This window comes from Pongo pygmaeus, chromosome 20 (assembly GCF_028885625.2).
Source record: "Pongo pygmaeus isolate AG05252 chromosome 20, NHGRI_mPonPyg2-v2.0_pri, whole genome shotgun sequence".
In the NCBI taxonomy this organism is placed as follows: Eukaryota; Metazoa; Chordata; class Mammalia; order Primates; family Hominidae; genus Pongo; species Pongo pygmaeus.
The window spans coordinates 18,474,147-18,586,221 of record NC_072393.2 but is presented as its reverse complement, the minus strand read 5'-3'; the positions used below and the strand labels follow the sequence as shown (position 1 = coordinate 18,586,221).

Here is a 112,075-nt window from a genome sequence, read left to right as displayed (position 1 = left end):
GGCCTTGGGAGTTTAGACCCAGAGGCGACCGCCAGCTTATGGAAATTGCTGAAGCATAGATGGTTCCAGGGGGACAAATGAGGCGTTCTCAAGCTCAGCAAACAGGGGGCAGTAGAGCGGGGAAAGGGCCTGCCGCAAAAAGCAGAGGTCGGAGAAAGCTAGGGTTGAAGGAGTTACCATGGCAACCCAGAGCGTCCGGAAACAGCCAACGATCTCGACCCCTTCGGGCACTACAACTTAGCGGACTGGAGCCGGGATGCCGACTGTTTCCGGAAATAGCCGAACGCACTCGGAGATAGGGCTGTAGCCGAGAGTGTTTGCAAGCCGGCTGAGCGCCCCGGAAGTAACGGATTGCTCTAGGGCTGGGCTGGGTTCGGCTAGAGGGAGTTTTATGGCAGAGCGCAAGCTAACACCAGGATAGAAAGGACGCGACGATTGCTTATTTTATTATTATTATTTTTTGAGACGGAGTTTCGTTCTTGTTGCCCAGGCTGGGAGTGCAATGGTGCTATCTCGGCTCGCCACAACCTCCACCTCCCGAGTTCAAGCGATTCTCCTGCCTCAGCCTCCTGAGTAGCTGGGATTACAGGCATGCGCCACCACACCCGGCTAATTTTGTATTTTTAGTAGAGACGGGTTTCTCCATGTTGGTCAGGCTGGTTTGGAACTCCCGACCTCAGGAGATCCGCCCGCCTTGGCCTCCCAAAGTGCTGGGATTACAGGCGTGAGCCACCGCGCCCCGCCGCTTATTTATTTTATTAACATAGCTCAGGGCGCCCAGGAGTTCGAGGCTGCAGTGTGCCGTGATTGCGCCACTGTACTCCAACCTGGGTTACAGAGCGAGACCTTGTCTCAAAAACATAAAAATAAAAAACATAGCTCAGGGCCCAGATGTCTGGAGGAAGGTTTTAAGGGCAGAGCTATGATGGAGTACTCACAGGGAGAGGGTAGCCGGAGGCTGGTACCAGCAATGGCATCAGGAGGAATCTCAACAGCGAACTGCTGTGCAGCCCTCAAAACCCACTTGCAATGACTTTGAGCCATGGGTCTATTTCACTCCGCTCCCCTCCCCACTCTTCCCTTCCTCCTTTCTCAGCCCCTCACAGATCCAGACGTTTGGAGCTCATCTTTGTAAATACGGGCTTTTATTCACTGCCAGCTCCAGGATGGAAGGAGGGGGTGAATCATGCAGAGCCTTGGTCTACCCTCCAACACTAGGCAGTGCTGGACAGGGGACTCAGAAAGGGAAGCAGAGTGGGCCGTTGATGTCTGGAAAGCTCCCTCACCAGAGTGCCCAGTGGATCACACAGCATCATGGGGGATGAGCTGGGGCTGGAGTCGGCTGTATCTGACACCAGACCCTCCATTCAAGCTCCCTTGATGACAACGCCCACAACAGGGTCTGGCTGATGCTCCGTTCTGCCACGACTCCTGCTGGGTGATGGTGGGACAGGTCTCCGCCCCTCGCTGGGGTCTCAGCTGCTCTGTCTGTAAAACGGAGGTGATGACACCACCTCCAGCCTTCTCAAGGCTGGCTGAGGGAGAAGCCACGTAAAAGCGCTTGGCACACAGTAGGTGCTTAATAAACAGTCAATGGGATTAGTCTTGTAAACACAAGGAAACTGAGGCACAGAGTGGGAAAGCCATTTTCCCAGAGCCACACAGTGAAGCTGAAATTCAAACTCAAGCCTCGACTGGGTTTTCTGGCTTGAACATCCCAGAGAGGCTCTGACATATGGAGGGAACCTCTAACAGGTGTTTCAGACACATCACGGCCAAGGGCTTACTCTGCTGGGCCTCAAACACATGGCATCTTGTCCAAGGTAGACTGGACAAGGCGAGGCCGAGGTGGAGCCTGAGGGGAGGGGACACTGAGTGTTTCTGGAAGTAGCTGAACGTAATCCCGCAGGACTGGCATACTGGAGTGTGCCCCGAGATAGCCGAGCATTTCCGGAGGGGCTGCCTTGGCAGTGCCAGGTGAGGCCTGGACCTTCCTTTATCAGTGCTCACCTGGGGAGCGGATGACCCCTCTGCCCAGATCTGGTGAACACCTATTCATCCATCAAAGCTCCAGCTCCCACATCCCTTCTCCAGGCTGAAGCCAGCAGGATTGGAGGCAGACTCTATATATAGAGCAGGCACTGCCTGGGGATGGCAGCTATGATGGTGGGAAGTGGCCTTCAGAATCCAGTCCATCGCTGGGATTACGTTGTTTTGTGGGTGAGAGGAATTATTTACGGACACTCCAGGTTGTATCCGAACTGGGCCGGTACAGGTGACCAGGTGACTTCAACTCCATCCCCTCAAATGGGTGGGTGTGGGGAGGGGAACGAGACCAGGTAACACAAAACACTTAAAAAGTACAGAAAAACTAGAAAACACAAACACAGATGACTTGTCCAAAGTGCTTCCTTCTCAGCCCAGAGGGGCAGGGCCTGCAAACAGAGTCCCAGGTGCCTGGGGCAAGACCTGGCAGCCGCCTTCAGGGGGCGGCTCAGTACGGCTATCGCTTATAAAAAGTAATAAATTAGGCTGGGCCCAGTGGCTCATGCCTGTAATCCCAGCACTTTGGGCGGCCAAGGCAGGCGAATCATGAGGTCAGGAGTTCGAGCCCAGCCTGACCAACATGGTGAAACCCCGTCTGTACTAAAAATACAAAAAATTAGCTGGGCATAGTGGCGGGTGCCTGTAATCCCAGCTACTTGGGAAGCTGAGGCAGGACAATCACTTGAACTTGGGAGGCGGAGGTTGCAGTGAGCCGAGATCACGCCACTGCACTCCAGCCTGGGCAACAGAGTAAGACTCTGTCTCAAAAGAAAAAAAAGAAAAAAAAAGTAATAAATTAGTTGCAGGGATTTGCTGCTATTTACAAAGCCACCCTTGTCCCCCATTCTTGCCCCATCCAGCCCCCTGATTGACACCAGAACACAAGCGATGTCTCCACCTTCCAGCAGGGACCAAGATGGCTTCTCGCCTTCTGGGTGTCAGGCTGGTGGCTCAGTCCCCATCCAGGCGTGACGTTACGGAAAAAACATTGCACAAGAAAACGCGTAACTTTGAGGCCAGGGAGAGACCTGGCCAGGGATCAGTCTCTCCCGGTGGGCCCGAGAGCTACTGGCACGGCTTCCTCGCCCTCCACGGCGATCTGTGGCACTGAGGCAGGCAGCCCAGTGGCCTCCTCCTGCGGCTCATCGAAGCTAACCTCCTGCACGGCCTCCTGCTTCTTGAAGGAGTCTCGGCGCTCGGACAGGTGCAGCCGCCGCATGACCACGAGCTCGGCCTCTGGCCCACGACTGCGCCGCCCCGCCTCCCCATCCAGCCGCTCCCCTGTGCCCAGCTTGTCAGCCGACTGGCCCCGGCGCAGCCGCGGGGATCGGGCAGGTGGGGGTGGGTGCCCGGGCAGGGGCGAGGGCGAGCGGGGTGGGGGCGCAGAGATGGGCGGGCAGGCCAGTGGGGAGGGCGGGATGCTGCTGGTGGACTTGCGGCGGCCAGTCTTGGGGCGGGGTGGCCCAAGCTTGGCAGCCAGGCCGTGCAGGGAGCTGGGGCGGGTGTGGCCAGCAGCAGCTGGGGAGGCGGGGCTGCTGGAGCTCGGGGATGCGCTGGGTGGGGATGCAGTGGTATCTGTGGGTGATAAGCGTAGGTCAGGGCTGCTGGCCTCAATGTCCCCAGCCTGGAAGTGGAGCTGTGGGACTGACAAAAACTGCTAAAGCCCACATCCTCCCATGTGGCCACCCATCATGCCTGGTTGTTTTTGTTTTTGAGACAGGGTCTTGCTCTGTTGCCCAGGCTGCAGTGCACTGGCTCAATCATAGCCTCAACATCCTGGGCTGAAACGATCCTCACAACTCAGCCTCCCGAGTAGCTGGGACAATAGGTGCACGCCACCATGGCTGGCTAATTTTTTTTTTTTTTAATAGAGTCTCGCTCTGTGACCCAGCCTGGAGTGCAGTGGCGTGATCTTGGCTCACTGCAACCTTCACCTCCCAGGTTCAAGTGATTCTCGTGCCTTGGCCCTCTAAGTAACTGGGACTACAGGCATGTGCCACCACACCTGGCTAATTTTTGTATTTTCAGTAGAGTTGGGGTTTCACCATGTTGGCCAGGCTGGTCTCAAACTCCTGACCTCAAGTGATCCGCCTGCTTTGGCCTCCCAAAGTGCTGGGATTACAGGCATGAGCCATCATGCCTGGTTCATGCCAGACTTTTCTGCCTCCTGCTCAGGGTTGTTACCTTGGCCTAGCTCTGGTGAACTCCTACTCACCCATCAAAGCCCCACCTCCTACTACTCCCCCTCCTCCAGAAAGCCTTCTCTGTATCACTTGTGTTTTTTGTTTGTTTGTTTTTCCCTTTTGTTTTTTGAGACGGGGTCTCACTCTGTTGCCCAGGCTGGAGTACAGTGGTGCAATCATGGCTCACTGCAGCCTTGACCTCCTGGGCTCAAGTGATCCTCCCATCTCAGCCTCCAGAGTAGCTGGGACCACAGGTGTGCACCACCACACCCACCTAATTTTTTTTTTTTGAGATGGAGTTTTGCTGTTGTTGCCCAGGCTGGAGTGCAATGGCACAATCTCGGCTCACCGCAACCTCCGCCTCCCGGGTTCAAGCGATTCTCCTGCCTCAGCCTCCCTAGTAGCTGGGATTACAGGCACGTGCCACCACGCCTGGCTGATTTTGTATTTTTAGTAGAGACGGGGTTTCTCCATGTTGGTCAGGCTGGTCTTGAACTCCTGACCTCAGGTGATCCACCTGCCTCGGCCTCCCAAAGTGCTGGGATTACAGGTGTGAGCCTCCATGCCCGGCCTCACACCCACCTAATTTTTTTGTTTTGTACAGATGGGGTCTCCCTGTGTTGCCCAGGCTGGTCTCAAACTCCTGGGCTCAGTGATCCTCCTGCCTCGGGCTCCCAAAGTGTTGGGATTACAGGTATGAGCCTCCGTGCCTGGCCTCTTCTCAGTTTTCCCACCCTCCTGTCTAGCCCCATTTGTCCATGATGTTTCCTCTGCTGGGTACATCCTTCCCTGGCATCTGCACTCGTCTCTAAGTACTCCCAGGTTCCCTGCTAGACACCAGGATCCTGGTCATCTTTTTCCCTACATTGCGTCATTCCATCCCCCAAACTCCTTCCTCCCTCCTGCGGCCCACCAGCCCTTGCTCCCAGGGTAGCCGGGGCGGCGGGGGGTCAGGGTGCACCCACCTGCTGGGACATCAGGGGCTGGGCTTCGGCAGGGAGTGGTGGGGCTGGGGGAGAGGCTGTGGGTGGGCGAGCCAGGGAGGCTCTCACTGGATGACAGTGAGTGGTGGAGTCCGGAGGAGAAGCTGCGGCTGGTGTGCAGCACGGAGGTCTGCTTGGAGATCTTCTTGAAGAGTGACTTTCGCCTGGGGTAAGAAAACCGGAGGCTTCAGAACCCCTGCTCCTGGCCAGGCATGGTGGCTCACACCTGTAATCCCAGCACTTTCAGAGGCTGAGGAAGACGGATCATTTAAGGTCAGGAGTTCGAGACCAGCCTGGCCAACATGGTGAAACCCTGTCTCTACTGAAAATATAAGAATTAGCTGGGCATGATGGTGCACTCCCGTAATCCCAGCTACTTAGGGGGCTGAGGCAGGACAGTTGCTTGAACCCGGGAGGTGGAGGTTGCAGTGAGCCAAGATTGAGCCACTGCACTCCAGCCTGGGCAACAGAGCAAGACTCTGTCTCAAAAAAAAAAAAAAGAAAAGGAAAAAGAAAAGAAAAAAAGAACCCCAGTCCCCATGGCCCGCCCCCTGTGTACCGCTCCCTGGTGGTCACTGCCGCGCACCGATCCTGGGTCTCCCGCCGACGGCTCCGCTTACTCCTGCGTGCCATGCGGCCCTTGGCCACATTCTTCCGGGCGGGGCCCACCTTGATGGAGGTGTTCTCCAGGGCCGTGGTCCGCAGGGATATCTTGTTGCCGCTCTGTGGGAGGGATGGTGAGGGGTTGCCTCTGTGCTTCTCACAGGGCCCAGCACTTGCCAGGCAGCTGTTATGTCCCGTTCACTCCCGGCACCAGCTGGGACCCACCACCCCAACATCCATTCATCCACACAACCAGTGACCTACCCAATATATCCGGTCAAACAATAGCCCAGGGAGCACCACCCCTCCTGCTAAAGATCCTTCCCTCTGCGGTCAACGCCCATCGAGGCCTGCCCTCTTCACTCTCCACCCTCCCAGGGTCTGTCACCCACGTATCTGGTATCCACCCATTAATCACCCCAACATCTCCCCATCCCCCAATCATTCACCTAATGGCCCATGAGTCATTAGGCCAAAGACACCTGTCCAGTGTCCAGCTATCCAATGAACCACCCACGCAGCTGCCCACATGAGAGCCCTCTATTTTTTTAGAACCAGGGTCTCACTCCGTCTCCCAGGCTGGAGTGCAGTATGGCACGATCATGGCTCACTATGGCCTCAACCTCCTGGGCCCAAGCGATCCTCTCACCTCAGACTCCCAAGTACCTAGGACTATAGGCGCATGCCACCACGCCTAGCTAATTTTATTTTTTAATTTTTTGCAGAGATGGAGTCTCGCTCTGTTGCCCAGGCTGGTCTCAAAGTCCTGAGCTCAGGTGATCCTCCCGCCTCGGCCTCCCAAAGTGCTGGGATTACAGGTGTGTGCCACTGCGCCCGGCCCTTCCTCCTGTCTTGAGCCCATCTCCTACCTCCAGGCCTCAGGCCAGAGGGAATAACAGATGTGAGGGTGCCCAGGGAGAAGGGAGGGCTTCCTGGAGGAGCAGCTCTAAGGGGTGATGCTGGGGGCTGAAGAAAGACATGTATTCTGGGCAGAAGGAAGTAGATGTGCCAGGCCTGTAGTTGACATTGAATGTGGGGTTGTGTGTCTGGACGCGGAGAACCACAGGGAACCGGGAGCTGCGGCCAAGGGGTGCCGGGGAGCCCTGAGGGTGGGCAGTGGGGGTGCCGCACCTTCAGCAGCAGCTCCACGACGTCCATGTGCACCAGCCCCAGCACCGACTCCCCGTTGATGTGGGTGATGAGGTCCCCGGCCCGCAGGCCCGCCTCCTGGGCGGGGCTTCCGTCCTCCACACTCTGGGGGCAGACAAGAACGGTGGGGTCAATGGCCTGGGCCCCATATCTGGAGACCCCAGCCCACGCTGGGTCTGCTGTGGGACCCCAGCAAGCTGCTGCCTCTTGTGCTGCCTCAGTTTCCCTGATCCTGGGGAACTCCTACTCACCCATCAAAGCCCCAGCTCCTACGCCCCCTCCTCCAGAAAGCCTTCTATGTCTGTTCAGGGAGCAACCAATAGGGAGGGCATGCCCCGACGCCCTTGGGCTGGGAGAGGGAGGGTAACATGCCCAGTTCGTCCCCATATGGAGCTGGGAGGTTAATGCCACTTGGGATCTGTGAGCCTCCATCCATCCATCCTTGTCTCTCTCATCTGACCTCCTCCCTGCCAAATGACAGGGACCAAGATGAACTCGGTGGCACCAGCTCTGTCTACCTAACCCTGCCAGGCTCCAAAATGCAGCTCTGAGAAGGGACGTGACTGGGCAGAGTCAGACTAGAACCCGGGTCCCTGCCATTCCCACTTGGCACTCACCCAGACGACGTGGTGCACAGTGTAGACGTCGCTATCACCCATGTAGACGCGGATCGCCCGTAGGCTGAAGCCGTACTTCTTGCCGGAGCTGTGGATGACGATGGGGGGCCGCAGGCTGCCACACACCGGGGACGGGTCTCGGCTCGGCGAAGAGTCACGGGACGACGGGTTCGAGGACAGAGAGCGTGGGGAAAGGGGGCTCATGAGGGGGCCGCCGCTGCCATCATCTGCAGGGGGTTAGGGAGGGGGTCACTCACTCCCTCGCAGGTCTTCCCTGGGGCCCCCTCTTTCCCACCACAACGACCACCCTGGCCACTTTGCTGTTGCTTCAATGTCCCAAGCATGGTCACCCCACCAGGCCTTTGCACGTGCAGTGGCCTCTACTGGGAACACCATCTCCCCAGCTCTCCATGTGTCCTGCTCCTCCTCCCCTGTTCTGGGGCTCATCCCCAGCCTCCCCAACTCAGGAAGGGCCCCCATCCTGTTGGTTAAAATGGGTGCAGACAAAGGTGAGAGGAGGCCTTGGGCATTACCTGCCGTGATGATGAGGGACAGGGCAGAGACAGAGGCCGACTTGGGCACACGGCCCCCACCGCCGCCACCACTGCCACTGCTGGAGGACGCTCTGGACTTCTCAGGGGCTGGGTCTCTTGGGCCCCCAAGGCGGCGGCCCCGGCCGGCATCCAGAGGCCTTGGTGTGGAGTGTCGGGCGCCAATGCTGTTGCTTCGTAGGCGGGCATGGCTGAGAGCAGCTGTGTCGGCTAGAGGGTCAGAAGGGTCAGCCGGGTGCCCCTCAAACTCACCATGTGGTCCTAAAGGGACCTTAAGGCCCTTCCTCCCTGGTCGCTATTTACACAGTCCAGCCTCCTGGCCTTTGCTCATGCAGTTCCCTCTTCTTGCACTCCCTTCCCAAATTATACTCTATGCAAAAGTCTTCAAGTCCCCTCCTCCAGGAAGCCTTCCTCCACACCCATTTAGACCCTTAGTTCCCCCATCTTGGGAGCTAGGTGTCCCATCCTGACTCTGAAGCTGGGGGCATTTACCCTAGACTGGGGTTCCTTGGGGGCTGGAGGTCTCTCTGGGACCCTAGCTTCTCCTCTCTTAAAGCCTTTGTTGGCTGTGGAGAACTCCTACTCATCCTTGAAAACCCATCTCAAATAGCCCCTCCTCTGGGAAACTTCCATGACATCATCCCTCTTACTCAGGGCCCAACTTACCAGAAAGGCTCGAGGGCTTGGGCATCACTGGGGTGGCCGCTGGTGGGGGGTCAGGCTCCCCTAGAATGAAGACGGGCCTCTTGGGGCCTGCAGGGGCTGGGGCTGCCCCCTCATCCTCTGATGAGAAGGCAAACTTGGGCATTGTGTCCAGGCTGATGGTATTCAGGAGAGATGGGCTGGGACCCCGCTCGGGCTGGGACGAAGATGACTGACAGGAGGATCCAGAGGATGTCCAGGACCTCAGCCTGCAGGGAGGAAGAGCCTGCATCACCCCTGCCAGGCACCTGCACCCCAGGATACTCAGCCACCTTTCATGGTCACATCTTAACTCTCGGTCTGCAGTCAGGGGCAATTTGCATAGACAGGACGAGTTCCTTCTGTCTGCACTGTCCTCTCTGTCCACCTGGAGACCGCTTATTCACCTTTTTTTTTAAAGACAGGGTCTCACTCTGTCACCCAGGCTGAAGTGCAGTGGTGCAATCTCAGCTCACTACAACCACTGCCCCCAGGGCTCAAGTGATTCTCCTGCCTCAGCCTCCCACGTAGCTGGGATTACGGGTGCCTGCCACCACACTGGGCTAATTTTTGTATTTTTAGTAGAGATGGGGTTACACCATGTTGGCCAGACTGATCCTGAATTCCTGAGCTCAAGTGACCCGCCTGCCTTGGGGTCCCAAAGTGCTGGGATTACAGGTGTGAGCCACTGCACCCGGCTTCCTATTCAACTTTTAAAACCCAGCTTCCAGGCTGAGTGCAGTGGCTGACACCTATAATTCCAGCATTTTGGGAGGCTGAGACAGGAGGATTGTTTGAGGCCAGGAGTTCGAGACCAGGCTGGGCAACATAAGGAGACCCCATCTCTACAATTTTTTGTTTTTTGTCTTTTTTTTTTTTTTTTGAGACAAGAGTCTCGCTCTGTCACCCTGGCCAGAGTGCAGTGGCACGATCTTGGCTGACTGTAACCTCCGCCTCCCAGGTTCAAACAATTCTCGTACCTAAGCCTCCCAAGTAGCTGGGATTACAGGCGTGCACCACTATGCCTGGCTAATTTTTTTGTATTTTTAGTAGAGACGGGGTTTCGCCATGTTGACCAGACTGGTCTTGAACTCCTGACCTCAGGTAATCCACCTGCCTCGGCTTCCCAAAGTGATGGGATTACAGGTGTAAGCCCTGCACCTGGCCTACAAAAAATTGTTTAAAAAATTAGCCGGGTGCCGTGGTGCACGCCTGTAGTCCCAGCTACTTGAGAGGATCTCTTGAGCCCAGGAGTCTGAAGCTGCAGTGAGCTATGATCGTGCCACTGCACTCTAGTCTGGGAGACAGAGTGAGAACCAGTCTCTTAAAAAAAGAAAAAAAAAAAGACCAGGCACATTGGCTCACCCCTGTAATCCTAGCACTTTGGGAGGCTGAGGAGGGCGGATCACGAGGTCAGGAGATCAAGACCATCCTGGCTAACACGGCAAAACCCCGTCTCTACTAAAAATATAAAAAAATTAGCCAGGTGTGGTGGCAGGCGTCTGTAGTCCCACCTACTCAGGAGGCTGAGGCAGGAGAATGGCGTGAAACCGGGAGGCGGAGCTTGCAGTGAGGCGAGACTGCACCACTGCACTCCAGCCTGTGTGACACAGCGAGACTCCGTCTCAAAAAAAAAAGACCAGCTTCCAACACCCAACCTCTAGTAGACATTGACTGTTTCTGTTGAGTTTGAGCTTTGAAGGATGAACAGGAGTTAGTAAGCAAAGGGCATTCTGGACAGAAGGAAAAGTGTGCCTAGCAGCATGATGGTACAAAGCTGTTTTATGTTTGCATGGGGAGAAACACAGAGCCAAAGGGAGCAAGGTTGTCAGGGACCTGACAGGCTGGTCAATATGTTTGACCCTTTTCTACTTGGCCACTAGGAAACTCCCTTTGCATCACATTTTGTGTCTCTACCTCCCAGCAGGCTTGGAAGCTGGATCTGCCTACACTTCCCCAGGCCACCTACCGGATGTCAGCACTCAGCCGGCGGCCATAGTCCACTTCGCTGCGCTCCCACCCCTCCTCCCGGTCTTCACTGAAGCTCCTTTCAGCAAAGGTAGGAGTGGGCTGGACGGCCAGGAACTCAGAGCTGCTGTAGACCTGGGAGGCAAGATAAAAGAATGGTAAGCCGGGTGCAGTGGCTCATGCCTGTAATCCCAGCACTTTCGGAGGCCCAGCTGGGAGGATTGCTTAAGCCCAGGAGTTTGAGACTAGCCTGGGCAACATAGCAAAACCCTGTCTCAAAAAAAGAAAAAAAAAGAAACCCAAACAAAAAAACCAGTAACAACAAAGGTGGCAAGAAAGCTGGATTAGACCGGGCCTGGTGACTTACGCCTGTAATCCCAGCACTTTGGGAGGCTGAGGTGGGCGGATCACTTGAGGCCAGGCGTTCAAGACCAGCCTGGCCAACATGGTGAAAACCTGTCTCTACTAAAAATACAAAAATTAGCTGGGTGTGGTGGCACATGCCTGTAGTCCCAGCTACTTGGGAGGCTGAGGCAGGAGAATGGCTTGAACCCGGAAAGCGGAGGTTGCAGTGAGCCAAGATCGTGCCACTGCACTCCAGCCTAGGAGACAGAGCGAGACTCTGTTTCAAAAAAAAAAAAAAAAAAGAAAGCGGGCTTAGTCCGGTGATTCCTATGTACCAGGTGCTTCGGTATGAGTCACTTCTCTAAATTCTCACTCCCCACATCCCTAAAAGAGCATAGACTTTAGCCCATTGTACAGATGGAAAAACTGAGGCTCAGGGGTCAGGCTACCAAGCTGCGTTTTTGCTGCTGACTAGAAAGTCCTGCCTGGGGCACAGGCCTAAAGCAGAGTGGAGCATTTTTTGATCAGATCATAAACAAAGTAGGGAATGTAAGTTAAGCTCGTGAGGTTATAAAATAACATCCAGGGCCAGGCGCGGTGGTTCATGCCTTTAATCCCAGGACTTTGGGAGGCTGAGGCGGGTAGATCGCTTGAGGACAGGAGTTTGAGACCAGCCTGGGCAACATGGTGAAACCCCGTTGCTACTAAAAATACAAAAATTAACTGGGTGTGGTGGCGCGCACCTGTAATCCCAGCTACTCGGGAGGCTGAGGCAGGAGAATCGCTTGAACCCAGAAGGTGGAGGTTGCAGTGAGCTGAGATTGCACCATTGCACTCCAGCCTGGGCAACAGAGCAAGACTCCATCTCGATAAATAAATAAATAAGTAAATAAACTAAAATAACACCCAGCATGGTACCTGTATTCACAAGGTGGAATAGACCCAAATGTGCATCAAAGATGGGTGGATAAACAATGTGTTCCATCCATATGATGGAATATTATGCAGCCATAAAAAGGAAGCAAGCACTGGTCCACACTGCAGTAGGGATGAGCTTTGAGTACATGATGCTGAGTAAGAGAAGCCAGACCCAAAAGGCCACATAGTGTGAGATTGCATTGATATGAAATGCCCAGAACAGGCAAATCCATAAAGATGGAAGCTGAAGGAGGACAAATGGGGAGTGGTTGCTAATGGGTACAAATTTTTGGGGGAATCAAACATTTGAGAGCTAGATAGAGGTGATGGTTGCACAACATTGTGAATGTAATGAATGCCACGAAATTGTACACTTTATTTTATTATTATCATTATTTTTTGAGACAGAGTCTCGCTCTGTCGCCCAGGCTGGAGTGCAGCGGTGTGATCTCAGCTTACTGCAGCTTCCACCTCTGGGATTCAGGCAATACTCTTGCCTCAGCCTCCCGAGTAGCTGGGGTTACAGGCACCTGCCACCACGCCTGGCTAATTTTTGTATTTTTAGTAGAGACAGGGCTTCACCATGTTAGTCAGGCTGGTCTTGAACTCCTGACCTCAAGTGATCCGCCCGCCTTGGAAATTGCCTTAAAATGGCTAAAACAAAAGCAAATCAAAAAAACAAAACAAAACAAAACAAAAAACAAGGCCGGGTGCGATGGCTCATGCCTGTAATCCCAGCGCTTTAGGAGGCCGAGGCGGGCAGATCACGAGGTCAAGAGTTTGAGACCAGCCTGGCCAACATGGTGAAACACCATCTCTACTAAAAATACAAAAAAATTTGACCAGGTGCGGTGGCTCATGCCTGTAATCCCAGTACTTTGGGAGGCTGAGGCAGGAGGATAGCCTGAGGTCAGGAGTTTGAGACCAGCCTGGCCAACATGGTGAAACCCCATCTCTACTAAAAATACAAAAAAATTAGCTGGGTGTGGTGGCAGACGTCTGTAATCCCAGATACTCGGAAGGCTGAGGCAGGAGAATCGCTTGAACCCGGAAGGCAGAGGTTGCAGTGAGCCGAGACTGCGCCATTGCACTCCAGCCTGGGCAACAGAGCGAGACTCCGTCTCAAACAAAACAAAACAAAAAAACAATACAATTCCTAGCACTTTGGGAGGCCGAGGTGGGAGGATCACTTGAGTTCAGGAGTTGGAGACCAGCCTGGGCAGCATAGCAAGACCTCATCTCTACAGAAGAAAACAAAGCAAAATCAAAAAACAGATACGAAAGCAAACAGACATCATGCAATGTTTTCTGAGCAGTGGCTCCCCTCAGGACCCGGACCCACCTTGCTGAACCGGTGGGAGCAGGAGGAGAACTGGGGGATCTCTGTGGACGATTCTTCATCATTGGTCTCATCGTCCTCGGAGCCCAGATGGCGGTAACGTTCTGAACGTGCTGTGGGAGGGAGAGGCACATGCAGCACGCCTGATGCCCAGAGATGATCTCGAGGGCAGTGTGGCGATGCGGGGAGGGCATTTCAGGATAGGGTCACTGCCAGGGCAAAGGCTCTGAGGTGGGACAGTGCCTGGTGTGTTTAAGGACCACAGGAGGCTTGGGTGGCAGAGCAGATATCTGGGGATCAACACCAGCTGTGTCCCTAAAAAGTTGTGGGGCCGGGCGCAGTGGCTCACGCCTGTAATCCCAGCGCTTTGAGAGGCCGAGGCGGGTGGATCACTAGAGGTCAGGAGTTTGAGACCAGCCTGGCCAACATGGTGAAACCCCGTCTCTACTACAAATACAAATATTAGCTGGGCAGTAGTGGTACGCGCCTGTAATCCCAGCTACTTGGGAGGCTGAGGCAGGAGAATCGCTTGAGCCTGGGAGGCAGAGGTTGTGGTGAGTCGAAATCGCACCACTGCACTCCAGCCTGGGTGACAGAGCGAGACTCCATCTCAAAAAATAAATAATTAAAAAGTTGTGGGAGCAATTAGCCAAGCATGGTGGCAGGCACCTGTAATCCCAACTACTCAGGAGGCTGAGGCAGATAATTGCTTGAAACCGGGAGGCAGAGGTTCCAGTGAAACGAGATCGCGCCACTGCACTCCAGCCTGGGCGACAGAGCGAGACTCTGTCTCAAAAAAAACAACCAAAAAACAAAAAAACAGGTTGTGGGACCAGGGGTGGAAATTCCTATTTCTGAGCTTCAGTGATTCCTTGAAATGGGTCACACAGAATTAGGTAAAATTGTGCATCTTTTTTTTTTTTTTTGAGGCAGTTTTGCTCTTGTTGCCCAGGCTGGAGTGCAATGGTGCCATCTCAGCTCACTGCAACCTCCACCTCCCGGGATCAAGCAATTCTCGTGCCTTAGCCTCCCGAATAGCTGGGATTACAGGCATGTACCACCATGCCTGCCTAATTTTTTGTATTTTTGGTAGAGATGGGGTTTCTCCATGTTGGTCAGGCAGGCTGGTCTCAAACTCCTGACCTCAGGTGATCTACCCACCTCGGCCTCCCAAAGTTCTGGGATTAAAGGCTTGAGCCACTGCGCCTGGCCAAAATTGTGCATCTCAAACATAAAGGATGTTCCTCATTTTACAGAAGAGGAAACAGAAGCTCAGAGAAGACCTCTGACATGAAGCAAGTTCTGAAGGAGGTGCTGGACACTGAAGGGCAGGACCCCCAAGTAGGGAGAGAGTCATCCCTGAGAGCTCACCTACAGTGCCCCTGCAGGGACCCCTCCACTAAAGCTGCAAGAGGCGCCCTACCCTCCTGGATAACAGATGGGGCCCCATGCCTGGTCAGGGATGGACACCCAGGAGGCCCAACTTGCTGGGGAACCCCAGACAAGGGTCTGCCACACTTGGTGCCTTGGTTTCTCCTTCTGAAGCCTGAGGGATGCTGTGGCCTCCTGAGCCCAGACGCACAGGAAATCCAGCCAGGGGGTGGCCGACACACACCCTAGATTCTTGGAAGGCTCAGGAAGTCGGAAGCTCCAGGCCTAGGGTGAGGTGCCAAGCTCGGGTGGAATGCCTGGCACACAGCCCTCTGCCCCCAGGGATTGAGGGATGGCAGAGCCTCCCCTGCCAGGGGGACCCCTCCTTACTGTCAAAGTAGCTGGTATCATCCTCGGCTTCGAGCTGGGGCACGAACTCAGCTTTGTGTCGGAGAAGCCCTGCCCAGTCCAGGGCCAGGAAAAAGGGGTGCTGCTTCACTTCGTGGGTGCCACCTGCAGATATGCCCAGCTGAGCCCTGCGGGTCCTCACCTCACCCGCCACAGGATGCCCCCCACCCCCACGGCCCATGCTGGACACAGGGTGGGGACAACACAGAACCAGAAAAATGGGCTGGGCGCAGTGGCTCACACCTGTAATCCCAGCACTTTGGGAGGCCAAGAAGGGAGGATCACCTGAGGTCAGGAGTTCAAGACCAGCCTGGCCAGCATGGCAAAACCCCATCTCTTCTAAAAACACAAAAATTAGCAGGGTGTGGTGGCTGATGCCTGTATTCCCAGCTACTCGGGAGGCTGAGGCAAGAGAATCGCTTGAACCTGGGAGGTGGAGATTGCAGCAGTGAGCTGAGATAGCACCACTGCACTCCAACCTGGGCAACAAAGTGAGACTCTGTCTCAAACAACAACAACAACAACAACAACAAAAAAAAAGAACCAGAAAAATGGGAACAAAAATCTGCTGTCATTTAGGAGCTTGGAGAGGGACCAAGCCAGGATTCAAACCCAGGCCAGCAGCCAGGCATGGTGGCTCATGCCTGTAATGCCAGCACTTTGGGAGGCTGAGGCGGGCAGATCACTTGAGGTCAGGAGTTTGAGACCAGCCTGGGCAACATGGTGAAATCTCGTCTCTACCAAAAGTATAAAAATTAGCCGGGCATGATGGCACATGCCTGTGGTTCCAGCTACTCGGGAGGCTGAGGTGGGAGGATCGCTTGAGCCTGGGAGGCGGAGGTTGCAGTGAGCCAAGATTGTGCAACTCCACTCCAGCCTGAGTGACAGAGTGAGATCTAATCTCAGAAAAATAAAAAAGCACCCAGGCTGCCCAGGTTCCAAAGATTCTGCCCTTCTCTCTGTTGCCATCTGGGACCACACCGCCTAGAGAAAGCCCAGAGCCTTACAAGGGCCTCCTTCCCGGGCTCCTCCCACTTGTTTCTGCTCCACAGAGCAGGTGATCATCCCCGACCTTGGACCCAACCGTCTCCCATAGCGAAGCCTCAGTCATGTACAGGAGCCATAGTGGCCATGTGATGGGTGGCTGCATGAGTCTCAAACGGTCCCTTAATGATTAACCAGGTGACTAGGAAAACTGGGACAGCAGGATCTTCTGGGCCTTTGACACAGGTCCTGGTGATTTCACAGCCTCACATACTTATTCAGGCTCAGTGCTCCATATAGGCACCAGACCCAGCTACTTTCTATTCTTTCCAAGGTCTTGTGATAGTTCCTGGAGAACTCCTGTGCATCCTTCAAAACCCTAGCTGCAAACTCCCTCCTCCATGCAGCTTCCCAAGTAGAACTCTTGTCTACCCCGGGCGCTATGCCTCCGTTTCCTGGGTCCCAGGGCCTGAAGGAGCCACCCACCTGGGTTCTCCCCCACACTACATACCAGTGCCCAGACGGTCCAGCGGGCTCTGCCGGAGCAACCTGGTGATGAGGTCCTGGGCGTCCGCTGGAAGGGCCTCGTCTCCCTCTGGCCACATGATCTCATCTAAAATAAGGGAGGGAGGGAGAAGGCAGGGTACCCCTTTCTAGTACCATCCACCATTTCCCCTCACTTCACTGTACTCCAAACCACTGGCCTCCTCTGCCCCTTCAACGTGGCAGGCTCGGTACCCACTGACAGGCTTTGCCACAGCTGTGCCCTATGTTCAGAGCCACCTTTCCCTTTTCTGTCTCTATGCCTTCTTGTCATTCTCAGGTTCTTGCAGGTCTCTGCTCACATGTCACTTCTGTTTTTTATTTTTTGAGATGGAGTCTTGCTCTGTCGCCCAGGCTGGAGTGCAGTGGCACAATCTCAGCTCACTGCAACCTCTGCCTCCTGGGTTCAAGTGATTCTCTTGCCTCAGCCTCCCAAGTAGCTGGGATTACAGGTGCCCGCCACCATGCGCGGCTAATTTTTGTATTTTTAGTAGAGATGGGGTTTCACCATGTTGTCCAGGCTGGTGTTAAACTCCCGGCCTTATATGATCCTCCTGCCTTAGCCTCCCAAAGTGCTGGAATTACAGGTGTGAGCCACCATGCCCAGCCTCACATGTCACTTCAGTGAAGCCTCCGTGACCCTATAATTAATCCAGCCACCCGCCTCACTCAGCACCCCGCCGCCTCCCCACCTGGCATCCAACTCCCTCCCCTCTTCCTGCTTCTCTCCCTGACATGCGGGTGGAGGACCGCTGCCCAGAGCTCTGGTGGGGCTGCAGCTCAAACCCGGGCCCATGGAGGAAACGCACCGCTGACCACCTGACCGAAGAGTTCCTCGGGGGTGTCTCCAAAGAAAGGCACGCAGCCCACCAGAAACTCATAGAGGACGACGCCCATGGCCCACCAGTCCACTGGCTTCCCATAGCCCTGGCGGAAGATCACCTCGGGGGCTATGTACTCCGGCGTCCCACACACCTGGGCCAGGCAGAACGGGGAAACTGAGGCCAGCCCCCAGCCCAAGAGAGGCCCCAGGAGAGAGGAGGAGGCATCCCAGGGCTGCCCACCCACCTGCCTGCCCACCTGCTTGTCAATGAACTCTCGGGCGTCCTTCTCGATGTGGCCCTCATAGAGGTTGGTGGCCATGCTCATGAGGCCGATCTTGGACAGGCCGAAGTCCGTGAGCTTGATGTGGCCAAGCGAGGTGATGAGCAGACTGTGGGCAGGTTAGGGGTGTGCTCAGAGCTGGGGGGCTGGGGTGCCTGGCCTCTCCTTCTGCCCCAGACCTTGGCTCCACCTGAGATGGGCGGAGCTCTGCCTCCAACTCCTGGGCCCTAGCGATCCTCCTGCTCAGCCTCCCAAGTAGCTGGAACTACAGGTGCACACCACCATACCCGGCTAAGGTTTTTTTTTGTAGACATGAGGTCTTGCTATGTTGCCCAGGCTGGTCTTGAATTGCTGGCCTCAAGCAATCCTCCCACCTTTGAAAGTGCTGGCATGACAGGTGTGAGCCAGCATGCCTCGTCTCTACTGTGTGTATGTATATGTGTGTGTGTATATATATATATTTTTTAGTGTATTTTTAGTAAAGACGGGGTTTTGCCATGTTGGTCAGGCTGGTCTCGAACTCCTGATCTCAGGTAATTCACCCGCCTTGGCCTCCCAAAGTGCCGGCCCAGAATTGTTTCTTTACAGAGCTGGAGCAAACAGGAGGTACTGACTACATAGTTCATTAAATGATGGTTATACACAGTGAATTCTCTGGAATGTATTTTTAAGTGGCAGATGCACCCAGAAGGTGCACGGAAATGCGACTTCATACAGCTGGTGCATAAGACACTATGATGTAGCAAAACATTTATATATTTAGGTCCATAGGAAAACCTAAACAGCAGTGTATACTGTACCTGCGCGAGAGTTTTAAAAATGAGTTCATTTGCCGGGCACGGTGGCTCACAACTGTAATCCCAGCACTTTGGAAGGCTGAGGCCGGCGGATCACCTGAGGTTGGGAGTTCAAAACCAGCCTGACCAACATGGTGAAACCCCGTCTCTACTAAAAATACAAAAATTATCTGGGCGTGGTGGCGCATGCCTGTAATCCCAGCTACTTGGAAGGCTGAGGCAAGAGAATCGCTTGAACCAGGGAGTCTGAGGTTGCAGTGAGCTGAGATCGCACCATTGCACTCCAGCCTGGCGACAGAGCAAGACTCCGTCTCAAAAAAAAAATTAGCTGGGCGTAGTGGCACATGCCTGTAATTCCAGCTACTCGGGAAGCTGAGGCAGGAATATTGCTTGAACCCGGTAGGCGGAGGTTGCAGTGAGCCAAGACTGCGCCACTGTACTCCAACCTGGGCAACAGAGACTGTCCCTGTCTCAAAAAATAAATAAATAAATAAAGATAAAGTGTTCTGGGCCAGGTACACAGTCATTGCCTAATAACTGTTCTTCTGCCTATTTTGTACACACCTGGTGCCTAACAAGTACATGCCAACCAAGAAAATGTGATATAGAAACCCAACGTTAGTGTGTAAGGAGTTATTCATACTTCTGAGTTCCTTAGAGCATCGAGCACAGGCCCAGGTATACAGCAGGTGCCAAATACATGTCTGTTTTCTAAGCCACTTGCCAACTGCAAAATGCCCTGAAAACATGCAAGGCGCTTTTTTTTTTTTTAGATGGAGTCTCGCTCTGTCGCCCAGGCTTGGGTGCAGTGGCACGATCTTGGCTCATTGCAACCTCTGCCTTCCGGGTTCAAGTGATTCTCCTGCCTCAGCCTCCTGAGTAGCTGGGACTACAGGTGCGCACTACCACTCCCAGCTGATTTTTGTATTTTTAGTAGAGACAAGGTTTAACTATGTTGGCCAGGCTGGGCTTGAACTCCTGACCTCAGGTGATCCACCTGCCTTGGCCTCCCAAAGTGCTGGGATTATAGGTGTGAGCCACCGAGCCTGGCCTACATGCAAGGCTCTTAACACTTATGTTCACATCTCCATACATGTATGTGAGGAATGTCAGTTCTTGCGTCATATCTTGAGGACACTTGATAAACGGACATTCCTTTTTCCCTGTACACAGCAGGCACTCAATAAATGCAGAGGAGAAAATAATACAGGGGTTTCAAAGCAGGTGGCCCTGTGTCTCCCAATTGCCCATAGAAGGTCTGGCATGCAGTAGGTGCTTACTACATACTAGAATAAAATAAACATCCTAAGGCTCTCAGTAAACACGTTCTCTTCCTTGCTTTCCTGCACTAATATACAGCAGGTGCTCAAGACATGCACGGTCACTGTCTTTACATGTAAGGTCTCGCAAATTGCATAATCCTGTTCTGTGGATGTAGCTGGTATCTTATAAGTGCATGTTCTCTCCCCTTGTGCAGCAGCAGCTCTGGGTGCGCAGCCCCATCTCCTGTATACAGTGTGTGCATCCTAAGTGCACATCCTCACCCCTTGATTGGCAGCACCTCCATAAGTGCACTGGCCTTCCCCTGCATACAGCAGACGCCTATTAAGTGTCTGCTCTCCTCTCCTCTGTACACACAAGATGTTCACCATGTGCTCATTCCCTGCCTTCCTGTCAGGAGGTACCAACAGAGCTCAGACAGATGGGGCTCCTGAAGGGTCCCGGGATGCACCTCAGAGGCTCTGCCCCTGATCCTCTTTGGCCCCGCCCTGACCCTCTCTGGCCCCGCCCCCAATCCTCTCTGGCCCCGCCCTCCCCGAGGCCCCGCGCATGCTAGCTCAGCTCACTTGTCTGGTTTGAGGTCACGGTGCACGATGCCATAGTTATGCAGGTACTCCAGCGCCAACACCGTCTCGGCGAAGTACAGGCGGGCCATGTCCACGGGCAGCGGGCCCATGTTCTTCAAGAGCGTGGCGCAGTCGCCGCCTGGAAGAGGGGCGGATGTAGTCATGAGGCCCGGCCCCCGCCCACCCCTTACATTATACCCAATGCCTACGCATCCTCCTCGCTTTACCTCCTGCAAAGGGTCCCCGGTTTGTTCTGTCTCAGCGGGGAGGGTCGGGGGAGAGGGAAGGGGCGGACCCTATCTTCATTTATTTTTAATTTTTTAATTTTTTTTTTTCTTTTTGAGAGTCTTGCTGTCACCAGGCTGGAGTGCAGTGGCGCGATCTCGGCTCACTGCAACCTCCGCCTCCCGGGTTCAAGCGAGTCTCCTGCCCCAGCCTCCAGAGTAGCTGGGATTACAGGCTGCACACCACCACACCCAGCTAATTTTTGTACTCTTAGTAGAGATGGGGCTTCACTATGTTGGCCAGGATGGTCTCAATCTCTTGACCTCGTGATCCACCAGCCTTGGCCTCCCAAAGTGCTGAGATTACAGGCGATGGCCACCGTGCCCGGCCTATTTTTTAAATTTTTATTTATTTTTTTGAGACAGAGTCTCACTCTGTTGCCCAGGCTAGAGTGCAGTGGCGCAGTCTCGGCTCACTGCAAGCTGCGCCTCCAGAGTTCAAGCAAATCTCCTGCTTCAGCCTCCCGAGTAGCTGGGACCATAGGTGTGAATGGGGGTTTCGCCATGTTGCTTAGGCTGGTCTCGAAGTCCTGACCTCAAGCGATCAGCCCACTTCGGCCTCCCAAAGTGTTGGGACTACAGGCGTGAGCCAGCGCGCCAAGCTGAGACCCTGCCTTCTGATTCTCCCCAACAGGGCAGCAATTAGTGCTGTATACAGCTGGTGTCTCCTAAGTGCATGTTCACTGTCTCGCCTGGGAGTACTTTGGTAATAGTGCTTTACCTGCCTGAACCATACATCTCCCTGCCTTCACTTCTGGCCTCCAGGCCTCTGCCCATCAGTTCCCCTCACCTAGGATGGCCACCCTCCTCTTGCCTCCAGGGTCCTATCCTCACACACTCCTGTCTGGGCTCCTCCAGCCCTAAACCCCCATGGCTGGGCTCCCTACCCCAGACTGGGGTTCCTGAGGGTCCCCCAAAGCAGGGTGAGAGACCTCATGGAGGACAGAACAGACCTCAACTTGGTCTAAAAATTTTCTCCCAGGCGTGGAGGGGAGGGGTGAGTTCCCCATCGCTGGAGGCATGCAAGCCCCAGTGAGCATACCTTCCACGTATTCCATGACCATACACAGGTGGCGCCGGGTCTCAAAGGAGCAGAACATGCTGACCACAAAGGGGTTCTCAGCAAAGGTGAGAATGTCACGCTCCACAAAGACCTGCTGGATCTGGTTACGCAGGATCAAGTTCTGTTTGTTGATCTTCTTGATGGCAAAGCGCTGCCGCGTGTCACGGTGCCGCACCAGGTAGACGGCCCTGCAGACAGAGGGCCAGGCTTGCTGGGACTGGAGATCGAGGCCCCGGCAGGCACTACAGCTCAACTTGAGCCCAGATCCCAACCTGCCTGGCCTTTGCCTGTGCTGTGCCCTCCATCTGGGCCACCCTTTCTCCTTACCTGGTCCCCCTCCCAGAGCAGCCACCTTTGGGTTTAAGCCACCATGGCTGGGGGTCATATAAATGGGCTGCACATGGCCCTTGTATATTGGCCTCTAGGTTGTATGTTTCTTTTATTTTTATTTTATCTTATTTTATGTTTTTTGAGATGGCACGTCACTCTGTTGCCCAGGCTGGAGCACAGTCATGAGATCATGGCTCACTATAGTTTTGACCACCCCCCGGGCTCAAATGATCCTCCCACACCAGAGCCTGGCTAATGTTTAAATTTTTTGTAGAGATGAGGTCTCGCTATGTTGCAGAGGCTAGTCTCAAACTCCTGGCCTCAAGTGATCCTCCCACCTCGGGCTCCCAAAGTGCTGGGATTATAGGCGAGAGCCACTGCACCTGGTTGCTTGTGTATTTCTTTCTTTTTTTTTTTTTTTGAGATGGTCTCACTGTGTCACCCAGGCTGGAGTGCAGTGGGGCGATCTCGGCTCACTGCAACCTCTGCCTCCTGGGTTCAGGTGATCCTCCAACTTCAGCCTACCAAGTAGCTGGAATTACAGGCATGTGCCATTATGCCCAGCTAATTATTCTATTTTTAGTATTGATGGGGTTTTGCCATGTTGCCCAGGCTGGTCTCGAACTCCTGGCCTCAAGCGATCCTCCTACCTTGGCCTCCCAAAGTGCCTCCACACCTGGTCTAGCTCTTTTAAAAGCCTGCTAGCACGAAGCTCAAAGTTTTACACATCCATTTGTTTTACACACAGCCCAAATAAGCAAAATTTTAGCCACTGAGAGCCTGTTTGCTTTGCAGACTCGTGAAACTGCACCATCTCTGAGCCATGGATAAGATGAACTTTGTGGATTTCAAGACCCTAAGCTGCTACCGCCCTGCAGGGAGTCTCTGACCCAGAGATTGAGTGCCCATGCTGTTGAACAACATCACCTAGACACGTAAGCCCCTTCTCTGATCCCCCTCTCCCCGGGGAGTTCCCTTGCCGGCCTCTCCCTCTTGATGGTGACTCTGGGAACCTCAGCCTCCAAAGGGCTTATGCTATGAGGGACTTCCCTTGTATGCAAGCCTGCCATTCGAAGCAGCACCTAAATAAAGTTCACTGTGTGCTACTCCCACTGGGTGGGCATCTATTTCCTTGATCAGCCCCCAAGCCCCTAGAACGCCCTACACTTGGGGCAGGTAAAGGCCTGGCTCGTGGACAGAGCACACATGAGGCCACAACCTCGATATGGCGTGTCTCCACTTCCCCCTCCAGGCCTCAGGTGCCCTCTCTGCCCATTCAAGGGTGAATGTGTGAGCCCTGCTGGGGTGGGAGGGGGATGCAGGGGCTGTCTGGGCCTCAACCATCCCCTCAGGCATCTGTGAAATGGGACTATGCAGGACTCAGGGACTCACCCATAGGCTCCGTTGCTAATGAGTTTGATGGTCTCAAAGTCGCTTTCGCATGGCTTCCTCCGTGACTGGCCGACCAGGGCGCGGCTCTAGGGGATGGGAAGGGCTTAGGGTCCTGCCCCGCTGTAGAGCTGGCCAGGCTTCTCCTGCCCCCAAGCCCAAACCACTGGTCCTGGTGCCCGATGCTACCTCCTCCCCTGTCCAAACTTCTCCAACTCAGCTTCTGACTTTCTGTACTTTTTTGCGCACAGCTGTGCCCTCCTCCTGGGAAACTCTTACACGTCCTGCAAAACTCACCTTTCCGGTGCCCCTCCAGCACCGCCCCCACCTGACTTCCGAGGCAGGGCAGTCCCACGTGCCGTCACCTTGCCTCCAAAGTCAACCGATGCTAATTAAGCTACATGCAAGACCTCAGCCCTTTCTGTGGGTGCCTGGTCCACTCTGGAAAGAACAAGATGAGCGGGGGCCCCCAGCCTCTGCTACTCACCTCCGGGGACTCAGGTGCTGGGGGCTGTTCTTCTTCGAGGTGACTCAGTGGCACCATCTCTGCAAGATGAGGGAGGAGGCTCAGCTGGGGCCTCCCTGCCTCACCATGCATCACCCAGCAATTCCCTGAGGCCTCTAGAGTTCTCACCCCAGGCTGGGGATGCGGTGCCTCCCCTGACCAGCTCCCATGACACTGTCATGAAGCCACAACCGGGAGGCTGGATGAAGCAATGACTTAGGAACCTTCTAGAAGGGCCAGTGGGCTGCCCTGGCTCTGAAGTGCTCAGTCATGATCAAACTCAGGCTCTGAGCCTTGAGCCTGTGAACACGGGATGTGACACAGGCCCCCTGGGCGTCAGCTCCTAACATCTTCCTCAGCTCAGGGGGCAGCCCAGGTGGAGGGTCCAATATGTTCTTGCCCCAGGCCTCGGCAGAGGGGCAGCCCCTAGCGAATGCCTGGCAAACATGGTCGAGCCACAGACCACATGTGATCTGGCCTTAGGTACACCTGGGTTTGATTCCCTGCTCAGCCTTATCTGCCTGGAGCCTCAGTTTCCCCAGCTTTATTTTTTATTAGTATGATTATTTAATTAATTTATTTATTTGAGATGGAGTCTCGCTCTGTCACCCAGGCTGGAGTGCAGTGGTGTGATCTCAGCTCACTGCAACCTCTGCCTCTTGGGTTCAAGTGAGTCTCCTGTCTCAGCCTCCCAAGTAGCTGGGATTACAGGCGTGTGCCACCATGCCCAGCTAATTTTTGTATTTTTATTTTTATTTTTTGAGACGCAGTCTCACTGTGTCGCCCAGGCTGGAGTGCAGTGGCACGATCTCGGCTCACTGCAACCTCCACCACCTGAGTTGAAGAGATTCTCCTGCCTCAGCCTCCCGAGTGGCTGGGATTACAGGCGCCTGCCACCACACCCGGCTAATTTTTGTATTTTTAGTAGAGATGGGGTTTCACCATGTTGGCCAGGCTGGTCTTGAACTCCTGACCTCAGGTGATCTGCCTGCCTCGGCCTCCCAAAGTGCTGGGATTACAGGTATGAGCCACTAGGCCCAGCCTAATTTTTGTATTTTTAGTAGAGACAGGGTTTCACCACCTTGGCCAGGCTCATCTCTAACTACTGACCTCAGGTGATCTGCCCGCCTTGGCCTCCCAAAGTGCTGGGATTACAGGCGTGAGCCACCGCACCTGGCCAAGTATGATTATTTCAGAGACAGGCTCTTGCTGTGTCACCCAGGCTGGAGTGCAGTGGTGCCATCATGGCTCACTGCAGCTTCAGTCTCCTAAACTGAAGCGATCCTCCCACCTCAGCCTCTCGAGTAGGTGGGACTACAGCCACACCTGGCTAATTTTTAAAAATACTTTTTGTAAAGATGGGGTCTTGCTATATCGCCCAGGCTGGAGTGCAGTGGTGCGATCATAGCTCACTGCAGCCTCAAACCCCTGGGCTCAAGCAATCTTCCCACTTCAGCCCCCCAAGTAGCTAGGACTACAGGCATGTGCCATCATGCCTGGCTAATTGTTTTTTTAATAGAGACGAGATCTCACTATGTTGCCCAAGCTGGTCTCAAACTCCTGGCTTCAAGTGATCCTCCTGCATTGGCCTCCCAAAATGCTGGGATTACAAGTGTGAGCTACCATGCCGGGCCTCCCCAGCTTTAAATGGGGACAGTGGCAGGTCAGTCCCACTCCAGGAATGGTCCAACCTTAGGGTCTATGCCTATGCTGACTGTTTCACTCTTTCCTTTGGATCTGCAACCTGGTTACCTCCTGCACTCCAGGCCTCAGTTTGAACACTGCCTCCTCCCAGAGCCTCCCCTGGCTACTGCTGGACCAGGCTAGGTCCAAGTTCAATGCTCCAGCTTTCAGTTCCTCTTAGCCTGGCTATTTGTGGAAATTTTTTTTTTTTCTCTTTTTGAGACAGGGTCTGGCTTTGTCACCCAGGCTGGAGGACAGTGGTGTGATCATAGCTCATTGCAGTCTCAACCTGCCAAGCTCAAGCAATCTTCCCACCTTAGCCTCCTGAGTAGCTGGGACTACAGGCGCGCACTGCTACACCCAGCTACATCTTTTTTTTTTTTTTTTTTTTAATGTAGGCTCACTCTTTCGCTCAGGCTAGAGTGCAGTGGCGTGATCTTGGCTCACTGCAACCTCTGCCTCCTGAGTTCGAGCTATTCTCCTGCCTCAGCCTCCCAAGTAGCTGGGATCTACAGGCACCTGCCACCACACCCAGCTAATATTTGTTTTTAGTAGAGATGGAGTTTCCGCATATTGGCCAGGCTAGTCTTGAATTCCTGAGCTCAAGTGATCCACCCGCCTCAGTCTCACAAAGTGCTGGGATTATGGGATTATAGGCGTGAGCCACTGCACCTGGCTGGCTGTGGGAGTTGTTTTTTTTTGAGACAGAGTCTCGCCCTGTTGCCCAGGCTGGAATGAAGTGGCGTGATCTTGGCTCACTGCAACCTCCGCCTCCAGGGTTCAAGTGATTCTCCTGCCTCAGCCTCCCCAGTAGCTGGGATTACAGGCACACGCCACCACACCTGGCTAATTTTTGTATCTTTAGTAGAGATGGGGTTTCACCATGTTGTCCTGGCTGGTCTTGAACTCCTGACCTTGTGATCCACCCACCTCGGCCTCCCAAAAGTGCTGGGATTACAGGTGTGATCCACCGCACCCGGCCGGCTGTGGGAGTTTTTGACCATCTTCTTACCTACGGGTTGTCCTGTTTGACTCCAAATCCACTTTCTGGGCTACAGTAAAGGCCACAGAAATTGGTAAAGCCATTTGTGAATTTGCAGGACAAAGGGAAGGCCACTGCTAACACTGGTCCCCAGGCTTCCCGGCCATCTTAACTTGGCATTTGAGGACACTGAGGCCCCTGGGCCCCAAAAGATCAGAGGGTCTCAGCATAATTCCTGCAGGGGACCTAAGAGCAAGGCCACAGAGAGACATAGAACAGTGTGGTGGTTCTGGAATCCTGTGTTTGAATCCTGGCTTCATCTGCCCTTTCTTTCTTTTTTTGTTTTTTTGAGACAGGGTCTCGCTCTGTCGCCCAGGTTGGAGTGCAGTGGCGCGATCTCAGCTCACTGCAACCTCCATCTCCTGAGTTCAAGCAATTCTCGTGCCTCAGCCTCCTGAGTAGCTGGGATTACAGGCATGTGCCACCACACTTAGCTAATTTTTGTATTTTTAGTAGAGAGGGGGGTTTCACCATATTGGCCAGGCTGGTCTCGAACTCCTGGCCTCAAGTGATCTGCCCGCCTCAGCTTCCCAAAGTGCTGGTATTAAAGGTGTGAGCCACCGTGCCTGGTCTCCATCCAGCCTTTCCCAGCCTTGGTTTCCTCTTCCCATCCCGGCTTACCCTCCAGGGGGTCCTTGGCCAGGCCCAGCTGCCCAATGATGTACTGTGGAAGGTCAGTCTTAATGCCTTGGCCCTCCCGCGCATGGCCCTCAGCCGCCTCCAGCAGGTGGTAAAATTCCTCAGGGTCAAACTCCTAGGGGCACAGGAGGGCTGGTCACCCGGGGCTTGGTTCCACCTGCAGGTCTCTGCACATGCTGTTCCCTCTGCCTGGAGAACCCTTCCCAGCTCACCCCCTGGGTCTCCGCTCCCGCTTCCTCCTCAGGGAAGCCCATGCTAGCCCAACAGCACCCTGTGTTCCTCTCAAAGCCCTACATGATGGGAACTGTCACCTGTATCTTGGCAGGACTGTTGTGGTCCCAATCTCAGTTCTGCCCGGACCCCAAGCTGGCCGTAGAAAAAGAAACTTACCAGACACTCCAGCAGCCGAGCTGGCCGTGAGATGATGATCAGCAGTTTCCGGACAAGCTGGACGATGAAGCTGACCTCCTCACTGTCCGAGCGCTCATGGGCCTGGGGGAGGTGGGTCGTGGCATCACCCACAGGTCCTCAGCACTGTCTGGCCTGGGGACCCCCCCTCACTCCACTTCCCACTGCATGCAAAACCTCAACATGCGAAAAACCACGCACATCCTGCAGAAGCCGCTCCAGCTTCTCCTGCATCTCTAGGAAGTAGCGGGAGGTGACGAGGTTCTCGCCAGACTTGGCCAAGCAGTCTCGGGCCAGCTCGACGATCTGGTGGTGGATGAAGCCCAAGACGCCATCAGCCAGCGCCAGCCGGGCGCCAGGCGCATAGGCCGTCAGGAACTCCTGCAGACGGCCCTCCATCTGTGCTGTGGCCTGGGTGGGGCGAGACAGGGCGACCTGGTCAGAGGGCGGGGCTGGAGTGACACGCGCAGAAGGGGGCAGGAGAGGCATGGTTGGGGAGAGAGGAGATAGGGCAATGGGGTGATCGGGTGGGAGGGCTGGCACAGGAGGAACGACATCTTTCAATGGAAGGGGAAGGAAAGACAGAAATGAACAGACTGGCAAAGGGGACATAGCCAGGAAGACAGAGTTCCATGGAGGGACAGCAATGTGGAGAGAAGCACAGGGGCTAGTCCAGCCGCCAGGCGCTGCCCACCTTGGGGAACCTCTCCCGGTACACATGATTCATCATGACAATTTCATTGTCGAAGGTCCCCGTTGCGCGGCCCGGGCTGAAAGGAAGACAGCTGGCTTGTGATATGGGACCTGAGACCAACCCCAGGGGAGGATGTCGGGGGCTCTGAGCCAGGGTTGAGGGACAAGAATCAGAGGCTAGGCTCAGGCAGGGTCAGGGCTGGGGTGGAGGAGGAGCCACAACTTGGGCCTCCATGCCAGCCCAGGGAGGGGCCGGGGCTGGGGCCAGAGGTCGAGGCCCACCTGAGACTGCGAGAGCGGGGGCGGAGGCGGGGTGACCGGCCGCCTTCCTCATCAAGCACATTCTCTGAGCTGCGGAAGTGCTTGGACAGGAAGTGCAGCTCGTCCGGCGTCGGCTGGAAGGGAAGCTGGTGGAGACGTTCCCGGGAGGATGAGCTTGACTGGTAGAGAGTGGTGGGGATTAGAGCCATGAGTTCACCGTCAGTGCTGTGGCCAGGACCCCAGCACCACCCCTCAAGGCCCAGGCTGCCTGCTGGCCATCAGAAGGTAACATTCTTTCTCCTGCCTAGCTCCTATGCATCCCTCAAAACCCTAGCTCTGATGCCCTCTCCTCCAGGAAGTCCTCCCTGCCTGTACCCCTGGGCAGCCCCAAGTCCCCCTCTAGTCAGGCCCTGACCCATAGGCTGAGGATATCTGTATCTCCCCAACCGGGGACTATTTTGGGGCCAAGGTTGGGTCTTCTCAGGGGACCCTGCATTTCCCAGAATGGGGCGTGCATGGAGGAAGTAACTAGTATGTTTGCTGACTGCACAACTATCCAACACCTTGAAAAAAACACACAAAGATGTGTCCCCCACCCCAACCCGGCATCTGCCTGTCCACCTGCCAAGGTGGGGCTATGGGTACCGAGAGGGTGGAGCTGGGTGTGTTGGTTCCATAGCCGGAAGATGGGAGAGACGCGAGGGACCATCTTCTGCCGTCTGCCCTGGAGAGGGGAACAAGAACAGATGGAAGGAAGGCCTGGCCCCTGTGGTTTGTGGGGACTAAGAACAGACACTGTGGCCAGCATATTCTGGCCCTGTTGTAGGAAGGATCTCCTGAAAATAACCAAGAACAGAGACACAGGCTGACCAAGTCCACTGCATGTTCTCTGTCTTTAGGTACCTCTTCCAGGAAGCCCCCCCGTGACTCCAGCTGCCACTGTGTCCCGTCAAAGCTTCAACCTCTGAGCTGTAGCTTCTGGGGCACACATTGACCACCCCCCACCAAACAGAGGACTCCCCAGGGGCTCAGGGCCAGCCGCCCATTTGCGACCATGCCCTCAGCCGGCAGCACAGAGCATACACACAGCAGGTGCTTAATGAATGTTGTTGTATGAATAAATAAATGAAATGCAAGCATCTGGCACATGACAGGTGCTCAATCAGCTCTTGTTAAGTGAATGAATGAATGATTTCTTTAGTGAGTTAATGATTCTTAGGGCTATATCCCCCCACGACCCCCCACCCCCTGGGCTGGTTGAAATTACCTGTCCGTGCGTGGGATGTGGCTGCAAGATGGCATGCATTTGCCAGGGATGGGAGACAGAAGGGGAGACCACCACCAGACGGGCCAGGGGAGGGGAAAAGGTGAGTGAAATGAATGAGGAGCCAGGTCTAGCCACTGAGCACGTGCCCCGCCCAACCCCTGCCCGTGTGCCCACACTGTCTCCCAAAGCCGGCAATCACTCACCTCCGGGCAAAGGGGAAATTGAGGGCAGAGGCAGCCGAGAAATTCCGAGGACTATCCAAGGGGCTGCTGCCTGCTGAGGAGGAGGCGGGGAAACTGAGTCAGCGGGGCAAAGGCAGGACACAGCACCCGCTGGCTGCTCCCACACTCACCCGTTGGGACCGACAATGGCGACAGGGGCCGGGAGAGGGTCGGGGAGGGCGTTCCTACCACCAAGCTCTTGCGGTTCCCGCTGCGGCAGCTGTGGGGGGAAAAGGCGACAGGGTAGGTGGCTGCCCAGGACCCCGCGCTAAGCCACCTGCCCAGCCTAAATCACACGCGCAGCCTGTTCTGGAGAAGGATGGGATGTTGGACATGGCCACTCCCACTCTGCCCCCAGCTGGGTTCCCCCATGGCTCTTAGCCAGGTCTTCAAGGCGCAGGAGGGAGTCACCCCTCGACTAACATTCCTTATTATTGACACTACTGCTGGCCAGGCATGGTGGCTCACGCCAGTAACCCCAGTGCTTTGGGATGCCAAGGTGGGAGGATCCTCTGAAGCCAGGAGTTCAAGACCAGCCTGGGCAACATAGCAAGACCCCGTCTCTATACAAAATTTAAAAATTAGCTGGGTGTGGTGGTGCACGCCTGTAGTCCCAGCTACTCAGGAGGCTGAGGCAAGAGGATGACTTGAGCCTCAGAAGGTCAAGGCTGCAGTGAGCCATGATCATGCCACAGCACTCCAGCCTAGGTGACAGAACAAGGCCCTCTCTCTTAAAAAAAACAAAAACAAGGCTGGGCACAGTGGCTCATCCCTGTAATCCCAGCACTTTGGGAGGCGGAGGCATGCGGATCACCTGAGGTCAGGTGTTTGAGACCATCCTGGTAAACATAGTGAAACCCATCTCTACTAAAAACACAAAAATTAGGCCGGGCATGGTGACTCACGCCTGTAATCCCAGTACTTTGGGAGGCCAAGGTGGGTAGATCACCTGAGATTAGGAGTTCGAGACCAGCCTGACCAACACAGAGGAACCCTTTCTCTACTAAAAATACAAAATTAGCTGGGCGTGGTGATGCATGCCTGTAATCCCAGCTACTTGGGAGGCTGAGGCAGAAGAATCGCTTGAACCCAGGAGGTGGAGGTTGTGGTGAGCCGAGATCATGCCATTACACTCCAGCCTGGGCAACAAGAGCGAAACTCCGTCTCAAAAAACAAAACGAAACAAAAAACCCAAAAATTAGCCAGGTGTGGTAGTGCACGCTTATAATCCCAGCTACTCAGGAGGCTGAGGCAGAGAATCGCTTGAACCCAGGAGGCAGAGGTTGCGGTGGGCTGAGATAGCGCCACTGCATTCCAGCCTGGGCGACACGAGTGAAACTTCGTCTCAAAAACAATAACAAAAATAAACACAAACTATTGGCAGTGTTGTTATTAACAGCAATGGCATGAAGTGCTTCTAGCCTGATGGTGGACACTACATATGGCCAGGAGCCCCTGGCCCAGCTTTTCAGGGTTCTGTGTCACAGTCCCACCCCCACACCTTTCCCTGTACCATGGCTACTGCCAGCAGCACCAGCAAATCAGGTGGACCAAACACACCCTGGAGCCCAGATATGGGCTGAGACACCCCATTCTATACACCCCTCCTGAAGCCCCTGCTCCCATCTCTTGACAACCCTCCTTCTTCTCAAGATGCCCCTAAAATGCCAATGCAACCCAACTAGAAACCCTAAATGCAACCTCTTTCACAGTCCTGCCTGTTCTGCTGAACTTCTGCCCACATGTTTTCCTCTTTCCATCCCAGTTCCCTTCTGGCCACCAGATCCCTGGCCCAGGTCTCTCACACCCTGCCTGGCCTCCTCTCCCACCTGGGCCCTGGCCTCAGCCCACACCTTGACAGAAGGAAGTTGGGAGCGACACCGTCCCCCGCCCCACCAGAGTAGTTGCCCAGCAACAGCTCTGCTCCACAAGAGCATCAGCCCACACACCCCAAGCCGCCAACGCAGCTCAGCGGCGGGAGAACCTCGCGGGGAGGGAGAGATGAAGTCTCGGGGCCTCCGAGGTGCAGAAATGGGGTCCCAGACAGAATGCTTGGAGCAGTTCAATCCATGGGAGAACAAGCATACAATCATCAAAGGACACAGGTGACAAGGTGGGCAGGGAGAAGAAGCCCAGCCTGTCTACGTCTCCACGTGTGGCTGCCCCTTGAGCCTCAGTTTCCTCATCTCTACCTTGAAGGATGAAACCTACCACATCCAGTGCTCAGCTTTGGGCTGGACTCGGGTACATACACTGTTGTCTTTGCCTAGACAATGCTCACAGGGCCTGGCTCACGCCGGGAGGGCAGGCAATGCCTCCTGAGTGAATTACATCCCCAACATGTGCCAATCCCAACAAGCCCGAGTTGGGAATGACCAGCTGAGCCCATTTCCCAGACTGGGCAACTGAAGCCACAGATGTCAACAGTCACAGTGATTGTCTCCCAGCCTGAGCTGCAGAAGCAAAAGTGAAACCCACAGGTTTCTGCAAAACTTCCTGCCAACCCCTCAATGCACGCTCACCTGGCTGTCTCCACATCCTCTCCCAGCCCCTCACCTGGTTCCTCGCCCCCATACTGCACCACCAGCACCCTCCCTCCCTGATCCTGCTGTATCACTTGCTGCTTCCAAAAGCATTTGGGAAAAACACTTGGTTGCCCTCCCTCCTGTTCTTGGGCGAGGTCTTCTTGAAAACACGGCCAAATGTGCGGCCTCAAAGGAGAACTAAGCATCATCTGTTCACTTCTCAAGCATCTATGCAGGGCCGACTGTTTGTTCAACTCTTCCTGGAGGGGATCCAGGACCTCGAGAAGTTGCCATTTGAGAACCATCCTCTCTTGGTACCCAGGACACAACAGAGAGAATGTGGCAGAAAGCAGGGGCCTGAAGCCAGCCTCCTGCACCTCATCCCTCTGGCACCCATATTCCCCCTCCAATGCTCCCCACGATCTTGGAGGGAAGTTTAAGCCCTGGACTCAGCATTCAAGGTCTTTCGGTAGCTGGTCCCACCGCCCAGACTTTGCCCCAGTCCAGCACCAATGAGAAACCCAAGCACAGAGAGGTTAAGGAGCTACTTGAGGTCACACAGCCTGGTAGTGGCTGAGTCGAAATTTGAACCCAGGTCTGGTAGAATCCACAGCCCTCACTTATCCTCTCTGCTTTTCAAAAGGGGAAACTGAGACTCCAAGAGTGGTGAGGCTTTGGCGGGGGTTAACCCCAACTATCTGGACTCCTGACACCCCACCCAAATGCCAGCCTCGTGCAGTAAATATTTGCTTCTGAGCCAACATTTCTGCTGAATGGGCCCCCAGGGGCAGATCAGCCTCAGTTTTTCCAAGAAGTTCCTCCCTGGTTCTGCCCAGCCCTGGACACCCGGGTTCAAATCCTAGCTCAGTCTCAACTCACTCCTGTCTGTCACCACCCCAGCTGCGACGCTGGCGGACAGACACCCCAGTCCAGGGAACGAGGGGCGAAAGGAGGGTGCCAGGGACCCCAGGGGACACCTCAATCCACAGGCGTCCTCCCCCCTTCCCACTGCTGCCACAGACAGACGCTCGCCGTGGTCCGCGCCACGCGGCCAGGACACACTTCTGGCAACTCCTGTTTGCTCGGCTAGCCGCCGAGCCTTCGCCGGCGCCGTGCCCCCTACCTCTTGGAGCGCTGCAGCAGCGCGCCTTTTGCCAGGCGGCTGCGATGGCCGGGAGCCGCCACCGCCGTCCAGTAGCTGGGGTCGGACATGCTGCTTCCCTTTGTGCCGCCGCCGCCGCCCGAGGCCGGGAAGGCGCGGGGGCGCAGCCGGCGGCGGCGGGGCGCGAACCTCGGCGGCGGGATCGGCCCCAAGAGCCCCGCGGAGCCGGACAGGGAGGAGGGCGCACGGGGCTGCGGGGATAGGGGGGCGGCGAGAAGGAAGCGCGCGCCCCCGAGCGCGGCCGGGAACTCCGCCCAGGCGAGTGCGGGGGCGGGGCCGTTGGGGGCGGGGCCTGCAGGGAGGCGGAGCGAGCGACGCGGAAGCGAGGCCGGCAGACCCGCGGGCCGGCGAGTGGGCGGGGCGCTGCCATGGCCGCGGGCGGAGAGGCGGAGCGTTGCTAGGGCCGCGGGCGGCTGAGACCGGGCGTTGCTACGACCGCGGGCGGCGGGGGCGGGGCGTTGGCAGCACCTTAACCTCGAGCCAGGGGCAGGCATTTTGGCTCCTTTCTGCTAAAATGTAAATCTAATCGCTCCCTCCCTCTTTTTCCTCTCTCCCGGAGCACTGACCCCTTCTCAGTGCAGTACCCAAGACCCACCCCAGCGTCCTGGCCCGGCTCATGGTACCACGCCCACCCTGGCCCCACTGCTTGGAATCTAGCCTGGCAAAACTGCGTCCTCTCCTCTGAAAAACCCGCTTTCCTGTCCTTCCGGCTCTGTCTTCCCCAGGTTGAGGGTTCCTTAGGGTCCCAGCAGCTCCCAGCACCGGACTGGCATAGAGGGTGTGTTTGGCAAATTGAGTCGGGGCGTCTGACATGCTCTGCCTGTGTGTGGCGGGAAAGGCCATCAGCCCTGCCTCAGTTAGGAACCAGCCACCTGATTGAACTCCAGCCTCAGTCTCCTCAACTGTGAAACTGGAGGAAAACTGGACTGACATGAGGATTACACAAATCAGATGTAAGGGGGCGCTTCCAAGGGCACCTGGTGTATGTTTCATATCTATATATAATTTATCTCTATAAACGATAGCATCAGGCTAACTTCCAGGCCTCTGTTTCCCCATGCATAACATCCCCCATACTGAAAACAGAATAAAATCTGAGACACAGAGCCTGAACAGGGCTGAGGGTACAATATGTGTTCACTATGGAAGCCCCTATGGAAGCAGAAGTGTCTCCCACCGTAGGGACTGAATTAATGCTTCCTCCTGTCATGACAGCCCAGGCAAGTCAGGGGCAGTGTCATCATGAGGGATGCCCCTTCCTGGGCCCCAGGACACTTTGGGACCCAGCCCAGGCCCAATGCTGGGGCCCAGGCTTCATATCTAAAGAGACAATTTTTTTTTGAGACAGAGTTTCGCTCTCGTTTCCCAGGCTGGAGTGCAATGGCGCAATCTCAGTTTACTGCAGCCTCCGCCTCCCGGGTTCAAGTGAGTCTTCTGCCTCAGCCTCCAAGTAGCTGGGATTACAGGCGTGAGCCACCACACCCAACCTCCATCCGGCTTTTCCCAGCCTTGGTTTAAAACCAGCCGGGCGTAGTGGCGGGCGCCTGTAGTCCCAGCTACTCCAGAGGCTGAGGCAGGAGAATGGCGTGAACCTGGGAGGCGGAGCTTGCAGTGAGCCGAGATCGCGCCCCACTGCACTCCAGCCTGGGCGACAGAGCAAGATTCCATCACAAAAAAAAAAAAAAAAGAAAGAAAAAAATCAGCCTGGGCGAGGCCAAGTGTGGTGGAGTGCAGTGGCACCATCTCGGCTCACTGCAACCCCCGCCTCCTGGGTTCAAACGATTCTCCTGTCTCAGCCTCCCGAGTAGCTGGGATTACAGGTGTTGCACCACCACACCCAACTAATTTTTTGTATTTTTTAGTAGAGACGGAGTTTCACCATGTTGGCCAGGCCCATCTCAAACTCCTGACCTCAGGTGATCCACCCGCCTCGGCCTCCCAAAGTGCCGGGATTACAGGCGTGAGCCACCGTGCCCAGCCAACAGGAAACAATTCAATGAGCAAGATAATTTCGACTGGGCGTGGTGGCTCACGCCTGTAATCCCAGCACTTTGGGAGGCTGAAGCGGGTGGATCACCTGAGGTCAGGAGTTTGAGACCAGCCTGGCCAACATGGTGAAACCCAGCCTCTACTAAAAAAATACAAAATTAGCTGGGCGTGGTGGCACGTCCCTATAATCCCAACTACTAGGGAGGCTGAGGCAGGAGAATCGTTTGAACCCAGGAGGCGGAGGTTGCAGTGAGCCGAGATAGCACCATTGCACTCCATCCTGGGCAACAAAAGCGAAACTCTGTCTCAAAAAAATAAATAAATAAAAAATAAAAATAAAAAATAAATAAAAATAGAAAAGAAATAGCTGGGCATGGTGGTGCATGCCTGTATTCCCAGCTGCTCAGGAGGCTGAGGCAGCAGAATCACTTGTACCCGGGAGGTGGAGGTTGCAGTGGGCCGAGATCGCACCAATGCACCCCAGCCTGGGTGACAGAGTGAGACTCCATCTCAAAAAAAAAAAAAAAAAAAAAAAAAAGATAATTTCAAATACCAAGGCTGAGAAGGGAAGAGAAAGGAGAGAATATGCAAGGGGCAATTTTAGCCAGGAGGCTTCTCAGAGGAGATAATGCTGCAGCCAGCCAGAAATGGAGGAGGAAGGAGCTGGCTATGTAGAAAGCGTGTCCCAGGCAAAGGGCACAGCTCTCTGAGGCAGCACTGAGGGCAAAATGCCAGCGGGGCTGACCACATAAGCCTTGTGGGCTGCAGGGAGGAGTGCAATTTTATTGTAGGAGCAATGGGGAGCCATGGAGGGTGCTTGAGCAGAGAAGGGGTATGATCTGGACTACGTTTGTAAACCCCCTTGTGTCTGCTATGGGGAGCAGACTGTTGGAGGACAGGAATGAAGGTAGTAGGAGGCCAGTAAGGGTCTGGGACGGTGTCTGGGAGGGGAATATTGAAGCTATGGAGAAAAGTGGGTGGATTTGGGACTTGTTTTGAGACCAGGGGAGATGGTGGTTTTGGGACCACCAGAGATGGTGATGAGTATGGGAGTGCTCACCTACGACCCCCAGGTATGCAGCCCAAGCCTCATGCGGGGTACAGATTCTCTTGAGTCTGGGGACCCAAGTGGGGATGGGGCCACAGTCTCCACTTGCTGTCACTACGTGCTGAGCCACCCCATATGCACGGGGACACACCTTTGCACACACTCAGTAAAGGTGCTGCCCCCTCGTCCCCAGCCACAGCTACACCCAGTAACACCTACACACCCCCTATTACCTACACCCACTGCCCTGACATCTGTAGCAGGGAGAGAACCTTCTCCCATGCTCATTTGTCCTCAGTTTCCCCCTCTGCAAAACAGGGCTGCAGCTGACAATCCAGAGGGCCTGCTGCCACGGTGAAGGCCTTCCATGAAACACTGGCTGAGCCACTGATCTCTGGTGTCAGCCCACTGCTCCCCAGATCATGCCCTTCCCCTGCTCACAAACCCTCCATGGCTCCCTATTGCTCTTACAGCAAAACAAAACTGCATTCCTGGGTGAATCCCTCTCCCAGGGGTCACATCCTAGCCCTGTCCCTGGCAAACTCTGTGACATTGGTATTTGACTCTCCCTGCCTGTGCTGTGACTGTAAATGCCAAAGTCTCAGGTAGATATACAGATACCCCGTTTCAACGGCCCCTTTTTAGTGGGACTGCCCCAGCACTTCCCACCTGCCCATATATCTGTGCCCCTCCCAGCACCACACTCTATGGCTCCTAGTGCCCTAGGTAGAAAATCCACATTCTTCCTGCCGTTGGGATTTGAGGCTCCAGCAGGAATGTGTCTCTGACGATGCTGTTGCTGCCTGGAACAGCCACTTTGTCTATGAGTGCCCAACTCATGGCCTTCTTCAACAACACCCCCAACCCCCAATGCCATCACCACCACAAGGACAGCCCTCCCAGATACTGCCCATTCATCTAAGCCACATGCATTAACTGAGCACCTGCTGTATACACCCTGGGCCTGCCCTGAGGCTATGATATGACCAGGACGGACAAGGTCTGGTCCCGGAGAGGCTGTCAAACCTCTGGGTGAGAAAAATAACTGGATAATCACACAAGACAATGTGGAAATTAAATCTCTGGGGTTGGCTGGGTGCCGTGGCTCATGCCTGTAATCCCAACATTTTGGGAGGCTGAGTTGGGCAGATCACTTGAACTCAGGAGTTCGTGACCAGCCTGGCCAACATGGTGAAACCCTGTCTCTACTAAAAATACAAAATTGGCTGGGCGTGGTGGCGCATGTTTGTAATCCCAGCTATTCGGGAGGCTGAGGCAGGAGAATCGCTTGAACCCAGGAGGCAAAGTTTGCAGTGAACCGAGACATTGCACTACTGCAACCTGGGTGACAGAGCAAGACTGTCTCAAAAAAAAAAAAAAGAAAATCCCTGGGGTCTGGATGTGGAAATGGACAGGTATAATGCATGTTATACCCCATGTTTGTGGGGCCTGGAAGGAGGGGGTGGTTGGGGAAGGCTTCCTATCTGAGGCTGAGGACTTGATGAGGATGTGATAGAAGAAGAAAGGAGGGAACGGAGCTCTGGGCAATGGGGACGGCAAGTGCAAAGGCCCTGAGGCTGGACCAGCCTGCATTCTGGAGGATCAGCCGTGTGGCTGGAGCCAAGTGAGTGACGGGGAGATGGAGAGAATGGGAGCAGGGAAGTTGCAAGGCCAGGCACAATGGCTCATGCCTGTAATTCCAGCACTGTGGGAGGCCAAGGTGGGTGGATCACCTGAGGTCAGGAGTTCCAGACCAGCCTGGTCAACATGGTGAAACTCTGTCTCTACTAAAAATATAAAGATTAGGCTAGGTGTGGTGGCTCACACTTGTAATTCCAGCACTGTGGGAGGCCATGGCAGGTGGATCACCTGAAGTCAGGAGTTTGAGACCAGCCTGGCCAACATGGTGAAACCCCATCTCTACTAAAAATACAAAAAATTAGCTGGGAGTGGTGGCAGACGCCTGTAATCCCAGCTACTCACGAGGCTGAGGCAGGAAAATCATTTGATTCCAGGAGGCGGAGGTTGCAGTGAGCCAAGATCGTGCCACTTCACTGCAGCCTGTGCAACAAGAGGAAAACTCCATCTCAAACAAACAAACAAAAAACACCCAAATGTTAGCTGGGTGTAGTGGTGCATGCCTGTAATCCCAGCTACTCAGGAGGCTGAGGCAGGAGACTTGCATGAACCCAGGAGGCGTAGGTGGCAGTGAGCTGAGATCACACCACTGCACCCCAGCCTGGGCAACAAATCAGGACTGTCTCAAAAAAAAAAAAAAAAAAAAAGGGAGGCAGGGGAGTTGCAGAGGCTGGACCCTGTTGGGACAATTATGAGCTTATTCCTACGATGCTTGGAACATGGCAGGCAGGCAGGCACCCATTTCCCTGCCAGGGACCCATTCCCCTGCCAGGCCCAAGGCAATGTGGCTCTGCTGCCCCCTGGTGGTGAGTGAGGCAGCCTTATGGTCTTTCTCAGTCCCAGATACTTCCTCCCTCCCCTCCCAGTTAAAACTGGTCAAATCTGCTCAGCGGCCTCCAACACAAGAGTGCCTCCCTTCATCATGTCCTCACCTGGGGTGGAAGCCAAGGATTTAGACAGAGTCAGATCTGGCCCAAAACCTTCCTAGGATGCTCCTGATAACACATTCTGAGGTCCTATGCCCCTGTTTTCTTCACTAAATGGGGATGATGGCAGTCTCTGATTCCCATTGGATGCCTCGACTTGGTCCCGGATGTTGTCCTAGCCACCTCCTTCTCTCTGGCCACCTCCATTCCTGGCCCCAGCAGAACTTTCTCCCCCCAAGGCAGATACAGAGGCTTAAAAAAAATCTCAGGCGGGGCACAGTGGCTCACGCCTATAATCCTAGCACTTTGGGAAGCCAAGGTGGGTGGATCACCTGAGGTCAGGAGTTCCAGACTAGCCTGGTCAACATGGTGAAACCCTGTCTCTACTAAAAGTATAAAGATTAGGCCGGGTGCGGTGGCTCACACTTGTAATTCCAGCACTGTGGGAGGCCATGGCAGGTGGATCACCTGAAGTCAGGAGTTTGAGACCAGCCTGGCCAACATGGTGAAACCTCATCTCTACTAAAAATACAAAAAATTAGCCGGGAGTGGTGGCAGACACCTGTAATCCCAGCTACTCACGAGGCTGAGGCAGGAAAATCATTTGATTCCAGGAGGCGGAGGTTGCAGTGAGCCAAGATCGTGCCACTTCACTGCAACCTGTGCAACAAGAGGAAAACTCCATCTCAAACAAACAAACAAAAAAACACCCAAATGTTAGCTGGGTGTAGTGGTGCATGCCTGTAATCCCAGCTACTCAGGAGGCTGAGGCAGGAGACTCGCATGAACCCAGGAGGTGGAGGTGGCAGTGAGCAGAGATCACACCACTGCACCCCAGCCTGGGCAACAAATCAAGACTGTCTCAAAAAAAAAAAAAAAAGGAGGCAGGGGAGTTGCAGAGGCTGGACCCTGTTGGGACAATTATGAGCTTATTCCTAGGATGCTTGGAACACGGCAGGCAGGCACCTATTTCCCTGCCAGGGACCCATTCCCCTGCCAGGCCCAAGGCAATGTGGCTCTGCTGCCCCCTGGTGGTGAGTGAGGCAGCCTTATGGTCTTTCTCAGTCCCAGATACTTCCTCCCTCCCCTCCCAGTTAAAACTGGTCAAATCTGCTCAGCGGCCTCCAACACAAGAGTGCCTCCCTTCATCATGTCCTCACCTGGGGTGGAAGCCAAGGATTTAGACAGAGTCAGATCTGGCCCAAAACCTTCCTAGGATGCTCCTGATAACACATTCTGAGGTCCTATGCCCCTGTTTTCTTCACTAAATGGGGGTGATGGCAGTCTCTGATTCCCATTGGATGCCTCGACTTGGTCCCGGATGTTGTCCTAGCCACCTCCTTCTCTCTGGCCACCTCCATTCCTGGCCCCAGCAGAACTTTCTCCCCCCAAGGCAGATACAGAGGCTTAAAAAAAATCTCAGGCGGGGCACAGTGGCTCACGCCTATAATCCTAGCACTTTGGGAAGCTAAGGTGGGTGGATCGCCTGAGGTCAGGAGTTCAAGACCAGCCTGGCCAACATAACGAAACCCCACCTCTACTAAAAATACAAACATTAGGCTAGGCTTGGTGGTTCATGCCTGTAATCCCACCACTTTGAGAGGCCAAGGTGGGAGAATCACTTGAGGTCAGGAGTTCGAGACCAGCCTAGCCAACACGGTGAAACCCCATCTTTACTGAAAATACAAAAATTAGCCGGGAGTGTTGGCATGTGCCTGTAATCTCAGCTACGTGGGAGGCTGAGGCAGGAGAATCACATGAACCTAGGAGGCAGAGGTTGCAGTGAGCAGAGATGGCACCACTGGACTCTAGCCTGGGCAACAGAGCAAGATCCTTTCTCAAACAAACAAACAAAAAATTAGCTGGGCGTGGTGGCACGCCTGTAGTCTCAGCTACTCGGAGCCTGAAGCAGGAGAATCACTTGAACCTGGGAGGCAGAGGTTGCAGTGAGCCGAGATCATGCCACTGCAGTCCAACCTGGGCGACAAAGTGAGACTCTGTCTCAAAAAACAAAAACAAAAAACCCACCACCTCAGTCCTGCCACAGGACCTTTGCACATGCAGTACCCACTGCCTGGTGCCAATCTTCCTTTAGCTGTGCCCAGGCCTTGGCTCAAACATCACCTCCCCAAGAGGTCCCTGTCTGAATACATCTTGTTTATCCATTCATTATATCACTGAATTCCCCAAGCTGACTGAGAAGCCATTGATGAAGGGACTATGTTTTCTTTATAGCAATGCCTTTAGCACCTGGATCTCAGTAGGTGTCTCATAAGTGCTTGGCACCTGAATGAAGGTACCTCCCTGTTGTCCAGCACCCAAATGTGGGCTCTATATTGTTCTCTCTTCTCTCCATTAAAGGTCTGTGGATGGCCCAGTTTGTGGCTTATGCCTGTAATCCCAGCACTTGGGGAGGCTGAGGCAGGCAGATCACTTGAGGTCAGGGGTTTGCGAGCAGCCTGGCCAACATGGTGAAACCCCATCTCTACTAAAATACAAAAATTAGCTGGATGTGGTGGCAGGTGCCTATAGTCCTTGCTACTTGGGAGGCTACAAGAGGAGAATTGCTTGAACCCAGGAGGTGGAGGTTGCAGTAAGCTGAGATTGCACCACTGCACTCCAGCCTAGGGGACAGAACAAGACTCTGCCTCAAAAAACAAAACAAAACAAAACAAAAAAAAGTCTGTGGAAAGATTTAAGCAGCTCATTCATACTAAAGTGTAAATGGTTGATGGGCCACATAACTCTAATAGACATCATTGACCTCACATCTGTCCCTCCCTAAACTTTTGCCCAAACCATGAGAGGAGCTCACAAAACTCCTTCCTGTCCTGAAACCTGGCCAGTCACAGAGTCAACCAACTGGCCAGTAGGACCCTCAACAGACCTGGTAGCAAAGCTGTCCCTGATGCTTGGCCCTCAGGGGATGGACTGAATCAGGAAAACTGGCATCTCCTCTCTGAGCCTCAGTTTTCTTAACTGGGAAGTAGGGATCAGGAAGGGGTTAGGGAGCGCTCAGTCACCCTGGTTCTTTTCTCCTGGCACCACTTTGGTTAAGCTCAATTCACAGGGCTCTCGTTGGTGGCCTCTCAGGCTTGGGTGTGCGTGTGTGTTTAGAGGGAGGAGCTTTCTCCCTGAGGTCACCACCCAGGAGTCCAGGCCGATTCAGCAGGGAGTGCCCTGAGCAGCTTGGGAATCCGGCACCTGTCTCGGGGAAGTCCTTGGGCAACAGCTTAAGTTCTTCCCTTTCCTTAGCCACCTGTCAGATGCTGGCCTGGCTGAAAATGGAATTTTCCCATTAAGCCCCTAGAACGGATCGCAGTGCCATTATGTGGAGGGGTAAACTGAGGCCCAGAGGGTGATGTCACCAACCTACAGTATCTTGAGGAGAGTGATGAGTCTGGCGGGTTTCCAAGGCTCCGGGGTGCCAGGGCGATGTCTGCGCCCCGCCCACACGCGCTGTCACTTACCTCCAGGGGTGCAGGCCCAAGGAGGGGCTACAGGGGCTGCAGGGGCTGCTGGGACCCAGCAGGGACGGGCTCTGGCTGCTCGGAGACAGACTGCAAAGAAAGAGGCCGGGGACGGTGAACCTGGAGGCCGCCCCTTCGTGTGGCCGAATCCGGATCTCCGGATGGCGGCTGCGGTTCCCTCAGGGAGTAGGGGCCCAAGACCGGGGATTCTGGGTTCAGCTCAGGACGTGAGGGCGGGGCCAGACCGATGGCCCGGGAGGGCTCCCCGGAGGCGGCGGTGCGTTTCTGGGCGACACGAACAGAGACGTGGGGGGAGGGTAGTTGTCATCCTGTCCTCCCTGCACCACCCCACACCCCCGCCCTGCCCAACACTCACTCGAGGGTCAGCGCCGGGATGTGCAGCTTGTCCCTGCGGGACTTCATGCCGAGGCAGAGGCCGCCTCTGTGCGGCCGGGTACCGACGCCCCCTTGGTGGTCCCCGGAAGCCCTGATCGTGGCGCGATCGGACCGACGGACGGACACACGGACGCAGGGACAGACGCCTGGCTGGTGCGGCGGACTAGACGCGGGGGCTGGGCCGCTGGGGGCCCGGCTGGCTCCGCCTCGGGGCGGGGCTCGCAGCTCCGCACCTGCGCGCAGGCCCGGCCCGGCAGCGAGGGTCGCGCAGCGGGAGAGGGGAGCCGCGGGTGCCGCCCTGTCTGCCGCAGGGACGCCGAGGCCGCCGGGTCGGGAGCCCCTGAGCTGCGTCCCGGAAGGGAAGGGCGGTCACTGGCTCCGCGGTCGGCGCGATTGCTCCATGGCCTGACCCTGCCTCTCCCCGCCCCGGCCCGGCCTCAGCCTTCGCCCTGGCCCTGGGGCTCTCTGGGAGCCGGGATCTCAGCGCAGTCCGCCCCAACTCCCCAACCCCGCATCCCGGCCAGCTGCTCAGCACTGAGGTCCTAACCCGCTCGGGTCTCCGCATCCCCGCGCACACTAGAGGCTCTGACCACACCTCCAGTCCCCTGGCTTCCAGCTGTTTCCTCTGCCAGGAAGGTCGCCCCCCTCACCCATATACGATCCCAACCCCACCAGCCCCTCCTCCGCCAAGCTGTCCCTGTACCCCCACCAGCACCAGGCGCCGCCAGCTCTGTCCTCCCTCCCTCTCAGCGCAAACCCCACGGTCTGGGGGTGTCTGTGTCTCACTCTGGCCCTCTTGAGGCCCCGGTGGACCCAGTAGGGCACAGGGAAGGTGGCAGGGAATGGACATCCCTTGTGGAGTCTTTGGCTCTGTCCTGCCCCAAGGTCCAGGACTTTCCCCTCGGCAGTCCTCATTGATTCACGGTCCAACACTTTGCCCACCGCTTGGGCCAAGGCTGGAAACAGTGCCGGCTCTGGGGGCAATATCCGAGTCCCCCAGCAACCCCCAACCACTGGAGCCTTCAAGCACCTCCCCACCAACTGTATCATCCCCACTGGAACAGGAGCAGATGGCCTGGGCTTCGGGGCCACTCTGACCCCATTCCCAGGACCTCCTCCTTCTCCTGTCCTGCCACCTCATCTCCACTCACTCCACTCAGCTACCTTTGTCTTCATGCTGTTCTTCTAATGCCAAGCATGCTGGCACCCCAGAAACTTTGCCCACGCTGTTCCTGCTGCCTAGAATGCCATTCTCCCCAGACTTCCCTGCTGCCAGCTCCTCCTCTTCTTCCAGATCTAAGCTCAAAGGTCACTTCCTCCAAGAGGCCCCAGATCTTCAGGATAAAGCCACCCCCAGCACCTCTGTCTCTTTCTCTGGTTAATCTCTCTCCTGCATACAAAACTTCAACCATTGCTCTGAGATTGAATTGTCTGTATCCCCTCTGCCTTCAGCAGGGCCCAGTGTACAGCAGGTGCTCAAAAAATGTTCATTGAGTGATTCCCACCCCCAACTCAGGCAAAAGCAGCTCCCAAAGATGGGGTGTCCACAGTCACACACTTCCAGACCACTAGCTCAAGGTAAAACCTTCCCCACCCCGGCCTTTGGTTTCTTTCATCTGTAAATGAATGAAGGCATTGAACAATAATGTTCTCTAAGCTTTGGGGATAAAAAATGGTAACCTAGACTGGGCATGGTGGCTCATGCCTGTAATCCCAGCACTTTGGGAGGTTGAGGCAGGCAGATCGCTTGAGTCCAGGAGTTTGAGACCAGCCTGGGCAACATAGTGAGACCCTGTCTCTACTAAACATACAGGTCGGGTGTGGAGGCTCGCATCTGTAGTCTCAGCTACTCTGGAGGCTGAGGCGGGAGACTCTCTTGAACCTGGAAGGCAGTGGTTGCAGTGAGCCAAGATGACACTACTGCACTCTACTACAGAGAGAGACCCAGTCTCAAAAACAAAACAAAACAAAAAAACCCAACCTGCCAGAGAGAGACCCAGTCTCAAAAACAAAACAAAATAAAAAAACCCAACCTGCAGGAACACTGATGTGACCCTGAGAGAGATGATTTTTTCTTTTCTTTTTTTTTTAGATGGAGTCTCGCTCTGTTGCCCAGGTTGAAGTCTGGTGGTGGGAGCTCGGTTCACTGCAAACTCCACTGCACTTCAAGCGAATCTCCTGCCTCAGCCTCCTGAGTACCTGGGATTACAAGCGTGCACCACCACGCCTGGTTAGTTTTTTTGTATTTTTAGTAGAGACGGGGTTTCACCATGTTGGCCAGGCTGGTCTTGAACTTCTGGCCTCAAGTGATCCGCCTGCCTCAGCCTTCCAAAGTGCTGGGATTACAGGCGGCAGCCACCGTGCCCAGCTGAGAGATAATTTTCTGCTGGTGTTCCCCAAAAGGAAGTGAGCTCCCCGTCATGGGAGGCATTCAAGCCAGTTCTAATACACTTCGGTTGAAATTCAACATCTGGACTCTGGATTCCAGACAAGTTTCTCTCCTTCCCAGCTGAGTGCCCTTAGCTGGTGATGAAACCCCTTTGCACCTCAGCTTCCTCATTTGCAAACTGGCATGGCCTCCCATGTTTGTGGCGAGAGGCCAGGTGCTTGTGAAGTACTTTGCAAACACGAGGGCAAGAATGAACATGAGGTGTGTTGCTGTAATTATTAAATACATTCACAATTCAGTGGCTGTTGCTGAAATATCCACTTCCAAGACCACCGGGGCCCACCCAGCCCGCCAGCCCCAGGTGAACTCACCCACGTCCTCGGCGTGGCAGGCTCAGCTCCTTCTGCAATGAGACAGAAATGGGGATCATTCTCAGAGAGACTAGCCCTCAGAACCCCTGGCCGTTGATGCACACCCACAATCCCCAATCCCCTGCCCCAACCAATGCATCTTTTCTGCTCTACACACTGGGCTCAGCCCTGCCTCAAGGCCTTTGCACACTATCTGTGCGCTCTCTCAGAACAGCCTTCCCTCCCTTCCGGCCCTAATTAACTGCAGCTCATACTCCATGTCTGAACTCAACATCCCTTCTTCCTGGAGGCCCTCCAGATTCACAATCTAATTCCCCACCCGGCTCCTACCATACCTGCATTAAAAAATATTTTAGGCTGGGCACGGTGGCTCACACCTGTGATCTCAGTACTTTGGGAGGCCAAAGCAGGAGGGTTGTTTGAGCCCAGAAGTTTAAGCTAGACTGGGCAACACAGCAAGACTCCATCTCTACAAAAAATTTTTTAAAAATTAGCCAGGTGCGGTGGCTCACGCCTGTAATTCTGGCACTTTGGGAGGCCAAGGCGGATGGATCACTTGAGTTCAGGAGTTTGAAACTAGCCTGGGCAACATAATGAAACCCGTCTCTATAAAAAAAAAAAAAAAAAAAAAAAATTTAGCTGGGCATGGCGGCTCAAGCCTGTACTCCTAGCTACTTGGGGGGCTGAGGTAAGAGGATTGCTTGAGCCCTGTCACAAAAAAAAAGGCCGGGCTGGCCAGGCGCAGTGGCTCACACCTGTAATCCCAAGCTTTGGGAGGCCAAGGTGGGCGGATCACCTGAGGTCAGGAGTTCAAGACCAGCCTGGCCAACATGTTGGCCCCATCTCTACTAAACCCCATCTCTACTAAAAATACAAAATTAGCCAGGCGTGGTGGTGGGTGCCTGTAATCCCAGCTACTTGGGAGACTGAGGCGGGAGAATTGCTTGAACCCGGGAGGCGGAGGTTGCAGTGAACCGAGATTGCACCATTGCACTCCAGCCTGGGCAACAAGAGCGAAACTCCATCTCAAAAATAAATAAATAAATAAATAAGTAAGAAGGGCCGAGTGCAGTGGCTCGTGCCTGTAATACCAGTACTTTGGGAGGCCAAGGCGGGCAGATCACGAGGTCAAGAGATCAAGATCATCCTGGCCAACATGGTGAAACCCTGTCTCTACTAAAAATACAAACATTAGCTGGGCGTGGTGTTGTACGCCTGTAGTCCCAGCTACTCAGGAGGATCGCTTGAACCTGGGAGGCGGAGGTTGCAGTGAGCTGAGATGGTGCCATTGCACTCTAGCCTGGCAACAATGCGAGATTCCGTCTCAAAAAAGAAAAAAAGAAATTAGTCAGGTGTGGTGTCGCACGCCTGTAATCCCAGCTACTCAGGAGACTGAGGTGGGAGGATTGCTTGACCCCAGGAATTGGAGGTTGCAGTGAACTATGATAATACCATTGCACTCTAGTCTGGGTGACAGAGCAAGACCCTAAGTCTAAAAAATAATAATTATTATTTTATTTAAAATTACAAATTAGTTGTATTTATGAAGAAATATGTCAGTAGTGGCTAAAAACTAATAATCTGTTGAGAAAACAGAGATTCCTGAGTTGTCCTCTCCCTGTCCCGTCTCAGTTGTCCCTCTCCTCCTGGGTCTAGGTCTGAACGCCATTCTCTCCTCACTCGCTGCAAAGTCTACGCAGGTTTGGGCCCTGGGTACCAGCGGGGGCATGGGGAGGACGGCTGATGGGTGACTCCCTTTTGAAGACCCTTTTAGAGCTCAGCAAGCCGACCTGCACCAACTCTGGGTGCCCTCACCACATGCAGGATAGAAAGCCCTGAGCTTGTGTTCCACTGTGACCTCATAGTCCATCCTCAGACATGGCCTGCCCAAGAGGGCTTTTTGTTGTTGTTGTTTTTGTTTTTTTTAGACAGACTTTTGCTCTTGTTGCCCAGGCTGGAGTGCAATGACGCAATCTCGGCTCGCTGCAACCTCTGTCTCCCGGGTTCAAGTGATTCTCCTGCCTCAGCCTCCTGAGTAGCTGGGACTTTTTTTTTTTTTTTTTTTTTTTTAGTAGAGACAGGGTTTCGCCATGTTGCCCAGGCTAGTCTCGAACTCTTGACCTCAGGTGATCCACCCACTTTGGCCTCCCAAAATGCTGGGATTACAGGCGTAAACCACCATGCCTGGCCAAAAAAACAGTTTTTTGTTTGTTTGTTTGTTTGTTTAGATGGAGTCTCACTGTGTCACCAGGCTGGAGTGCAGTGGTGCAATATTGGTTCACTGAAACCTCTGCCTCTCGGGTTCAAGAGATTCTCCTGACTCAGCCTCCCAAGTAACTGTGGTTATAGGTGTGTGCCAGCACGCCTGGCTAATTTTTGTATATTTAGCAGAGACAAGGTTTCACTATGTTGCCCAGGCTGGTCTCGAACTCCTGACCTCAAGTGATCCATCCGCCTTAGCCTCTCAAAGGGCTGGGATTACAGCGTAAGCCATCGCACCCGGTCAATCAGGAGGGTTTTTAAATTCTCAAAATGCCATGTGGCACAAGTTTAGAATCTGGGGACACCCAGACGTGGGTCCAGTTCAATTCTCTGTTTCTTCCTGGCCATGCAAGTTATTTGTATGCCCTGTGCCTCAGTTTCCCCATCTGTAACTGGAGATGATGTGAGTAGGGTTCTGGGTTAATCATGATCAGCCATTACTATTGCTGCCGTTGTGTGCTGTTGTACTATTGTTGAGCTCAGCAAGGGACTATGGAAGCTATCATAATACCTGGTAAATGTCCTTGCATTTACTGAGCCACCTCATACGAACCGCGGGCAGGGGCTGTTTTACTGGCAGGGAAACTTAGGTGCAGAGGAAAGCCGGCTGCCCACGTCTCTTAGTGGAGTGAGAGGCAGGAAACTGGGTCTCAGGACACCCTCCCTCCACACACATCAGGGCGGCCACGTTGGGGACACACGACTATTTTTACTTTGGTGGGCTCCAGGCTGCCCACGTCGCGAGCTGGGTGTTCGCCATAGCAACCAGTGACGACATCGGCCCCTACAGCCAATTGGAGGGGGGCGGAAGCTGCTGGGCTGCCGGATGACCCAGCTAGGAAGGCAAGGCCTCCCGGGAGAGGCGGGGAAGGGTCGCGGGGGTGTGGCGTCACCCTAGGCCTGACTTCAGCTGCTCTGCGCTCAGAAAACCAAGCTGTCACTATGGGAGGAGAATAATCTACCCCTCGGAGCTCTCCCTGACTGCTTGAGTATGTCTGAGGACAGACAACTCACGACGTTTAGTTCAAGCAGTCATGGTGATGGAACCATCACCACCATCACCGTGGCCATTAGGGTCTCCTTCTGCCCCTTCCAATAGTTGTGGGATTTTTTTTTTTTTTTTTTTTTTTTTTTTGAGACAGCATCTCGCTGTGTCGCCCAGACCGGAATGCAGTGGTGCAATCTTGGCTCACTGCAACCTCTGCCTCCCGAGTATCTGGGATTGTGGGCATGTACCACCACACCCAGCTAATTTTTGTATTTTTTGTAGAGATGAGGTTTCACCATGTTGCCCAGGCTGGTCTTGAACTCCTGGTCTCAAGTGATCCACCTGCCTTGGCCTCCCAAAGTGCTGGGATTACTGGCATGAGCCACTGTACCCAGACAGTTGTGGGATCTTATACCACTTCCTCCACTACCCCACGTGAAACAGGGAGGGATTTGAACCCTGGTGGGGGGACCCACTTGCACCCCATCCAGGCATTTCCTTCCAAAACTCTGACAGTCCTTCCAAAACTCTGACAGTCCTAGGTTCCCAGTCTGGCTCCCCCACTCCAGCACTGTGTGACCCGACAAGTGACTTAACCCCTCTGTGCCTCAGTTTCCTCATGTGGAAAATGGCCCAGTGACATAGGGTTCCTGGAGGAATCAATGAGTAGCAAGCTCAGGGCCTGGTGCTGCGGGGGACCTTGATGGATGGGAGTAAAGACAATGATCAAGAGGTGAATAATAACCACCAGTTGAAAGTTGCTTCCAAAAGACAAAAAGATGTGAATATTTCGTTTGTTTGTTTTTTTCAGATGGAGTCTTGCTCTGTCACCCAGGCTGGAGTGCAATGATGCGATCTTGGCTCACTGCAACCTCTGCCTCCCGGGTTCAATCGATTCTCCTGCCTCAGCCTCCCAAGTAGCTGGGATTACAGGCGCCCACCACCACACTTGGCTAATTTTGTATTTTTAGTAGAAATGGGATTTTACCATGTTGGTCAGGCTTGTCTTGACCTCCTGACCTCAAGCGGTCCTCCCGTCTCAGCCTCCCAAAATGCTGGATTACAGGCGTGAGCCACTGTGCCTGGCCTGAAGATGTTTTTTTTAAAGTGGCAGAGAAAGGTGAGGCAAAACTGGCAGCTCCCTGCAAAGGCTCCCAGGGAAGCTGGACCACACAGAACTTCCTGGCACCACTCCCGGGCCCTTCAGTCCCCGCACCATCTGCTTCCGCCCACAGCCCACTCTGTGCCTGCTGTTCCCCTGGGAGTGGTTCCCACCCAGAGGAGTGGAGGTTGGGGAGGCCCCGACCCCCTGAAACAGCCCTTTAAAGGTAATATTTATGGTATACCCGTCTGCGCTTGCTCAGGCTGGGGGATGCTGCCTCCCCCACAAGCTTTAGCCCCACCTTGAGGAAATCCCATTTTGGAAAGACATAGCACAGCAGGAGCATCCCCATACTGGAGGGATTAAGAGAGACCCGAAGCAGCTGGGTGCCGTGGCTCATGCCTGTAATCCCAGCACTTTGGGAGGCTGAGGTGGGAGGATCACTTAAGATCAAGAGTTTGAGCCAGGTGCAGTGGCTCACGCCTGTAATCCGAGCACTTTGGGAGGCCGAGGTGGGCGGATCACGAGGTCAGAAGTTCAAGATCAGCCTGGCCAACATAGTGAAACCCCGTCTCCACTAAAAATACAAAAATTAGCCGGATGTGGTGGCAGGCGCCTGTAGTCCCAGCTATTTGGGAGGCCGAGGCAGGAGAATTGCTTGAACCCGGGAGGCGGAGGTTGCAGTGAGCCGAGACCACACCATTGCACTCTAGCCTGGGTGACAGAGTGAGACTCCGTCTTAAAAAAAAAAAAAAGGTGGCCAGGAGCGGTGGCTCACGCCTGTAATCCCAGGACTTTGGGAGGCCGAGGCAGGCGGATCACCTGAGGTTGGGGGTTCGAGACCAGCCTGACCAACATGGAGAAACCCCCGTCTCTACTAAAAATACAAAATTAGCAGGATGTGGTGGCGCACGCCTGTAATCCCAGCTACTTCGGAGGCTGAAGCAGGAGAATCGCTTGAACTCGGGGGCAGAAGTTGCAGTGAGCCGAGATCGTGCCATTGCACTCCAGCCTGGGCAAGAAGAGGGAAAGAGTGAAACTCCGTTTCAAAAAAAAAAAGGCCGGGCGCAGTGGCTCACGCTTGTAATCCCAGCACTTTGGGAGGCTGAGGCGGGAGGATCACGAAGTCAGGAGATCGAGACCATCCTGGCTAACACGGTGAAACCCCGTCTCTACTAAAAATACAAAAAATTACAGGCAGGCGCCTGTAGTCCCGGCTACTTGGGAGGCTGAGGCAGGAGAATGGCGTGAACCTGGGAGGCGAAGCTTGAAGTGAGCGGAGATCACGCCACTGCACTCCAGCCTGGGTGACAGAGAAAGACTCCATCTCAAAAAAAAAAAAAAAAGAGTTTAAAACAGTTTGAGGCCATTCTGGCCAACATGGTGAAACACCATCTCTACTAAAAAATACAAAAATTAAATTACTCGGGTGTGGTGGGGCTCGCCTGTAATCCAGCTACTCAGGAGGCTGAGGCAGTGAGAATCGCTTGTATCCAGGTGATGGAGGCTGCAGTGAGCCAAGATGGCGCCACTGCACTCCCGCCTGGGCCACTGCACTCCAGCCTGGGTGACAGGGCAAGATCCTGTCTAAAAAAAGAGAGACTCGAAGGGAGAAGTGGGGTTGGAGGCACACAGGAGGGGAGGTAAGGGGCTTCCTGGTGTAGGGGGTGTCAGACAAAGCCAGCAGGCACATGGAAAACACCAGTCCATGCCCAGCAAACAGCACGTGCAAAGGGAGGTGAGACTCAGCCTGCTGGGCACCAAGCCCGGTTGGAAGTTCGATGCCCCTGGAATTAAATGGGAGAGAAGTCAGCATGGACCACATGGCACCAGCCCGAGGGCTTCCAGGAGGAGGAGGAGGAAGAGGAGGAGGAGGAAGAGGAGGAGGAGGAGAAGAAGGAGAAGGAGGAGAAGGAGGAGGAGGAGGAAAATAAGTGGAAGCGCTCCATGAGAAAGCAGGATCACCTTTGAGGGCTGAACCTAGGGGAGCCACCCCAGCAGCGGCAGAGACAAAGTCCAGATACAGGCTCTAGCCGTTCTCTGCTGGGGGATGCTCTGTTTGTGGGACCTGGTGTTTTGAAATTCGGTCATGTGTAAAGCAAAGGTCCAAGCAGGAGATGATAAATGTAATAAGATAATAGTAGTAGTAGTAATAACAGCTCACGTTACCCGGTGCCTGCACACCTTATGCGTGAGGCTGAGTTTAACCCAAACTGGGAAGGTCTCCACCTCCTCCCTGGACCCGGGGCTGTCGCAAACTGGCCGCCCGCGGGCCAGGCCGGATCCTTTTTCAGACCTCTCCTGCACACAGCCAACACAGCACGCCTCACATTGTCACCACCGGAGAGGATGCCCTTGGCTATCCGTCTGGATTGGCCAGTCAGCACTCGTTTATGAATGGACTCTTTGGCCTTTGGCCTCCAGGAAATCTGATTGGCTCGCATCAGCGATCTACCCCCTGATTGGCTGGGGTGCTCCTGGACCATTAACGAGGTTTCCAGTCAAAAGAGACCCCAAACTGGGGCTGATGAAGACAACACCTTCAGGTGCCAGATTGGTTAGAATTTCTCTGGCTTCCTGGTGGGTACTTCCCTCTTTGGGCCTCAGTTTCTTTCTCTGAAAAATGGAACGAATAATAGCACTGACCACTCGGGCTGTTAGGAGAATTGAATGCATGACAGGGCTTAGCCTGTTAATATGAACGGTTATTCCCACTTTGCTATTATTTTATTATTATTTTAATCTTCTCCCACTTGGACCTTTATTTTTATTTTTGAGATAGGGTCTCGTGATCACGGCTCACTACAGCCTCAAACTCCTGGGCTCAAGAGATCCTTCTTGGCTGGGCGCAGTGGCTCACGCCTGTAATTCCGGCACTTTGGGAGGCCGAGGTGGACGGATCACCTGAGGTCAGGAGTTTGAGACCAGCCTGGCCAACATGGCAAAACCCCGTCTCTACTAAAAATACAAAAATTAGCCGGGCGTGGTGACATATGCCTGTAATCCCAGCTACTCGGGAGGCTGAGGCAGGGAGAATTACTTGAACCCGGGAGGTGGAGGTTGCAGTGAGCCAAGATTGAGCCACTGGACTCCAGCCTGGGTAACAGAGCAAGATTCCTTCTCAAAAAAAAAGACCCTTCTGCCTCAGCCTCCTGAGTAGCTGGGACTACAGTCATGAGCCACCACACCTGGCACATTTCGACTTTCATTCCATGCTCCTTCCTGGCTTCCTGCCCTTTTTGATTCCCCTACTCCTGTTTCTAGCCCTCCAGAGGAGTCTTCCCAGCCCCTCAATATGGGCATGTCCTCTCCTGCTCCAGCACCTTCCATAGCTCCCCATCACCCTAGGGGGAAAGTCTAACCTCTTCAAAATCAGCACTGAAGGCCCTGGAAGCATTAAGTCCTAGCCATCAGCCTCTAGTGCTAAGAAATAGGTTCAAGTTCTTGTTTCCCCATATAAACAGGTAAGAAAGGCTACATGCCTCTGGGCCTTTGCACATGCTGTGGCCTCTGCCCGGAATGTCCTCATTCAGTCGGGAAATCCGTGCTCATTCTTCCACCTTCGTGGAGGGACGCCTGTGCTGGGTTGGTTTGGAGAGGAAGCCGGAACTGCTTGGGTTCAAATCCTGTCTGACTCTGTCACCTATACTTGGTGAAACCCGGACAGTGGCTATGCTTCTCTGAACCTCAGTTTCCCCTTTTGTAACACAGAACTTACCATCAGGAAATGTTTGACCCCCCCACCATGGAACAGGCCCCACTTCTTGACGTCAGCAGCACCCCCATTCGCCTACCCGGAGGCGGTTTCTCTATTTTAAGAGGCTGCGGGCGGGTTGGCATCTAACTGGGGCTGGAGGCGGGGCTGCCCCCCCACCAACACCACGCTGCTCGCCAATCCCGCCCCGCCCCCTCCTTTCCGCCCAAGTCCCCCACTCTTGCCTCTGGCCTCAGCGCCTCCTGTTCTGCCCCACCCCCGCGCGGCCAGAGACCGGGTGTCTCTGATCTGCAGCTCAGCCCGTGCCTTCCCTGACCACTCCCGACCTGGCTTCCCATCACCTGCTGAGTTCGCAGTCCCGCAGCTACCGGTGCGGCTCTAGGTTGGAGACCCGCCGGCCCCATTCCTCTCACCCCCTCAACCCGCCCAGAGCTAACCTCAGTCCCCGACCCCCACTCCACCTGCTCAGTCCTCCTTAGGTTCCAGCTTCTGTCAACCTCTCTCATTTCCCAAAATACCGCCCCCCGCTGCAATGCCTCGCCACCCTTGGCTGCCTCCTCTACCCCAGGGCTCCCAGCAATGCCTGAGTCAGGCGCCTCCTTCACTTGCTGTTGAGTCCCTTATCACAACTGATCACTCCGTGGGGTCACCGCTGCTCTGGCGTCTACCTCCCCCAACAGGTTGGGATTTCTAGGAGGGCAGCTCCAGAGGTTGCAGAACACTCTGCTGCCTCTCCAGAGCCAGGCACACAGCAGGCACTCCATAAATGTTCGTTGGGTAAGTGCTGAATGCCAGGTTCCATACCTGAAAACTTGGTGGCTTCTTAAGGGTGTGGTCTAAGTCCCAGAGGAAAATGGCCAAATCTTAATTCCCGTTTTTCATTTCTTATGATGGGGAAATTGAGGCCCAGAGAAGTCAAGGGGTGGCTGCCTAGGGTCATGTAGCCCCTGTGTGGCTTCAAACTTAGGTCTGCTGTCCCCGACTCCTGTGTCCCTACCTCCTGATGACACAGCCTCCCAAACATAAACTCGGTAAAAGGAGGACCCTATGGCTCGTTGGAAAACTGAGGCCCAGAGAAGCAAGGGTGCCCTCCCACCAGGTCACACTGCTGGTTGGCAGCGCCTTGTGCCGTAAGAGAGCTGGTTGAGGGCGCAGGATCGAATCCCAGCTAGGCGACCTCTGGAGAGTGGCTTTCCGGGACTAGAGCCTCAGTTTCCTTATTCTGACAAATGGGCGCCTGACAGCCCCAACCTCCCTAGGTCGTCGTAGGGCTGAGCTGAGGGTGTACTGTGGTGCAGCGACGACCCAAGGAGGTATTAATACATATGAACTAATATTAATACATCGCTAGTAATAGGACTAAAACAACCATGAACATATGGTGAGCTCTCTGGCTGCTGTTGCTAGCATTATTATTAGAACAGCTGGTGGGGAGGGGCAAAGCCCTCAGCCTCTTCCTCCCACGCCATCGCTTGGAGCCTCAGTTTCCCTAGATGTCCAAGGGGGCACCTTCCCCCTTCCCACCAGGAGAAAAAGCACTTTGAGAAGCGGGTGGTCAAAAATAAGCGATCTGAGCGTTCCCCACCCTCTGCCTCAGTTTCCCTACAGCCCGTGAAGGCCCCGCCCCCTCGGCACCTTTCAGGCCGCGTGCACTTGGCCGCGCCCTCCGCCTCCCGCCCGCCCGCGCAAGGGCCTCACCTGGAGCCCGCGGCGCCGCAGGAGGCTCGACTCGTCCATGGCCCGGGAGTCCGCGCCGCCAGGCCCGCCCCCGGCCCCGCCCCGGCCTGCCAGGCCCCGCCTTCAGGTGCCATTGGCCAGGCCGGTCAGCTGACGCGGCCTGGCCCCGCCCCTCCCGGGGAGCCCGGCCACAGGGCCCCGCCCCAACTGGGCGAGCTGGCCCCGCCCCTCCAGCAGAGCACAGAAGTAAATATTTTGCATGAATCCTCTCAGAAGTAACGGAGCATCATTCAGCCCCATTTTGCAGATGAAGAAACTGAGGCTAAGATAGGTTAATCAATGTGCCCAGCGCATTGGCAGGGCGCAGTGGCTCACGCCTGTATCCCAACACTTTGGGAGGCCGAGGTGGGCAGATCACTTGAGGTCAGGAGTTCGAGACCACCCTGGCCAACATGGTGAAACCCTGTCTCTACTAGAAAAAAAAAAAAAAAAAAAAATTACTTGGGGGTGGTGACGCGCGCCTGTAATCCCAGCTACTCAGAAGACTGAGGCAGGAGAATCGCTTGAATCCAAGAGGCGGAGGTTACAGTGAGCCGGGACAGCGCCCCTGCACTCCAGACTGGGCGACAGAGCGAGACTCTGTCTCAAAAACAAAAACAAAACAACAACAAAAATGTGCCCAGTACGCACAGCAGAACGAGTTCTAGGGTGAGGCAAGTGAGGATCTCACCCCTGTGCAAAATTTAAGGGGGCCCCAAAAAACTCAGCCATCAAGAGAAATAACATTTTAAAAGCATAAAATTAATGAAAACATTTATGATGAACAAAACATCAAAACTTTTATTTTTTATTTTATTTTTAGAGACGGGGATCTCACTAGGTTGCCCAGGCTGGTCTTGAACTCCTGGCCTCAAATGATCCTTCTGCCTAGGCCTCCCAAAGTGTTGGAATTACAGGTGTCAGCCACCACATATGGCCAAAACACCAAAACTTTTTTTTTTTTTTTTAAATTTATGAGATGAGTCTCGCTGTGTCGCCCAGACTAGAGTACAGTGGCATGATCTCGGCAACCCCTGCCTCCTGGGTTCAAGCTATTCTCGTGCCTCAGCCTCTCTAGTAGCTAGGACTACAGGTGCCCACCACCACACCAGGCTGATTTTTTGTATTTTTAGTAGAGATGAGGTCTCACCGTGTTGGCCAGGCTGGTCTCGAACTCCTGACCTCAGGTGATTCACCCACCTTAGCCTCCAAAAGTGCTGGGATTACAGGCCAAAGAGTTTTGGTGTTTTTTTTGAGTCAGGGTCTCTCTCTGTCACCCAGGCTGGAGTGCAGTGGTGCAATCTTGTCTCATTGCAGCCTCTACCTCCCGGGTTCAAGCGATCTTCCCGCCTCAGCCCCCATACCCCAGCTCCCAGAGTAGGTGGGACCACAGGCACATGCCACCATGCCTGGCTAATTTTTGTGTTTTTTTTTTTTGTAGAGATGGGGTACCGCCATGTTTCCCATGCTGGTCTCGAACTCCTGGCCTCAACTGATGCTCCTGCGTCAGCCTCCCAAAGCGCTGGGACTACAGGCATGAGCCACTGTGCCTGGCTTAGCACCTGCATTTTTTCTTTCCCTGGGACTCGCACTTTCTCTGCAGCCGCAGTTGTCTTTGGCTGCCCCACTGTACAGTTTGGACACTGGAGTATGTTTTCAGGCTCGAGGGGACCCTAGGAAGGGTCACTGGGCCCGATTGTCCATGAGGTACTGTAGAATTGCATCAAGTTATGGTGGCCAGATTGAGCAAATAATACAGGATGCCAGGGAAAACTTGTTTTTCTCATACAATTTTAAAAATTGACATATAATTCACATACCATAAAATTCACGCTTTTAAAGTGTGCAATTAATTCAGTGTTTTAAGCATACTCATAGAGTTGTGTAACCATCACCACGATCTAATTCCAGGACATTTGTATCATCCCTGAAAGAAACCCTGTACCTATTAGCAGCCAGTCCTTATTCCCCCTCTCTCAGCCCCTGGCAACTACCAATCTGCTTCCCGTTCTATGAATTTTCCTGTGCTGGATATTTCATAAAAATGAAAACATATAACATGTGGCCTTATGTGTCTGGCTTCTTTCAGCATCATGCTTTCAAGGTGCACCCATGTGGTGGCAAATATCTGTACTTCATTCCGTTTCATGACCAAATAATATTCCATTGTATATATGTACATGTACATTTTGTTGATCCACTCATTTGTTGGTGGTCACTTGGATTTTTTCACTTTTTGGTAGCTATTCTGAATAGAGCTGCTATAAACATTGGCATACAACGTTTTGCATAGATTTTTTTTTTTTTTTTTTTTGAGATGAAGTGTTGCTCTGATGCCCAGGCTGGAGTGCAGTCGCGGGATCTTGGCTCACTGCAACCTCTGCCTCCCAGGTTCAATTGATTCTCCTGCCTCAGCCTCCTGAGTAGCTAGGATTTCGACAGACACTCGCCACCACTCCCAGCTAATTTTTGCATTTTTAGTAGAGACCGGGTTTCACCATGTTGGCCAGGCCGGTCTCGAACTCCTGACCTTTAAGTGATCCACCCACCTTGGCCTCCCAAAGGGCTGGGATTACAGGTGTGAGCTACCGCCCCCTGCCTTTGTGGATATGTTTTGGTTCTCTTGGGTACATACCTAGGAATGGACTTCCGGGGTCATATGGTGTTACTCTATGTTTTGGGTTGTTTTGTTTTGTTTTGTTTTGGGACAGGGTCTTGCTCTTTCGCCCAGGCTGGAGTGCGGAGTAGCTGAGACTACAGGCACACGCCACCATGCCCAGCTAATTTTTTGTATTTTTTGTAGAGACAAGATTTCGCCATGTTGCCCAGGCTGATCTCAAACTCTTGGGCTCAAGCGATCCTCCTGCCTTGGCTTCCCAAAGTGCTGGGATTACAGGCATGAGCCACCGCGCCCGGCAACTCTATGTTTTAAATTTGTAAAAGAGAACCAGGCTGTTTTCCAAAGCAAACACCCAGTTAAATTTAAATTTCCATAAACAATGAATGTTTTTTCAGTATAAGTATGCCCCCTTCAGTACTTGGGACATAGTTACATTAAAAAACAATGTGTTGGCCTTGTGTGCTGGCTCATGTCTGTAATCCCAGCACTTTGGGAGGCTGAGGTGGGTGGATCATCTGAGGTCAGGAGTTTGAGACCAGCCTGGGCAACATGGTGAAACCGCGTCTCTACTAAAACTACAAAAATTAACGGGGCATAATGGGCCACACCTGTAATCCCAGCTACTCGGGAGGCTGAGGCAGGAGAATCACTTGAACCCGGGAGGCGGAGGTTGCAGTGAGCTGAGATAGTGCCACTGCACTCCAGCCTGGGTGACAGAGCGAGACTCCGTCTCAAACAAAACAAAACAAAACACAAACCAATATGTTGGTTGTCTGAAATTCCAATTTAACTGGGAATTTAATTTAAATGTTATTTAATGAATAATGACAAGTGAGTTTGTTAAATGAACGGAATTTCTCCTGGCAAACTCCTATGCATCCTTCAACACCCTCTTTAGATGACCCCCTCAGGGGCATCAGGGTCTCTTGGCCACATGGAGGGAAGCTCCCCACTCCTCGGGCTGAAGGTCCCTGAGAAGGCAGAAGCCAATGGGGGTGGGGAAGTCCTGTGTTTTATCTGGCAATCCTACACTGAGTGAACTTCAGGCTGTAGCTTGCACACCCCAAGTGATGAGAAGCTCATGTCCTGCAATGGCCAATTGTTCTGACTCTGGGCAGCTCTGCCTCAAAGTTCTCCCTTAGTCCAGCCTGGGGTGGACATGTGACTCAGAGTCGTTTATCCACCTCAGCCACTGTGATTGGTTCAAGGTGTACATGTGACCCAAGCTCAGCCTATCAGAGCCCTCTCTGGGGCTTTGAATGGAATCCTGGGGAAAGAGAGATTCCCTGAACCAGGGTTGGGTTGGGCATGTGGGAACATGCTGGAGAGAGCCACCAGAGAGGTCTCAAATCCGCTGCTCCATCTGGAGAACTCCTACACTGAACTGCCTCCTGAACAACCCCTCAGTGGGCAAGAAGGAGTGCTTATTGAGTGACTAACTGGACTGACTGAATGAATGAAAGCAGTTTTTCTATGGTTAACACGCACACACACACACACATATATATATATATTTTTTGGAGACAAAATCTCGCTCTGTTGCCCAGGCTGGAGTGCAGTGGAGCAATCTTGGCTCACTGCAACCTCTGCCTCCTGGGTTCAAGCAATTCTCCTGCCTCAGCCTCCCGAGTAGCTGGGATTACAGGCACCTGCCACCACACCCGGCTGATTTTTGTATTTTTAGTAGAGACAGGGTTTCACCATGTTTGCCAGGCTGGTCTCGAACTCCTGACCTCAGGCTATCCATCCACCTCAGCCTCCCAAAATGCTAGGATTACAGGCATGAGCCACCACACCCGGCCTAACATCTATATATTCTTCAAAATCCACTTCAAATTCTCTTTGAGAAGCATCAGAGGACCTTGTATTGAATGAACAAATACATTTTATTCTTGTGAGCTTCTATGTACTCATCAAAACTCTCCTCACATGTCTCTACAAGGGACATCAGGAAGTGTGGTGGTTGAATGAATTTTTTTCTTGGTGACCTCCTGCGTCTTCCTTAAAACATCCTCTAATCTGTTCGGGAGCGGTGGCTCATGCCTGTAATCCCAGCACTTTGGGGGGTTGAGGTGGGAGGATCACTTGAGACCAGGAGTTTGAGACCAGCCTAGACAGCAACATAGTGAGACCACATTTCTTTTTTTTTTTTTTTTTTTAGACAGAGTTTTGCTCTTGTCTCCCAGGCTGGAGTGCAGTGGCACAATCTCAGCTCACTGCAACCTCTGCCTACCAGGTTCAAGCGATTCTCCTGCTTCAGCCTCCTGAGTAGCTAGGATTACAGGCGCATGCCACCATGACTGGCTGATTTTGTATTTTTATTTCATTTTATTATTTTTTTTTTTGAGACAGAATTTCACTCTTGTTGCCCAGGCTGGAGGCCAATGGCGCGATCTCGGCTCACCGCAAACCCCGCCTCCCAGGTTCAAGTGATTCTCTTGCCTCAGCCTCCCAAGTAACTGGGATTACAGACGTGAGCCACCATGCCTGGCTAATTTTGTATTTTTAGTAGAGACGGGGTTTCTCCACGATGGTCAGGCTGGTCTCGAATTCCTGACCTCAAGTGATCTGCCCACCTTGGCCTCCCAAAGTGCTGGGATACAGGCATAGACTACATTTCTACCAAAAACTGAAAAAAAAAAAAAAAAATAGCTGGATGGTTGGGGGAAGTGGCTCACGCCCGTAATCCCAGCCCTTTGTGAGGCTGAGGCCGGCAGATCACTTAAGGTCAGGCATTTGAGACCAGCCTGGACAACATGGTGAAATCCCATCTCTACTACAAATACAAAAATTAGCTGGGCGTGGTGGTGCACTTCTGTAATCCCAGCTACTCAGGAGGCTGAGGCAGGAGAATTGCTTAAACTCAGGAGGCGGAGGTTACAGTGAGCTGAAATCGCACCACTGCACTCCAGCCTGGGTGACTGAGCAAGACTCTGTCTCAAAAGTAAAAAAAAAAAAAAAGTAAAAAAAAGTAAAAAAGTAAAAGTAAAAAAAGTAAAAGTAAAAAAAAGTAAAAGTAAAAAAAAGTAAAAGTAAAAAAAAGTAAAAGTAAAAAAAAAAAAGTAAAAAAGTAAAAAAAAAAGTAAAAGTAAAAAAAAAAGTAAAAAAAAAAAAAAAGCCGGGCATGGTGGCATAGGCCTGTGTCTCAGCTACTCAGCTATATTGGAGGCTGAGGTGGGAGGATAGCTTGAACCTGGGAGGCTGAGGCTGCAGTGAGCTATGATTGTGTCACTGCACTCCAGCCTGGGTAAGAGAGTGAGACCCTGTCTCAAATAAAAGTAATAATTAAACATCCTCAAATGATCCCTCAGAGGCATTAGAAAGTCCTGACTGAATGATGGAAATTGTTCTTGTTGATGAATGATGCCTGAGTTTGTTAAATTAACAAATGGATTGTCTCCTGGCTAACTCCTATGCATCCTTCAACACCCTCTTTAGATGATCCTCAGCGGCATTAGGGTCTCTTGGCCACATGGAGGGAAGCTCGACCCTCCTCCTCGGGCTGAAGGTCTCTCTCCCTGAGAAGGCGGAAGCTGAGGAGGTGGGGAAGTGCTGTGGTTCCTCCCGTCATGTTTTCTGGGGCCCCCGTGACTCGATCCTTCCTGCTTCACCCGCCCCCGAGCCTGTGGGGCATCTGAAAGTGGGGCAGCCCTGGGAACTTATCTCAGATGAGCTTCTGCGGCAGCTGGGTGGGGCCATAAGGGGCCCACAGGGCCTCTTGGCAGGCCTAGAGAGGGAGGGAAGGAGGTGGGCTTGCCAAGATGTGGCAAGGGGAAGGTGGGATGTGGCGAACTTCAGAGGGAGTGTCAGGTTGTGACTTCAATAAGGGGAGAAATACCACTTCACCTTTGTCTGGGGTACCCCTCCAGCTCACACACCTGCCATGGCTCCCTACTGCCCTCGGAGAAAGCCAGGCCCTTTAGCCTGGCGCTCGAGGCCCCCAGCTCATCACCCCACAGAACCCCAGACCCACTGTGTCCATATTGGTGGTCCCCAAAGCACCTCCTCTGAACTTTTGCCTCTGCTGTGGCCTCTGCCGGAGATGCCCTGTAATTCTATAAATTCTAGCTCAAGTGTCCCTCCTCCAGGCAGCCCTCCCTGCTCTACTTCAGGGCACCCGGCCTCCATCTGTTCCTGATCCCAAGGGGCTAGGGGCATCTGTGTCCAGCTTTTCACCTCCCCGGCCCTGTATCTTCCTCCCTCGATGTTTTTCCAGCAGCTGCCAGGCAGAGGCCACTGGGGAACAACAACAATGACTAATCACACTGGCCAGCGGGTGGACAGCGCTCACTGCAAGCCAAGCCCTCCTTCATACTCACAAAAGCCCATTTCACAGGTGGGAAAGATGAGGCCTGAGAGGGCCAACCTTGGTGGGGGTGGGGGAAGCCCTGAGGCACGGTCTCCACTCTGGAAGGGGCAAAACTGTGCTCCACAAGGGGTGGTTTGAATCCATCTCTTCATCTCCAGCTGGGGCCTCAGGTGGTCTGAGTGTCCCTGGACTCAGTTTCCAAATCTGTGAAATAAAGCAAGTGAGGGACTCTCTGGGAATTGGTGGAATTGGGAGGGTCTCAGGATGGTCAGGAGGGGGCCATGACTTTTCTCTGATCTCTACCTATTTCCTCCACCTTTCTTGCTATTTTTTGAGACAGGGTCTTGCTCTGTGGCCCAGGCTGGAGTGCAGTGGCGCAATTAGAGCTCACTGCAGTCTCGACCTCCCTGGCTTAAGCCTCAGCCTCTCAAGTAGCTGGGGCTACAGGCACCTGCCACCATGCCCAGCAAATTAATTTTTGTAGAGATGGAGTCTCACTATGTTGCCCAGGCTGCTCTTGAACTCCTAGCCTATGGCGATCCTCCTGCCTTGGCCTCGCAAAGTGCTGGATTACAGGCATAATCCACCCTGCCTGGCCTCCTCCATCTTTATGTATCTCTCTATCTCTGTCCCTTTCTCTATCTCGGCCCCTCCCCCAGGCCTCACACATCCATCCCCCAGCTGACCCTGGCCTGGGCCCCGGGGCCAGAGAAGGCTGTCCTGTATGGGGTCACAGGGCCCCCGTCCCCACTGTGCCAGGCCCAGGACACTGAGTCTTTGTCCCCAACTCACTGACCTCATAGCCTGCTGGGCGCCTGACCCTGGCCAGCTCAGCTGCCCCTCGGGGCCAGGCTTCTTGAAGGAGGGACCTCCTCCCAGGAGGCTGAACCGCATGGTACAACCCTGGCCGCTTGGGTCTCAGTTTCCACAGATGCTCACCCCCAGGAGAGACCCTCTCCCTCTCCCTCCTCAGTACCCCTGGACTCTAAGAATATTTCTTTTTTCTGTAGATGCATCTCACATAACCTAAAATTCATCTTTTTTTTTTTTTTTTTTTTTTTTTGAGACAGAGTCTCACTCTCTCACCCAGGCTGGAGTGCAGTGGTGTGATCTTGGCTCACTGCAACCTCTGCCTCCCGGGTTCAAGTGATTCTCCTGCCTCAGCCTCCCGAGTAGCTGGGATTACAGGCGCATGCCATCACGCCCAGCTAATTTTTGTATTTTTAGTAGAGACTGGGTTTCACTATGTTGTCCAGGCTGGTCTCGAACTCCTGACCTCAAATGATCCACCTGGCTCAGCCTCCCAAGTGCTGGGATTGCAGGAGTGAGCCACCGTGCCCGGGCCGGAAATTCATCATTTTAAAGCAAACGATTCAGTGACATTTAGCACATTCACAGTGTTGTGCAACCACCACCTCTATCTGGTTCCAGAACATTTGCATCACCCCAAAAGGAAACCCTGCATACATCAGCAGTCAGTTCTCACTCCCGCCTCCCCCTAGCCCCTGACAACCACTCAGCTACTGTCTGCCTCTGTACATTTGCCTATTTTGGATATTTTATATAAGTGGAATCATACAGTGTGTGCCTTTCCTGTCCATCTTCGTCCACCCAGCATGATGGGTTTTTTTTGTGTGTGTGTGTGTTTTTTTTTTTTTTTTTTTTGAGATGGAGTCTCACTCTGTCACCCAGGCTGGAGTGCAGTGGCACGATCTCAGCTCACTGCAACCTCTACCTCCCAGGTTCAAGTAATTCTCTCTGCCTCAGCCTTCCAAGTAGCTGGAATTACAGGCACATGTCACCAGGCCCGGCTAATTTTTGTATTTTTAGTAGAGACACGGTTTCGCCTTGTTGGCCAGGCTGGTCTTGAACTCCTGACCTCAGGTGATCCGACCACCTTGGCCTCCCAAAGTGCTGGAATTACAGATGTGAACCACCGCGCCCAGCCCAGCATGATGTTTTTGAGGGTTCATCCACATGGTAGCTTGGATCAGAGCTTCTCCACTGACATTTAGAGGCTTTGCCGACAGTGGGGAGGGAGGGGCAGGAAGCAAAATACTCAGAGGCTAAGAAATGGAACATGGGGGAAAAACTAAGTTGCATCTCTTAATTTTTTTTTTTTTTAAGAGACAGGATCTTGCTCTGTTACCCAGGCTGGAGTGCAGTGGCGCAATCATGATTCACTGCAGCCTCAACCTCCTGGGTTCAAGCCAGTCTCCCACCTCAGCCTCCTGAGTAGCTGAGAATACAGATGTGCGCCACCACGCCTGGCTAACTTTTAATTTTTATATATATATATTTTTTGAGATGGAGTCTCACTCTGTTGCCCAGGCTGGAGTGCAGTGGTGCGATCTCAGCTCACTGCAACGTCCACCTCCTGGGTTCAAGTGATTCTCCTGCCTCAGCCTCCTCAGTAGCTGGGATTACAGGTGCCTGCCACCACACCCGGTTAATTTTTGTATTTTTAGTAGAAACGGGGTTTCACCATTTTGGTCAGGCTGGTCTCAAACTCCTGACCTCGTGATCCACCTGCCTTGGCCTCCCAAAGTACTGGGATTACAGGCGTGAGCCACCATACCCGGCCTAATTCTTTATTTTTTATAGAGATGGGGTCTTGCTATGTTGCTCAGGCTAGTCCCAAACTCCTGGGGTCAAGTGATCCTCCCACCTTGACCTCTCAAAGTGCTGGGATTAAAGGGGTGAGCCCAGGTGCACAAGGCTGGAGCTTGGCATATGGGGAGTTGGGCATTTTGGAGGGCCAGCATGCTGCAAGCTGTTTGTAACAATTTGTTGGAAGGATGAAGTTAGGCCATCCAAGAATACTGCCCTCCTTCAGCTCTTGAGTCTCAGACTCAGAAGCTGGCGAGATGGGCCGGTGCGGTGGCTCACGCCTGTGATCCCAGCATTTTGGTAGGCCAAGGCAGACGGATCATTTGAACCCAGGAGTTTGAGACCAGCCTGGGCAACATGGCAAAATCCCCTCTCAAAAAAAAAAAAATGCAAAAATTAGCTGGGCGTGGTGGTGTATGCCTGTAGTCCCAGTTCCTGGGGAGGCTGAGGTAGGAGGATGGCCTGAGCCTGGGGAGGCTGATGTTGCAGTGAGCCGTGATTGCACCACTGCACTACAGCTGGGCCACAGATCAAGGCCCTATCTCAAAAGAAGAAAAAAAGAATTTGGCAGCCAGGCACGGTAGCTCATGCCTGTCATCCCAGCACTTCGGGAGGCTGTGTGGGCGGATCACTTAGGGTCAGGAGTTCGAGACCAGCCTGGCCAGCATGGTGAAACCCCGTCTCTACTAAAAATACAAAAATTAGCCCAATGTTGTGGCAGTTGCCTGTAATTCCAGCTACTCGGGAGGCTGAGGCAGGAGAATCACTTGAACCCGGGAAGCAGAAGTTGCAGTGAGTGGAGCTCATGCCACCACACTGCAGCCTGGGCGACAGAGTGGGGCTCCATCTCAAAAAAAAAAAAAAAAAAAAAAATTGGCTAGAGAGGGCCAGGGACCTGGCCAAGTGCATGGAACCACAGGTGGCTCATGGGGCTGGCATCTGGGTGTTCAGTTCAGGTCTGGGGCCAGCAGGGCAGAACCCCCTAGAACCCTGACTTGCTCCAAATTCAGACTTGCTCCAGAGTCTGTGGCTGCCACCATCACCACCACCACCACGGAGCCGACTTCCTGGGTTTCTCTTTCACTTTGACTTGCCCTAGGGATGGGCTGTGACACTTTACTTTTTTTCTTTTTTCTTTTTTTCGGCCTTTTTTCCTTGCTCAGCTTCAATGTGTTCCGGAGTGGGGACGGGGTGGCTGAACCTCGCAGGTGGCAGAGAGGCTCCCCTGGGGCTGTGGGGCTCTGCGTGGATCCGATGGGGCCGCTGGTGACCTGGGTGGTCCCCCTCCTCTTCCTCTTCCTGCTGTCCAGGCAGGGTGGTGAGTCCCCCGACCCTGGCAAGGCGGCTCCTCTTGCTGGGTGGAGGCACGTGTATGTGTGGAGAGCTGTGGGCCTGCTGTGTGGGTTGGTTTCATCTCTCTGTGCCTCAGTCTTTCCTGCTGTCAAATGGGAGATGGGCAGTCATGGCTTCTGGGATCGAACTTAGACATCTTTCCTCTGGTCTTGATTTTCTCTTCTGTGAAATGCACTAAATCTTTTCCACCTCCCGGAGTTCAATGAGAAAAAAAACTAAGGAAGGAATAAAAAGCAAGTATGCATCTAATAGGTATACATAGTATAGTATCTTATGTATGTAGTTTACAATAGATAGACATACATAATATAATGTATACAGTCATTTCCATATTTATGGGGCAATGGTTCCAGGACCCTCTGCAGATACCAAAATCCAAAGATGCTCAAGTTCCTGATATAAAATGGTAAAGCATTTGCATATAACCTATGCACATCCTTCCATATACTTTACTTATTTATTTATTTATTTGTTTATTTATTTATTTATTTATTTACTGAGATAGGGTCTCACTCTGTTGCCCAGGCTGGAATGCAGTGGCCTGATCATAGCTCACTGCAGCCTTGACCACCTGGGCTCAAGTGATCCTCCTGCCTTAGCCCCTTGAGTAGCTGGGACTGCAGGCGCACACTACCATGCCTGGTTAATTTTTTTGGCGCATACTTTTTACAGAGACAGGGTCTCGCTGTGTTGCCCGGGCTGGTCTCGAACTCCTGGGCTCAAATGATCCACTCACCTCGGCCTCCCAAAGTGCTCAGATTACAGGCATGAGCTGCCATGCCCAGCCTTCCCATATACTTTAAATAATCTCAGGCCCCGCACGGTGGCTCACTCCTGAAAATCCAGCACTATGGGAGACCAAGACGGGTGGATCACTTGAGGTCAGGAGTTCGAGACCAGCCTGGCCAACATGGTGAAACCCCGTCTCTACTAAAAATGCAAAAATTAGCCAAGCTTGATGATGGGCACCTGTACTCCCAGCTACTCAGGAGCTGAGGTGGGAGGATCGCTTGAACCCAGGAGGCAGAGGTTGCAGTGAGCCGAGATTGCAGCACTGCATTCTAGCCTGTGTGGCAGAGCAAGACGCTATCTCAATAATAATAATAATAAATGAACTTTCCCTCTCTGTACACTGGAGATCAGAGGGGTGCTGACTTTTTCAATGGCTCTTGAGATGCACTGAGTGCCTGTAGAATGCCCACAGCAGTGCTGGCCACACCTCAAGGTCCCAGCACCTTCAGGGGCCAGGCATGGCTGGAGACCAGCAGCAGGGAGGGGGCCAGGGCAGCCCGCGAGGTATCCTGGAGATAGTGGCAGTGAGTGATCAGTCCAGGGAGAGGGAAGGAGGAGGGGCTTTAGGCTGTCAGGGGTGGGTGGGTGGGTGGGTGGGGGTTCTGTGTCATCACAGAGAAAGATGGAAGGATGGAGAGCCTTGTGTGTTAAGCATCCTTCCCCCCTCAAGGTTGGACCCTTGGGGCCATTTCCTGGGGTGCCGCCTTCTCCCCCAAGGCTTCCAATCTGCCTGCAGGGCTCAGGACAGGTCCTTCTTGTGGGAGTGAGGGCACCGGGGTCTTCCTGACCCATCCATGGTGGCATCCCCCTCCTTCTCTCACCCAGTTCCTCACCTAGCAGACTGTGGCACTCCCAAAGGGCACGGGGGTCCCAGTGGCTGAGGGAGGTCGCTGCCTCCTGGAGAAATGTTATTAATAATTGCCCTGACTGCTAGTGGGCCAAGTGTGCTTGCCTGGGCCAGCCCTGGCAGGCCTCTCTCTGCCATGCACCCTCTACTGTCTCTCCCCATGCTGGCTTCAGACACTGGTGCCACCCCAGGCACACCCCCACTTCTCTCTGCCCTCCAGACTGTTGGTCTTACTGTTCTTTCCTGCTGGGGAGACCTCCCGAGAGTTTCTCCCAAATATGCATCTCAACCTCTGAGGACGAAAGAGTGGTGGATGAATGGATAGACAGGTGGATGGGTGGGTAAATGAATGGATGGATGAATTAATAAATACATGTATGGATGGATGGATGGATGGATGGATGGATGGATGGATGTGTGGCTGGATGGATATATCGGTAGGTAGATAAATGGATGGATGGGTGGGTGTATGGATGAATGAATACATGGATGGATGGATGGATAGACTGGTGACTAGATGGATAGATGGATGGTTGGGTGAATGGATAATGGGTGAATGAATGCATGGATGCATGGATGGATAGACTGGTGACTAGATGGATAGATGGATGGTTGGGTGAATGGATAATGGATGAATGAATGCATGGATGCATGAATGAATACATGGATGGATGGATGGATGGATTAATGAATACATGGATGGATGGGTGAATGGGTGGATGGTGGGGTGGATGGATGGATGGATGGATTAATACATGGATGGATGGATGAATGGATGGATGGATAAATGGGTGGATGGTGGGGTGGATGGATGGATTAATACATGGATTGATGGATGGATGGATGGATGGATGGATGGATGGATGGTGAGGTGGATGGATGGATGGATTAATACATGGATGGATGGATGGATGGTGGGCTGGATGGATGGATGGATGGATGGGTAGATGGATGAATGAATACATGGATGGATAGATGGATGGGTAGATGGGTGGATGGATGGATGAATACATGGATGGATAAATACATGGATGGATGGGTGAATGGGTGGATGGTGGGGTGGATGGATGGATGGATGGATGGGTAGATGGGTGGATGGATGGATGAATACATGGATGGATGAATACATGGATGGATGGGTGAATGTGTGGATGGTGAGGTAGATGGATGGATGGATAGATGGGTGGATGGATGAACGAATACATGGATGGTTGGATAGATGGATGGGTAGATGAGTGGATGGGTGGATAAGTACATGCATGGATGGATGGGTAGATGGGTGGATGGTGGGGTGGATGGATGATGGATGAATACATGGATGGATGGATGGATGGATGGGTGAATGGATGAATTCATGGGTGGATGGATGGGTAGATGGTGGATGGGTGAATAAATACATGAATGGATGGGTAGATGGTGGATGAATGAATAAATACATGGATGGATGGCTAGATGGGCAGATAAATACATGGGTGGATGGATGGGTGGTGGTAGGAGGGTGCATAGATGGGAAGGTGGGTGGGTGGGAGGGCTGATGATCACTTGGGTGTAGACCCCAAGGCTGAGCCCTTCTCCCCACACAGTGCAAGGCCAGGGATGTCATTATGTCTTCATTGCCTTTGCAGCTGCCTGCAGAACCAGTGAGTGCTGTTTTCAGGACCCGCCATATCCGGATGCAGACTCAGGTTCGGGACAGTTCCTCATTGTTGGCTGAGGATTATGTAGGGCTCTGCCTGACCCCATCCACAGCAGCCCCTCCCATGGCTTCCACCACCCGGCCAAAGGCTCAGCCCCACCTGTGGTCTTGGGAGCCCTCACCCCACCACCTGCTGGCCCATTCTCACCAGGTTCAAGGTGCTCTCGAGTAGCCAGCCGCCTCTCTGAACCTTATCACTTCCCTAGCATGGTCCCAGGGCTGGTGTCTGTGTCTGTTCAGATTGGTCGGTACATGGGAGAAAGTACCTGTTAAGCATTTTGAAGCCCTCCCACCTGATAAATTATTGGAACATTTATTTTATTTATTTATTTTTGAGACGGAGTCTTGTTCTGCTGCCCAGGTTGGAGTGCAGTGGCCTGATCACAGCTCACTGCAACCTCCGCCTCCCAGGTTCAAGCTATTCTCCGGCCTCAGCCTTCCACGTAGCTGGGATTACAGGCGCCCGCCACCACACCCGGCTAATTTTTGTATTTTTAGTAGAGACGAGGTTTCACCATGTCGCCCAGGCTGGTCTTGAACTCCTGAGCTCAGGTGATGGTGAGCCACCCGCCTCAGCCTCCCAAAGTGCTGGGATTCCAGGAATGAGCCACCACGCCCGGCCATATTGTCGGAACATTTATGCTCCTAATGCACCCTGAAAAGGGTCTGACACTGAGCAGACACGCTGTCCATTCTTTTGTTTGATAACGATTTACTGAGCATCTTCTATGTGCGGACACAGTTCTAGACATAGGGAACTGGCTGTGAGCTCAACTGACTTCCCAAGACCACAGCCTAGTGGAAGAGATAGACAACAGGCAAACAAATGTCTATCACAAATGTGATGATGTGTTTTGAAGAACCAGAGGAGGGAAGCTGGGGCCCGGGGGACCCCCCAAAAAAAACACCAGAGGAGGGTGAGGGATAGAGAGAGGGGTGGCAGGACATCTGGCCTCTGTGAGGACAAGTTAGGAGGCTGAGGATTCGGAATAGGTTGAGGTGAGAGATGGCAGGAGATGAGGTAGGAAGGACGCAGGGAGGGTTTAGGCTGAGGTAACGCTGAAAGATGTAAGCATCACAAAGATTTGTCCTAGGCACGAAGACCCCTCCAGACTCTGATCTGTTCCCAAGCCTACAGGATCTCTTCCAGGCTCGGCCTCGGGTCCTAGGGACCTGAGCTGCTATCGGATATCCAGTGATCATTACGAGTGCTCCTGGCAGTATGAAGGTCCCACAGCTGGGGTCAACCACTTCCTGCGATGTTGGTAAGGACCCCTCTATCATTCCCAAACCCTCACCCACCATCCCACTCTTGCTCCAACCCCCTCTGGTGCCCCTACTGTCGGGTGCGTGATCTTGGCTGGGTCAACACTCCTTCCTGGGCTTCAGTTTCTCATCTAAGAAGAGAGAGTAGGAGGATTGTGGTGGGGGTTGGTCAGTGAACGTAGGCATCCCAGGGTGGGTGGCCATGAGGGTCTCTCTACTCCTTTTTTCTTCTTCACCCTTTCACTTATCCATCCATCCATCCATCCATCCGTTTCTTTTTTCTTTTTTCTTTTCTTTTTTTTTTTTTTTTTGAGACGGAGTCTTGCTCTGTTGCCCAGGCTGGAGTGCAGTGTCATGATGTCAGCTCACTGCAAACTCTGCCTCCTGAGTTAGAGTGATTTTCCTGCCTCAGCCTCCTGAGTAGCTGGGACTATAGGCACACGCCACCACACCTGCTAATTTTTGTATTTTTAGTAGAGACAGAGTCTCACCATGTTGGCCAGGCTGGTCTTGAACTCCTGGCCTCAGGTGATCCACCCCCCTTGGCCTCCCAAAGTGCTGGGATTACAAGCATGAGGCACTGCGCCCAGCCCTTTCATTCGTTTCTTCACTGTGTAGTGCAGTCCTTGCTGGGAGATACTGGGGTCCCTCAAACCCCTCCAGTCCCAGATTGATCTCCAAGGAACCCCCAGGCTGGGGGAGGAGGGGTACAAGGGACAGAAAAGGATGCTGGGGGCTGGGCGCAGTGGCTCACGCTTGTAATCCCAGCACTTTGGGAGGCTGAGGTGGGCGGATCACTTGAGGCCAGAAGTTGGAGACCACCCTGGCCAACATGGTGAAACCCCATCTCTACTAAAAATACAAAACTTAAACGCATATGGTGGCATGTGCCTGTAATCCCAGCTACTAGGGAGGCTGAGGTGGGAGAATTGCTTGAACCAGGGAGGTGGAGGTCGCAGTGAGCCGAGATTGTGCCACTGCACTCCAGCCTGGGTGACAGACTGAAACTCCATCTCCAAACAAACAAACAAACACCAAAAAAATGATGCTGGGATGTGATGCACAAAGTCAGCTGTGGGGTCCACTAGGACCCCAGACTCGGCACCGACACTCCTTCCTGCTGCAGCCTTAGCTCCGGGCGCTGCTGCTACTTCGCCACTGGCTCAGCCACCAGGCTGCAGTTCTCCGACCAGGCTGGGGTGTCTGTGCTGTACACCGTCACACTCTGGGTGGAATCCTGGGCCAGGAACCAGACAGAGAAGTCTCCTGAGGTGACCCTGCAGCTCTACAACTCAGGTTGGCACCTTGTTCTCCCCCCGTCCATTTTTTACCCAGAGAGACCATCAGGCTGCAAGGCTGGAGCTGGAGGGGATTCCTGGCCCCTGGCAAGGGACTTGATACTACTAGCCATTGTCACTTCACATAGTGTCACACAAACACTATTGTGACAAAGCAGTCTTTCATGGTCCCCTTACCAATCCCCTATTCCTGGGCACTTAGATTGCTTCTGGTTTCTCTCTGCTAGCCATAATGCTGCCAAGACCTGGTTGGGTTCTTAATATCTGTTCTCATGACTCAACATCATGTATTTTGCCGGGTGCAGTGGCTCACGCCTGTAATCCCAGCACTTTGGGTGGATCACAAGGTGATCACCTTGAGGTGGGCGGATCACAAGGTCAAGAGATCGAGACCATCCTGGTCAACATGGTGAAACCCCATCTCTATTAAAAATACAAAAATTAGCCAGGAGTGGCCACGCATGCCTGTAGTCCCAGCTCCTGGGGAGGCTGAGGCAGGAGAATCGCTTGAACCCGGGAGGTGGAGGTTACAGTGAGCTGAGATTGAGCCACTGCACTCCTGCCTGGCGACAGAGCAGGACTCCATCTAAAAAACAACAGCAACACACACAAAAAAGCCAAAAAATTTGCCTGGTGTGGTGGGGCATGCCTGCAATCTCAGCTACCTGGGAGGCTGAGGCGGGAGAAGGGCTTGAATCCAGGAGGCAGAGGTTGTAGTGAGCTAAGATCAAGTCACTGCATTCCAGCCTGGGTGACAGAGCAAGACACTGTCTCAAAAAAAAAAAAAAAAAAAAGAAAGAAAGAAAAGAAAAGAATGAAGGAAATCATGTCATTTGCCACAACATGGACAAAGCTGGAGGACATTATGTTGAGTGAAGTAAGCCAGGCACAGAAACAAAAATACTTCATGCTCTCACTTACACGTATAATCTTTTTTCTTTTTTTTTTTTTTTTGAGACGGAGTCTCGCTCTGTCGCCCAGGCTGGAGTGCAGTGGTGCGATCTCGGCTCACTGCAAGCTCTGCCTCCTGGGTTCACACCATTCTCCTGCCTCAGCTTCCCCAGTAGCTGGGACTACAGGCGCCCGCCACCGCGCCCGGCTAAGTTTTTGTATTTTTAGTAGAGACGGGGTTTCACTGTGGTCTTGATCTCCTGACCTCATGATCCGCCCGCCTCGGCCTCCCAAAGTGCTGGGATTACAGGCGTGAGCCACCGCGCCCAGCCCACTTACATGTATAATCTTAAAAAAAAAAGTCGAATATCTAGGCACTGAAAGTAGAACTGTGGTTACCGGGGATGGAGAGAAGGAGGAAACGGGGGAGATGTAGGTCAAAGGAATACAATTTGTAGTTATGCAGCACAAATAAATCTAGCGTTCCAATGTACAGTAGAGAACTATAATTAAAAATAATGTATATTGAAAATGTGCTAAAATAATAGATTTTAGGGCTGGGTGCGGTGGTTCACGCCCTAATCCTAGTACTTCGAGAGACCGGGGTGGGAGGATCACCTGAGGTCAGGAGTTCGAGACCAGCCTGACCAACATGGTGAAACCCCATCTCTACTAAAAATACAAAAATTAGTCGAGTGTGGTGGCGGGCGCCTGTAATTCCAGCTACTCGGGAGGCTGAGGCAGGAGAATCACTTGAACCTGGGGTATGGAGGTTACAGTGAACCGAGATCACACCAATGCACTCCAGCCTGGGTGACAGAGGGAGACTCCATCTCAAAAAAAAAAAAAAAAGAAAAAATTTTAAGTGTTCTCACCACACACCAAAAAAGTAATTATAGAAGGTGATGTATATGTATATATGTATATATATTTTTAAGAGATGGGGTCTTGCTATGTTGGCCAGGGTGGTCTTGAACTCCTGGGCTCAAATGATCCTCCTGCCTTGGCCTCCCAAAATGCTTGGAGTATAGGCATGGGCCCCTGTGCCTGGCCATGGATATGTTAAATTCCTTACTGTAGTAACCATTTCACTATGGATATGTATATAAAGCCACCATACCTCTTAAATTTATACAATGATATAAAAAAAAAATCAGGCAGAGTATGACCGCAGTGCAGCAGGACTATTTTATGCGAATTTACGTCTCTCCTTAGGTCAGATTCCTTGAAATGGATCTAAAAACTAAGTACGATTTCCCTGATAGTTCTAAACAAACAAACAAACAAACAAAGAATTGGCTGGACACAGTGGCTCATGCCTATAATCCCAGCACTTTGGGAGGCCGAGGCGGGCGGATCACCCGCAAGAGACGAGCACTTTTGTAAATTGCTTGTCAGAATCGATTACCCTCTGGCAAGCAATTTACAAAAGTGCCTGTCTCTTCACAGCCTTGCCAGCAATGGGTGTTAATATTTTAAAGATATCTTCACTAACAGGATCCTGTGTATAAATCTTTATTAAAAATTATTTATTTATTTTTAAATTTTAATTTAATTTTAATTTGTTTTGAGACAGAGTCTTGCTCTGTCACCCAGGCCGGAGGGCAGTGGTGGGATCTCGTTTAACTACAACCTCCGCCTCCTGGGTTCAAGCGATTCTCCTGCCTCAGCCTCCCAAGTAGCTGGGATTACAGGTGCCCACCACCATGCCTGGCTAATTTTTGTATTTAGTAGAGATGGTGTTTCACCGTGTTGGCCAGGTTGGTCTTAAACTCCTGACCTCAGATGATCCACCCGCCTCGGCTTCCCAAAGTGCTAGGATTACAGCTATGAGCCACTGCGCCTGGCCATATTTGTTGTTTTTTTAGAGACAAGGTCTCCCTCTGTTTCCTAGACTGGAGTGCAGTGGTGTGATCAGGGCTCACTTCCGCCTCAACCTCCTAGGCTCAAGTGATCCTCCCATCTCACTCTCCTAAGTAGCTGGAACCACAGTCATTAACTACCATGCCTGGCTAATTTTTATGTAGAGATTGGGGAGGGGGTGTCTCTCTATGTTGCCCAGGCTGGTCTAGAACTCCTGGGCTTAAGTGATCTTCCTGCCTTGGCCTCCCAAAATACTGGAATTATAGGGTGAGCCACCGTATGTGGCTTGTGTATAAATCTTGACTTTTTGATCATAGTATACCAGGCTTAGCTGGGACCTGCAAGGTGTCCCCTAATTCATATTTAGGGATTCAGTTGCTTATCCTGGACAGGGTGGATTTTCAGGGCCCATTAACTCACATACGTGTGGGCTGACCCTTGCCAATCCCAACCTCTGCTTCCAGTTAAATATGAGCCTCCTCTGGGAGACATCAAGGTGTCCAAGTTGGCCGGGCAGCTGCGAATGGAGTGGGAGACCCCGGATAACCAGGTTGGTGCTGAGGTGCAGTTCCGTCACCGGACACCCACCAGCCCATGGAAGTTGGTGAGTTTGTTTCCCAAGTCCAGGGTGGACACGGGCCTCTCCAGGGCACCTTCACCCCCAAATCAGTCTCACCATCTCTGCATCTGTCCCCGCTCCCAACCAGCCCCCACTCTAGCCCCTGAGGTGGTTTTTTTTTTTCTTTTTTTTTTTTTTTTTTGAGACGGAGCCTTGCTCTGTCGCCCAGGCTGGAGTGCAGTGGCACGATCTCAGCTCACTGCAACCTCTGCTTCCCGGGTTCAAGCGATTGTCCTGCGTCAGCCTCCTGAGTAGCTGGGATTACAGGCATGCGTCCACCACCACGCGCAGCTAATTTTTGTATTTTTAGTAGAGACAGGGTTTCGCCATGTGGGCCAGGCTGGTCTCAAACTCCTCAGGTGATCTGCCCACCTTGGCCTTCCAAAGTGCTGGGAATACAGGCATGAACCACCACGCCTGGCTCCCACTAAAATTTTTTAAAATAAATTTTTTCTTTTGGAATAATCTTCGATTTTCAGAAAAGTTACTATATAAACTGGAGCAGAGAACGCCCATATACCCTTTACTCAAACTCCTCTAATGTTAACGTCTTAGATAAACTCCAGGCATTATTTGAATGTCACCAATTTTTCCAGGAATGTCTTTTTTCTGTTCCCAGATTCAATCCAGGATCCCATGTTGTGTTTAGTAAAATAATTATTAATTTTTAAAATTTAGTTATAATAATTTTTTACTGCTTTCTATGTTCCTAAAGATGGTTTGAACCTAGAGAAGGTTCTCTAGTAATTAACTATAGAATAAACTCTGAAAGTATGGTCTTTAATTTAAAAAAATTTAGCGAGGTGCAATGGCTCACGCCTGTAATCCCAGTGCTTTGGGAGGCCGAGTTGGGGTGGGATTGCTTGAGGCCAGGCGTTTGAGACCAGCCTGGGCAACATGGTGAAATCCCACCTCTACCAAAAATGCAAAAATTAGCTGGGTGTGATGGTGCATGCCTGTAGTCCCAACTACTCAGGAGGCTGAGGCGGGAGGATCACCTGAGCCCTGGGAGGTTGAGGCTTCAATAAGCCGTGATTGCACCACTGCACTCCAGCCTAGATGACAGAGTGAGACTGTGTCTCCGATAAATAAGTAAATAAATAAATAATTGTAAAACAGCAAATATTTTTCAGCACCAAAATGCAAAACAGTATATGAATATGTTCTTATTCTAGGGCGACTGCGGACCTCAGGATGATGATACTGGTGAGAATATTAATAGTAATGACAACAACAGCTGCAGCAAATTGGCATTAATTGAGCGCCTACTGTATGCCAGGTCCAATGCTGAATTTTTTGTATGCCTCTTACCCTGCCCCATAGTTCAGTATTGGATTATTTCCAAATTGCACGTGGGGAAACAAATCAAGACTTGGAGGGGGTGAGAAGCCTTTGGCCAAGGTCACAACCCAAGGGATGGCCGTAGCCAGGACTTGAACTGAGGGGCAGGGATGGACGTGGGTGATCCTGGAGGCCCTAAGAGGACCCAGCATGTGGCTCTGTACACAGTTGGAGCTCAATAAGTGCATGATGGTTAAGTGACTGGTGCCAAGTCCTGGACAATTCTTACAGCCTGATGTTCGACCTGCCTCTCCCCAGAGTCCTGCCTCTGCCCCCTGGAGATGAATGTGGCCCAGGAATTCCAGCTCCGACGACGGCGGCTGGGGAGACAAGGAAGTTCCTGGAGCAAGTGGAGCAGCCCCGTGTGCGTTCCCCCTGGTAAGATCACTCCGGGCACAGGAACAGGGGCAAGTGTTAGAAATAAGGCAGCAGCTGGAGGTGGTGGTGCACCCCTGTAGTTCCAGCTGCTCAGAAGGCTGAGGCGGGAGGATCACTTGAGGTCAGTGATTTGAGACCAGCCCGGGCAACATAGTGAGACCCCATCTCTAAAAAATAAAATAGAATGGGGCCGGCCGGGTGTGGTGGCCCACGCCTGTAATCCCAGCACTTTGGGAGGCAGAGGCGGGTGGATCACGAGGTCAGGAGTTCAAGACCAGCCTGGCCAAGATGGTGAAACTCCATCTCTACTAAAAACTACAAAAAAAATTAGCTGGGCGTGGTGGCAGGCGCCTGTAATCCCTACTAGTAGCTGTAATCAGCTACTCGGGAGGCTGAGGCAAGAGAATCGCTTGAACCCAGGCAGCAGAGGTTGCCGTGAGCCGAGATCGCGCCACTGCACTCCAGCCTGGGCGACAGAGTAAGACTCCGTCTCAAAAAAATAAAATAAAATAAAATAAAATAAAAATAAAAATAAAAATAAAATGGGGCCAGGCGTGGTGGCTGATGCCCATAATCCCAGCACTTTGGGAGGCTGAGGCGGGCAGATCACTTGAGGTCAGGAGTTCGAGACCAGCCTGGCCAACATGGTGAAACCTCTTCTCTACTAAAAATACAAAAATTAGCTGGGCGTGATGGCAGGAGCCTGTAATCCCAACTACTTGGGAGGCTGAGGCAGGAGAATCGCTTGAACTCGGGAGGTGGAGGTTGCAGGGATCCAAGATCACACCACTGCACTCCAGCCTGGGCGACAGGACCAGACTCTGTCTCAAAAAGTTAAAAAAAAAAAAAAAAGTAATAATAAAATAAAATGGGAAAAGAAATAAGGCAGCAGGTATCAGAAACAAGGTGGTGAGTGTTAGAAATAAAGCAGAGGGAGAAATGGGTGCTCAAACCCTGACAATGTGGCATCTGGTCTTGCTGCACCCACTTTAGGGTTTCTTGCTGCTGTTTTTTGTTTGTTTGTTTGTTGTTTTTTGTTTGTTTTTTTTTTGAGATGGAGTCTTGCTCTGTCACCCAGGCTGGAGTGCAGTGGCGCCATCTCAGCTCACTGCAAGCTCCGCCTCCCAGGTTCACGCCATTCTCCTGCCTCAGCCTCCCAAGTAGCTGGGACTACAGGTGCCTGCAACCATGCCTGGCTAATTTTTTGTATTTTTTAGTAGAGAAGGGGTTTCACCGTGTTCGCCAGGATGGTCTCAATCTCCTGACCTCGTGATCCGCCCTCCTCAGCCTCCCAAAGTGCTGGGATTACAGGCGTGAGCCACTGCGCCTGGCTTACTGCTATTTTTTGTTTTGTTTTGTTTTGTTTTGAGACAGTATCTTGCTCTGTCACCCTGGCTGGAGTGCAGTGGTGCGATCTTGGCTCACTGCAACCTCCGCCTCACGGGTTCAAGCGATTCTCCTGCCTCAGCCATCCGAGTAGCTGGGATTTACAGGCATGCACCACCACACCCAGCTAATTTTGTATTTTTAGTAGAGATGGGGTTTCACCATGTTTGCCTGGCTGGTCTCGAACTCCTGGCGTCAAGTGATCCTCCCACCACGGTCTCCCAAAGTGCTGGAATTCCAGGCATGAGCCACTGCGCTCAGCCCACTACAGGGCTTTATCAAGTGAGAATCATCAGGCTGAACCTCACAGTGTCTCAAGGACAATGTCACCTGCAGGTGGCAGGGTGTACTAAACGGCTGCTGCCCTGAGCCTGGGCAACAGGGAAATGAGTGAGAGGGTTTCAAACCATGCAGAAAGGCCTGGCGCTGTGGCTTATGCCTGTAATCCCAGCACTTTGGGATGCCGAGGCCAGAGGATTGTTTGAGGCCAGGAGTTTGAGAGAAGCCTGGGAATCAAAACGAGACCCTGTCTCTAGTCTATAAAACAACAGCAACAACAACAAAACCATGCAGAGAAATACATTTGCATTCAAAAAGAAACTTAGAGGCCAGGCGTGGTGGCTCACGCCTATAATTCCAGCAGTTTGGGAGGCCGAGGTAAGCGGATCACAAGGTCAGGAGTTCGAGAACAGCCTGACCAACATGGTGAAACCCCGTCTCTACTAAAAACACAAAAATTAGCCGGGCATGGTGGTGCATGCCTGTAATCCCAGCTACCTGGGAGGCTGAGGCAGGAGAATCGCTTGAACCCAGAAGGCAGAGGTTGCAGTGAGCCGAGATCGCACCAATGCACTCCAGCCTGGGCAATAGAGTGAGACTTCATCTCAAAAAACAAACGAACAAACAAACAAACAAAAAACCTTAGGCAACATGAGATTACAGGTGGCAGTTATCCCTGGGGATGCAAATTGTGTTAATTTTTCTTCCTTCAGTTTTTTCTCTTTTCTGCAATTTGGGGCAGCAAGTGATTTTCACTTTGTAAATGTGGAGAATCCATCATTTACAAAGAAAACATCCATCAGTCTTTCTCTCCTTCCAATTCGTCTGGTTGGTTTGGTTCTGATTGCAGAAAACCCCCCACAGCCTCAGGTGAGATTCTCGGTGGAGCAGCTGGGCCGAGATGGGAGGAGGCGGCTGACCCTGAAAGAGCAGGTAACGGGGCTGTCACAGGGCTGTGGGGTGGCCTGGGATGGGGAGCAGGAGGCAAAGGGCTGGAGAGGGATGAGCAAGTGGTAGATGGAAGGAGACGAGATGTAGAGGTGGCAGGAAGTGGGCAAACTGTGGGTTTAACTCCGAAGGTAATAGGGAGCCATGGAGTGTGCGTGAGCAGGGGAGGCACATGACTGGACTCAGATGTTCACAGGCTTTCCCTGGCTCCTGTGTGAGAAACAGTGTGTGGGGGAATTGCACAGAAGCCAGAAGGCCAGGAAAGAGATAATGGTGACTGCATTTGCCGGGGTAGCAGATTATTGCTTTAAGTCCCAAAACAACCCATTAAGTGCAGTCTGATTGGCCCCATTTTACAGACAGGGAAACTGAGGCATAGAGGGAGTATCTCTGTTGAGACAAAACTGACAAATACTTCACTCACTGACTTTACCATAGTCATCTTAGTCAGGTCCCTAATGAGCTGTTACTATAAGGCTGTAGCAAAAATCCTTTAATTCCTATGTTCCTCTAACTCAAATTCTTTTTCTTTTTTTTTTGAGATGGAGTCTTGCTCTGTCACCCAGGCTGGAGTGCAGTGGCGCCATCTCGGCTCACCACAAGCTCCGCCTCCCGGGTTCACGCCATTCTCCTGCCTCAGCCTCCCGAGTAGCTGGGACTACAGGCACCCACTACCACGCCGGGCTAATTTTTTGTATTTTTAGTAGAGACGGGGTTTCACCATGTTAGCCAGGATGGTCTCGATCTCCTGACCTCATGATCCACCCATCTCAGCCTCCCAAAGTGCTGGGATTACAGGCGTGAGTCACCGCACCCGGCCTCTCAAATTCCTTTTCTAAGGAAAAATTTTCTGCTTGAGGTAACTGGGTTAAAAGATGGAAACATTCTTGTTTTCCTGAATGTCAGTGGGTTTTGTCAATTTCCCACCTCCCCCAAGCTAGATGTGTGCTGGAGATGAATGCCTGTCTCACAGCAGCTTTGCCAGCATTGAGGTTTATTATTTTTTAAATTTTTGATGCATGTTATTGGCTGTGGCCTTTGTCCAAGTCTGTCTTCATAGGCTGTGCCCTGCTGTCTGCCTATGGGATAATGAGTGTGATCAGGTCCCCACAAGCTGTCTTTCATACTCCTGACAGCCAACCCAGCTGGAGCTTCCAGAAGGCTGTCAAGGGCTGGCGCCTGGCACAGAGGTCACCTACCGACTGCAGCTCCACATGCTGTCCTGCCCGTGTAAGGCCAAGGCCACCAGGACCCTGCACCTGGGGAAGATGCCCTATCTCTCGGGTGCTGCCTACAACGTGGCTGTCATCTCCTCGAACCAATTTGGTCCTGGCCTGAACCAGACGTGGCACATTCCTGCCGACACCCACACAGGTGCCTCCTCTGGGTGGGGAGGGCGGTATGAGGGCCCCTCAGAGCTGAGCACCTACTCTGAGCCTCAGCTAGACCAGGGTGAGAGGAGTGAGGCAGAAAATTTTAAAGGAGTGCCTAATTTAGGGGTGTATCAAAAATTCAGTAATCAGCCAGGCACGGTGGCTCACACCTGTAATCCCAGCACTTTGGGAGGCCAAGGCAGGTGAATCACCTGAGGTCAGCAGTTTGAGACCAGTCTGGCCAACGTGGTGAAATCCAGTCTCTACTAAAAATACAAAAATTAGCTGAGTGTGGTGGCTGTAGTCCCAGCTACTTGGGAGGCTGAGGCAGAAGAATCGCTTGGACCCAGGAGCCAGAGGTTGCAGTGAGCCGAAATTGTACCATTGCACTCCAGCCTGGGCAACAAAGAGCGAGACTGTGTCAAAAAAAAAAAAAAAAAAAAAAAAAAAAATTCAATAATCAAGATCCATAATGCAGTTTTTTGTTGTTGTTGGTCTGTTTGTTTGTTTGTTTAAGAGACAGAGTTTTGCTATGTTGCCCAGGCTGGACTTGAACTTCTGGACTCAAGCAATCTTTCTCCCTCAGCCTCCCAAATAGCTGGGAATATAGGCATGTGCCATCATACCTGGCTATTATGTAATATTAAACAACAACAACAACAACAAAAACTAGCTGAGCCACTGCACTCCACCCTGGGTGATAGAGCTACACTCTGTTTCAAAAAAGAAAAAAGAAAGAAAGAAAGAAAGAAAAAAGGCTAGAGTTGACCCTGTGTTTATTTAAGATCTAATTTCTTTTTTTCTCGTGACAGATGGCATGATCTCAGCTCACTGCAACCTCCGCCTCCCAGATTCAAGAGATTCTCCTGCTTCAGCCTCCCAAGTAGCTGGGATTACAGGCATCTGCCACCATACCCGGCTAATTTTGTATTTTTAGTAGAGACGGGGTTTCACCATGTTGGCCAGGCTGGTCTCGAACTCCTGACCTCAAGTGATCCACCTGCCTTGGCCTCCCAAAGTGTTGGGATTATAGGCGTGAGCCACTGTGCCCAGCCTAATTTTTGTATTTTTAGTAGAGATGGAGTTTCACTATGTTGCCCAGGTTGGTCTCAAACTCCTGCCCTCAGGTGATCCACCCGCCTCAGCCTCTCAAAGTGCTGGGGTTACAGGTGTGAGCCACTGTGGCCGACCTACATTTTTATTATTTTTGAGCTAGGTTCTCAGTCTGTTGGCAGACTGGAGTGCAATCATGGCTCACTGCAGCCTTGAACTCCCAGACTCAAGTGATCCTTCCACCTCAGCCTCTGGAGTAGCTGGGACTACAGACATGCACCACCACACCTGGTTATTTTTTTATTTTTATTTTTTGTAGAGACAGGGGTCTCCCTATGTTGCCCAGGCTGGTCTCGAACTCCTGGGCTCAAGCGATCCACCCGTCTCCACCTCCCAAAGTGCTAGGATTACAGGCGTGAGCCACCATACCCAGCCTGGTCCCATATCATAGTGAAATGGTGCCTGTAAAGCTCTCAGCATTGGCTTGGCACATGCATTCGGTACTCAATAAATGGCAGTTGCTATCCCCAGAATTGCAAGCAGTATCCATCTCTCTGACATTCATGCAGATGCCCTGGAGGGAGGGTGTGGGAGAGATTTGCCCAGGGACTGAGTGGGTGTGTGCTCGTGCTTCTGAGTTTGGCATGAGACCACCAGTGGGGCCGGTCACGCCGGGGAGGCCTGGTCTTGCATCACACTCTCTGCCTAGGCGAGGCAAGTGGTGGGCAGCCAGGTATCTGCCACAGCCGGAGACGCCTACAAGGCTGGAAGTGGGTGTAATGGCAGTACAGGAAGCCCTCATGGTGACTATCCTGGTGAGGAGACAGCAGTTAGGCTGGAGGAGGACTCAGCTCATTCAAACACCATCTGCTGACTGGGTGCGGTGGATTACGCCTGTAATCCCAGCACTTTGGGAGGCCAAGGCAGGTGGATCACTGGAGGTCAGGAGTTCGAGACCAGCCTGGGCAACATGGTGAAACCCCATCTCCACCAAAAAATAATAATAATAAATTAGCCAGACATTGTGGCGCGCGCCTGTAGTCCCAGCTACTCAGGAGGCTGAGGCAGGAGAATTGCTTGAACCCGGGAGGCTGAGATTGCAGGGAGCCGTGATCATGCCACTGCACTCCAGCCTGGGTGACAGAGCAAGAATCCGTCTCCAAAGAAAAAACAAAAAAACAAACGCCATCTGCTACCCACTTTGTGCCTGGCCCCCAGGCAGCCTCCAGTGCAGGGAAACAGCCAAACACAGACATCCCTGGCCCTGTAGGGTCAGGGGTATAGATGAGAGGGTGGGAGAGAGGCTGCAGGAGCCAGAGAAGGGGGCTGGGGAGAGAGACAGCAACTGTCTCGATGGGTCTCTCTCCTCTCCTTCCAGAACCAGTGGCTCTGAATATCAGCGTCGGAACCAACGGGACCACCATGTATTGGCCAGCCCGCCCTCAGAGCACGACGTATTGCATTGAATGGCAGCCCGTGGGCCAGGACGGGGGCCTTGCCACCTGCAACCTGACTGCGCCGCAAGACCCGGATCCGGCTGGAATGGGTAATGGCCTGGAATGGCCTGCCTCTACCCCTCCTCTGTGCCCTCCCTTTTAGGTCCTGGTGGGTTCAAACCTGCAGGGAAGGCACATAGTGGGTGTCTAAGGCCCAGAGAGGTGTTGCTGCTTACTCAATGTCATACAGAGGTAGGGACAGGGTGAGGTTCAGAGCCTTTCACCCATATGGGTCTGGAACCTCTTGCTGGCATCCTGAGCTCAGTTCCAGGCAGATCGCACACCTACAGGTAATGAATCTCAGATCCTAAGGTGTTTGTTAAATATTCAACCGCACCAGGGAAGGTGGCAGTTCGCGAGATGCTGGTGGCAAATTAATGAGGAGTCTTTAGGGAAAGGGGGGCTGTGAGGCTCAGGTGCCCTCTCACTCTTCCGCTTCCTACTCTGGGCCTTGCCAGAGCCCCAGAAAGCCTCAGCCTCAGCCTGTTCCTTGAGGAATACACAGCCTGAGGACACAGAACTGGACACGGAACCCCTGACCCCATTGTCCAGGGAAGGTGGCTAACACCTGTAATACCAGCACTTTGGGAGGCCGAGGCAGGTGGATCAACTGAGGTCAGGAGTTCGAGACCAGCCTGGCCAACATGGAGAAACTCTGTCTCTACTAAAAATATAAAAATTAGCCAGGCATGGTGGTGGGCACCTGTAAATCCCAGCTACTCAGGAAGCTGAGGCAGGAGAATCACTTGAACCCGGGAGGCGGAGATTGCAGTGAGTCAAGATTGCACTATTGCACTCCAGCCTGGGTGACACAGCGAGACTCCATCTCAAAAAAAAAAAAGCCCTGGTTCCATGGAGTAAGGGCTGGGTTAGAGAGGGATGGGGATGGGGTTGGGGGCGTTGCATAGGGAAGAGATCTTGGAGGAGGGGTTATTGGTGCAAGGGCTTTGAAGCATGAGTAGGAGTTTTCTGGGGGTTCCTGGCAGATGGCACAGCCAGTGCAAAGGTGCAGAGGTGGGAACACAATCTACTGAATGGCCTGGCCTTTGCTTATCCTTCTAGCAACATACAGCTGGAGTCGAGAGTCTGGGGCAATGGGGCAGGAAAAGTGTTACTACATTACCATCTTCGCCTCTGCGCACCCCAAGAAGCTCACCTTGTGGTCTACAGTCCTGTCCACCTACCACTTTGGGGGCAATGGTAAGTGATCCAAACCTGCAGGTTTACATTATCTTTTCTTTTTAAATAATTTTTAAAAATACAGGCTGGGCACGGTGACTCACGCATGTAATCCCAGCGTTTTGGGAGGCCAAGGTGGGTGGATCACCTGAGGTCAGGAGTTTGAAACCAGCCTGGCCAACATGGCGAAACCCTGTCTCTACCAAAAATACAAAAATTAGCTGGGTGTGGTGGCGGGTGCCTGTAATCCCAGATACTTGGGAGCCTGAGGCAGGAGAATCACTTGAACCCTGGAGGCGGAGTTTGCAGTGAGTCGAGATCGTGCCACTGTACTCCAGCCTGGGTGACAGAGCAAGACTCTGTCTCAAAAAAAAAAAAAAAAAAAAAAAAAAGGACAGTGCTGTTAAGGCAGACAGAATGCTCACCCCTGTAATCCCAGCACTTTGGGAGGCTGAGGCTGGTGGATCACTTGAACCCAGGAGTTCAAGACTAGCCTGGGCAACATAGCAAGACCCTGTCTCTACAGAAAGAAAAAAATTTGCCAGCCATGGTGGCATGTGCCTGTAGTCCCAACTACTCAGGAGGCCGAGGTGGGAAGATCACTTGATCCCAGGAGATCAAGGCTGCAGTGAGCTATGATTGCACCACTGCAATCATACAACCTCCGCCTCCTAGGTTCAAGCCATTCTCCTGCCTCAGCCTCCTGAGTAGCTGGGATTATAGGTGTGCACTACCATGCCTGGATAATTTTTGTATCTTTAGTAGAGACAGGGTTTCAGCATGTTTGCCAGGCTGGTCTCAAACTCCTAAAGTCGTGATCCACCTGCCTTGGCCTCCCAAAGTGCTGGGATTACAGGTGTGAGCCACTACGCCCGGCCAGCATTGTCCATTTTATAGATAAGAAAACTGAGGCCCAGGGAAGGCAAATGACAGTGACTGAGTGGCAGAACCAGAATTAAAACCCAGCCCACCTGACTCTGTGTCCAATGCTACCCCCGTCTCTGGACAGTGGGAGGCTGGGCATTCAGAAAGTGCTCAACCAGCACTCCTTTTTTTTTTTTTTTTTTTCTTGAGACAGAGTCTCTCTCTGTGGCCCAGGCTGGAGTGCAGTGGCATGATCTTGGCTCACTGAAACCTCTGCCTCCCGGGTTCAAGCGATTCTCGTGCCTCAGCCTCCCGAGTAGCTGGGATTACAGGCACCCACCACCACGTCCGGCTAATTTTTGTAGTTTTAGTAGAGACAGGGTTTCCCCATGTTGCTCAGGCTAGTCTCGAACTCCTGACCTTAAGTGATCTGGCCACCTTGGCCTCCCAATATGCTGGGATTGCAGGCATAAGCCATCGTGGCTGGCCTTTTTTTTTTTTTTTTTTAAAGACAGGGTCTTGCTCTGTTGCCCAGGCTGGAGTGCAGTGGTACCATCTCGGCTCACTGCAACCTCTGCCTCCTGGGCTCAAGTGGTTCTCCTGCCTCAGCCTCCTGAGTAGCTGGGATTACAGGTGTCCACCACCATGCCTGGCTAATTTTTGTATTTTTAGTAGAGAAGGGGTTTTGCCATGTTGGCCAGGCTGGTCTCGAACTCCTGGCCTCAAATGACTCACCCACCTCGGCCTCCCAAAGTGCTGGGATTACAGGTGCGAGCCACTGTGCCAGGCCTCGACCAGCACTCTTGGCGTTGACTCTGACAGTGGTACTGGTTGCAGCCTCAGCAGCTGGGACACCACACCACGTCTCGGTGAAGAATCATAGCTTGGACTCTGTGTCTGTGGACTGGGCACCATCCCTGCTGAGCACCTGTCCCGGCGTCCTAAAGGAGTATGTTGTCCGCTGCCGAGATGAAGACAGCAACCAGGTGTCAGGTATGTGAGGCAGTGCAGACCTGGCTCGGGGAGGAAGGGAGGATCCTGGCCTGAGATCTGTCTTGCTGTGTGACCCTGGGCACCTTGCCGTCCTTCTCTGGGCCTTGGCTATCAAACCCTTAAAACAAGAGAATTGGCCAGGCAAGGTGGCTCACCTCCGTAATCCCAGCACTTTGGGAGGCCAAGGCGGGTGGATCAACTGAGGTCAGGAGTTCAAGACCAGCCTGAGCAACTTGGAGAAACCCCGTCTCTCCTAAAAATACAAAATTAGCCGGGCATGGTGGCACATGCCTGTAATCCCAGCTACACGGGAGGCTGAGGCAGGAGATCTCTTGAACCCAGGAGGCGGAGATTGCAGTGAGCCGAGATTATACCACTGCACTCCAGCCTGGGTGACAGAGTGAGACTCTGTCTCAAAAAAACAAAAACAAAAACAAACAAACAAAAAACAAAAACAAGAGAATTAGACTTGAGGGTCTTTTTTTTTTTAATTTTATAGACAGGGACTCACTCTGTGCCCAGGCTGGAGTGGAGTGCAGTGGTGCCATCATAGCTCACTGCAGCCTCAACCTCCTGGGCTCAAGCGATCCTCCCACCTCAGCCTCCCTAGTAGCTGGAAACACAGGTGCACACCACCATGCACAGTTAATATTTTATTTTTTGCAGAAATGAGGTCTTGCTATATTGCCCAGGCTGGGATTTTTTTTTTTTTCTTTTTGAGAGGGAGTCTGGCTCTGTCACCCAGGCTGGAGTGCAGTGGCGCCATCTCAGCTCACTGCAACCTCTGCCTCCCGGGTTCAAGCAATTCTGCCTCAGCCTCCCAAGTAGCTGGGATTACAGGCACGCACCACCATGCCTGGCAAATTTTTGTATTTTTAGGAGAGATGGGGTTTCACCATGTTGACCAAGCAGGTCTCGAACTCTTGACCTCAGGTGAATCATCCACCTTGGCCTCCCAAAATGCTGGGATTACAGGTGTGAGCCACCGTGTCTGGCCTCGCCCAGGCTGATTTCAAACTTCTGGCCTCAAACTATCCTCCCACCTTGGTCTTCCAAAGTGCTGGGATTAGTCATGAGCACCCAGCTGAACTTGAGGGTCTTGATCACCCCTTGCAGACCCTGGAGAAGGCTGGGAGGGCACCAGCCAAGTGCTTATGGTGTGTTGGGTTCATCCATGGGAAGCTGCCCCTCACATGTAGCAGCAGCTGAAATCTCATCAAGCAGGGATGACTGTCTCCATTCCATAGATGAGGAAACTGAGGCCTGGAGGGGGGATCTGATGAGGGACAGGAAAGCCCACAAAATGGGGTTTAGCCAGGAGGGTTTTTGGCTTTCCCCAGGAAAGAGTTCAAGCGCACGTTGGTGGTGTTAGACAGAAACTTTTACTGAAGTGGCCGTGTAGAGCAGCAGCAGAAGTCCTGCTCCTTGCAGTGCGGGGACACCCCACAGGCAGGGCAGCTACCTCTCATATTTATACCTGCTTTTAATTATATGCAAATGAAGGGGCGGTTTATGCAGAAATATCTAGGATGAAGGTGGTAACTTCCGTGTTGTGGGATCATTGCCATGGACAGGGGTGGTAATTTCCGGGTGTTCCCATGGTAATGGTAAACTGACATGGCACACTGGTGGGCGTGTCTTACGGAAAGCCCAGGTCCTGCTTTAGCTAGTCCTCAATTTGGTCCTGTGTCCAAGCCCTGCCTCCAGAGTCCAATCCTGCCTCCAACCTCAGATCCACCTGCCCAAAGATCTAACAAGTCAGCCGGGCGTGGTGGCTCACGCCTGTAATCCCAGCACTTTGGGAGGCTGAGGCGGGGGGATCACTTCAGGCCAGGAGTTCAAGACCAGCCTGGCTAACATGGTGAAACCTCATGTGTATTAAAAATACAAAAAATTAGCTGGCTGTGGTGGTGGGCGCCTGTAATCCCAGCTACTCAGGAGGCTGAGGCACAAGAATCACTTGAACCTGGGAGGTGGAGGTTGCAGTGAGCTGAGATCGTGCCACTGCACTCCAGCCTGGGCAACAGAGTGAGACTCTATCTCAAAAAAAAAAAAAAAAAAACTTTTGAGATGAATGGGCACATTAAGAGAAGAGATTTTAGGCTGGGCACGGTGGCTCACGCCTATAATCCCAGCACTTTGGGAGGCCGAGGTGGGCGGATCACGAGGTCAGGAGATTGAGAACATCCTGGCTAACACAGTGAAACCCCGTCTCTACTAAAAATACAAAAAATTAGCCAGGCGTGGTGGCCGGCGCCTGTAGTCTCAGCTACTTGGGAGGCTGAGGCAGGAGAATGGCGTGAACCCAGGATGCAGAGCTTGCAGTGAGCCGAGATGTCGCCACTGCACTCCAGCCTGGGCGAGAGAGCAAGACTCAGTCTCAAAAAAAAAAAAAAAAAAAAAAAGAGACAGAGTAGAGATTTTAGCAAAATGCCTATGAATCTCCGCCCCACCCACAGGCTGTGGTAGCCCAGCCTGGCCTCTGAGGAGTAAAGAGGTCCCAGGACTCAGGGTTGCCTTTCCCACTGCAGAGTATCCCGTGCAGCCCACAGAGACCCAAGTTACCCTCAGTGGCCTGCGGGCTGGTGTAGCCTACACGGTGCAGGTGCGAGCAGACACAGCGTGGCTGATGGGTGTCTGGAGCCAGCCCCAGCGCTTCAGCATCGGTAAGTGGAGGGGGTGGGACCCAGTTATTTACCCAGCATGCATTGCACTGCAATTCCCATAATGATCTTAGCAGTCCTGCTCTCACTCTCACTCCCTCCATGGCTCCCTACTGCCCTCAGGAGAAAGTAGCAGCTCAACCTGCTCCCATTGCCTTCTCTCGCAGCTTCCTCTCACACTCCAGGAGCCTTGCCCATGCAGGCCCTTCCCTCCCTCCTGCCTGGAATGTTTGTTTTCCACAGGGTCCAACTCCTATTCATCCTTCAAAACTCAGCTCAAAAGTTCCCTCCTCCAGCAAGCCTTCTCTGCCTCCTTCTGGCCATGCCCTTGTCTACAACTGTCCCTCCTCCCTGGTCTGACACTGCGGGGTTGGGGGTAGATGTGTCAAGGTATCTAGGGGCTCTTGGGGAGGAGGAAGATGCAGGAATCTGTTCATTGAGCGACAAATAAATGAATGCAAAAATAAGGAGGACACAGGCAAAGCCCGGTGTGGTGGCTTACGCCTGTAATCCCAGCACTTTGGGAGGCTGAGGCTGGAGGATTGCTTGAGCCCAGGAGTTCAAGACCAGCCTGGGCAACATGGTGAGACCTCATCTCTACAAAAAATATTTTTAAAATAGCGGGGTGTGGTGGTGCACACCTGTAGTCTCAGCTGCTCAGGAGGCTGAGGTGGGAGGATGGCTTGAGACCAGGAGTTCAAGGTTGCAGTGAGCCATGACTGCACCATTGCACTCTGACCTGGGTGACAGAGCAAGACCCTGTCTCAAAAAAAAAAAAAAAAAAATTGAAGAAGGAGAAGAAAGAAGAAGAAGAGGAAGAGGAATAGAAGAAGAGGGAGGAGGAGAAGGAGGAGGAGGAAGAGAACAACACAGGCTCTGTTATCTGGGGTGCATGGTTATAAGAGATTCAGAGATCAAATGATCCCTGTTTATGCCGTGGTGTTCTTTCAGTTCCAAGAGAACCAACTGGAACCCAGAGAATAAAAGAGTCAGGGCTGGTGTGGGGCAGGCAGGCCTGGGTCGAGGGGCAGCCATATGTGCCCTATGTGCAGGCTCCTGGAATTACGGGGTCTTTTTTTTCTTTTTGAGACAAATTTTCGCTCTTGTTGCCCAGGCTGGAGTGCAATGATGCGATCTTGGCTCACTGCAACCTCCGCCTCCCGGGTTCAAGCGATTCTTCTGTCTCACCCTCCCAAGTAGCTGGGATTACAGGCGCACACCACCATGCCTGGCTAATTTTTGTGTTTTTAGTAGAGACAAGTTTCATCATATTGGTCAGGCTGGTCTCGAACTCCTGACCTCAGGTGATCAGCCCGCCTTGGCCTCCCAAAGTGCTGGGATAACAGGCATGAGTCACTGTGCCCGGCCTGGAATTACAGAGTCTTGAACACTTCCTGCACGCCAGGCCTTTATTCCTTGACAGCTACCGGGCAGGTGGGTTCTGTGGTCTCCCAGTGAGAAGCCCGTGGCATGTGCACCAGGATCAGCAGCAAGTTCCTGGAGAAACCAGGCCCTCCCAGCTCCTTCCCTGAGGAAGAGGCAGGAGGTAGCCCTCCGCCAACCCACGCTCTCCCACCCCAGAAGTGCAGGTTTCTGATTGGCTCATCTTCTTCGCCTCCCTGGGGAGCTTCCTGAGCATCCTTCTCGTGGGCGTCCTTGGCTACCTTGGCCTGAACAGGTAACTGACACCTCTTACCGTTACCATAGCGATGGTAATGATGCTGGGCAGGGGAGCCCCAAAGTGGAGCTTAGCCCACAGATTGGGTCCTTGGCTTTGCCCAGGAAATAATTCAAGGGCAAGCCAGAGGTAGAAGAAAACAGCTTTATTGAAGCAGCAGTTATAGCTCCGTGACTGCCTCTGCAGAGCAGGGCTTCCCTGTAGGCGAAGAGTAGCCGCTGAGAGCGGTTTTGCAGTCAGATTTATACTTACTTTTAATTGCATGCAGATTAAGGGGGGCAGTTTATACAAAATTTCTTTTTCTTTCTTTCTTTCCTTTTTTTTTTTTTTTTTTTTGAGATGGAGTCTTACTCTGTTACCCAGGCTAGAGTGCAGTGGCACGATCTTGGCTTACTGCAACCTCCCCCTCCCAGGTTCAAGCCATTCTCCTGTCTCAGCCTCCCAAGTAGCTGGGACTACAGGTGCATGCCATCACACCCAGCTATTTCTTTCGTATTTTCAGTAGAGACAGGGTTTCACCATGTTGGCCAGGCTGGTCTTGAACTCCTGACCTCAAGTGATCCTATGCAGAAATTTCTAGGGAAGGGGTCATTCCTATGGAAAGGGGCGGTGACACCGGTGGCATGTCTGATTGAAAGCTGCTTTCAAGCCGGGCACGGTGGCTCACGCCTGTAATCCCAGCACTTTGGGAGGCTGAGGCAGGCAGATCGCTTTAGGCCAGGAGTTGGACACCAACCTGGCCAACATGGCGAAACCTGTCTCTACTAAAAATACAAAAATTAGTCGGGTGTGGTGGCACACGTTTGTAATCTCAGCTACTCAGGAGGCTGAGGCAGGAGAATCAATTGAACCCAGGAGGCAGAGGTTGCAGTGAGCCGAGATTGCACCACTGCACTCCAGCCTGGGCAACAAAGCAAGACTCCGTCTCCAAAAAAAAAAAAAAAAAAAAAACCTCAGCTCCTCTCACTGGCCCCCTTTCCTCCCCAGGGCCGCACGGCACCTGTGTCCGCCGCTGCCCACACCCTGTGCCAGCTCCGCCATTGAGTTCCCTGGAGGGAAGGAGGTAAGGATGCCTTTTCTAATTCTAAGTATTTTTATTGGGTGCACACGCTGGACAAGGGTCACACATTAGCTCATTTTATTCTCCCCCAATCCATTAAGGTAAGGACTCCAAAACCAGTGCTCCAAACCCCTTCCCATTTTAAAGACAGGCAGGCAGAGGTCCATTTCCTGGCACTAGAAACAGAACTCAAAGTGGCTTTATTATAAAGGGCACCTGATGGAAAAATCCCAAGGGAATGGGCTTCAGATATAGCTGAATCCAGCGACTGGGGTCTATCTGGGAGCTGCCCGTTCAGGGTTCTCCCCCAGGCAGGCTGAGCCTTCTCTGATTGGAAGCAGGATGTCCATTTTCTCCGTTAACCGGGGCAAAAGTCTCAGGGCCATCACTGATTGGTCCAGCTTGGGTCACATGCCCTTCCCTGAGCCTATGGCTAGAACCAGAGGGGTAGGGAAGGGTCTGATGGGTGGGCTGGCCAGGGTCACTTGACCATTGCTAGCACTGAGGTGGGGTCACTGCACTGTCAACCACACCATCTGTGAAAAGAGGGAGGGAAATTTCCCAAAGACAGATGGGAGTGCTCTTCCTAAGAGGGGCTGAATGGGAGTCAGTGTGGCAGACTCCATCCTCAAATCGGTCTCAGGATATATGGAGTTTCTCTCTGTCACCCAGCCTGGAGTGCAGTGGCACCATCTCGGCTCACTGCAACCTCTGCCTCCCGGGTTCAAATGATTCTCCTGCCTCAGCCTCCCAAGTAGCTGGGATCACAGGCGTGTGCAACCAAGCTCAGCTAATTTTTGTATTTTTAGTAGAGATGGGGTTTGGCCATGTTCTCCAGGCTGGTCTCAAACTGCTGACCTCAAGTGATCCACCTGCCTCAGCCTTCCAAAGTGCTGGGATGACAGGTGTGAGCCACTGCACCTGTCCAGGTCTCAGGATGTTAGAGAATTTAACCAGCAGTGACCTGGTCCGTTCCATCCTGCTCTGGATGGGAAGTAGAGCTCTGCTTACAGCTGTGGCCCTACCCTCCCTCTGCAGACTTGGCAGTGGATCAACCCAGTGGACTTCCAGGAAGAGGCATCCCTGCAGGAGGCCCTGGTGGTGGAGATGTCCTGGGACAAAGGCGAGAGGACTGAGCCTCTCAAGAAGACAGAGCTACCTGAGGGTGCCTCTGAGCTGGCCCTGGATACAGAGTTGTCCTTGGAGGATGGAGACAGGTGCAAGGCCAAGGTGCTGGGGCCCAATGGGCCAGATGGTCAGGGGTGCAACCCTGCCCGGGAGGTGGGGGGGCTAGACGTCCATCACTCCTGGGATATCAGGGCCTGGAGGCCTGAGGGAGAAACGAGAACATCCACTTTGTCTTACAGACAGGAAGAGCGCCTATCTCAATCACAACGGCTGATTATTAAGCACTTACGGCATACCCAGCCCATTCCATCCACTCACATGATTCCCTACCAAATCCCCACAACCACCCCCTGAAAGGAACCATGACTGTTGTACTTTACAGATGTGATCGCTGAGGCTCAGAGAGGGTGAGTGACTCGCCTGAGGCTACGTAGAACACACAGGAGTCAAATTTGGACCCAAATAACCCAGAGCTCCTCCAGGCTCCAGTGCACCTGCCTCCTCTGTGCCCCGCGCCTGTTGCCACACATCCTGCGGGGGGAACCCTAGATGCTGCCATGCAATGGAAGCTGCTGCACCCTGCTGGGCCTGGCGTCTGTGGGGCAGGAGCAGACCCTGCCATTGACCTGTTCTGGAGTAGAATAGACTGGGAATGGGGGCAAAGGGGGCTCAGATGGATCCCCAGACCCTGGGCTGGGCATTCACCCCCAGGAGCACTGGATGGGGAGTCTGGACTCAAGGGCTCCCTGCAGCATTGCGGGGTCTTGTAGCTTGGAGGATCCGGGCATATAGGGAAGGGGGCTGTAAACATTGTGGGAAAAATGATGGTCCTCCCATCCCACCCCCCACCCCACCCTCACCCCCCTATAAAATGGGGGTGATGATAATGACCTCACACAGCTGTTCAAAATCATCGTAAATGAGCCTCCTCTTGGGTATTTTTTTCCTGTTTGAAGCTTGAATGTCCTGCTCAAAATCTCAAAACACGAGCCTTGGAATTCATTCATTCATTCATTCATTCATTCATTCCACATATGTTTATTAATCTCTTCCTCTAGGTCTCCTCCAGGAGCACCTAATCTGGGGGAGACAGAGCCGGATGAGAGCTTGGAACCCTACTAAATTAGGACTGAGCAGGGGAAGGGACGGCCTAGGGGGAGTGGAGCAGCCGGGCACTCCCGTAACAGGAACCGTGGTTTGTCCCCACGCTCCTTCCTCCTCACGCCCACCAACTCACAGCAGGACCCTTGCTCCCTTACACACCTTGAATCCTCTCTCTTTCTGCCCACACTACCCCACCTCCCTCGCGTTCTGCAGCCGCCTCCCCCTGATCCCCACTGCGGTCTGAGCCGAGGTGTGAAGGGGTTCCTGAAATCCCACCCCAGCCCTGGCGATTAGCGGGTAGTCCAGATTCCCCCCATGGCCACCAGGTGGCAACAGCGGCGCGCGTTTCCCCGGCCGGGCCCGCCCTGCCTCCTCCCACCGCGTTTGCTAAACAGACTTTTCCGGTTTCAGATAGAGGAGGGGAGTTAAAAAGCCCAGAACTACTGAATTTTGTGGCAAAAAAACGATGAGACCTCTCGGGGAGAGACCCCTGGCAGCCAATAGGGCCAAGAGGCAAGAGGCCCAGGCCCCGCCCCTTTGGTGGGAGGGCCTCCCTTTCCCCATCGATGCATCTAGATAGGGAAACAGAGGCCTGGATCCCGGTGCCCCAGCCACGCGGTGGCTGGTCAGAGTTCTGCAAATGCCCCCCGCCCCGCTCCGGATCTGCCACATCCCAGCTTCTGCTCAAGCCGTTCCCTCCACCAGGCATGCCCTCCCTTGAGCGTTTATCCTCCTTTTTTTTTTTTTTTTTTGAGGAGTTTCGCTCTCGTTGCCCAAGCTGGAGTGCAATGGCGCGATCTTGGCTCACTGCAACCTGCACCTCCCGGGTTCAAGTGATTCTCCTGTCTCAGCCTCACAAGTAGCTGGGATTACAGGCGCCCGCCACCATGACCAGCTAAAAATTTTTGGTATTTTTAGTAGAAACAGGGTTTCACCATGTTGGCCAGGCTCGTCTTGAACTCCAGACCTCAAGTGATCCACCCGCCTCGGCCTCCCAAAGTGCTGGGATTGCAGGTGTGAGCCCTGGAGGTCCCTGGAGTTGGCCGCAAACCCATCCCTATGCACAGTCCCTTGGGTGCGAGAAGTAGGAGACAGGCAATGTTTACTGTGCAGCAGCTGGGACTCTTGCCAGAGTGCATGGGGAAGATGCACACCCTGCTTCCACTAGCGGGAGACTGAGCTGGACAGAAGGAAGCCTGGAGCTTGGAGCCTCTTTCCTTCCCACCGTGGGGACGCCTGTCTGAGAGAGGAGCCTGCCGGGAGGACAGCAGCACCAAGATGAAGCATTAGTTCCTGGATCCAGCCATACCTGAAACCCAATATTTTCCATCCGGTTCCTCTTTTTAAAAAAATATTCTAGGCCAGGCGCGGTGGCTCATGCCTGTAATCCCAGCACTTTGGGAGGCAGAGGTGGGCTGATCACCTGAGATCAGGAGTTTGAGACTAGCCTGGCCAACAAGGCGAAACCCCGTCTCTACTAAAAATACAAAAATTAGCCGGGCGTGGTGGCAAGCGCCTATAATCTCAGCTACTTGGGAGGCTGAGGCGGGCGAATCGCTTGAACCTGGAAGGTGGTGGTTGCAGTGAGCCGAGATTGTGCCACTACACTCCAGCCTGGGAGACAGAGCGAGACTCCGTCTCAAAAAAGATAAAATAAAATAAATAAATAAATAAATAAATAAATGTTTTATTTTTATTTTTTATTTTTTATTTCTTTTTTGAGACGGGTCTCACTCTGTTGCCCAGGCTGGAGTGCAGTAGCGCCATCTTGGCTCACTGCAACCACCACCTCCTAGGATGGAGTGACCCTCCAGCCTCAGCCTCAGCCTCAGGCTCAAGCCGCCACGCCCAGCTAATTTTTTTGTATTTTTGGTAGAGACGGGGTTTTGCCATGTTGCCCAGGCTGGTCTCGAACTGCTGAGCTCAAATGATCCACCTGCCTTGGCCTCCCAAAGTGCTGGGATTACAGGCATGAGCCACTGCACCCAGCCTCAGTTCCCTGTTTGATGAAGCCACTTTGAGTCCTTCTTCTGTCCCGAGAAAATGACCAACAAGAGGTTCTTTCTGGGCCTCTGCTTGCCTGTCTGTAAAATAGGAAGGGGTTTGGAGTCCTTTTCTCAATGGGCCCAGCAAGTTTGCTTAGCAGGGCCCTGGCCGGGTATTTATTGAGCAACTGCTATGCAACTATTACTCCAGGGCTCCTCAGAGCAGCCATGCCTCAGCTTCTCCCAGCAGCTCCAGGGGTCAGGACGGTGTTAGCCCCTATTTCACAGCTCAGTTTCATTCATTCATTTAAGAAATCAGGGTCCGGCGTGGTGGCTCACACCTGTAATCCCAGCACTTTGAGAGGCCAAGGCGGGCCGATCGCTTGAGCTCAGGAGTTCGAGGCCAGCCTGGCCAACATGGTGAAACCCCGTCTCTACTAAAAGTACAAAAATTAGCCAGGTTTGGTGGCACACGCCTGTAGTCTCAGCTAGTTGGGAGGCTGAGGGCTGAGGTGGGAGAATCACCTGACCCTGGGGAGGTCAAGGTTGCAGTGAGCTGAGATCGCGCCACTGCACTCCAGCCTGGGTGACAAGGTAAGACCCTGTCTCAAAAAAAACAAAAAAAAAGTCAGCATTGAGTCCCTACTGTATACCAGGCCCCATCTTGCACAAGTCAGGATCTTCTTGGTCATGAGGGGCTCTTAGCTGGGTGAGGAAGGCAGACACTAATCTAATTATCACACAGAGAGTTATGAGAAACCGTAAGAGTGATGAGTGGGGATGTGAGGAGTAGCCAGTGAGGGAGGGCTTCCTGGAGGAGGCAATACTAGGACCCAGGTGGTAAAGAGGGGCCAGAAGAGGGAGTGCAAAGGCCCTGAGGTGGCTGGTGGGGAATGGACAGGGGACGGAAGAAGTTGTAGCCCATGTGAGGCTGGGGGCATATGGGCCAGAGTTGTTTTTTTTCTTTTGAGATAGGGTCTCATTCTGTCGCCCAGGCTAGAGTGCAGTGGCGTGACCACAGAGCACTGCAGCCTTGACCTCTCGGGCTCAACTGTTTCTCCTTTCTTAGCCTCCTGTGTAGCTAGAACCACAGGCATGTGCCACCACTCTCAGCTTAGTTTATTTGATTATTTGTAGAGACAGAGTCTCACCATATTGCCTGGGCTTGTCTCAGACTCCTAGGCTCAAGTGATCCTCCTGCCCTGGCCTCTCAACGTGCTGGGATTACAGGCATGAGCCACTGCACCTGTGGGCTAGGGTTTTTTTTTTTTTTTTTTTTGAGACTGAGTCTCGCTCTGTCACCCAGGCTGGAGTGCAGTGGCGTGATCTCGGCTCACTGCAAGCTCCGCCTCCCGGGTTCATGCCGTTCTCCTGCCTCAGCCTCCCGAGTAGCTGGGACTACAGGCACCCGCCACCACGCCTGGCTAATCCTTTTCTATTTTTAGTAGTGATGGGATTTCACCGTGTTGGCCAGGATGGTCTCAATCTCCTGACCTCGTGATCCTCCTGCCTCGGCCTCCCAAAGTGCTGGGATTACAGTCGTGAGCCACCGCGCCCAGCGTGCTAGGGTTTTATTCTTGGGTTGTGGGGTCCTGGAGCTGGAGAATCAGGACCTGACTGGTGAGAGGTTCAGAGTTTATTCTGGCTGCAGTTCAGCTGGGAGTAGGTGACTGATCTTGTGGGCCTCACAGTTTTCTGGTCCATAAAATGGATGTGGTCAGGCAGCCTCTCCAGAGCTCGTGCCCCTCTTCCCACCTCCCCTTCTCTGTCTCTGTCATTCCTGATCCATCTTTTCCCTTCTCCATGGCTCCCACCAATAGGTGGGAAGCGTGTCTCCATCAGGGAGATAGGCTGCCTCAGTTTATCTCCCCAGGTACCTTCCTTCTCTATCTCTCCAGTAGCCTCTGGGTTTGGTCAGAAACAGATGTTGTCTCTGCCTCTGCCCTTAAGCCAGGATGGGACTGAGGTGTCAGGTTTCTGGGGACCATAAGCTGCAAGGAGATGACCCCTGGACTCAGGGTAGCCCCTGGCCTGGCCCCTGATACTTTATTATCTGTGCCCCAGATGCCAGGCCCTCTGCCCAGGAAGGCCCTTCTTCCAACTCTGCCCCCTGCCCATGTCTGTCTCTTTTTTAACTCATTTCTTTTTTTAAAAAAAAATTTTTAAATTAGAGACAGAGTCTTGCTATGTTGTCCAGACCGATCTTGAACTCCTGGGCTCAAGCGATCCTCCTGTCTCACCTCCCGAAGTGCTGAGATTACAGGCACGAGCCACTGAGCCCCAGCCTTATTCCTCTTTTTTTTTTTTTTTTTTTTAAGATGGAATCTCACTCTGTCACCCAGGAGGCTGCAGTGCAGTGGCGTGATCTCGGCTCACTGCAACCCCACTTCCTGGGTTCAAGCAATTCTTCTGCCTCAGCCTCCAGAGTAGCTGAGACTGCAGGCACCCACCACCACGCACGCATGGCTAATTTTTGTATTTTTGCTAGAGATGGAGTTTCACCATGTTGGCCAGGCTGGTCTCAAACTCCTGACCTCAGGCGATCTGCCCATCTCGGCCTCCCAAAGTGATGGGATTACAGGTGTGAATCACTGCTCCCGGCCATTCCTCCTTTTTTAAGATACATTCACACACCATACAATTCGCCCTCTTAAAGTGTACAGTTGACACTGAGCATGGTGGCTTATGCCTGCAATCCCAGCATTTTGAGAGGCCGAGGCGGGAGGATCACTTGAGCCCAAGAGGTTGAGGCTGCAGTGAACCATAATTGCACCACTGCACTCCAGCCTGAGTGACAGAGGGAGACCCTGTCTCAAAAAAAAAAAAAAAAAAAAGTACAATTCAGTGGTTTTTGTACAATCACAAGGTTGTGCAGCCATCACTCATACCTAATTCTAGAACATTTTCATCTCCCCAAAAAGAAAACCTCGTTCCATCGTAGCCACTCCCCATTCCCCTCCCCCAGCCCCTGGCAGCCACTCATCTGCTTCCTGTCTGTATGGATTTGCCTGTTCTGGGCATTTCATATCAATGAAATCATACAATACGTGGCCTTTCTGTCTGTTCTTTTGTGAAAGAAACTCAGATGTTTTTGAAACCCATCCTCGTTATAGTGTGTCAGGGTTTCATTCTTTTTGATGGCTGAATAGCATTCCGTTGTGTGGATGTGTCACCATTTATTTATCCACTCAGCCATCAATGGACATTTGGGTGGTTTCCATTTTCTGGCTGTTGTGGATAACACAACTCTGAGCGTTTGTGTACAAGTTTTGGCGTAAACACCTGTTTTCAGTTTTCTCTGTATATATCTACGAGTGGAATCACAGAGTCATATGGTAATTCTGTGTTTAAATTCCGGAGGATCTGCCGAACTTTTCCACGTCAGCTGTACCATTTTACATTCCCTCCAGCAAGGCATGAGGGTTCAGATTTCTCCACATCCTCATCAACACTTGCTATTTTCCTTTTTCTTTTCTTTTCTTTCTTTTTTTTTTTTGAGACAGGATCTCACTCTGTCACCCAGGCTGCAGTGCAGTGGCGTGATCTCGGATCACTGCAACCTCTGCCTCCCGGGTTCAAGCGATCATCCTCGTGCCTCAGCTTCCCAAGTAGCTGGGATTACAGGCTCTTGCCACCATGCCCGGCTAATTTATGTATGTTTAGTAGAGACGGCGTTTCACCATGTTGGCCAGGCTGTTCTGGAACTCCTGAGCTCAAGTAACCCTCCCACCTCAGCCTCCCAAAGTGTTGGGATTACAGACGTGAGCCACTGCGCCTGGCCTCCTTTTTCTTCTTCTCCTTCTCCTCCTCCTCCTCCTTCTTCTTTTTGATGGTGTCTTGTCCTGTTGCCAAGGCTGGAGTACAGTGGCGTTATCTTGGCTCACCACAATCTCTGTCTCCCAGATTCAAGCGATTCTCCTGCCTCAGCCTCCCAAGTAGCTGGGATTACAGGCGCTAGCCACCATGCCCGGCTAATTTTTGTATTTTTAGTAGAAACCGTGTTTCACCATGTTGGCCAGGCTGGTCTTGAACTCCTGACCTTGAGTGATCTGCCTGCTTCAGCCTTCCAAAGTGCTGGGATTACAGGCGTGAGCCACCATGTCTGGCTGGATTATTTATCTTTTTGACCCTTATCAGATACATAATTTGCACATATATTCTCCCATTCTGTGGGTTGTCATTTTTTCCTTTTTTTTTTTTTTGAGATAGAGTCTCCCTTTATTGCCCAGGCTGGAGTGCAGCGACACAATCATAGCTCACTGCAGCCTCGAACTCCTGGGTTCAAGCGATCCTCCCACCTCAGCCTCCCCAGTAGCTGGGACTATACAGGCACACACCCCCATGCCTGGCTAATTTTTAAATATTTTTTGTATAGACAAGGTCTCATCTCACTATGTTGTCCAGACTGATCCTGAACTCCTGGACTCAAGCGATCCTCCTGCCTCAACCTCCCAAAGTGCTGGGATTACAGGTATGAGCCACTGTGCCCGGCCTCTCTTAATAGTGGCCTTTGCTGAAGAAAAGTCTTGCATTGTATGGAGTCGGGTTGATCTATTTTCCTTTGCTGGCTTGTGCTTTGGGTGTGCTACCTAAGAATCCTCCTGATCTTGATAAACCCCTCTTGCGGGCACCTCTCCCCATCCTCCCCACCCCCAGCCCCCACCTCTGGCCTGTCCCTCCCTCCTCCTCGCCTCCCCACTTCCCGCCCTGGTTTGGGGCACTGGCCTCTGGCTCTGTCCCGGATCCATCAATGTTTAATAACTGAGCGGACAGAACCTTGATGGAGACGGGGAAACCCCGCCCGGACCCATGTGCGACGCGTCTCCACGGGCCGTGCCGCGATCACGCAGGGCCCCGCTTTCCAGGTGGGGAAACTGAGGCACCGGAAGATTGGGATGGGGACGCGACCTGCCTGGTCCCAGTAGTCAGGGCCACGGCCAGCCTCCCTCCCCGAGTCCTCCCCACCTTCCCTGGCCTGGAGCTGCTCCTGGCTCCAGTCCCCGCCCTGGGCTGACCCTGCCAGCGGGAACCGCCTGCTCCCCTGGGCGGTTCCTGCCGAAACCAAAATACCCAGGAGGAGGGAAAAAAAAAACTACCCGCCAGGCGGGCTGTGGGTGGGGGATGGGAAGAGGGGCGGGTTTCTCCTCTGGGTTGGAGACTGGAGGGGCCAGGGGTCACACAGTCAGTCGACAGACGTCTCAAGGATCCAGCCGAGTCCTGGCTCTGCTTCCAACTAGCTGTGCAGCCAGGGCTTGTCTGAGCCTCAGTTTCCCCATCGGTGCAATGGGGTAGTTAGCCCCCCCCGGGGGGCCTATGAGAGGTGAGAGGGAGCTAGGTGAACGAGGAGCCCAACCCTCCAAGATATCATCACCTTTAATAATATTAAACCTTATGTGCTGGGATCAGGAGCTCCAGGCAGGGGCTCCTCTGGCCCGGTAGGAGGGCCCTCTTCTCCCAGTGGCTGGTCCTGTACCCCTAACCTCTTTTTTTTTCCTTCTTAACCAACTAAACAGGAGTGATCTTTATTTTATTTTATAATTATTTTGAGATGGAGTTTTGCTCTCCTTTCCCAGGCTGGTGCGATCTTGGCTCACTGCAACCTCCACCTCCCGGGTTCAAGCGATTCTCCTGCCTCAGCCTCCCGAGTTGCTGGGATTACAAGTGCCTGCCACCATGCTTGGCTAATTTTCATTTTGTTTTATTTTGAGACACTGTCTCTGTCTGTCACCCAGGCTGGAGTGCAGTGGTGTGATCATAGCCCACTGCAGCCTCCTGGGCTCAAACAATCTGCCCACCCCAGCCTCCCAAGTAGCTGAGACTGCAGGTGTGTGCCACCAAGCCCAGCTAAATTTTGTATTTTTTGTAGAAAGAGCGCTCACTCTGCTGCTCAGGCTGGTCTCAGATTCCTGACCTCAAGCAGTCCTCCCATCTCAGCCTCCCAAAGTTCTGGGATTACAAGCATGAGCCACTGTGCCCTGGCCCCACCCCCAGCTTCCTATTTCCTTCCTCCCTCCCCGTCTCTCCCTATCTCTCATTTCTCATCTCTTCCTGTCTCTATTTCTCTGTCTTGCTTTTTTTTTTTTTTTTTTTTGAGACAGAGTCTCACTCTATTGCCCAGGTTGGAGTGCAGTGGCGTGATCTTGGCTCACTGCAACCTCTACCTCCCAGGTTCAAGTGATTCTCCTGCCTCAGCCTCCTGAGTAGCTGAGATTACAGGCATGCGCCACCCTACTATGCTAATTTTTGTATTTTTAGTAGAGACGGGGTTTCACCATGTTGGTCAGGCTGATCTTGAACTCCTGGCCTCAGGTGATCCGCCCTCCTCGGCCTCCCAAAGTGCTGGGATTACAGGAGTGAGCTACCGCACCTGGCTTGTCTTGCCTCTCTTTGTCTCTTTCTCCCTGTGCCTCTCTCTCACTCTTTTTGTGTCTTGTCTCTGTCTTTCTCCTTGTCTCTTTCTATGCCATCTTTTTTTTTTTCTTTTTCTTTTTGTAGAGATAAGGGTCTCATTATGTTGCCCAGGCTGGTCTCTAATTCCTGGCCTCCAGCAATCCTCCCCCCTCAGCCACCCAAAATATTTGTGTCATCTTTCTCTTCGTCTATCTCATTTCTCACCTCTCTCCCTGTCTCTCTCTCTGTCTCTTTGTCTCATCTCTCTGTCTCTGTCTCACTTCTGTCTCTGTCTCTGTCTCTGTCTCACTGTGTCTCCCTTTCTCTCTTTCCCTGTTTCTCTGTGTCTCTGTCTCTCCGTGTGTCTCTGTCTCATCTCTCTCTGTCTGTTTCACCTGTCTCTGTCTCTCCCTGTGTATCTCTCTGTGTCTCTGTCTCTCACTGCCTCTGTCTCTCCTTGTTTCCCTGTTTCTTTGTCTCTTTTTTTATTTTTGGAGACAGAGTCTCGCTCTGTGGCCCAGGCTGGAGGGCAGTGGCACAATCTCTGCTCACTGCAACCTCTGTTTCCCAGTTCAAGTGATTCTTCTCCCTCAGCTTCCTGAGTAGCTGGGATTACAGGCCCCCCACCATCATGCCTGGCTAATTTTTGCATTTTTGTAGACACGGGGTTTCACCATGTTGGTCAGGCTGGTCTCGAACTCCTGACCTCAAGTGATCCACCCGCCTTGGCCTCCCCAAGTGCTGGGATTACAGGCGTGAGCCACTGTGCCCGGCCCCACTTCCATTTTTAGGTGGGGAAATAGGGGCTTATTCCTGAAGAGTCTCGTGTAGGTGTCCCAGCCTCAGTGGCATCACGGTCACCCTGGTCCAGCTGCTGGGCTCTGTGGCTCTCCGGCTGTCCTGGGCCTCCCATTCTAGGGGCCTGTCCCATAAATGGTCAGCCCAGAAGGTTCCACCCTCACATACTGGACGGTGACACCCCCACCTCCCAGAGCTGGTTTTCCAGCAGGCAGTCTGGCGGGAAGCCCAGGCCACGTCCCTGTGGTGTTGGCTGCTGCCCAGTGCAAGCCGGGAATGGGGACCGGAGGTGACGTTTAGGGCTAGGCTTTGGGCTCAGGTTTTTTTTTTTTCCTTTTTTTTTGGTATATAAACTATTTGTTTTTTTGAGACGGAGTCTTGCTCTTTCGCCCAGGCTGGAGTGCAGTGGCACGATCTCAGCTCGCCGCAACGTCTGCCTTCCGGGTTCAAGAGATTCTCCTGCCTCAGCCTCCAGAGTAGCTGGGTCTACAGGCGTGTGCCACCACGCCTGGCTAATTATTTGTATTTTTAGTAGAGACAGGGTTTCACCGTGTTAGCAGGATGGTCTCAATCTCCTGACCTCATGATCCGCCCACCTCGGCCTCTCAAAGTGTTGGGATTACAGGCGTGAGCCACCGCGCCCGGCCATAAACTATTTATTAACAGACAAGGCCTACAGACTCATTTCTTCTTGGACACACCCACGGTACGGGAACGGCCACGGCGGCCAATGGTCTTGGTGTGCTGGCCTCAGACACGAAGGCCCCAGAAGTGGCGCATCCCTCTACGGGCCCGAATCTTCTTCGGTTGCTCCTGTTCTTCACGGAGCTTGTTGTCCAGACCATTGGCTAGGACCTGGCTATATTTTCCATCCTTTACATCCTTCTGGCTGTTCAAGAGCCAGTCTGGGATCTTGTACTTCATGGAGCTTGTTGTCCAGACCATTGGCTAGGACCTGGCTATATTTTCCATCCTTTACATCCTTCTGGCTGTTCAAGAGCCAGTCTGGGATCTTGTACTTCATGGAGCTTGTTGTCCAGACCATTGGCTAGGACCTGGCTATATTTTCCATCCTTTACATCCTTCTGGCTGTTCAAGAGCCAGTCTGGGATCTTGTACTGCTGCGGATTCTGCACAATGGTGATCACCCATTCCATCTCATCCTCTGTGAGTCTCCCGCCCTCTTGGTGAGGTCAATGTCTGCTTTCCTCAACACCACGTAAGTGTATCTTCCATCCACCACCTTTAATGGCAGTGATAGCAAAGGCTATTTTCTGCCACCCATCGATGTTGGTGTTGAGTACTCCCAAAATACGCTGGAACTTTTCAAGGATCACTAGAGACACGGTGGCAGGCTCTGGGGTTCCACGCCAGGCACCAGGATCAGATTTGGGGTCTGGAAGCCCCACATTGCCCTCATCCTCTCTGGCTTTCGTCATGGGGGTGGTGGGTATGAGGCGGAAAGGACCCAGGCCTTTGGCATGAGGTTCCCTTCTTTAGCAAGCCCCCCACTTCCTGGATCGCTGGGGACCCCCAGCTCTGGGTACCTCCCTCCAGCCTAGTCTTGACCCTATGGGAACAAGAATATCTCTATCCAGCCTGGACCTTCCCAAGCTGGGGCCTCGAGCATTACCCCAAATAAGGCAGGCACCTGGAGGTGGCCAGGAATAAATGAACATGAATGAACAAATGAATCGTATATAATCTTACAAACTCAGAAACGTAAGGCCATACAAATCTAAATCTGGCCAAGGTTGGTGGCTCAAGGCTGTAATCCCAGCAGTTTGGGAGAGGCCGAGGCTGTAGGATTGCTTGAGCCCAGGAGTTCAAGACTAGCCTGGGCAACATAGTGAGATCCTGTCTCTACAAAAAATTGAGAAAATGTAGCTGTGCATGGTGGCAGGTGCCTGTAGTCCCAGCTACTCGGGGAGGCTGAGGTGGGAGGATCGCTTGAGTCCAGGAGTTTGAGGCTGCAATGAGCTATGATCATGCCAATGTACTCCAGCCTGGGTGATAGAGCGAGACCCTGTTTCTAGAAAATAAATAAATAAGTTTTGTTTGTTCATTTGTTTGTGATGAAGTCTTGCTCTGTTGCCCAGGCTGGAGTGCAGTGGCAGGATCTCGGCTCACCGTAACCTCCGCTTCCTGGGCTCAAGCAATTTCTCCTGCCTCAGCCTCTGTAGTAGCTGAGATTACAGGCATGCACCACCACACCTGGCTAATTTTTGTATTTTTAGTAGAGACGAGGTTTCGCCATGTTGTCCAGACTGGTCTTGAACTCCTGATCTCAAATGATCTGCCCACCTCGGCCTCCCAAAGTGCTGGGATTACAGGCGTAAGCCACCGTGCCTGGATGATAAGTAAATATTTTTTTAAATTAAAAAAATGCCTAAACCTGGATTTTTAGCACATTGCAGGAGGCTCCCACCCAAGCCCACGTTCTCAGAAGCAGGGAACTGAATAATGCATCTTGGGGTGGAATGTTTGATAACCCCCAGCAGAGTGCCATCTCAAGAGCAGGGGTCTAGAGCCAAGGCTCGGGGTTCTAATCCTGCCTCTGCCATTAGTCAATCTGGAAAACCACTTCGCCTATATGAGCCTCAGTTTCCTCACCTGTAAAACAGGGTTGGTACCCATGTCTTGGGGTTTGGGGGTTAGTAAATGAATCTGTGGAAGCTGAGTCAGGCCTATCGGTGTCTGTAGGTGGTGGAGCCTCTTCCCTCTGACAGGGTTGGAAATTATAGAGATAAAATCAAAGAGAGGCTGGGTGCGGTGGCTCACGCCTGTAATCCCAGCAGTTTGGGAGGCCAAGACAGGCAGATGACTTGAGGTCAGGGGTTCAAGATCAGCCTGGCCAACATGGCGAAACCCCGTCTCTACTAAAAATACAAAAATTAGCCGGGCATGGTGGTGTGCTTCTGTAATCCCAGCTACTTTGGAGGCTGAAGCAGTAGAATTGCTTGAACATGGGAGGTGGAGGTTGCAGTGAGCCGGGATCGTGCCACTGCACCCCAGCCTGGGTGACAGAGTGAGACTCTGTCTCAAAAAAAACCAAAAAACAAACAAACAAAAAAAAAACAGAGAGAGAGATGGAAGGTCAGGTTGCATCAGGAGGAAGCTGGCAATCTCTGTGACTCAGGGAGGTGCGGGGGCTCCCTCCTGGACCCTGGTCACCTCTGAATGTCCCACCAGTTTCTTCCAGTTTCTCCTTTACTGAGATCCCTCTGCCCCCAGAGTCTCAGTTTCCTCCTTTGTGAGATGGGCTCACACTGGCGACCCTGAATCTTCCTCCTCCACCCATCCACCATCAAAATTGCTCCCACATCCAATCCCTTCTCATGAAGGTCCCTTACCTGGTCCAGACCATCATTGCTCCTTAGGACCAGCACAGGCACCCCTCTGTGGTCTCCTCACTTCTCCCTTTATCCCCCACAGATACCCCGACCCTGGTATCCTGAGTCCGGCTTGTCCTTCTTCTGTCTAGAAACCTCTGTGGCTCCCACCTTCCCCAGAGTAAAAGCCAAAGTTCTCCCCCAGACCTCAAGGCCCTGCTTGGTCTCACTGCACCATCGCCTCTTCCCTCCCCACCCTGCTTAATCGACTTAGGCCACCTCAGCCTCCTCCAAGCTCCTCCAGTGAGTCAGACAGGCTCCTGCCTCAGGGCCTGTCCAAAGGCTGTGCTTTCCCGGGGACCATCTTCCCAGAGACGCCCATATGTCTCCCCTACCTCCTTTGGGTCTCAGTTCAAATATCATCGTCGCCCACACTCTCTCTCCCTCCTCTGCCATCAGGAATTTGTATCTCTGCCAGGCGCGGTGGCTCATGCCTGTAATCCCAGCACTTTGGGAGGCTGAGGTGAGCGAATCACTTGAGGTCAGGAGTTCAAGACCAGCCTGGCCAACATGGTGAAATCTTATCTCTGCTGAAAATACAAAAATTAACTGTGTGGTGGTGGGAGCCTGTAGTCCCAGCTACCAATCCCAGCTACTTGGGAGGCGGAGGCAGGAGAATCACTTGAGCCTGGGAGGTGGAGGTTGCAGTGAGCTGAGATTGTGCCACACTGCACTCCAGCCTGGGCAACAGAATGAGACTCCGTCTAAAAAAAAAAAGAAAGAAAAAAAAAAAAGAATTTGTATCTCATTCATGGTGGTGTCTCTGGCTCCTGTACACAGCTGGGGCTTAATGAGTGTGCTCACAGATAATAATGATATGCTGATAAAAAGAAATGTTTCCCCAGATGCCTGCTGTGCTTTAGGCCCTGGGCTGTGGTCTGGGGACACAGCCGGGGACAATTGAGAGCAATCTTGCCCTTGTAGGACTCATGGTCTAGGGACAAAGGTGAGACCCAGAGGACATTATGCACCTGAAGCGATGCATCTGTAATGTGGAATCAGGTGTTGAAAATTACGATGAATAAAGTAGAATACGTGACCAGATGCAGCAGAGGGAGCGTGTTTCCTGATCAGGCAGTCCTGGAGGGCTTCCTGGAATAGGTGACATTTGGGGCCAAGGCCTCAATGAAGAGAGGGACATGCCCCTTTGCAGCAGCTCTGGTGGCCATGTGTTTCTCACTAGTTCACAGATAAGGAAACTGAGGCTCAGAGAGGTGAAGTCACTTGTCCAGCATCCCCAAATCCAAACTCCCTAGCCAGGAGCCTGCAATCCCCTTTCCCCATGGTGCCCAGTTGCAGATGGGCAAACCAAAGTCCAGAGCAGCGCCGCCACACCCCAAGGTCTCCCAGGAAGCTACTCGGCCCTCCTCCACCCTCCTTCTCCTCCCCCGCACAGCTTTACTGGGGGACTTTCTCACAGGGAGGAAACAGCGACAGCTGGTTTCACAAGTAGGTGGCCCAAGCCGCAGACTGGTTTCGGTTTGCAAACAGCTTCTGGCTCTGACTGCCTGCTGCTGGGCTGAGCAAACCCAGAGGTAAGAGCCCCGTATCAATCCATAAGAGGAAATGGGCACCAATCTGTCAGCTCAGGGTCTGGCTCGTGGGCAGCAGGGCCAGGGGATGGGGGTGCACTGAACCCTCATCTCCACTTAGTCTTGTTTTTTTTTTTTTGAGACAGAGTCTTGCTCTGTTGCTCAGGCTAGAGTACAGTGGCGCGATCTCAGCTCACTGCAACCTCTGCCTCCCAGGTTCAAACTCATTGCAGCCTCAGCCTCCAAAGTAGCTAGGACTACAGGCAGACGCCACCACGCTTGGCTAATTTTTGTATTTTTAGTAGAGACAGGGTTTCACCATGTTGCCCAGGCTGGTCTCAAACTCCTGACCTCAAGTGATCTGCCCGCCTCAGCCTCCCAAAGTGCCAGGATTACAGACATGAGCCACTGTGCCTGGCCTCCACTTATTTTTTATTTTATTTTATTTTTTTTTGAAACAGAGTCTCACTTCATCGCCCAGGCTGGAGTGCAGTCGCGTGATCTCGGCTCACTGCAACCTCCGCCTCCTGGGTTCAAGCAACTCTCCTGCCTCAGCCTCCTGAGTAGCTGGGATTACAGGCATGCGCCACTACGCCCAGCTAAGTTTTGTATTTTTGGTAGAGATGGGGTTTTGCCATGTTGGCCAGGCTGGTCTCGAACCCCCGACCTCAGCTGAACCGCTATCCTCAGCCTCTAAAAGTGCTGGGATTATAGGCATCAGCCACAGCGCCCGGCCCTTCACTTAGTCTTAATCACTCATCCAATCAACAATTAATGCTTATTTTATGCTTTGCTGTATTCCTGAATTTTATTATTCTCCCAGTGAGCATATACTAAGTGTTTAGTGTGTACCAGGTATTAGCTCATTTAAACATCTCAAACCACTGGAAAGAATCAACCCAGGCAATTATCTTGATTTCAGACTTCTCTCCAAAACTGGGAGAGAATAAATTTCTGTTGTCTGGAGCCCCCCAGGTTGTGCAAATTTGTTACATTAGCCCCAGGAAACTTACACAGCCCCCTCTCCAACCCCAAGTAAAAACTCACCTGTCTTCCTGCAGATCCTCCAGGTCTGAGAGGGTAGTGCCTACCTCTGGCACTCTGGCTAGGAGCAGGAAGGTGTGTATTTCTCTTTGGGGATTTCTGGAGCATGTGGGTTGTGGACTCAGAGACACTTGGAAACTCCAGAGGTTTTTCCCAAGTGTCAGCACCATCACCCTCCCACAGCCATTTGTGAGTTTCTCATGAATACATCTTGGGAAACACTTGGTATTGGTGGATTTTGTAGCTTTTGCCAATCAAATGGCATCTACTTGGTGTTTTAATTTGCATCTTCCTGATCCCCAGTAAATGTTGATCATCTCTTTGCCACTTGTGTTTCCTCCTTCGTGAAATCCTACTCATGTTCTTTGTGGTGTTCATTATAGGAATTCTTTATATATGTTTGATAGTATTCCTCCATCTGTTGAGTATATTGCAAATATCTTCCCCTAATTTGTAACTTGTCTTTTTGTTTTGTTTTGAGACTGAGTATCACTCTGTCACCCAGGCTGGAGTGCAGCGGCATGATCTCAGTTTACTGCAATCTCCACCTCCTGGGTTCAAGTGGTTCTCCTGCCTCAGCCATCTGAGTAGTTGGGATTACAGGTGTCTGCCATCATGCCTGGCTAATTTTTATATTTTTAGTAGAGATGAGGTTTCACCATGTTGGCCAGGCTGGTCCCGAACTCCTGACCTCAGGTGATTCACCCACCTCAGCCTCCCAAAGTGCTGGGATTACAGGCGTGAGCCACCGTGCCTGGACGGCATTATAGGAATTATTTATGTAGGTTTGATAGTATTCCTCCATCTGTTGAGTATATTGCAAATATCTTCCCCTAATTTGTAACTAGTCTTTTCATTTTGTTTTGAGGTGAAAACTCCCTCTGTGGTCCGGCTGGAGTGCAGTGGTGCGATCTTGGCTCACTGCAACCTCCGCCTCCCAGATTCAAGAGATTCTCCTGCTTCAGCCTCCCGAGTAGCTGGGATTACAGGTGCCTGCCACCACGCCCAGCTAATTTTTGTATTTTTAGTAGAGATGGGGTTTCACCATGTTGGCCAGGCTGGTCTTGAACTACTGAACTCAAGAGATCTGCTTGCCTTGGCCTCCTAAAGTACTGGGATTAGAGGTGTAAACCACTGCACCTGGCCTTTTTTTTTTTTTTTTTTTTTTTTTTTTGGAGACAGGGTCTCACTCTGTGGCCCAGGCTGAAGTGCAGTGGCATGATCATAGCTCACTGCAGCCTCAAACTCTTGTGCTCAAGTAATTCTCCTGCCTCAGCCTCCTGAGTAGCTGAGACTACAGATACACACACTTCCATGTCCAGCTAATTTTTTAATTTGTAGAGATGGGGTCTCCCTATGTTGCCCAGGCTGGTCTAGAACTCCTGGGCTCAAGCATTCCTCCAGCCTCAGCCTCCCAAAGCTCTGAGATTACATATGTGGACCACTGTGGCTGGCTGGTAACTTGTCTTTTCACTTCCTTCAATGTGCCTTTTGATGAATAAAAGTCCTACCCTTAATATATGCAAATTAACTAATCTTTTCTTTATATAGACAATGCCCATTGGCTCTTATGTGGAAAGTCTTTTCTTACCCCAAGTTCGCCAATATTTTCTTTTCTCTCTCTCTCTCTTTTTTTTTTTTTCTATGAGACAGGGTCTCACTTTATTGCCCAGCCTGGAGTAGAGTGGTGTGACCATGGCTGACTGCAGCCTCAACCTTCCAAGCTCAAGCAGTCCTCTCACCTTACCCTCTCTAGTAGCTGGGACTACAGGATGCACCACCACACTCAGCTAATTTTTAAATTTTATTTTGTAGAGATGGAGTCTCCCTGTGTTGCCCAGGCTGGTCTCAAACTCCTAGGCTCAATTGATCCTCCCCTCTTGGCCTCTCAAAATGTTGGGATTACAGGCGTGAGCCACCAAGCCTTG

At 52.7% G+C, this 112,075-nt stretch overlaps 2 protein-coding genes across 28 annotated transcripts; one reads left to right on the top strand and one right to left on the bottom strand.

Annotated features, from left to right (window-relative positions):
- Positions 1-1,128: 1,128 nt before the first annotated feature.
- Positions 1,129-55,978, bottom strand: MAST3 (microtubule associated serine/threonine kinase 3). Of its 25 annotated transcripts, none has more exons than XM_054463194.2 (29): positions 55,902-55,947; positions 53,971-54,064; positions 46,137-46,168; positions 30,354-30,442; positions 30,205-30,277; positions 30,002-30,022; positions 29,380-29,458; positions 28,756-28,913; positions 28,475-28,550; positions 27,982-28,191; positions 27,763-27,864; positions 27,355-27,487; positions 23,991-24,049; positions 23,507-23,592; positions 21,764-21,972; positions 20,438-20,576; positions 17,770-17,902; positions 17,499-17,664; positions 16,658-16,759; positions 15,145-15,267; positions 13,387-13,496; positions 10,783-10,916; positions 8,799-9,043; positions 8,115-8,342; positions 7,582-7,808; positions 6,947-7,069; positions 5,772-5,935; positions 5,195-5,376; positions 1,129-3,621 (listed from the first exon to the last, which is right to left on the bottom strand). In XM_054463194.2, the coding sequence occupies exons 2-29, from the start codon at positions 53,986-53,988 to the stop codon at positions 3,086-3,088; spliced, it is 3,957 nt and encodes a 1,318-aa protein (XP_054319169.1). In that variant the 5' UTR covers positions 53,989-54,064; positions 55,902-55,947; the 3' UTR covers positions 1,129-3,085. The 25 variants fall into 25 exon arrangements, with proteins under 25 accessions (XP_054319169.1, XP_054319168.1, XP_054319162.1 ...); XM_054463193.2 differs by having other exon boundaries at positions 53,971-54,069; positions 55,902-55,937; XM_054463187.2 differs by lacking the exon at positions 53,971-54,064 and having other exon boundaries at positions 55,902-55,978.
- A 10,626-nt stretch (positions 55,979-66,604) lies between these two features.
- Positions 66,605-94,904, top strand: IL12RB1 (interleukin 12 receptor subunit beta 1). Of its 3 annotated transcripts, none has more exons than XM_054463204.2 (17): positions 66,605-66,776; positions 70,076-70,135; positions 71,297-71,411; positions 72,539-72,708; positions 75,929-76,068; positions 77,259-77,289; positions 77,683-77,802; positions 80,318-80,400; positions 81,552-81,789; positions 84,220-84,387; positions 85,400-85,537; positions 87,218-87,373; positions 89,905-90,039; positions 91,618-91,714; positions 92,702-92,777; positions 93,813-93,991; positions 94,285-94,904. In XM_054463204.2, exons 1-17 carry the CDS (start codon positions 66,713-66,715, stop codon positions 94,295-94,297), a joined length of 1,983 nt encoding a protein of 660 aa, XP_054319179.1. In that variant the 5' UTR covers positions 66,605-66,712; the 3' UTR covers positions 94,298-94,904. The 3 variants fall into 3 exon arrangements, with proteins under 3 accessions (XP_054319179.1, XP_054319178.1, XP_063514688.1); XM_054463203.2 differs by having other exon boundaries at positions 93,813-94,004; XM_063658618.1 differs by having other exon boundaries at positions 66,607-66,776; positions 89,833-90,039; positions 93,813-94,004; positions 94,285-94,863.
- Positions 94,905-112,075: the final 17,171 nt, after the last annotated feature.

Coding starts and splice junctions, on each gene's coding strand:
- IL12RB1 (XM_063658618.1), top strand. CDS start 66,713: ATGGGGCCGCTGGTGACCTGGGTGGTCCCCCTCCTCTTCCTCTTCCTG. Junction 76,069..77,258: donor CCACCAGCCCATGGAAGTTG/GTGAGTTTGTTT, acceptor TTCTTATTCTAG/GGCGACTGCGGACCTCAGGA. Junction 81,790..84,219: donor TCCTGCCGACACCCACACAG/GTGCCTCCTCTG, acceptor CTCTCCTTCCAG/AACCAGTGGCTCTGAATATC.
- MAST3 (XM_054463177.2), bottom strand. CDS start 43,403: ATGAAGTCCCGCAGGGACAAGCTGCACATCCCGGCGCTGACCCTCGA. Junction 28,551..28,755: donor CCCCGCTCTCGCAGTCTCAG/GTGGGCCTCGAC, acceptor TCTTCCTTTCAG/CCCGGGCCGCGCAACGGGGA. Junction 23,593..23,990: donor CAGCACCTGAGTCCCCGGAG/GTGAGTAGCAGA, acceptor CCCATCCCCTAG/AGCCGCGCCCTGGTCGGCCA.